General features: G+C 42.5%; 1 protein-coding gene and 1 long non-coding RNA gene across 9 annotated transcripts; both read right to left on the reverse strand.

Annotated features, from left to right (window-relative positions):
- Window positions 1-19,403: 19,403 nt before the first annotated feature.
- On the reverse strand, window positions 19,404-69,641 carry Kyat3 (kynurenine aminotransferase 3). 3 transcript variants are annotated; one of them, XM_027395878.1, is made up of 14 exons: window positions 69,532-69,641; window positions 66,274-66,373; window positions 54,106-54,164; window positions 53,219-53,363; window positions 49,181-49,330; window positions 46,427-46,513; window positions 45,851-45,976; window positions 45,639-45,759; window positions 32,330-32,406; window positions 30,811-30,900; window positions 29,653-29,839; window positions 26,120-26,193; window positions 25,577-25,663; window positions 19,404-19,655 (listed from the first exon to the last, which is right to left on the reverse strand). In XM_027395878.1, exons 2-14 carry the CDS (start codon window positions 66,370-66,372, stop codon window positions 19,593-19,595), a joined length of 1,365 nt encoding a protein of 454 aa, XP_027251679.1. In that variant the 5' UTR covers window position 66,373; window positions 69,532-69,641; the 3' UTR covers window positions 19,404-19,592. The 3 variants fall into 3 exon arrangements, with proteins under 3 accessions (XP_027251679.1, XP_027251680.1, XP_027251681.1); XM_027395879.2 differs by lacking the exon at window positions 69,532-69,641 and adding an exon at window positions 69,348-69,465; XM_027395880.2 differs by lacking the exon at window positions 69,532-69,641 and having other exon boundaries at window positions 66,270-66,373.
- A 9,196-nt stretch (window positions 69,642-78,837) lies between these two features.
- LOC103162281 lies at window positions 78,838-87,144 on the reverse strand. 6 transcript variants are annotated; one of them, XR_004772029.1, is made up of 7 exons: window positions 86,975-87,144; window positions 86,503-86,653; window positions 85,251-85,449; window positions 84,769-84,814; window positions 83,811-83,885; window positions 81,023-81,105; window positions 78,838-80,062 (listed from the first exon to the last, which is right to left on the reverse strand). It is a non-coding gene; the product is annotated as an uncharacterized LOC103162281 (long non-coding RNA). The 6 variants fall into 6 exon arrangements; XR_003481304.2 differs by having other exon boundaries at window positions 86,948-87,144; XR_004772028.1 differs by having other exon boundaries at window positions 85,251-85,574; window positions 86,948-87,144.
- Between the last annotated feature and the right edge of the window lie 26,751 nt (window positions 87,145-113,895).

Here is a 113,895-nt window from a genome sequence, read left to right on the forward strand (position 1 = left end):
TCTTGTGAATGAACCATCCTGACCAAGTCAGAATTAAAGTAACTGCAAAAGAGGTAGGTATCTTCCACTGAGATGAAAACTCAGATACAATTAGTAAACACTGCATTTGTTAATGGAAATCAGTAGTCACTGTTTCCTTGAACAGGATAGAAGCTACTTGCTGGGAATGCAGATCAATTGGTGGCCTGCTGGTCTAGAATGCACGATAGGCCTGGGTTCAATTCCCAGCACTGAAGAAAAAAAAAAAAACCGGCGTGACAGTACAAATATGAAATGTCACCACTTGGAAGGTGGAGACAGGAAGAAGAGGAGTTCAAGGTCATCGTTGGATACATAATGAGTTTTGAAGCTAGCCTGGGTTACAGGAAAGCCTTTCTGTTGTAAGCACTCTGTACCCGGAGTGCTTTGTTCCAGGAAACTGTTTTACACACAGCCTTTGACTCCGTTTTTGAGGGCAGATTATGATTACAGCACCTGATTTCTTTCCACACAGTGAGAATGTATTGAATAACAATACATTAGCAAGGCTCAGTGAGTTCGATGGTGGCAATCTGTCATATGAACCACCTGGTTTGGTAATCTGGCTGAGGCAAGGCAGGTTCTCTGATTCCAACCCTAACTGCTAACGTTAACTCTCCTATGACTTGTGTCATAGGAGCACATGCTACTTGTGTCTGTGTATCTAGATGCATGTATGTGGCCTCCAGAATAACACAAGTTAAAGAGGCTGCAGCAGAGTCCCAAAGGCATTGGAAGTGGCCTGAGAGAGGATGTATTGACGCCACAGAGCAGTGACCTGAAGAAGCCGAAGCTGGAGCTGCTAGAGCCAGAGTTTGGGTGTAAAGCTGGAGAGTTTCAGATGCAAGGTGAAGGCTGAACTGGAGTGGGAGACAGGGAGAGGGAGGCTCTGTGTCCAGAGAGGTGAGAGATTAATGAGCAGGCAGCCCAGCAGAGGCCAGACAGTGAGCTGAGCCGAAAAGGGCTAGTCGGGAAGTCCTCTGCTGATTGGTCGACCAGGTATTAGATGACAGGTTGGTGTGTGGCCATGACATCACTCTCCTAGGTGTCGGTCTCTTTATAGGGTCCAGGTGAGGGAGTTGTACACCCGTTCCTGGGCCTAGTGTGTCTGGTAAGTTCTTGGGCCTTATTTCCATGTATGATTTTAATGCACCCATGTGACCCTACAGTCTCAATTCACCCCCATACTTTATAGAGTAGCTCCTTTTATACTCCCGGGAATAAGTCATTTATCATTCTGTGCTGCATGGGTGGTTTGCAGATCCACTCAAGGGCTGCAGTCATTATCCTCTGTCAAAATGGAGTCTAAAGCTGTCTGTAAAATGGGGTCTCCTACGACAAGGCACAGCCTAGGAAAACACTGTTTTACACAGTGTGGGGTAATTCTGAATAGGCCACAGACACTATCGCAAAAACCTAAATTAATTAATTAATTTAAGAAAGAAGTATGAACCACACCTAAGGGCAGCTCCCCACCCCCATCCCCAACAGTTGATGTTAACAAAAATAAAAACAGCCCAAAGGCAGTTTTAGAAAACATTTTTTTTTTTTTTGTTCTCATATTGCTTGGTTTGGGCTTTCTTTTTTTTTTAAACCTTACTGGTTTTTTGCTTGTACATTATGGTTTCCAGTTTGAGTTTTCCTGTGTGTGGAGGATGAGGTGCAGGTGGGTGTTTCTTTTAATCTTTCTTTAGTTCCTTTCTTTTTTCCTTTTTTTTTTTTGTTAGTTTGTTTTGTTTTAGCCTTGTTTGTCTTTTTTTTATTTGCCTATTTTTTCCTTGTCTTTTTGAGAAAGGGTCTCTCTATAATGTCACTCTGGCTGTCCTGGAAACTTACTACATAGACTAAGCTGGCCTCAAACTCACAGAGATTCACCAGTCTCTGTCTCCCAAATGCTGGGATCACAGGTGTGCACCACCACACCAGGCTGTTTCTTTTCTTAAGCGAGAGAAAAAGAAAGAAGGCTTGGGGTTGGAAGGATGCAAGGATCAGGTAGATGAATGAGAAGAGACTGTGATCAGAATATATTGTATGAATATAACTATTTTTGTTCTGTCATTGTTTAGTTCCAAACTGGAAACTTGAATGTGCTCCTGTGGGATGTTTTTCCCCCTTAAGAATTAGGAGAGTTGTGTAGGGGATTGTAGAGGATGCTGTAGCCACGCCTGCTTAGGGTCTGGCTACAGCATCCCCTACAGAGTTGGCCAGGCAGTCAATCCACATGCCTTTAATCACAGCACTCAGAAGGCAGAGGCTGGCACATCTCTGTGAGTTTGAGGTCAGTTTGGACTACAGGATAAGTTAATTCTAGGACAGCCAGGGCTGTTACACAGGGAAACCCTGTCTTGGGGGGGGGGGCAGACATGACAGTTTAGTGTGACAAGTGCCCTAGGAAAGGGCACCACCAGAAGGGAGACCCACAGAGAGCACCTTAGGTGGGGAATGAGAAGAGGACAACTGGGAGTATTTTGAGGATTACAAGGACCCAGTGGTTTCACAGTAGATAGCTAACGATGTTTATTGAAGGAAGAAACCATTAAGGAAATTGAAACCCTAAAGGGGAAAGGCAGAGCAACTGGCAATGTTTCTCTGCCCTCCTTCTAGATCTTTTATTTGTCATAGCCTTGCCAGAGTTTCTTTGTTAGTGTCGTACTAGCAGGTTTTAGATCTTCTCATCAGCATCCACATGTTCAGATTTTGTTTCTGATCTTGAGATCTTGAGTGTTAAGACCACTCTCTCTCTCTCTCTCTCTCTCTCTCTCTCTCTCTCTCTCTCCCTCTCTCTTGTGTTTTATCACCTAAGAATCAGTGACTTAGACCAGCTTTGACTATAATTTCTGGTGAAAAGTAATATTTTTTTGTGAATTAATATGTAAGAAATCGTTATTAATTTTAAAACATTTTTGATATTTATTTTAATTTATTTTTTGAGACAGGGTTTCTCTGTGTATTTCTGGCTGTTCTGGAACTCACTATGAAGACCAGGCTAGCCTCAAACTCATAGAGTCCTACTGCCTATGTCTCTCAAGTGCTAGGATTAAAGATATGTAACATCGCACCCTGTTTTATTAATTTATTTTTGAGTGAAGGTCTTCTTATGTAACACAAGCTGAACCCAGTAATCACTCTGAAGCCTAGACTATCCTCAGACCTATAGAGATGCTCTTGCCTCTGCCTCTTTAGTGCTGGGGTTATAATCATAAACCCACCCAGCTCTGGCATACTGTTCTGAAAGTTCATGACATGTATCTCATGCCCACACTTTCAAAAACACTGACACAGAAATGTCTGTTTTGCAAGTGCTGGGATGATGGTATGGGCTAATATAGCAACCTCACTTTAATCAGGATTGGCTAACATTTGTTAGGAAATTCTTAGGCATCCTCTTTTGGATGAGGAAGAACAGAGGGCCAGCCACATTCCAAAATGAGGGCCTTCTTCCTCCTTCTGTGTCTCAGTACTTTTTCCTTCTGTCTGGCTTCAAATTAATGGACCTTGGGAAATGCAGGTGATATATTTGCAGAAATGGCTATTGGCTTTTTGATTTCTTAATTATGAAGTGTTATTTTAATTTAGGGAGGCAGAGGAGGAACAAAAACCAGAAATCGGGTTAATAATAGTAGCAACAAACATAATAGAACTTACTATGTGCTAGGAACTATGTAAAGCTGGGGAAACATTACCTCCTTAAACCTTGTCAACAGCTCTATGAGTTGTCCCTTTCACAGATGCAGCATTTGAAGTATAAAATTAACTAGCCTGGAGCTATGCAGCTTGTAATGGCAGAGGTAGGATTAGAATCCCTACAAATTGGCTTCAGAATCCATTCAGTGTGCCTCCTAATACAGATTTTGAAACAAAATTTATATCCATAGAGTTAGAGATCAGTGGAAGGTTTTAAGAAAAGGGTGCTCAGGGGCTGGAGAAATGGCTCGGAGGTTAAGAGCATTGACTGCTCTTCCAGAGGTCCTGAGTTCAATTCCCAGCAACCACATGGTGGCTCATAACCATCTGTAATGAGATCTGGTGCCCTCTTCTGGTGTGCAGGAATATATGCAGGCAGAACACTGTATACATAATAAATAAATCTAAAAAAGAAAGAAAGGAAGGAAGGAAGGAAGGAAGGAAGGAAGGAAGGAAGAAAAGGGTGCTCACTGCAATCTTGTGGTCTCAATTTTACGAGGCAGCTGCAATCCAAAATACACTTACCAGTTGTCCACACAAAGACACTTGAGTTGGTCAGGTCAAGTGCTCCCTTATCTGAAATGTTTCTGGCTCACATCTCACTGCTAAGTGTTCTTGTCTATGTAATATTGAATTTACCAGCTCTGATTGCTTGGAAACCTTATTTGTCGCCTATTCTCCATTTGAGGATAAACCCAGATTTTCATTGGGAAAAACCTACATCTCCAAATCCTATGTGATCATACACAGACTTTAACATTGTGGATTCATAACTAAGCACCGTAACTAAAAGCCCTGTGTCTTCCTTCAGAATCAGAGGGGAAGATGTTAGAAATGAAAGCACTTTACTTCATTGTTCACAGAGTAGTAGTTTTCTTTGGACCCTTTACACAAATGTGATTAAAACAACAAACCCAAAGGCTTCACCTTACTGGTTTTCATAAGGATATTTTACATTAAGGATGTTGTGGAGAGTGGATGAATTCCTGAGTGAATGTTTATTATTGACGTAAGCATGACCATGTCAGACTCGAAGCCTCAGACTCATGGTAATTGCAAACTCTTAGCTTGGCCCAAGTACTAATGTGGACACTGTATGCACAAAGTATCAACTGCTATTTCCTCTCCTCTAAGACTGCAACCTGAGACTGTGACAAAGAAGAGCCCTTACTAAGATTAGGTTCCTCCGGAAGACCTCCTACAGAAATTACATTGTCCCTCATAGATACCCCCTACGGAGATTAGATAGTCGTGGCCCTGCCCCCAGTAAGCCCTCTACTGAGATTTGACAGTCCACCCCGCCTCCACAAAGTAGCTACCTAGCCTCCTGAGTGTCTGAAAAATGGTTGGTGCATGTCCACCAGAGCACTTTGCAGCCACCAGATCCCAGATTTTCTGTATGTGTGTCTTGTTTCTTTATTCCCTGGCACCCTAAGTAGGTGAATTCCTAAACCTTGCAGTACAAGGCAGTGTGTAACTTCAAAAACATTGCTGCCCTTTTTTTTTTTTCCTGTAACTTTTGTATCTTTTGCTTGTTTGTTTTGTTTTGTTTGGAGACAGGGTATCTCTACATAACCTTGGCTATCCTGGTATTCACTGTGTAGACCAGGCTGGCCTGGAATTCAGAGATCTGCCTGCTTCTGCTTCCCAAGTGCTGGGTTTTCAAGGCTTGTGCCACCATTCCCAGCTTTGTTTTCTGTGTCTTGACCTTTGTATTTTTCTCAAATGATAACTCTCCAATTTTATAATAATAAAAACATGAAGAATTTGAAAAATGATATTATAGTCTCCCCCAAATCTTTTTAAGTATACTAATTTAATCTAGATATTTGCTTTTAAAATTTTCTTACTAACCAAGTTCTCTGATGAGCATCTTAGAGAGAGAATATGGAACTCTTTATCCCTGTCCCCCTTAAGACAGACTTCCTTTTTTTTTTTTATCAGAGTCTCACTCATGCAAGATGACTTCTGAGACTTGAAGTTCTTCTGCCTCTGGCTTCTGTGTGCTGGGATTGTAGGCATAAGTCAACACCGCTGGCCTGTTTATTAAAGACTGCATTTAAAAAACAGGTAACAGCCAGGCAGTGGTGGCACACGCCTTTAATACCAGCACTCGAGACGTAGAGGCAGGTGGATCTCTGTGTTCGAGACCAGCCTGGTCTACAGAGCAAGTTCCAGGACAGCCTCCAAAGCCACAGAGAAACCCGGTCTCGAAAAACAAAACAAAACAAAAGTAACAAAAACATTTGTTTTGTTATTTTAGATTATAAGTACCTGATTATGTATATATGGTGAGTTCAAGTACCCTTGGAGGCCAGAAGAAGTTGTTGGAGCCCCTGGACCTGAAGTTTGAGGTGGCTGTGAGCTGCCTAATGTGGGTGCCAAGATCCGAACTCTGGTCCTCTGCAAACACAGCAAGTGATCTTTACCACTGAGCCATCTCTCCACCTGGAGACCAAATTTTAATATTAGAGTTTATCATTGCCATAAAAACCACACACTAAGAGCTTTATTCTATGTGACTCCATAATTTCAAATACACTTGTATTATTAGAAACTTAAAATGCCAAAGGTGTTGAAGTATGACCACGGGGTGTGACTATGAAGCCATTACTTTCATTCCCGCCATACACTGCTCACAGTATTCTAAATTGACCTGGAAAGACTCCAAAAAAAACTTTATCTGCTAAAGCCCCTCAAGCCAGTAATCCTCCTTCTGAGACCTGGAGTGAGGGAATGGGAATAGGAGATACTGTACTCATGAAGAGCAACCCCCCCCCCCCCCCGCTCAATGTTCTCCAGCTTTGCACAAAACTACAAACAAGATAAATGCTCGGAGTAGGAAGCCTGCAACTTTAACCATCATGTTCTAAATCAGGAAGCAGGCTTTACGATTGGATTAGGAAACAGTATGCATCCACGTGCAGTTTAGTGATGAAAGCCAGTCCATGTCCCAGGACATTTTCTAAAGCAACACTTTCCCAGGGCTGATTCTGTTCCTTCCTTCTGATGTTTGAAAGTAAATGCAGTAATCCCCATAATGCTGGCACATCCTTGTACCGTTGTGACTGATCCATCTGCAATAGTGGACACCCAATACATTTGGATTATATGTTACTTACAGAGTGAAAATGCCACTACCTGTAGAGCTTAGGAGATGACTCATTGGTGAAGAGGACCTGAGTTTGGATCCCAAGGCTCATGTGAAAAGGCCAGCTTAGGCACGTGTCTCTACGCTAAGGGCAGGGGAACAGAGACAAGTAGATCCCAGGAGCTGGCTGATGGGCAGTCTAGCCAAATGGTGAGTGCTGTAGTCTCAAAAGATAGGGTGGAGAGTGATCAAAGAAGACAAAGGCATGAGCACACACATACACATGCATCCTTCCCCACGTGTGTACACTACACACGAATTTAAAAAAAAAAAAACACCTATACTCTTCTTTCTAACAATGAAGAAAAACCAATGTGGATTTACTGGCGTGATTCTCCATTGTAGCTAGCTAGCTGTGCCCACTTTTTTTCTTAGTGCTTCCCCTGCATACAGCTTTCTATTATGCCTGTAGGCCTTTGGATTCCTCTGTTCTACTTCAGTCTCTTCACGCCACAATTTACTTTTGAAGTGCTGTGATAAATACTCAAACTGAACATGCCTATTCCTCCCTCAGGTTATATCAAACTCCAGCTACAGTCCTTCACATTCTCAGGACACTTTGCCATAGGCATGTGATACAAGCTACACTTGGGCTTAATAAGAATTGGGAGCATGGCAGGGGAGAGGAGAATGAGAAGGGGAAAAGAGGAGGGGTGGTGAGGACATGAGGGAGCAGGAAGGTTGAGTTGGGGGAAGAATAGAGGAGAGCAAGATAAGAGATACCATAATAGAGGGAGACATTTTAGGTTTACAGAGAAATCAGGCACTAGGGAAATGTCTGGAGATCTACAAAGATGACACCAACTAATAATCTAAGCAACAGTGGAGAGGCTACCTTAAATGCCCTCCCCTGATAATGAGATTGATGACTAACTTATATGCCATCCTATAGCCTTCATCCAGCAGCTGGTGGAAGTAGAAGCAGACACCCACAGCTAAACACTGAACTGAACTGGAATCCAGTTGCAGAGAAGGAGGAGAGATGAGCAAAGGGGTCCAGACCAGGCTGGTGAAACCCACAGAAACAGCTGACCTGAACAAGAGAGACCTCTTGGCCCCCAGACTAATAGCTGGGAAACCAGCATGGGACTGATCCAGACCCCAGGAACGTGGGCGTCAGTGAGGAGACCTCGGAAATTTTTGGGGCCCCTTGTAGTACTTATCCCTAGCATAGGTGTGGACTTTGTAAGCCTATCCCACATAGAGGGATACTCCCTGAGCCTAGACACACTCACACGGGCATGGGCCTAGGCCCCATCCCAAAGGATATGACAGACTCTTAAGACCCCCTATGGAAGGCCTCACTCTCCCTGGGGAGCAGAAAGGGTGTGGGATAGGTAGGGTGTTAGTTGGGGGTGGTGGTGGTAGGAGAGGAGCAGAGAGAGAGGGAACTGGGATTGGCATGTAAAACAATCTTGTTTCTAATTAAAATAAAAAGAAGTTTAGTTGCTTTAAAACAACTAAACTGCACTGTGACAGATCACTCCTTCAAGCACTTTTTATTGGGAACTGAAAAAAAAATAAAACTAGATTTAAAGCTAGATGCAAACCCACAGTCTCAACAATTTCAGAAGCTGCTGTTGGGAAATCCCAAATTCAAGTCTGAGGCCAGCCTAGCCTATACAGTAACACCCGCTCTTAATTTCTTTGAGTTTATTTATTAATATGGAAATACAGATTAAGCTTACCTACTCTGAATAGCTGAGTACTGACATGTTACAAAATCCAAATGATTTTACATTCTATTAGTACAGTGGTTCTCAACCTGTGGGTTGCAAACCCTTTAGGGTCACATACCTGACAGCCTGCAAATTTACATTACAATTCACAACAGTAGCAAAATTAAGAAGTTACAATGAAAATAATTTTAATTTTGGGGGGCACCATAACATGAGTAACTATATGAAAAGGTTGCAGCATTAGGAAGCTTGTGAACTACTATATTAGTATATGGCCATTAGAAATTTCCATACATTAAATTTTGTTATATAAGGAATATAATTACTTAAAACATTATATAAAATCAACTTCAGGTTATGTATATAAGGTATGTATGGAATAAAGAATGTAAAATTTGGATCCCATCCTAAAGATACCTCATATGTATGTAAATATTCCAAAATTTGTTTTAAATCCCAAACATTTGGGATGAGGGGCAGTCAACTATGCTTCTCTACTTAATTGATTATCAGATAAAGGAGAGGTTACATAACTTCTCAAGATAATTCATAAAGCATTGTAGGTAGCTGCTCTCATTTCCTGAAAATTTAAAACCCTAATCACAAGGAAGACTTATTAATATTTATACATGACCTCATGTCTAATTTTCATAATTTAGATTCACGTAAAATGCACCCATATTATACTATAATGCACTTTATTGTGCTGCATTTCATGTGGTCATGTTTTATTCACACACACAGATCACATTCACTTATTCAGTTTTGTTTTTCAAGCAACAGAGTTGAGCCTAATTCTCCTATCAATAATGGACAACAACAACAAAAAAGGTTCCTTCCAGTTCTTAGTTATCAAAAACAATGCCATCAGGAAGATCTTTACAATATTTATGTCAAACATGGATGTCCACACAGTAAATATCCACCAGCATAGCCAGAGCCTTAAAGGCCACTCTAGTACTAAGTTTCATTCACTGTTGTAAAAATGATCCCTAGAAATGGATCCGTTTTCTCTGATAGTATTTCAGAAGGTGTGTTTCCCCAGGTTTGGGCAACAGCAGTTGAGACATCCTGTCAGTATCATTTTAAATCAAAAAGCAAACTGACTAGAAATATCAGCTTACCAGGCCAAAGAGAGAGATGGTTGTATCACTCCTGGCTTTCAGGCACTAGCTTTTCTGTTTCGCACTCTATTTCTACTAGCAGGAATGCAAAAGCAGCCTGCCATTAGTGGTGCATGCCTTTAATCCCTGCACTTGGGAGGCAGAGACAGTCTGATCCCTGTGAGTTCGAGGCTAGCCTTGTCTACAGAGCTAGTTCCGGGACAGCCAGAGCTACACAGAGCAACCCTGTATCAGAAAACAAACAAAGAAACAAAAAAGAATGCAAAACCATTGCTAAAATGCCTTTTAGTACCTGGCCCATCAGTTTCTACCTTTCTTCCCTATTCTGTTTTTCTCCTTAGCACTTATCAACTATTATATCTTTAATCTGCCCGATTGTTGCCCTATTCCCATCTTTGGAGTGTGAGTTGTAAATGGTATTAATTTTGTCCCTTATTTCTTGCTACAGTAATCCCAGCAACTATGGGTCATACATAGCAAGAGTTGTTTTATTGGTTAATTGATCAATATATTGATTGATTTTAAGATGGGATCTCACCATGTTGCCTAGACCATGTTTTTTGTTTTTTGTTTTTAAACCTCAACCACTGAAGTAGCTGAAAATAAGGGCACAGGCCACCACATTCAGTTGGGAGTTCCAGCTTTAGGTAGAAGGTCAGGTTCTCCCAAGGTCAGGTTCTCCCCTGAGGGAAGAAATGATTAAAGAGCTGAGGTGGAGCCCAGGGTAAGACATTCCAGGGAAGGGAATCACCAGTGCACATTGAGAAACCGGAGATTGCCTGTTCTCCAGGGATAGTCAAGGAGCCCAAGGTGGCCAGAACCCATCAAGGGCAGGGAAGAAAGAGGAGATGAGGCTAGAGAAATACAGGGGTCACATGTTATGTCATATTTTGATTGCATTCTGACACTCCCAAGACTGACAATAAAGTTTGTTTTGTATCAGAGGCTGAGCTAGCTACCGGCTGACCAAAATTAACTATAGAGGTTTTGGAGGACCGAGGACAGACTGACACAGACTGACATAGGGTGGGGCTGAGAGAGGGTCTTGGCCCTTTTGGATGGAGAAACAAGAGATAGGAGGTCACTGGTCTCTTTTCTGCTGCTTCTCTGGTCATTCAGGTTCTTACTCTGATACCTGACTCCCAAGTTTTTATTGATAAAAGAATAATTAGATAAACAAATTATCTGGCATTCCACTTGGGATATGAAATCACATGGTAACCACTGGCCCCTGACTTTGAAGCTTCTGAAACCCCCACTGAAGCTGGGTTTTCTTCCCTTGCCCCAAGCCCTCTGAGTGAGTCTGGGATTTTCCTGTTGCAGTCTCTCTACAACAGTCTCCATCTGTAGTTACCCATTCCTGGCCCTAAACTCCACAGGCTGGTGGGCGTACCATAGCTGTGCCTTTAGTCAGCCCTGTGCTCTCACTTCCTACCACACACACTTCTTCTGAACATTCCCGTGTCTACTTTTCAGGCAGCAGGCTCCCTCTCTCCATGGGTTGCTGGCTTCACCTGAACCCTCTCCTTGGGCTGCTGCCACACCAAATCAGCTGCCTCACTTGGGCTTCATGTGTTGTTGTAAAGGGCCAGATGCACAAAGAAAAATTAAAGCCATATGTGCCTAACATAGCAATGAATTTATGGGGACATGATTTGATATAGCAATGGGATACCAGATTAATATTCCTCCAATCTCAGAAATAAGCCATAAATGAATGTTTCTGAGAAAAATATTAAAAGCTATTATCAAGAACAGTCATCAACCATTCAAGCTGTACATGAACAGATCACAATGGCTGCTGATGTTTCAAAGGTGCCAGCCTCCCTAAAATAGTTAACTGAAAAACCTGTCTGGGTGAAATAGTGGCCTTTGACATCAGAAATGTTACAGACATTAGAACAGCTGGTACAGGAGGAACCAAATACTCAACATATTGAAGAATCCACCAGAATTCCAAGAGAAATCCTTGGAATTCTCCTATATTTGTCATTAAAAAGAAATCTTGAAAATGGAGGGTGGTAACTGATCTGAGAGCTGTTAATAAGGTGACAGGCAATGAGCTCTTTACAGCCTGGAATTCCCCTGCCTTCTCTAATACCTAAAGGATGGTCTATTATAGTGACTGACTTAAAAGACTTCTCTTTTTCTGTACCTTTACAAGAATAGGACAGAGAAAAATTTGCCTTGACAGTGCCTACTTACAATAATTGCCATCCCATTAAAAGATATCAATGAAGATTCTTCCACGAAGGATGTTGAACAGCTCTACCTTGTGTCATTATTTTCTGCACACCATTGGAAATAATTCATAATCCGTTTCCTCAATCTATAATTTACCATTATATGAGTGATAACTTAGTAGCTGATTCAGATGCAGATACCTTAGGGAAAATGTTTGAAGAAGTAAAGAAAATTTTACTTTGTTGGGAATTACAAATTTCTCCTAAAAATAGAAAGAGGAGATTCTATTAATTACCCAGGATTTCAGATGACCCCTACACTTTTCCATTACATAGAGACTGGCAACAGATGATACAGCTAGCGCTCCCAGGACTTGACCATTATCTGTTTTTCTCATGGTCCCCTCGAGACACCATTGCCTCCCCAGGCAACAGTAAGCAATCTAGAGAACATAGCATCCATATTCCAAAGCGGTGGGGTGGGTGGTTTTTGGTCATTCAAGGGGTTATGGATAGATGTCATCATTAAGGGGTCTTGGTCACAAGTGTTATCAGTAGTGATCAGCAAAAATAAGCTGAACAAAGATTAGATTTAGGGATCTCATTCTGAAAAGAAAGGTGAGCATAGAAATGATAGATAAAAGGGTAGATTATTGAATCTACTTTTAAACTAAAAAAGCAACTATTCTTAAATATTTTATATTGGTATGGTTTGTATATTGATACAAACTTAAGGTTATTTTTGTTAGACCATACTGAACACATATTTCTACTCTTGTTTAAGGTATTGTACATATGAAGCTCATTTATCAATGTAGTGTAAATTTCTAGTCCTTGAAAGTTATTATGAATGATTAAGATAGTTAAGAAATATAGGCTAATAGTCATCTATAACAATTAAACTTGTAGTCATGTTAGTTATGTTTTCAAAGTCATACTGAGATATATTTGATAGACAGGTAGTCTTAAAACACTTCAGGGATCTACCATTTAAGATGTTTTAGTAATATGAGGCTTTCAGGTTACTAAATCAGACATGTCTCCTCCTGGCAGCACCAACCTACTTCAGAGAAGATGATGGGCATCTGGGGTTTGCTTTTTGTGGCAAAAGTTAGCCACTGGGCAAGAAACTGCCCCTGCCTTGACTGATGGAAGTATGCTGTCCAAATTGGACAAGCAGGACACAAAAGAGAGTAACTGCTAAACTTTGCCAAAACAAGGTGTGACCGTCCTTCAAAATTCCTGCTTCACAGAAAAGTCTGTCAGATATTCTAGGTCTGTGTGCTGAAGATGGATGCCCCAACACTGCAAAGGAACCTTGGATGACTGTCCAGACAGCCAGATGTTTCTGTCATTTCTATAGTTTTAGAAGTTGTTCTATAGTTCCTATCTACTCACACAATATTATATTCTTCTGGGGTCTCTGATGGAGTTGAAGACCAGTTAGTTAGAGTTGGAGTTTTCCTTGTTATCAAATTCAGAAAAGAAACTCACAACAGAGGTATAAAGTGTGTAAGGTTGAGAGATATAAAAGGATAGTTTGGGGTTGGTAATAAGTTAGGATAGAAAGTGAAGTAGGTACAAAACTTTGGACTCACCAAGATAGGATAGATAATGGAGCACTTTCTCTGCATTTGACAAAAGCAAATGGACTGGACATTGTGAATGTTATTGTTCCCTGATAATTATTCTTATCGTAATTAGTTTTTCTGTGTCAAAGTTAAAACCTTCCCCTTTTATTTAGACAAAAAAGGGGTGGTAAATGTGTGATATTTTGACTGCATTCTGATGCTCCCAAGACTGACAATAAAGTTTGCTTTGAATCAGAGTACAGTTATATAGTATGAAATTACCAATACGGAGTCAGGTAGAAATATAAGGGTATTTAATAGGGAAAAGCCTTACTTACAGAGCGAACCAGCCAGCCGGTGGTAGTCTGTACAAGAAGCAAAGAGAAACCGAAACCGAAAACGAAGTCCCCCTACTCACTCTGACCACGCCCTCACAAGCCCTCAGGTACTCCTGTAGCCAGCCCCTAAGAAGGCGTGGCTACAGCTTCCCCTACACAGTTAGCTACTAGCTGATCAAAATTAACCATTGAGGTTTTGGAGGACTGAGGACAGATAGACACAGGAAATAGTAGGGGGTGGCCTGAGAAAGGGTCTTGGCCCTTTTAGATGGAGGGATGAAAGAGATACATCACTGGTCACTTCTTCAGAGCTTCTCTGATCATTCATGTTCTTAGTCCAATATCTGATTTCTGAGTTTTTATTGGTAAAGAATAATTAGATAAATGCATCAGCTATACGGACAAAATTGGCCTCTATAATGAATGAGACAATCATGTAACTTTTTAAAGCTGTGTGGTGTGTGTGTGTGTGTGTGTGTGTCTGTGTCTGTGTGTGTGTGTGTGTGTCTGTGTGTGTGTGTCTGTGTGTGTGTGTGTGTGTGTGTGTGTGTGTGTGTCTGTGTGTGTGTGTGTGTGTATCCACAGAGGCCAGTGGCAGCATTAGATTTCCTGGAGGGAGTTACAGGATTGTGAGCTGCCTGATGTGTGCTCTGGGAACTGAGCATAGGGCCTGTGGAAAAGCAGCAGGTGATCTTAACTGCTGATCTTACCTACAACTCTCCAGCTTCCCAAAGTAAGGCTCTGAGCCCTTCAAAATAATCACATCCAGGGGTGAGGCGTGATGCCAGTGTTTTACCAAGAGAACAACATTTCTGAGGGAAGAAGTTTAGAAAATGGGAGGTTTTGTGAGGCTTTTACCACTTCATGCACCTGCTGTTTAACAGAATGTGCTAAAATTCATAAAAGTAGAATTATAGTGAATTAACCTAGGAATCTATGCAGAAAGGAAGCTATTATTAGAACCTGTAGCTCTGAGGTTTCAGCGAAAGTGGCATATTTATTGAGTTAATAGACAGCTGAGAGTTTACAAAAACAAAGCTACCAACCTTAATTATGTAATATTTCTTTCACAAGTAGCTGAATGTACGTAAGGAAAGTAGCTTCTGTATAGCATGGTGAAGTTAATATTGATTAGAAAATCCAGTTATCACTACAGTTTCCTTTTGATAGATCCCAAGATGGCTGTTTCTCAGCAGGGGGACTGGTGATGAATTGGCAAGATGGAGTAATTAGCTGTGAACTCAGAGAACAGCTTGAAACTCTCAAGTCTCGGAACTATGGTTGAGGTTTCTGTTTTTGTTTTGTCTACCTTGGGGTTTATCCCCTTGGGGACCCCACTGCTTTAGTTGGGGATAATTTTTTATTTAAAATGTTTGGAAATTGTGTGGTTGCATAGTTGCTTTCATTGTTAAGATGTGGAAAATTCCCGAGTTTAACAAGATTCGCTGTAACTTGTCCCCCGTTCCTCCCAAGCCTGCCTCTCTTTCCCTGGGGTCTGATGACACCTACTGAGTGGGGGCTGCTCTCCTTTTGCTTCTGAGCAATGGATCTTCTGGGAGGTTGACCTGCAAGCTCTGTTATTTATATCAGAAAGCAATACATTCATCCACAAAAAAAAAAGAGAGAAAGCACTACAATTGGTTAAACAAATAAAGGTTTATTTAGTTTGTGCATGATAAAGTCTATTGGTGGGTGCAGTGGCCTCCCTTGCCTCCAGGGGTTGGCCCCAACTTCTTTCCATCTTTCTGTACTTTGTACTCCTTAGTGTGCAGACGTACACCCTCCAAGAATGCAAGATGGCAGCTGCATCTCCATGTCTTATCACTAAATTCCATGTGAGAGAAGAGGACAAAAGGTCTTTTTTTTCCCCCTAGCTAGTACCTTTTGAGACACTTAGGACTAATTTCACAAAAAGCTGGTACCCTGGCCTTTTAGCTTAAACAGTAGAAATAATCCAAGGAAAAGTTGGACACTGCTTTCTAACAGCTAGACTGTAGTTTCACTTTATTTCCTCTGGAATAAAAAAAAGTCTTCATGAATTCCTTATTATCGAGGATTGTCTGTATGTTTAGTTAGTGACAGAATGACATCAAAGAATGACTTATCTAATGGGAGATCTGTAGGTGACTTGTTGGCCCTGTAGCAGACCTGTTCATATCAGTCATGGTTCTCCAGAAAAAGGGAACAATTGTGTGTGTAGACATATATAAAAAACACTTATTTGAAAGCTTTGGTTCATGTGATTGGGGGGGCTGGCAGGTACACAGTCTTGCTGCTGTGTTTGTGTATTGCCTTTTGTTTTGTCCAAAGCTTCAATTCATCACATGATACTTGTTCATATTGTAAAGGTGACCTGTTTGATTCAAAACCCACTGTTTTCAAGACTAAAGGTGTTGCTGAATGGTGGAGTGTACACTTTGATCCTTATCACAAAAACACAGGACAAAATCCTCACATACAAGCAACAGTAGCAACAACAATGCAAAAGTTCAAAACTAAAACAAAAGCCATCCATTTTGATGGTAATCTCATCTAAAGTCATTTTGAGAGAAACATCGTAAAGAAAGTTTGTTCACATATGCACAGGTGGCGAGAGGAGCTGTGAACAAATCCAAGCCTGGCTGCAAAGGGCAGGCTCAAGGCCAGTTGAAAAAATGTTCCAAGTTCTCAGCAAGGCTGACAGGCGAAGTTCCATGAGAACTTAGAATGCCATGTAACAGCTGTCTACAGGGGTTCTAAGCCTTACTGTTTTTTGTCTGGGACTCAAGCAAAGGGCCTTGCGTGTGCCAGTGAGTGCTGTACCACTGAGCTCCATTCCCAACTATGAGCTTTCCTTTGGAGAGCTGGACCCAATTTTTAATTAACAACCTTCCCTACTCTATCACTGTCCTCATCTTATGTGTCCAGGACAGGTTTAGGGATGGCCTTTGTTGCTATGTGGATGAAGAGAGGACAGATGCCAGCTCAGGTAGATCGCAAGCAGCTTCTGTTATGAATACAGCACAAGGGGGACCTTGGAATAGTCCCAGGGCGGGTGAGGGCCAAATGCGCCATCAGGCACAACTCTCATGGGAAGAAAGATTTATTGGGGAAGGAAAGGGAGTGGGGGAAGGGAAAGAGAGAAGAAAGACACACAGAGAGGAGAGAGAGAGTGAGACAGACATCTGTCTGCCTCCTCAGAGAAATGGCAGAAAGAGAGTGGGAGTAGGCAGTGCCCATTTTTCTTTTCTTTTTTTTCTGTTTTCTTTTTCTTGGTTTTTCAAGACAGGGTTTCTCTGTGGCTTTGGAGGCTGTCGGGAACTAGCTCTGGAGACCAGGCTGGTCTTGAACTCACAGAGAACCGCCTGCCTCTGCCTCCCAAGTGCTGGGATTAAAGGCATGTGAAGGGACTGCCTGTGCTTGCCTAGAGCCAAGGTAATGCTTGCCTTGTGCACAGGGATGACACACTGAGCCAGATTCCCAATGGGTGGGGCCAGGTTTGCATTCACCTGGATAATAACAGTTTTTGTCTTTTTGTTTTTCCCACAAAAAGGTGACTCTGCTTTGACTCAGTTGTGCTGGTGGTGGACTGTGATGTCGAAGACAAAGTGGATATTTTTGTTCAGAGAATATTAGCAATCACTGACATCGGGACAGGTAGAGAAAACTCACTCGGGGATCACAGAGTGGTATCTGTCAAAGGCTAAGGATGTGAACTTGTACCTGCTAATACATGCCTGCTTGTGTTCAGCAGCCCTGGTGCATGCGGAGAACTTTAGCCCCAGGGTGGAGTTCTTTTTTTTTTTCTAGATGTTTTTTAATTTGAATTAGAAACAAGATTGTTTTACATGTCAATCCCAGTTCCCTCACTCTTCCTTCCCTACCAACCTCCCCTCCAACCCACCTATCACATATCCTTTCTGATCCCCAGGGTGGGTGAGGCCTTCCATAGGGGTCATTAGAGTCTATCATATCCTTTGGGATAGGGCCTAGGCCCAACCCCCGTGTGTCTTTGCTCAGGGAGTAACCCTCTATGTGGAATGGGCTCCTAAAGTTCACATCTGTGCTAGGGATAAGTACTGAACTACTACAGAGGTCCCGTAGATTTCTGAGATTTCCTCACTGAAACCCACGTTCCTGGGGTCTCGATCAGTCCCATGCTGGTATTCCAGCTATCAGTCTGGGGACCAAGAGCTCCCTGTTCTTCAGGTCAGCTGTTTCTGTGGGTTTCACCAGCCTGGTCTGGATCCCTTTGCTCATCACTGGTTCTTCTCTGCAGTTCAGCTCAGTGACTAGTTGTGGGTATCTGCTTCTAATTCCACCAGCTGCTGGATGAAGGCTCTAGGATGACATATAAGTCAGTCATTAATCTCATTATCAGGGGAGGGCATTTAAGGTAGACTCTCCTCTGTTGCTTAGATTGTTAACTGGTGTCATCCTTGTAGATCTCCAGACATTTCTCTAGTGCCTGATTTTTCTGTAAACCTAAAATGTCTCCCTCTATTATGGTATCTCCTTTCTTGTTTTGGGCCAGCTAGGCAAGTTCAAACAATATGGCAATAAGTCAAAGTGTCCTGGCCGGGGTGACAGAACAATGGAAACTAGGGTCGGCGAGGAAACCAGTGTAGTTGTGAGGTCTAATAGGAATTGCACTGAAGGGCCTGTGAAGAACAGCACATTGCAATCTGTGCAAAACTCACGGGTGGGGGGGGGGTCAGGTCCTGAGATTATTTATTATCTCTCAAGGAAAGGTCTTGAGTCTGTCTTAAAAAGGCTCTGAGTGGCCCGGCGGTGGTGGCGCACGCCTTTAATCCCAGAACTCGGGAGGCAGAGGCAGGTGGATCTCTGTGAGTTCAAGGCCAGCCTGGTCTACAAGAGCTAATTCCAGGACAGCCTCCAAAGCCACAGAGAAACCCTGTCTCAAAAAAACAACAACAACAAAGGCTCTAAGCTAATGCTGATGTAAGGGGCTATGGACCATTTTCTGAGACACATCGGGTTTGTAATTGTAATACATTTAAAGAGGGTCAGAGAGGGGAAGATGAGGGGAGAGGGAGAGAGACAACACAGCCATGAAAACATGAGCTGGAGGATGGGTGGGGGCGGGGTTGTTCAGGACACCACGAGCTAGAGGACAGGTGGTTATAGTGAGATGATGAATTTACATCTCACAGGTGAAACAGTTTCAAGGTGTGGCCAAGGGAGTGGGTGGCTCAGCTGGAGTAGAGGTGAACTACAGCAGAGGCAGCAAGGTCAAGGGAGGAGGAACCCAGCAGCCCTTATGGACCTTGATGCCACCCGCAAGGCACCGCAGCACTAGGAACAGAGAAGCAAAGTCAGGAGCAAAGTTCAGTGCCCTTGGGAGGGAGCTATAGGCACCGACACAGTGGCTTGGTTCCCGGCACTATGGAAAAGTGAAACTGGCTGACATCATGAGTCTGTAGCTTACCATGATCTCTACAGACTGAGCCAGGAATCCACAAGCTTCACATGAAGTATGTGCTGCTTCTGTTTGTGTCTTTCATTTTCCTGAGTGTCTCGTGTAGCCCACGACGACCTCCAGCCTCCACCTCCCAAGTGCGGGTCTTGCAGGCACATGCCACCACAGTAAATGTCAATGTGATTTCTGTTTCCATGTATGAGCAAATGCCACACAGAGAGACTGCCCCCCACAAATTTACAGTGTAAGGTGTTTTAATATATTCCAACTGAATAAAACCAGAATGTACTGGATATTGTTAGGAATAGGGTTAATTTTAGAAAGACCGTGGAAATGTTTCAGATGGTCTCCTTTTAGTGCCTGTGAGGGGGCAGCTCTCAGTAGTAAGCCCTTGCAAGAGGCTGGGGAAGGCACACAGGTTCACATCAAGACTTCGGGCTGCTCCATGCCTTGATGATTTCTTCAGCAGCATCCAGTGTGCTGTCTTTCTGGAGATTAATAAAAGAATTGTATCGTTACATACCAATATAGCAATGTTTAATCACAGAAGATATACCCACGTGGTGGTGGTGGTGACCGTGGCCCATGCCTTTAATCCTAGCACTTGGGAGATAGAGGCAGGGTTTGAGTTTGAGGACGGCCTGGGTTACGTAGAGAAACCCTGTTTCAAAAGCCAAAACAAAACAAAATAAAAACCACTGAAGGCATAAAAAACTATCTATTTTTATGTGAAGAAACAATTTCAAAGTAAAAACACAAATGCAAAAACCAAAATGTGAGGGTTGGAAAGATGGCTCAGTGGTTAAGTGTCTCTGTCGATTCTAGAGTTTATATATTTTCCTTCTGTGGTCTTTGATAGAGTTAAAGACAGATAGTTATGGTTATAGTTTTCTTCAGTTATTATAAAAGATAAGTTACCTTTCTTTTTATTTAGACAGAAAAGAGGAGATGATGGGGAAAGTACTTCTGTGTATGTTTAATAAAGCTGTTTGGCCAATGAAACAGCAAGTTTGACAGGACTAGGAGTCAAAGAGGATTCTGGGAAATGTAGTAGAGAAGTGGTGATCCAGGCAGGAAGTGACATAGCAAGGAGACTCATATTTAAGCAAAGGAAACAGGAAGTGTCCCCTTTTCCCTCTGCTCTTCCTCCAGCAGAGCAATGTGATCCACCGGCAAGGAGGGATGCCAATAAGGCATCAAGTCTTATAAAATATATAGATATATGATAGTTAAGACTGAGCTAACAGATGAGAAATCCTAGTCATGGGCCAAACAGCATTGTACCTAATACAAGTTTCTGTGAATTAATTTGGGCCCTAACTCAGGTGGGCGGCTGGCAGAAAGCTCACACGTGGCAGTGGGGCTCGGCGGCTTTTGGTGGAAAGATTTATCGTAACAGTTAAGGTTGTGTACTGTTTTTGCACAGGACTCCTGTGGGGTGGGGTGGCTCACAAAACTGCCTAAAACTCCAGCTCCAGGGGCTAGGATGACCTCTTTTGCCCTATATGAACACACTCTCTCTTTCTTTCTCTCTCTCTCTCTTTCTCTCTCTCTCTCTCTCTCTCACACACACACACACACACACACACACACACACGCACACACACTCACAAATATTGTTAAAAGAAAACAAAAACTAAAAAACTGAAAGCAGCTATGTAATTAATTTTAACTAGAGAAAGAAGCCAATGACTTCAGAGGCGACTATATTGGAAAATAACCGGCGGCGCGACTTCTCCCCACTTTCCCTGTCAATCCCTCCATTCTCCAAGACAACCTCTCTCAGCAGTTGTTAGGTTTAGTTCTAATGGCTGCCATTCAAACCCAGTCATATGCTCAGGCTTCTATTTCCTTATCTGTGAAAACTGTATTATTCACTATAGTTTGCCTTCAGTGAGGAAAATAGTTCATTCTAATCAATACTCTGGGGAAAACTGCTATGATTATTGAAAACTAATCCTCTTAGCCTCTGAATAGGCAATTCATGTTTTGTTTACATTTTATCTTTTTTTTTTGTAAGAGTGCTCTGTCTGCATGTATGCCTGAATGACAGAAGAGGGCATCAAATCCCATTATAGATCATTATAGATGGTGTGAGTCACCCTGTGGTTGCTGGGTATTGAACTTAGGACCTTTAGGAGAGTAGCCAGTGCTTTTAACTGGTGACCCATCTCTCCATCCCAGCAATGCATGTTCATGATATAAAAGTAAATGGAAGAGCTAATAGTGGAAATCTAGTCTTATGTTTTTCTCTCCTCCCTCCCTCTCTCCTTCCATCCCTCCCTCCATCCCTCTACCATTGCTACTAAAATGGTTAGGCAGGAAAGCCAACTTCTGGGGCTGAGAGAAGAGGGTACCACATTTGGAGGCTGGGAGCCCAAGCAGCCTAGAGTAGCATGGTGTAGCCAGGGCAGCCACTGTGCATGCCAAAGGTGCTGACATCAGCAGAGGAAGTTCTGACCCGACACAGGGGTCCAAGTTGCTGAAGCATCTGTGTGGTAGGGCAGCCCATGCAGGGTACTGACATTGAGTGGAGTAGGGGAGGCACCTGCCATGAGGTGTGAGAGCCCGAAAGTGGGATCAGAGAATGCCTAGTGTTGGGGCATAGAGGCTTTGAGGAAGGCACCTCTGAGGGAAAATGGTAGAACAGGGTCTGGGATCAGTGTGTTGGTAGGGTCATCCACTGAGGGGTGTGTGTGTGTGTGTGTGTGTGTGTGTGTGTGTGTGTGTGTGTGTGCACACTCGAGAATGTGATTGTGTGACTGGCCAGAGGTCAATCACATACAGAGGTATTAAGTAATTAGATGATGGGAACCAGGTTTAACTCTTGAAGAAGGGAGTTACAAACACAGAAATGGAAAAATTACAATTAACGCTATGATAGTTTTCAATAAATATAGATATGAGTACATATGCAATCAATTCTGTCTACCTAAGGATTCTGCTTCTCAACCAACTGATGACAGAAATATGTGAGAGAAAAAATTACACCTGCACAAAGCATACACATATTTCTTTTTCTTGTTATGATTCACAAACAATACACTATAACATCTATTTGCATGGAGTTACATCGTATTAGATTGTAAATAACCTAGAGATGATTTAAAGTATACAGAAGGATGTGCATACATTATAGACAAATAGTGTTCCATTTATATAAGTCACGTGAATATCCTGGAGTTTGGTAAGCAGATTTGTGGGAGTATGAAACTAATCACCCTTTGTTACAGAGGTGTGACTGACAGATAAATGTTCATGTGGACAAATGCATTTATATATTCTCTACCTCTGACTACTGGGAGGGCCTAGAAACAGCAACGCACAATAGCAGTGAACACTCTCACTATCTAAATCTTGATTTAAAGGAAAAACTCTGCTGTAGGGCTGGAGAGCTGGCCCAGTAACTAAGAGCAATTGTTCGTTTTTGCAGTGAATATTCTGAAGGCTGCTTTGTTCATGTGTCTTTCCTTTTTATTTCGATGCCCTTTGAAGATGTGTATCTCAATGCCTTTGTGATTATGAAGGGCTTTCTGACTGAATGCCCACGGTAAGCTGGTGGGAGATGTCCTTCTGTGTATATGCCTCTCTTATTAGTTAATGAATAAAACACTGTTGACCAATAGGGAAGCACAATAGGTGGGACTAGGCGTGGAGGAGGATTCTGGGGAGTGTAGGAAAGAGACAGGAGCGGCCATGTGATCCCAGGAAGACAGGATGCATAAGGCCAGCGTCCTCAATAATATAAGTTCTTGTAAAATATATAGATTAGTTATGGTTGATAATTAAGACTGAGCTATCAAGTAAGAAATCCTAGTCATCAGCTAGCATCATTGTAACTAATATTAATCTCTGTGTATTCTTTTGGTGGTCCTAACATGGTGGGGGGAAAGTCCAGCGGCTGGCAGAAAGATTTATCGTTACAAAATGGTGTCAGGACGTGGTATTAAGCTCTCCCTGCCGGTGATCTGAGGAGTGTATGTGCTGCCGTGCGACCTGAAGATGGATTTGTAGATTTTTAAGTTTTTATTTATTTTTACTTCATGTGCACTGGTGTTTTGCCTGCATGTATGCCAGCATGAGGGTGTCATACATCCTCTGGAACTGGAGTTACCGACAGTTGTGAGCTGCCATATTAGGTGCTGGGAATTGAACCCGGGTCCTCTAGAAGAGCAGCCAGTGCTCTTAAGGGCTGAGACATCTCTCCAGCCCCATGGATTTGCAGATGTTTAGCAACAAGGAAGTGGGCAGTGCTAGAAGACAACAGAAATTCTCTCTTGTTCCTCAGTAAGTTTAATACAACTCTAATGCAGAGACGGAGAGGTCAGCCAACTGGGTACTAATTACATGCCCTAACTGAAGACCTTTCCTCCAATTTGCCTCAACCCAACTTTTGGCAACACTTGACAGATAAATGAGGAAATCCGCAGCCCAACCAGAATTTCCTTTCACCTAGCCTCAGTGTTTAAATAACATGACTACAGACTTGTGTCCTGTTTCTCCCACTGTCAGAACGTCTGCAACTCCTACTGTTCTTGGTACCTGCTGTCCACTGGCTCCATCTATTACTTGAGACACAGATCCTTTCTAGGCATTGTGTCCTTCTACCATTACTTTAGCAATACTTGGCCACCCTTCCCTACATGCTGGCTAATTTGTGAAATCATTTTATAACTCTCCTGAGTTATTTCCAAGAAGAGAAAAGGGCAGGGCTGTGTTTACTGGTTTACAATTGAAGTTTGTTTTTGTTTGCTTTGTTTTTAAGGCAGGGCTTCTCTGTGTAGCTCTGACTGTCCTGGAACTCAAACTCACTGTGTAGATCAGGCTAGCCTTGAACTCAAGAGATTTTCCTGCTTCTGCCTCCCAAGTGTTGGGATTAAAGATGTAGACTACCACTCCCAGCTAAAACTGAAGTCCTAAGGTGACTTTTTCCTTCTGTTGATTATGTTTGTATTTTCAAATAATGTATTTATAAAGATGGCCTCTGGTTTGTGGTGGCTCTGTTGGCTATTTTTTCATTTGATGACGACAGACAGTAGCAACCATGCTCTGAATTTTGATATTTTACCGTATATTTTGATGATGTATATAGCAAGGAGCCTCATGATCTGAAAGACAAATGGCTGCTACCCCAGCTATGCTGCATTGCTAATATACATTTTTCAGCCTCATGGTTGTGGTAAATGCATTTTCAACCTAAAGTATTTTTAACAAGGCTTACCTGAATATGTCTTCATTGTAAGTGGAGACACACTAGGACTTATTTTAGGCCAACCATTATGGTGGTATGCTTTATTAACCTTACCTTTTCTTACCTTACATTGTTCTATTGTAAATACTTACATTCTATTCATGGCAAGTCTTTTGTGGATAGGTTATCTCAAAAAGTAAACAAATAGTATTTACCAGGGGATGGTGGCAACACATGTCTTTAATCCCTGCACTCAAGAGGCAGAGGTAGATGGATCTCTGCGAGTTCCAGGACAGCCAAGGCTACACAAAGAAAGCCTACCTCGAATCACAAAAACAGAACAAAACAAAAAAAGTATTTATGTTATGTTAGATAGACTATGGATGAATGAGTTGAGTCAGTAGAGAGACTGCCTCAGTCTCACAGTGTTTTGAGTAGCCATAACATGCATGTGTGATATATATATATATATTATTTGCATGTTGATGGGGCAAGTGTGTGTGCATACCTGCGGAGACCTGAAACACGGGACATTGATGTCGTGTTTATATATTGAAGCAGGGTCTCCCTGAATCCAGAGCTCGTCAACTCTGGGCTAATGTAGCCATCAGCTTAGGGGATTACAGGGCTCTGCCTGTGTCTTGCTTCTATGTGGGTTCTGGGTATCTGAGCGCTGGTCTTCACGCTTACCCAGCAAGAGCTTTCTCCACTGAGCCACTCTGCAGCCCAGTAATAACATCTTAAAAACAGCAGATCTTCTAGGATGGCCTAATGGTGATGAACGCTCTCAGCTAGCCATAGAGACATCTTTTATTTTCATTTTAAAACAATTCATTCTTCTCCTTTTTTTTTAAGCCATGTGTATGTGAATGTGTCTGTGTGAGCACACGCCACAGACGCAAGAAAGCCAATGGCACATATCCTTCCACATAGGCCAGAGGAGGGTGTGGGATTGTATTGGTTCCCCTCTCAAAAGGCTGACACAAGGATGGTGGCTCCTGTCACGAGACAGGGGGCAGCCTGGGCTACAGAGTGAGACCCTGTTTCAAGACACCACAAATAAAGAAACAAAAACCAGCAAACAGAAGCTGAATATGACTTACAGTTAACCTCATGGCACTAAGTCTTGTCGCTTCGCATACATCATTTTTAGAAACAGGAAAGAGGTGCTTTACAGATTGGCATACGAGACACATTTGTGAGAATACAGACACTTACTTTAATGAAGCAGAACCGCACCAACTTCTCAAACTGTGATTTAGACTCTGAGTCACAGAATGCTGAAACAGGGATGCCTGACAGTTTCTGAAAACAAAGGAAGATGATGCAATAGGAAAGCTACACACATTCCAAATGTTACTAAGAGACCACAGATTAATTAAAAATAGATACTGTTGATGGTCATAATTCTCAAAAAGAAAAATATTTTTAAAATCCCTCAAAGAGTCCTAAGTGGACAGTTTGGATGAAAGCTAGAATTAGGGCAGTATGCTCGCTCACATGGTTTACCTGTCACTGGGGAAGCAGAGGTCACTTAGAGGCAGGCAGCTCTCTAAGAGTTTAAGGCTAGCCTCGTCGTCCCCATGGCAAGTTGCCGGCATGCCAACACTACATCATAAGACTCTGTCTCAAAAAAAAAACTAAGCTAAACTAAACTAAAAATTTTAAATAAAGAAAAGAGGAAGAAACAAAGCTAGAATTCAGGATGATTCAAAGCACTTTGAACGATAAAACAGCACAGCAGAGGTCAGTAAACATTACCTTATTTTTCGTCATCCACTTCACAAATTTATAGTCATAAGGCTCATCGCTCTTCATGTCGGAGAGGTCAGCATCTACAACCACAGGGAAGGGTGGGTGGAGGGTGAATTATATTTGAGACAACAAGGCTTTCACTTAGGCTTGTCAAGATCCAAAATTTCTCCTGACTCACACAGGTTTGACCTAGAACTTCTAGAGGTTATGGATACACTGCAATGGAGTCTTACATGACATGATGAGCTTGACTGACATACTGACGCTGCACTCACACACAGTGGACCACGCAAGTCCATGTAGCCACCAGCACAGGGAGAGAAGGGCATGGGAAGCAATGGGGAGTGCCCCTTCTCCCTCAGAAAGACGAACCCATGATGCTAGTCTTTGTCAGCTGTCAGTAAGGATGTGACAGCACCAGTGTCATTCGGCTCTCGTGAGAATGTGATATTTACAGAGTTCAGAATAAAGACCTGCCATTCCATATGTTTTCAATAACTATTAAATGGTCAGTCATCGCTCTTCATTGTAAAGTGTAATGGTAATTATGGTTTACATTTATAATTTTTGAAATAGCATTTCCCATTGTAGTCCAGGCTGGATTGGAACTATGGCCTTGAACACACGGCAAGTGTCCTGCTTCTTGAGTGCTGGGATTATTGATGTGTACACTATGCCTGGTTATTTTCCTTTTAAATTATTTATTTTGATTTTTAATTGTGTGTATGTACATGGGCTTGTGCATGTGTGTGGTATCCAAGAAAGCAAGAAGAAGGTGTGTGATCCCTGGAGTTGGAATTACAGGCTGTTGTGAGCTGCCTTACTTGGGTGCTGGGAACTGAACTCTGTTCCTCTGCAAGAGCAATATGTGCTCTGACCTACAGAGCCATCTCTCCTTTCCAATACCACCCCCCCCCCGGTTTTTTTTTTTTTTTTGTTTGTTTGTTTGTTGTTTGTTTGTTTGTTTTTCTCGAGACAGGGTTTCTCTATGGCTTTGGAGCCTGTCCTGGAACTAGCTCTTGTAGACCAGGCTGGTCTCAAACTCACAGAGATCCGTCTGCCTCTGCCTCCCAAGTGCTGGGATTAAAGGCATGTAGCTCCTGGCTACCTTTAATCTTATGCTATCACCAGATGAAATTTTAGTTTTTTATCTTTAGAAGAAGGGGAGAACTAAATCCTAGTATAGGACACAATTCACACACAGTTAATTAAATTTTGTTCATGTGAGGCAAGGCTGAGATATTAATATTTCCCCCATAGGTATTGTGTCATAAAGAAAGGATAGCCTCCCATTTCCACGGCATCAGAAAGGGTTTTCCATCCAAATCCTTCCGGCTCCTACCTAACCACACTGTATTCAGAACTAAGATACAAGCAGGGTATGAGTGTGAGCGCAGGATGGACTGGCTCTGGCAACATGCAAAGGCTGCTTAGTACACCACTGTGATAAACCCTTCCTCAGAGTCTATTGTCTGGGGAAAACTGGATCCAGTGGAGAACCCCCAGTGTCATTTCCCAGGTGTCCTCCACCTGTTTCCTCAATAAATAAATAAATCTGGGTGGAAAATCTTGTAGATTTGAAACCGAAAGAATAGCTGGTAGGAAGAGATTGGATGCAGGTCAGATGAGAGTCACAGGGGCATCTCAGTCTAAAGAAGTTTCCTGTGGGAGCCAAGGAAGGCTCCTCACCAAGACAAGGAAGGGTATGTTCTGCACAGGCGCACAGTAAAACCTGTGAAGGCCTCACCTCCCCTGCAGCCCAAGGTGGAGCAGGCCTCCCCTGCAGCCCAAGGTGAGGTGGGGGGGGGCATAGCCTGGGATCAGTTCCAGGAAAGGAAAGTCTAGCATCTCGGTTTTCTGAAACCTGGGATAATGTGTGTCACAAAATGATTCCCATGTGAATACAGAGATGAGGGAGCCCCCTCCTCCTTCAGGAGCTTCCTCCACTTTCTCTTAATGAATCCATGTTCATGCTGCCACGCGCACTAAAAGCTAACACACAATCCTTCCCTCTGGTTTCTAAAAGTTAGCATGAATGAGAAACTTCAGTTTTTCAAGTTCAGTGGCATATAATGTTATTACCGTCCAAAATATTGAAAACTATATTAGAGCAATCATAATCAATCAGTAAAGGATACCCAAAGGTTTATTATTACTAATATTTTTAAATATTAAAGAAAGTTTTATGTAGAAAGCTGTCGGGACATGACAAGGACTGACACACAGTGAACAATGCATTGGGAAACTGTGAGATAGGCTCCAGGAAAAAAGGCAGAAGGCCTTTCACCTCCAGTGCATTGTGTTCCCTGGGCTGTTCTTGGGTATGACATCATGCCTCCTGTGATGAACTTTTACATTCAATTTATAAGTCATGTTTATTCTTGATGGATGTCAGAACGTAGCCCTAGAACCCAGTCTAGTGAAAGGATGAGCTGAGTGCTGTTCTCGGTGTACCCGGAATCTGGACGTGGCCTTCTGGCTTGCTTTCATGTCAGACATAATCCATAGCATGTGCCAGGCATTGACCTGTCCCGAGAAGTTCTGGGAAAGGGCTGTTAATATTTAGTATGCTAATATTTAGTTCTGTTAATATTTAGTATTGCCTCTGGTTTTTATTTACATGTTTTTCTGAACTCAAAACCACCTTCTTTGGATCATTACTTTCTTTGTTGCATTCGTATATAAAAGCACACTGAAACTGAAGTAAGATTGTCTATGGCATTAGACTATAGTCCCACCCATTCTCTAAGGTCAACAAGATCCATGTAGAACATTATTAGACTTCCAACTTGAAGATTCATTGGTGGCAATTCAGGATTATATCATCAACTACAGATAATAGAGAGATAAGCATGGGTCAGCAAAATGGCTCAGTCAGTAAAGGCAGTCTGCTGACCTGAACTCAAGTCCCAGAACCCATGTAGTGGAAGAGAAGTGATTTCCAAAGATGTCCTCTGACCCCCCACACATGAGCCCTGTCTTGTGCCCCACACCTCAGTGTAAGATGAATAACTAATCCCATGCTTTCTGGAAACAGTACTAAAAAGATTCCAGATGCATGATGCTGGGGAGTTATTTACAGCTGTCTAAGCCTTCCTGCCTGCAAAGAAGGAGCTAGCAGCATGTCCTAGAAGAGGGTATCTGAGTGCTTCATATGTATGCAGCAGACTCACTGAAGGTCAGTTGTTCCCCTTGTTTACAGCATTCATTTCAGCACCTTTGAAAATCAAGTATTTCCTCATGGCTTCACAACTTCTAGAAACTTCAGTTTTCCAACCAAGTGGCATTTAGAAAACAAACAAAAGAAAACTTTCAAGTGAACTATTGCAAGTGTACTGTTTCATGCTCAGAATTTCCAACTACACACTAGAACACGGTAAATAGTTCTGAAAGAAAAGCGAATTGTTGAAAGTGTTGTAAACACATTCTCTTCTAGAGATAAAATACCATTCTGGTCTTGACACATTTCCCTCATACTACTCTGCTTTCATTTCAAATGTAAGTGTCTGTAGATGTGAAATAGCAAATCCTTTACAAACCTAATGAAGACACGTCAGCGATGATGAAGTAACCCCCATCAGGAATGATGGGTTTCAGGCCAACGCTGTTAAGCAAACGGACCATCCTGTCTCTTTTTACTTCTAATTCCTTCGCCAGAGAATTAAAATAACATTCTGGGCTATCCATGCGCTTGATATCAATCCAAAGAGCCTGGGCCAAGGCTGCCTGCATGTTAAGATAAAAAAAAAAAAAAGTGGAGAGGAAGCATGGTAATGTCAGTTATGGCCCCATTTACTGGAAGAATAAATAAAGGTCATCCAATTAAGATTAGTGGCAAGGAAGTTACAGCCAGATTCCTGTGAACTGTCCAGCTTCATAGGTTAATGAGGAAGGAGTTTTATGTAAATGTTTAAATCCAATGTGACAAACAGAGGAAGACATGACAATCCCAACCGAAAAGGGGTGTTAGATAAAGATGGTGTACTTGGGAACAAAGAGACATGAATCGTTTTCTACTGAGAAGAGCTGAGGTCCAGCTTGTTAAATTTCCATCTAAAGACTGGCCAGAGGGGAGAAGAGGGAGTCAACGTTTCCTGTTACCTAGGAAGGCACAGGAGGAAATTAAAGCCAGCCTGCTGTTCCTTGTTCCTCAGAGGAAATGCTAAAATCATTCTGATCCCAGCAAGGTGGTGTAAGTGACATGGGGGCTAGAAACAAAGGAACCTGTGGGCAACTCCTCCAGCGTACTGACTCAGAAGAGAAGGGAGAAGTGGGAGCAAGAAAAACCAGTATTGTAAAGAGCAAAGCTCTGCTTGTTCTCTGCCTGCTACCCACCTCCCATGCCGTCTTCCTGTATTGCCCAGCCTTACTATGAAGTCTCCGTGTGGCCTGGACTAGCCTGGAACTCATGACTCTCCTGATGGAAGCTTCAAGTGCTAACATGACAGGCATGTACCACTACACCCAGGGACCTTTTCTTTCCTTTTAAATGGCAGTACAAAGAATGACTGAAGTCATCTGTCCCTTAAAATATGTTAGCTTGTGTTACCAGAGCAGCTTTGTAGACATAAATTATGGATCTTGAAATTAGGCTTTATCCAATTTATGTGTCTGCTCCAAAATTCCCAGACTGTGCTAGAAGGGCTTGTTCGTGGAGAATCTGTCTCATTCCCACGTGCACAAAGGCCGACACATACCTGTAAAGGAGTTGCACAAGTGTAAAATGTGTTCTGTTGAACGGTCTGTAAATGTTTTATCAGGTGTTTAGGACCAATGCTCCAGCCAAGCTGGGAAGGGAAAAAATAAAAGCAGATTTCAAAACATAATCTAAGAGTATATATCATATCTAACAGAGTAGTTAGTGTAAGTGACAAACACAGGCAATTCAGAAATATTCCCGGAGGAGAGAGGGGTAAGGCTTGTTTTTTGTGAGGTTCCCAGCTGGGTCTTCACCACTCAGTCTGCTTTCTGAAGGTAAACAAAACCTGTGATGAGTGAGCCAGCCCTTCCCCTCTGCAGTGTGCCACTTCAGGTACTCAGGAGGGACAAAAGTCAGCAGTTGCCCTGGAAGTACAGGCACAAGTAACTGCTCGCAGCTCAGAGGACACCCCCACAATCAGAGCACACCAGTTCCCATTCTCTTGGTCTCCCCGCAGTCCCTGTGCCTTACTTAGCCCTGTCTAGCATGTGTAAGGCTCAAAGACAATTGAATTTCAATTGGGGGATTATTTGTTGTTTTGTGAGACAGTATCTCCTGTAGCCCAGGCTAGCCTTGAACCTCCTGTTGCCCAGGGTAGCCTTGAACTCACTAAAAGAGAATGATGGCTTCCTGATTTTCTTGCTTCCAGTCCCTGTGGCTCAGGATTACAGATCCTGATGAATATACTGTTGTGATCAACAGTACCGTGGCTGGTGCATGGACTCTGAAGGTGGGCTACCTGGCCTGGCTCGAGTTTATTAGCAGTGTAATCTCAGGCAAGACAGTAAAAGTTCCTGTGATTTAGTTTTATAATCTGTAAAACAGGGGTGAAAGCCTTGCCCACTTTACACTGTGCTTATAAGAATGAAAAGAATTAGCATTCTTACAAACACTCAGCGTTCGGGCTACAGTTAAAGCCAGAGTACTAGCCAGTGTTACTTTTCCTCTTTTCATAGGTCAATATTCTTTGTGAAGAAAACGTAATAGTGGTTGATCACTCATAAAAATTTTAAAGTACTTGATTTTTCTTTCTTTTAAGGAAATTACTTGGTCTTAAGAAGAATGAAATGTGGGCCGGTGATATGGTTCAGAGGGTAAGAACTTGCTTGTGGCCAAGCCTGAGGACCCAGGTTCAATCCGTGGGATCCACATGTTGGAGAGAACTGACTGCAATGCATTGCCTGCTCTCCCCACACCCACCACAGCACACGTCCCTGGAACCCAAGTAACTACATGTAATTAAAAAATAAAAGGCGGAAACTTGACATGGCAGCCAAACAAATCAGCAAATATGGAAAAGATCACTAAGTCTAAAACCTCACATATATTATGTGTGCATTTAAAATGCAAAATAGTCTGTAGAAAATAAAGTATGGGTTCAGTTTCTCTTTCCAAGTCAGGGTTTCTGTTTGTAACAGCCTCCTTTTTCTGGAGGGTAATGGGGATTGAACCCAGGCAAAGTACTTGCTCTGCTACTGAGCCACACCCCCAGCCCGGCGGTACCCTCCCCCCCTCACCTTCCAGCCGGTCACACTGAAAGTCTTGCCAGCGCTTCCTATTGTTATTGTTCTCTCCCACATACCAGGAAAAGTGGCTTAAAAAGAAAAGAAAAATAAGCAGATAACTGGCTAACATGCTTCCTTTCCAATTACTTTTCATCTAGTATAATCTAAAAACAATGCAGACAACGTGAACTCAGGGAAAACAGCGATATTAAATGGTATGAGTGTAGTTATTTCAAATGTTTTTCTTAGGTAATATAAATTTAAGCTCATTCAGCTAAAATGTTATAGTGCCTGAAAACATTGCAGTGTTGGACCAAAACAATACGCAGATAGATATGACACGTCTACTACATTTATTTATGTACTTATTTTTCCATCTAGCTGTCTGTCTGTCTTAGGGTTTCTATTGCTGTGAAGAAACACTATGACCATGGCATCTCTACTTAGTGTGTGCTCTAAAACTGAGCCACTGTACAGCGCAGCCATCCTACATGCTGGTTTTGGATGTGACTACTGTGAGCCTTCTCTCCTAGGTCTGTTTCTCCACACCCCCTGGAGCAATGGTTCTCAAATGTGCAGCCTCACTGGGAACATTTAAGGAAGGCAAACCAGGTCTGCTAAAGCCCTGTACTCTGTTTGCTTCGCTTACAATGCCATTGAGGTAAAAATTTCATACTGTATAACCCAGCCCAGTCTACTGCACAGTCATCACTTCCTTTAATTTCAGAACTTTTTTCCCAACCAGAGGCGAGTGAGTCACCAAGCCATTGTTGATGGATACCTTTCAATGTCCTTCATTCACATTTGTCCATCAAATCTTTCTTAGTAACTAAGGCTGGCAAAGGAAACAAACCTCTGCCTCTGAAGAGCTTGAGGTCTAGCAGAGGAAGTAGACCCCAAGTGACAGCAGTGACCCTGTGCTGGGGGCTGGAGTATGTCAGGCAGGAGTGTTAGGCAGTGGCGGAAGGGGAGGGAAGGTCTTCTGGGCCAGGAATGATTTGACTGAAATTTGGAACACCACATCAGCTTAGGCAGGCAGCTGTGCAATTAACATCTTGAACTACAAGTCCTTTGCTGCTGTCACTGTTTGTATACTGAAAGGCATCTCTTCCATGGATCTAGCTGCCATCAAAATTTAGATGATGCAAAAAAACATTCCTTCATAATTGGAGCCTAATCATTCAGCCAGCAATTCCACTTATCTCCAGATGGGGTCTCCTCAGTTTCCTAGAAACACACTTAGCAAAAGCTTCCAACACATACTGTATTTAGGTAAGTCTTTGTACAGCATGGTAACCCAGGCTGCAGCTGAGAAATGGTTACGTGTTTCCTTCTCATTTCAGCTGGAGAGCTCCAGCTCCATAGTTCTACAGCGGTCTAGCCCAGGCTGGCCTTGAAACTCAGACCCTCCTGCTTTAGTCTGAGGAGCGGTGTGGTTTACAGCTGTGTGTCACCATCATTGGCTGGAGTTTCCATTTCTTCAGTCTGAGGAGCGGTGTGGCTTACAGGTGTGTGTCACCATCATTGGCTGGAGTTTCCACTTCTTCAGTCTGAGGAGCGGTGTGGCTTACAGGAGTGTGTCACCATCATTGGCTGGAGTTTCCACTTCTTCAGTCTGAGGAGCGGTGTGGCTTACAGGTGTGTGTCACGATCATTGGCTGGAGTCTCCATTTCTTCAGTCTGAGGAGCCATGTGGCTTACAGGTGTGTGTCACCATCATCGGCTGGAGTTTCCATTTCTTCAGTCTGAGGAGCGGTGTGGCTTACAGGTGTGTGTCACCATCATTGGCTGGAGTTTCCATTTCTTCAGTCTGAGGAGCCATGTGGCTTACAGGTGTGTGTCACCATCATTGGCTGGAGTTTCCATTTCTTCATTCTGAGGAGCGGTGTGGTTTACAGCTGTGTGTCACCATCATTGGCTGGAGTTTCCACTTCTTCAGTCTGAGGAGCCGTGTGGCTTACAGGTGTGTGTCACGATCATTGGCTGGAGTTTCCATTTCTTCAGTCTGAGGAGCCATGTGGCTTACAGGTGTGTGTCACCATCATTGGCTGGAGTTTCCATTTCTTCAGTCTGAGGAGCGGTGTGGCTTACAGGTGTGTGTCACCATCATTGGCTGGAGTTTCCATTTCTTCAGTCTGAGGAGCCATGTGGCTTACAGGTGTGTGTCACCATCATTGGCTGGAGTTTCCATTTCTTCATTCTGAGGAGCGGTGTGGTTTACAGCTGTGTGTCACCATCATTGGCTGGAGTTTCCACTTCTTCAGTCTGAGGAGCGGTGTGGCTTACAGGTGTGTGTCACCATCATTGGCTGGAGTTTCCATTTCTTCAGTCTGAGGAGCGGTGTGGCTTACAGGTGTGTGTCACCATCATTGGCTGGAGTTTCCACTTCTTCAGTCTGAGGAGCGGTGTGGCTTACAGGTGTGTGTCACCATCATTGGCTGGAGTTTCCATTTCTTCAGTCTGAGGAGCTGTGTGGTTTACAGCTGTGTGTCACCATCATTCGCTGGAGTTTCCATTTCTTCCAGTGTGGCTTACAGGTGTGTGTCACCATCATTGGCTGGACTTTCCACTTCTTCAGTCTGAGGAGCAGTGTGGTTTACAGCTGTGTGTCACCATCATTGGCTGGAGTTTCCATTTCTTCAGTCTGAGGAGCCGTGTGGCTTACAGGTGTGTGTCACCATCATTGGCGTTTCCATTTCTTCAGTCTCGTGTGGCTTACGTGTGTCACCATCAGTTTCCAGTCTGAGGAGCGGTGTGGCTTACAGGTGTGTGTCACCATCATTGGCTGGAGTTTCCATTTCTTCGGTCTGAGCAGCGGTGTGGCTTACAGGTGTGTGTCACCATCATCGGCTGGAGTTTCCATTTCTTCGGTCTGAGGAGTGGTGTGGCTTACAAATATGTGTCACCATCATTGGCTGGAGTTTCCATTTCTTCAGTCTGAGGAGCCATGTGGCTTACAGGTGTGTGTCACCATCATTGGCTGGAGTTTCCATTTCTTCAGTCTGAGGATGTGGGTGTGTGTCACCATCATTGGCTGGAGTTTCCATTTCTTCAGTCTGAGGATGGCTTACAGGTGTGTGTCACCATCATTGGCTGGAGTTTCCACTTCTTCAGTCTGAGGAGCCGTGTGGCTTACAGGTGTGTGTCACCATCATTGGCTGGAGTTTCCACTTCTTCAGTCTGAGCAGTGGTGTGGCTTACAGGTGTGTGTCACCATCATCGGCTGGAGTTTCCATTTCTTCAGTCTGAGGAGCTTACAGGTGTGTGAGGAGCGGTGTGGCTTACAGGTGTGTGTCACCATCATTGGCTGGAGTTTCCATTTCTTCAGTCTGAGGAGCGGTGTGGCTTACAGGTGTGTGTCACCATCATTGGCTGGAGTTTCCAGTTCTTCATTCTGAGGAGCGGTGTGGTTTACAGCTGTGTGTCACCATCATTGGCTGGAGTTTCCACTTCTTCAGTCTGAGGAGCCGTGTGGTTTACAGTTGTGTGTCACCATCATTGGCTGGAGTTTCCATTTCTTCAGTCTGAGGAGCGGTGTGGCTTACAGGTGTGTGTCACCATCATTGGCTGGAGTTTCCACTTCTTCAGTCTGAGGAGCGGTGTGGCTTACAGCTGTGTGTCACCATCATTGGCTGGAGTTTCCATTTCTTCAGTCTGAGGAGCTGGGTGGTTTACAGCTGTGTGTCACCATCATTGGCTGGAGTTTCCATTTCTTCAGTCTGAGGAGCGGTGTGGCTTACAGGTGTGTGTCACCATCATTGGCTGAAGTTTCCACTTCTTCAGTCTGAGGAGCAGTGTGGCTTACAGGTGTGTGTCACCATCATTGGCTGGACTTTCCACTTCTTCAGTCTGAGGAGCAGTGTGGTTTACAGCTGTGTGTCACCATCATTGGTTGGCGTTTCCATTTCTTCAGTCTGAGGAGCCGTGTGGCTTACAGGTGTGTGTCACCATCATTGGCTGGAGTTTCCATTTCTTCAGTCTGAGGAGCCGTGTGGCTTACAGGTGTGTGTCACCATCATTGGCTGGAATTTCCACTTCTTCAGTCTGAGGAGCGGTGTGGCTTACAGGTGTGTGTCACCATCATTGGCTGGAATTTCCACTTCTTCAGTCTGAGGAGCGGTGTGGCTTACAGGTGTGTGTCACCATCATTGGCTGGAGTTTCCACTTCTTCAGTCTGAGGAGCCGTGTGGCTTACAGGTGTGTGTCACCATCATTGGCTGGAGTTTCCACTTATTCAGTCTGAGGAGCCGTGTGGCTTATAGGTGTGTGTCACCATCATTGGCTGGAGTTTCCATTTCTTCAGTCTGAGGAGCAGTGTGGCTTAAAGGTGTGTGTCACCATCATCGGCTGGAGTTTCCATTTCTTCAGTCTGAGGAGCGGTGTGGCTTACAGGTGTGTGTCACCATCATTGGTTGGAGTTTCCATTTCTTCACTCTGAGGAGCCGTGTGGCTTACAGGTGTGTGTCACCATCATTGGCTGGAGTTTCCACTTCTTCAGTCTGAGGAGCCATGTGGCTTACAGGTGTGTGTCACCATCATTGGCTGGAGTTTCCACTTCTTCAGTCTGAGGAGCCGTGTGGCTTACAGGTGTGTGTCACCATCATTGGCTGGAGTTTCCACTTCTTCAGTCTGAGGAGCGGTGTGGCTTACAGGTGTGTGTCACCATCATTGGCTGGAGTTTCCATTTCTTCAGTCTGAGGAGCCGTGTGGCTTACAGGTGTGTGTCACCATCATTGGCTGGAGTTTCCATTTCTTCAGTCTGAGCAGTGGTGTGGCTTACAGGTGTGTGTCACCATCATTGGCTGGAGTTTCCACTTCTTCAGTCTGAGCAGTGGTGTGGCTTACAGGTGTGTGTCACCATCATTGGCTGGAGTTTCCATTTCTTCAGTCTGAGGAGCGGTGTGGCTTACAGGTGTGTGTAACCATCATTCCCTGGAGTTTCCATTTCTTCAGTCTGAGGAGCGGTGTGGCTTACAGGTGTGTGTCACCATCATTGGCTGGAGTTTCTATTTCTTCAGTCTGAGGAGCAGTGTGGCTTACAGGTGTGTGTCACCATCATTGGCTGGAGTTTCCACTTCTTCAGTCTGAGGAGGGGTGTGGCTTACAGGTGTGTGTCACCATCATTGGCTGGAGTTTCCATTTCTTCAGTCTGAGGAGCGGTGTGGCTTACAGGTGTGTGTCACCATCATTGGCTGGAGTTTCCAGTTCTTCAGTCTGAGGAGGGGTGTGGCTTACAGGTGTGTGTCACCATCATTGGCTGGAGTTTCCACTTCTTCAGTCTGAGGAGCAGTGTGGCTTACAGCTGTTTGTCACCATCATTGGCTGGAGTTTCCACTTCTTCAGTCTGAGGAGCGGTGTGGCTTACAGGTGTGTGTCACCATCATTGGCTGGAGTTTCCATTTCTTCAGTCTGAGGAGCGGTGTGTGGCTTACAGGTGTGTGTCACCATCATTGGCTGGAGTTTCCATTTCTTCATTCTGAGGAGCGGTGTGGTTTACAGCTGTGTGTCACCATCATTGGCTGGAGTTTCCAATTCTTCAGTCTGAGGAGCGGTGTGGCTTACAGGTGTGTGTCACCATCATTGGCTGGAGTTTCCATTTCTTCAGTCTGAGGAGCGGTGTGGCTTACAGGTGTGTGTCACCATCATTGGCTGGAGTTTCCACTTCTTCAGTCTGAGGAGCGGTGTGGCTTAGGGCTGTGTGTCACCATCATTGGCTGGAGTTTCCATTTCTTCAGTCTGAGGAGCTGTGTGGTTTACAGCTGTGTGTCACCATCATTCGCTGGAGTTTCCATTTCTTCAGTCTGAGGAGCCGTGTGGCTTACAGGTGTGTGTCACCATCATTGGCTGAAGTTTCCACTTCTTCAGTCTGAGGAGCAGTGTGGCTTACAGGTGTGTGTCACCATCATTGGCTGGACTTTCCACTTCTTCAGTCTGAGGAGCAGTGTGGTTTACAGCTGTTTGTCACCATCATTGGCTGGAGTTTCCACTTCTTCAGTCTGAGGAGCCATGTGGCTTACAGGTGTGTGTCACCATCATTGGTTGGTATTTCCATTTCTTCAGTCTGAGGAGCCGTGTGGCTTACAGCTGTGTGTCACCATCATTCGCTGGAGTTTCCATTTCTTCAGTCTGAGGAGCGGTGTGGCTTACAGGTGTGTGTCACCATCATTGGCTGAAGTTTCCACTTCTTCAGTCTGAGGAGCAGTGTGGCTTACAGGTGTGTGTCACCATCATTGGCTGGACTTTCCACTTCTTCAGTCTGAGGAGCAGTGTGGTTTACAGCTGTGTGTCACCATCATTGGCTGGAGTTTCCACTTCTTCAGTCTGAGGAGCCGTGTGGCTTACAGGTGTGTGTCACCATCATTGGTTGGTATTTCCATTTCTTCAGTCTGAGGAGCCGTGTGGCTTACAGGTGTGTGTCACCATCATTGGCTGGAGTTTCCATTTCTTCAGTCTGGAGCCGTGTGGCTTACAGGTGTGTGTCACCATCACTGGCTGTTATTTCCACTTCTTCGGTCTGAGGAGCGGTGTGGCTTACAGGTGTGTGTCACCATCATTGGCTGGAGTTTCCATTTCTTCGGTCTGAGCAGCGGTGTGGCTTACAGGTGTGTGTCACCATCATTGGCTGGAGTTTCCATTTCTTCGGTCTGAGCAGCGGTGTGGCTTACAGGTGTGTGTCACCATCATCGGCTGGAGTTTCCATTTCTTCGGTCTGAGGAGTGGTGTGGCTTACAAATATGTGTCACCATCATTGGCTGGAGTTTCCATTTCTTCAGTCTGAGGAGCCATGTGGCTTACAGGTGTGTGTCACCATCATTGGCTGGAGTTTCCATTTCTTCAGTCTGAGGAGCGGTGTGGCTTACAGGTGTGTGTCACCATCATTGGATGGAGTTTCCACTTCTTCAGTCTGAGGAGCCATGTGGCTTACAGGTGTGTGTCACCATCATTGGCTGGAGTTTCCATTTCTTCAGTCTGAGGAGTGGTGTGGCTTACAGGTGTGTGTCACCATCATTGGCTGGAGTTTCTATTTCTTCAGTCTGAGGAGCCCTGTGGCTTACAGGTGTGTGTCACCATCATTGGCTGGAGTTTCCATTTCTTCAGTCTGAGGAGCGGTGTGGCTTACAGGTGTGTGTCACCATCATTGGATGGAGTTTCCACTTCTTCAGTCTGAGGAGCCGTGTGGCTTACAGGTGTGTGTCACCATCATTGGCTGGAGTTTCCACTTCTTCAGTCTGAGCAGTGGTGTGGCTTACAGGTGTGTGTCACCATCATCGGCTGGAGTTTCCATTTCTTCAGTCTGAGGAGCGGTGTGGCTTACAGTTGTGTGTCACCATCATTGGCTGGAGTTTCCATTTCTTCAGTCTGAGGAGCGGTGTGGCTTACAGGTGTGTGTCACCATCATTGGCTGGAGTTTCCAGTTCTTCATTCTGAGGAGCGGTGTGGTTTACAGCTGTGTGTCACCATCATTGGCTGGAGTTTCCACTTCTTCAGTCTGAGGAGCCGTGTGGTTTACAGTTGTGTGTCACCATCATTGGCTGGAGTTTCCATTTCTTCAGTCTGAGGAGCGGTGTGGCTTACAGGTGTGTGTCACCATCATTGGCTGGAGTTTCCACTTCTTCAGTCTGAGGAGCGGTGTGGCTTACAGCTGTGTGTCACCATCATTGGCTGGAGTTTCCATTTCTTCAGTCTGAGGAGCTGTGTGGTTTACAGCTGTGTGTCACCATCATTGGCTGGAGTTTCCATTTCTTCAGTCTGAGGAGCGGTGTGGCTTACAGGTGTGTGTCACCATCATTGGCTGAAGTTTCCACTTCTTCAGTCTGAGGAGCAGTGTGGCTTACAGGTGTGTGTCACCATCATTGGCTGGACTTTCCACTTCTTCAGTCTGAGGAGCAGTGTGGTTTACAGCTGTGTGTCACCATCATTGGTTGGCGTTTCCATTTCTTCAGTCTGAGGAGCCGTGTGGCTTACAGGTGTGTGTCACCATCATTGGCTGGAGTTTCCATTTCTTCAGTCTGAGGAGCCGTGTGGCTTACAGGTGTGTGTCACCATCATTGGCTGGAATTTCCACTTCTTCAGTCTGAGGAGCGGTGTGGCTTACAGGTGTGTGTCACCATCATTGGCTGGAATTTCCACTTCTTCAGTCTGAGGAGCGGTGTGGCTTACAGGTGTGTGTCACCATCATTGGCTGGAGTTTCCACTTCTTCAGTCTGAGGAGCCGTGTGGCTTACAGGTGTGTGTCACCATCATTGGCTGGAGTTTCCACTTATTCAGTCTGAGGAGCCGTGTGGCTTATAGGTGTGTGTCTGAGGAGCCAGGTGTGTGTCATCATCGGCTGGAGTTTCCATTTCTTCCAGCGGTGTGGCTTCAGGTGTGTGTTCAGTTTCCATTTCTTCACTCTGAGGAGCCGTGTGGCTTACAGGTGTGTGTCACCATCATTGGCTGGAGTTTCCACTTCTTCAGTCTGAGGAGCCATGTGGCTTACAGGTGTGTGTCACCATCATTGGCTGGAGTTTCCACTTCTTCAGTCTGAGGAGCCGTGTGGCTTACAGGTGTGTGTCACCATCATTGGCTGGAGTTTCCATTTCTTCAGTCTGAGCAGTGGTGTGGCTTACAGGTGTGTGTCACCATCATTGGCTGGAGTTTCCACTTCTTCAGTCTGAGCAGTGGTGTGGCTTACAGGTGTGTGTCACCATCATTGGCTGGAGTTTCCATTTCTTCAGTCTGAGGAGCGGTGTGGCTTACAGGTGTGTGTCACCATCATTCCCTGGAGTTTCCATTTCTTCAGTCTGAGGAGCGGTGTGGCTTACAGGTGTGTGTCACCATCATTGGCTGGAGTTTCCAGTTCTTCAGTCTGAGGAGGGGTGTGGCTTACAGGTGTGTGTCACCATCATTGGCTGGAGTTTCCACTTCTTCAGTCTGAGGAGCGGTGTGGCTTACAGGTGTGTGTCACCATCATTGGCTGGAGTTTCCACTTCTTCAGTCTGAGGAGCGGTGTGGCTTACAGCTGTTTGTCACCATCATTGGCTGGAGTTTCCACTTCTTCAGTCTGAGGAGCGGTGTGGCTTACAGGTGTGTGTCACCATCATTGGCTGGAGTTTCCATTTCTTCAGTCTGAGGAGCGGTGTGGCTTACAGGTGTGTGTCACCATCATTGGCTGGAGTTTCTATTTCTTCAGTCTGAGGAGCCGTGTGCCTTACAGGTGTGTGTCACCATCATTGGCTGGAGTTTCCATTTCTTCAGTCTGAGGAGCGGTGTGGCTTACAGGTGTGTGTCACCATCATTGGCTGGAGTTTCCATTTCTTCAGTCTGAGGAGCGGTGTGGCTTACAGGTGTGTGTCACCATCATTCGCTGGAGTTTCCATTTCTTCAGTCTGAGGAGCGGTGTGGCTTACAGGTGTGTGTCACCATCATTCCCTGGAGTTTCCACTTCTTCAGTCTGAGGAGCGGTGTGGCTTACAGGTGTGTGTCACCATCATTGGCTGGAGTTTCCACTTATTCAGTCTGAGGAGCCGTGTGGCTTACAGGTGTGTGTCACCATCATTGGCTGGAGTTTCCATTTCTTCGGTCTGAGCAGCGGTGTGGCTTACAGGTGTGTGTCACCATCATCGGCTGGAGTTTCCATTTCTTCGGTCTGAGGAGTGGTGTGGCTTACAAATATGTGTCACCATCATTGGCTGGAGTTTCCATTTCTTCGGTCTGAGGAGCCGTGTGGTTTACAGGTGTGTGTCACCATCATTGGCTGGAGTTTCTATTTCTTCAGTCTGAGCAGTGGTGTGGCTTACAGGTGTGTGTCACCATCATTGGCTGGAGTTTCCATTTCTTCAGTCTGAGGAGCCGTGTGGCTTACAGGTGTGTGTCACCATCATTGGCTGGAGTTTCCATTTCTTCAGTCTGAGGAGCGGTGTGGCTTACAGGTGTGTGTCACCATCATTGGATGGAGTTTCCACTTCTTCAGTCTGAGGAGCGGTGTGGCTTACAGGTGTGTGTCACTATCATTGGTTGGAGTTTCCATTTCTTCGGTCTGAGGAGCGGTGTGGCTTACACATATGTGTCACCATCATTGGCTGGAGTTTCCATTTCTTCGGTCTTTGGAGCGGTGTGGCTTACAGGTGTGTGTCACTATCATTGGCTGGAGTTTCCATTTCTTCAGTCTGAGGAGCGGTGTGGCTTACAGGTGTGTGTCACCATCATTGGCTGGAGTTTCCATTTCTTCAGTCTGAGGAGCGGTGTGGCTTACAGGTGTGTGTCACCATCATTGGCTGGAGTTTCCATTTCTTCAGTCTGAGGAGCGGTGTGGCTTACAGGTGTGTGTCACCATCATTGGCTGGAGTTTCCACTTCTTCAGTCTGAGGAGCGGTGTGGCTTACAGGTGTGTGTCACCATCATTGGCTGGAGTTTCCATTTCTTCAGTCTGAGGAGCGGTGTGGCTTACAGGTGTGTGTCACCATCATTGGCTGGAGTTTCCATTTCTTCAGTCTGAGGAGCGGTGTGGCTTACAGTGTGTGTGGAGTTTCCATTTCTTCAGTCTGAGGAGCGGTGTGGCTTACAGGTGTGTGTCACCATCATTCGCTGGAGTTTCCATTTCTTCAGCCGTGTGGCTTACAGGTGTGTTGGCTGGAATTTCCACTTCTTCAGTCTGAGGAGCTGGAGTTTCCATTTCTTCAGTCTGAGGAGCTTACAGGTGTGTGTCACCATCATTGGCTGGAGTTTCCATTTCTTCAGTCTGAGGAGCTGTGTGTCACCATCATTGGCTGGAGTTTCCATTTCTTCAGTCTGAGGAGCGGTGTGGCTTACAGGTGTGTGTCACCATCATTGGCTGGAGTTTCCACTTCTTCAGTCTGAGGAGGGGTGTGGCTTACAGGTGTGTGTCACCATCATTGGCTGGAGTTTCCATTTCTTCAGTCTGAGGAGCCGTGTGGCTTACAGCTGTGTGTCACCATCATTGGCTGGAGTTTCCATTTCTTCAGTCTGAGGAGCGGTGTGTGGCTCACAGTTCTTCACAGTCCTCTGCACGACCTAAGCTGTCAAACACATGCTTTGCTTCTGACCTTCACCCAAACCTGGAGCTTATTGATTTACTTAATAATGCAGTCACAGAACCAGTTCTTTTTGCTGTAGTTCTCCAAGTATAATGATGGCCACTTTGGGGAATCAAGTTATTGTACAGAAATTTGAGAAGTCACCTTAGGTTTTCATCCACAAGTTTTCCTTAAGCCCTTGGCAGTTGCTGCCACTTACCTGATCTTGAAAGATACAGATCACTTAGCGAGAGGATTCAGTAAAATGAATGTTAATGACCATGTCAGAAAACTCAAATGCATTTGCTGCAACAGCTTTGTTATACAGCTGTGTAGATCACTAGAATTTGAAAAGTCTTATTTGTATGCATATGGTGTTTTGCCTGCACAATGTCTGTATACCAAAGTGTTCCCTCAGAGGCAAGAGGAGGAAGTAGGTTCCCCTGGAAGTGGAATTACGGATGGTTGTGAAGTACCATGTGCTGGGAATAGAACCTGGGTCCTCCGGAGGAGCAACCAGTGCTCTTGAAGTACTGAATCATCTTTCCAGCCACCTAACTGGATTAGAACAACAACAACAATAATGTATTTTTAATGTTCAGTTTACTGTCAGGTGGAATCACTTCTAGTTTCATTATGCCCCTGTTTGAGGAGGCAGGACACTGAGGTTTCAAGTGTATCTGTTAGCAAGCCTCAGAGCCTTTGTCTCCTGCAAGGGTTTTACCCCTCCTCCAAGGCTTCTAATGTTGTGGAATAATCTTTTTATACACTGTGAAGATGTGTCACTTGGATTGGTTTAATAAAAAGCATAATAGCCAACAGTTAGGCAGGATTTGGGGGGCAGAGAGAAAGCTGCAAAGAAGAATGCTGAGAGCTGGAGAACAGGCAGGACATGCAGGAGAAGAGGTAACAGTGACGAGCCATGTGGCAACACACAGATTAATAGAAACAAGTTAATTTAAATAGTAAGAGCTAGTTAGAGACAAGCCTAAACTTAGGCTGAGTTTTCATAATTTACAATAAGTCTACTTGGGAGCTGGCTTGTGGGACAGAGAAAGACTTGTTACATTCTAACCCCCTGAAACATTTGTTTTCCCTTCCACAGACCGGAACAATTATGGCACATGTGACTTCTGTTTGTACATCATACATACATACATGTACATCTTGGCCTCCTCCTTTCCATGTTTCCTACTCATCTTATTCAGCAAAGACATTTGATTGCCCGATGTTCTCATTTGCTTTCTGTTCTTGTGAAAAGGTTTATTGGGCTTATACATTCCCATTGCAGTACAGCATTGGAGAAGTCAGGGCTGGGACTCATTTCTAGCTCAGGGAGCACAGCAGAAACCATGAAGGCATGCTGCTCACATGGGGACCAGGACTACTAGCCTAAGGATGGCACTGCCCACAGAAGATTGCTTTCTCGTATCATAGATCATCAAGCAAGATAGTCCTTCATGGAAGTGGCCATATGACTACGCAATCCAGGCAATTCTTCAGTTGAGGTTTCCTCTATTGACTCTGGGCTGTGTTAGTTTGAGTCACTCCTACCATGTGTGGGACCCATACATTAAAAATTTAGAAGAGACCAACACAAATAATAATCTTGTACTTCTTGTAATTTACAAGCAAAGTGCATAGATTCTGTTAACAACAGAGGGATAAACAAAATAAAAGTGAAGTGAGTGAGTGCTGGAGGTAAGGGAGAGTGACACGGGAACAAAAGACCTGAGGGAGTCATGGGGACATCAAAGGGATAGTGTCTCTGTCAAAGGAAAGACAGGCGCAAGATCTGAAGGTCACCCCACCCCCCAGCTTACAGTCCTACAGCTGAGAGCTTGGGCCACCCCAGATGATATGGCAGTATTTGGGTGAGGTAGTCTAGTAGCAATTGCAAAATCCAGCTGAGGACAGACTAACAATAGCTTGCCGTTCCATTTCTTGCTGTTATTTTGGCGGCTTGTTCAGCACAATCACGAACCGCTTCATGAGAACTTCTGTCCCAGTGTCTTACACACCAAGGAACGGCAGCATTCTGGTTTAGAAGACAGAGATAGGCAAAAGAACTGCTCTGTTCACTTCCCAGCTTTATACTGTGATCGCAAGTCCCTTCCCCCATTTGAACATCTGTTCATCAAGCTGAACTTTAATCACTCAAGCACGACCATCTAAATACTTCTTATAAGTGCTCACATAGATACCCATCATAAAGGCTATTTTTAAGGCTGGCCTGGGATCCTTTCCAATCAGTTGTCCCACATGTGCCCAAACCCAGGCGGCCTTGAGACTGTCATAATCAGTACCTATTTTTATATGCTTGTGTCCAGTGTAGACAAGCCATTCGTAAACCTCATCACTGATGCACACGGTGTCATACTTGATGCAAAGGTCAGCAATGACTTTCAGCTCCTCTCTGGTATACACCTACACATATTAAAGGAAAGGGCACAGCCAATTATTCCACACATGAGAAAACAGTGACTCCCAGCCTGTGTAAGACAAGAGGCTCACTTACCTTGCCTATGGGGTTATGTGGAGTATTTAATATAATGGCTTTAGTTTTGGAACTAAATTTACTTTCCAGTTCTTGAGGGTTGAATGTCCAGTCAGAACTAGACCACTTCATCCCATCAGTGGGTTTCTAAGCATGAAGAAGAAAGATGTGATTTGAACAAATTAAGATGTGATTTTGGACAAATTAATTCATGTTTACTGTCTTACAAATAACCTAGTAAAGAAAAACGACGATTGAAGACAGACCTGGCAAAGGTAACTGAATAAACGACTAATGAAGAATACAAACACAAATAATTAGGCTCTAATTCAACCTCGAGAACCCAGAGGACTGGAATCTTGTTTGCACACCTGTTAAAGGAAACAATGAAGGCCGTCAGCACAACAGCTTCTGTTCCTTCCCAGAAGCTGGCTATATCTATGGGCAACGTGTGACACGGTGAGACTGACAGAGGAGGCTATGAGTCATAACAATGAATACTGTATTCATTGTTTTCAAAAGACTTCATTACATCTCCAATGGCAAAGAAACTGGCATTTTAAAACATTCAAGCCAGTGGATGGATTGGGGACTTACAGATCTCAGGGGAATAAACACAGGCGTTGCTCCGGCCATTCTCACCATGGGCTCGTAACAGTCGTAAAAAGGCACCATTATGATGACCTGAGAGAAAAGCAAACAAGAACGCAGGGTTCAGTTGGCAACTCAGTGCATGAATGTGGTACCTCTGACTGGGAGGCACTGTGCTAAGGGATAAGACACAGCAATGGAAGAGACAGGCCTGGTCTTCGTGGAGTGACTGTCTGAGTGCAAAAGAGCCTGAATAAAGATGTCCAGGGAGTCAAGGCTGGAGTTCTCAGGGAGATCTATGGATAGACTTAGAGTGGGGACATTCAAAATTGTCAGTTACATAGGCACACACCCAGACTTATCTGGGGCCTAGACTGCTCACCACATCTCAAAGGGATGTTCTAAGCAAAACCAGTAAGTATGGTGTTTGCAGTTCAAGTTAGAAAATACAATATAGGAGTTACTTGATAGGAGCAGGATGTCAGGAAATGACACTGCAATCGTTTCTAGAGTGGAGTGCTATTTTAAGACAGTATCTTGAGAGTAAGCACGTGAGTGAATCATGGGACAGTGGACACATGTGGTAGTCTGTAGCTGGAATCTTTTCTGTTCTTGTGTGATTGTGTGATGTCCACAGCACCTCTCTCCCCTCAGGTTTGTGGTATTTGGAACCTTTTTTTAACCCCAGTTTTTGGATCAGATTTCTCACCTCTAAAACTCTTCTCCAGTCACCCTTGCCACAGTTTCAGATTGAATAGCTGATCTGGTCTGCTGCCATCAGACCCAGCCCTCAGACCCAATCGAGGACCTTTCTGCCATTTTCTTGTATCTCTGGTGGTTTGAGTGAGACTGGCTGGACAGGCTCATGATTGAAAGCTTGGTCCCCAGCTTGTGGAACTGCTTGGAAAGGACTAGAAGGTATGGTATGGCCTCGTTGGAGGAAGTGTGTCAGTGGGGTTTCAAATGCCCACTCCATTCCACTCTGCTCTCTGTCTGCCTCAGGGTTGTTGTTTTAATGAGAAAGCACTCATCTACTGCCCCAGCATTGGGACTCTGTGCCTGGCCTCCTGCCTGTCATGTTCTCCACCATGATGGTCATGGTCTGTTCTCACCCTCTGAAACTGAGCAGGCTCCCAATTAAACTCTTTTGTAAGTTGCCTTCGTCATGGTATTTTGTGACAGAAATAGAAAAGTAACTAAGACAATCTCCTTCCTTTCTTTCTTTCTTCCACTGACGTAAGATCTTATCTAGCTCTGACCAATCTCCAACTCACTATGGAGCTGAGATGGGCCCTGACCTCCTGGCTTCACCTCCCAAGTTCTGGGATTGCAGGTACGCACCACCACATTTGCCTGGCCTTTGCCTTTTATACAGCTTTTGACTGCATTTATTTGTTTATTTGCTGTGCACATGCTCTTGGGTGTACCATGGGACACATGTGGTAGTCTGTAGCTGGAAGCTTTTCTGTGTCCCACCCAGTCCTACAGCCACATAAAACAATCATTCAGAAGCTTAATATTAATTATAATTGTTTGGCTGATGGCTCAGGCTTATTACTAACTAGCTCTTACATTTAAATTAACCCGTATTTCTTATCTATGCTTTGCCACATGGTTTGTGGCTTGTTACCTCATTTTCTACATTTCTTGCTTCCTCAGCAGCTGGTGTCTTCTTCTACTCTGCCTTCTTTCTCCCTGTATCTCTACTTGTATTTTCTGCCTGGCTCTATTTTACCTGGCTATTTCAGCCAAATCAGCTTCTTTATTGATCAATCATAAGAATACAGAAAGACATCCCATATCAGAAGTCAGAGGACAACTTGCCAGTGTTGGTTCTCTTATTCTGTCACATGGGTTCTGAAGATCCAATTCAGGCTTTGCAGAAAATGTTCCTACGAAGGGAGCCCCTCCCCTCACCAGCCCAGGGAGCCACTTCACCAGCCTGTGCTTTTATATCTTTTTAAAACTTACCCCAATTTCATGAAAATGCTATACAATTCTAACTTTTGCTCTTGCGTTAATGTCCACATGAGAGTTTGCTGAATATGAGAATTATTTTCTTACCTTTTGCATGTATAAATAACAGTGTTGTGTTTGTGTGTATGGTCAGTTGAATAAATTCACATGATTGCAACCTCTAGATGAAAGAATATAAACACTTTTACAAACACACACAGCCTCATGTTTTTATTGAATCTGCATGTACGTATGTGTGCATGGGGGGGGGTGCATGCCAGTCACATACAAAGTTAGGTCAGCCTGGGCTAGAGGAGACCCTGTCTCAAAAACAAACAAGACTAACTAACTAACTAACTAACTAACTAACTAACTAACTAACTAACTAGGAATGCTACAACGTGAACAAATCTCACAGACATAATAATGAATGAAAAGAAAAAAAATTCAAGAGCCTATACCATAATTGGAATCATACCAAAATGATTCCAATTTCTATCCAGTAAAAGAGCCATAAGAATGAACTGAGGTGCAGATTACAGAATAATGGTTAACTCTGGGAGACACACACCAGGAAATGACTCAAAGTGTCTGGACACTGGACAGGTGAAATGTCTTTGTGTGCGCTGTATTTATATGGCAATTTATCCCATTCTACAGTCAAGACTTGTCAACTTTACTGTGCCACCATTAGACTTCAAAATGGATTGAGAGTAAAAAAAAAAAAGGAACAAAATGAGGAGAAGACTCCAATACAGGACAGAAGTATTGAAGTAGATGTTATAACAGTGTTCATGTACTTACTTCATCTCCCGGGTCAACCAGTCCTTGAATGGTGTTGAAGAGAGCTCCATATCCGCCCACTGTCACAATAATTTCTTCATTTGGATCGATTTGATTTTGATAAATTTTTTCATATAAACAGGACAGAGCTTTCACAAGTGATGGATGACCCTGTTGTATTAAAGATTAAGACAAAACAAAAACCCACCTTGAAGTTGATTATGAAAGCTACTTCTTTGAGGTAATATAAGTCTAAGATGTAACAGTTTTTAAATTTGGGTAAATGTCTAGCGTTATCTCCACATTTGTATTTTTAAAGATTGATTTTATATGTATAGGTATCTTGCTTACATGTGCGCATGTGCACCACCTGAGTGTAGTGGAGACCAGGAAAAGGTGCCAGCACCTCTGGACTTGGAGTTACAGGCAGATGTGACAGACTGTATATAAGCCACCATGGGAGTGCTGGGAATTGAACCCAGGTCCTCCGCAAGAGCAGTAAGTGCTCTTTACTGACTGAACTCCAGCCTCCAAGTCTATATTTCCAAAGTAGCACTAAACTTCAAAAGCCTTTGCATTTTGAGTGTCTCTCTGAATAGTTATGAAAACTTGGTGCTGATGAAAAGTATGCACAAAAGAGAAGATTTGGAAATACAATATTTCAAACCATTTGTTTTGAATAAAAAGGAATTATCTCCCAGTATATTTATAATAGCATAATTATGAATGTAAAAATCCTGAGTTTGCTATATCCCCGAATCTGCTTTTCTCAATTGCCAGGGAGGTTCTATGTGCCATGGACTAAGAGTTAGTGTTGATGATGACAAACACTACCAGGAAGCACAGTATCTTCCACAGTTGAGAAAAGAATAGTTGCCAAGGACAGCGATTCCCATAAGATGAGAAAGAGGATTACAAATGTACAGATTGTGGGATATGTAGTGATTCTCAAACTAAAACTTCCTCTTTAGGGGCTGCGTTGTAGCTCAGTACTGGAGTGCTTGCCTAGCAGGTACAGGGCCCTGGGTTCAACTCATACCCAGAAATAAATAATTTTTATTTTCGCTAACATGCAATAAATAATTGCACATATTTAAGGGGTAGTGTGATACCTCAACACATGACCACAGTATATAATAAAACCAGTTATTTTCCTCCTGAATATCTTTGGGACCTTCAAGCTCTTCTCTATTATAGTTCTTCAAATATATAACAGGTTATTGTGAATTATAATCCCTGTTTGTGCTATAGAAGACTAGAAAATTTTCCTTCCATCTCACTGGGTCTTGGTATGTTGTTTATTCTCCCTTTCTCTCTTTCCACTTCCTCTTCTTAGCCTCTACAGACTACCTTTCAACTCTCATCTACCTCCAGATCTACATATTTTTTTTGTTGTTGTTGTTGTTTTGAGAGACAGGGCTTCTCTGTGGCTTTGGAGGCTGTCCTGGAACTAGCTCTTGTAGACCAGGCTGGTCTCGAACTCACAGAGATCCGCCTGCCTCTGCCTCCCGAGTGCTGGGATTAAAGGTGTGTATCACCAACGCCCGGCTCAGATCTACATATTTAAGCTTTTCCATACAAGACAAAATATTCAGCATTTGTTTCTCTGTGTCTGCCGCATTATTCCAGTGAACATCTTTGCCAATTCTATCCATTTTGCCGCAGTTGTCTGGTTTTTACTCTACCTGTGGCAGAATAATAGTCTACTGGGAGAGGTAGCATAGTTTTTCTATGCTTCTGCTGATGGTTACCTAGACTGATTCAGTATCTTAGCTACAGTGAGCAGCACTTCAGCACACATGGGTGTAGGTGTCTCTGAGCTGCAGATTTCATTCCTTTGAATATAAATCCAGACATTTTTATGTGTTTTGCTCCTTTTAATTTTTTTTTAACATTTATTCATTGTAACAAGTCTTTCTCTGTCCTGCCAGCTCCCAAATAATGACACAGAGACTTACCAATTATGAAAGCTCGGCCTGTAGCTTAGGCTTGTTTCTAACTAGCTCTTATAACCTAAATTAACACATTTGTATTCATCTACGGGTTCCCACTGGCTCATGGCTGTTACTTTTCCTCCTGCACATCCTGCTTGCTGTGCCTCGGTTATCTGCTTCCACCTCCTCTCTCTGCCCGGAAGTCCCACCTACACTTCCTGCCTGGCTATTAGCCATTCAGCTCTTTATTAAACCAGTCACAAAATACATTTTCACAGTATGCAAATATCCCACAATTTTGTGTGTGTGTGTGTGTTGGGGGAGGGTATCCATGCCACACTGTGCATATGGAGGCCACAGAACTACTGGAAAGTTGGTTCTGTCCCTTCATCATGTGTGTCCCAAGGATCAAACTCAGGTTGTCAGCCTTAACAAGTGCCTTCACCCACTGGGCCAGTTTGTCAACTCTACTTATGCTGCCTTTTGTGACACTAGCACTAATTTACAGTGATTCCAAAGGTGCAGAAGAGATTTTTCTCTCTCTCTCCATTTGTTATGTTTTGCTTTTTAAATAATAACTATTCTTCCTGTACTGAAATGATTTTGCATGGTTTTGTTTGCATTTTCTTGATCAGTGATGCTAAGAACTCCGTCATATACTTTCTATCCACGTCTATTCTTCTTTTAGAAATGTAGATTATAACCCCCTTTTCGTTATATAGGTTTCCCACGTCTTTATGCATTCTAGACATTCATTCTTTGTCTGATGAGCACCTTTCTCCCATTCTATAGGTTGTCTCTACTCTGTTAGGCTTCTTTGACATAAACAAATTGCTTAGTTTTATAAGATCACATTTGTCTATTTTTGCTATTGTTACCTGTGCTTTGGGAGTTTTTATAAAACAAAACAAAACAAAACAAAACAAAACAAAACAACATAGCCTATACCAATACCTTGAACCTATTTCCCTTGTATTTTCTTCTACAACTTACATAGTTTCAGGTCTGTTATGGGGGCTTATAGGCCTGTTGGTTAGTGAGTGGGCTGTCAATTTGACATAAATTTGAGTCATTTGGGAAGAGGGAAACTCAAGTGAGAAAATGCACCTCCTTTCCCAGATTGGCTTATGGGCAAGCCTATGGTACAATTTCTTGATTGAAAATTAATGTGGAAGGGCTCAGCTCACTGAGCAGTGCCATCCCTGGTCTGTTGCTCTTGGATGCTGTAAGAAAGCAGGCTGGGTAAGCCATGAGGAGCAAGCTAGTAAGCATGATTTTCCATCAGTTCCTGCCTCCAGGTTACTGCCTTGAGTTCCTTTCCTGGCTTCCCTGCATGATAGACTACAGTTGTAAGATGAAAAAAAGCCCTTCCCAAGTTGCTTTTGACTATGGTATTTTGCCATAGCAATAAACATCCCGATGAAGACAGTGAGACCATGAGGGCACTGTGACCATCTTGCTCAGGTCTGTCTTGCTGTTTTCTCCTGTGCTCTTATCCCCAAAGCAAGACCCTGTGCAAACTGTTTGGACTTTCATAGATAGACTCACAATGACTAAATGCAAAGACTTCTTTCCATATCCTGTTCCTCCCCATTTTTCACACTCTGAAGGAAGGAAAAGAAGATGCTTGGTCATGTGGTTACATGCTTGGTCACATGGCTCTCAGGCATGGTAGACAAATGTCCATAGTTTATAGTCACTCTAATCTAAAATGCCTGGATACCTGTGCATTTCAGCACAGATGATAGACAAGGGGTTAGAGAGGCTAGGGAGGAAGCAAGCATCTAGTCAGAAACAGGGTTCTTTAAGAAGCCAATGCTAAGACTACATGAGTATTAATGAGATAGCAAAGATAATGAGAGGATAATTTCCCGTCCCTTGATGTCCTGTGATCTCATGTTAGAATAGCAGTCAATGGTGGACCAAAACAGATCTTCGAAAGGGCTGGAAGTTGGGGAAGGTGCATCCCAAGAGGAAGGGCAAGGGGCTCCTGAGTTTCTAGGTTGGGACAGGTGATCCTAGACAGAGGTATACACACACACACACACACACACACACACACACACACACACACACACCAGCTTGAGTTATCATTGGGTGCCCCACGTAGCCCGGATAGACTCACAAAGCCCCTGGTGTACTGATTCAGGTTATCAGTCAATGCAGCCTTTGATAATTCTTCCTTCACATAGGTTGGAGGCGATATATCTGGAAGGCCTTGTCCAAGATTCACAACAGAAGGGTCTGCAGCCAACTTAGTAAATTCAACCCTGATTAAAAAAAGAAAACAACAACTAAAATTAGAAACACTATAATTACTGAGTTAGCTTCAATATCATATGTTCTCAGGCAGTGGTGACCCATGCTTTTAATCCTAGCACTTGGAAGGCAAAGGCAGGTGGGTCTCTGAGTTCAAGGCCTGCCTGGACTACAGAGTGAGTTCCAGGACAGCCAGGGCTACACAGAGAAATACTGTTTTGAAAGACAAAAATCACACGTTCTATTTATATAAAAAAACAAGACTTAGTCTTAGAGATGAAAAACAATGAATTCCCAACCAAATGTTACTACCCACAAGATGAATATATCTGGCAAATGAGGGTTGAACTAATGACCCTATTTTCCTTAGACACCTCAATTGAATAACATTCATATTTGAGTCATATCTGTATGTAGATATAATAATGCCTGTAATCCCAGCACTGGGGAGACTGAAGCAAGAGGATCTAGAGTTTGAGGCCAGCCTGGGCTACATACATAGCAAGGCCCTACTCCAAGAAAAAAAGAAAAAGAAACTGTTGTAAATTTCATGAACACATCAGTCAAACTTCATTTCTATATCCTCTGCCATGTATCCAGTGCTAGCCCAGGGACTAGCTTCTCTCCATTTAATTTTAATTAATGGGAGGAGTTAAATGAATGGCTTCATTATTGGACTGTGGCTGAAGCTAAAATACAATTTATGGGACGACAGGAAACTTCACCACATGACCAATCACATGAGACACTCACCACACATTGCTGTCCAGGCCTTCAATTCGTTTGGCATTTTTGAATTTCAAAGCCATTTTCTGAAAGACAAATATTGAAAGTTCCTTTTAATTATTTAGTCAAAATTCAAAGAGGCCAGTAAACATTGTGCTATTTTTCCCCTTTTTCTTCTGTTATCCTGCAAATGGTACCATGGAAAGAAAAGTCCTAAGGGACTGTCAACTTTTCCCCACTGTCTTACAGAATGCTCTTCCTTATGGCCTTCATATCTTTACAGTCTCACCCAAGGACAAAAATACCACCCCAGTATGAAAAGCTAATGAATTTAAAGGCTTGAAACACACTCAAGAGCTCAACAATAATGTCAACAGAAAAGGTTTCAAGAGAATCTTGAGCCATGCTATGAAGTTTGCGTAACATATTTTGCATCCATAGCTCTATAAGTAAGTTCTTCCTATGGCCTATAGGAAGAACTCAAATGGTTTCAGATTCCTTAATAATGGGTTATAGATAATGCTAACTAACATTATGAAGCAATGCTGTGTACTAGGCACCATTCTGTGTGTTTTACATTACTAAAATTTTAACATTAATATCAGGCCTACGTATCATTATGAGGTACCATAAAGATGGAGATGAAAAAAAAAACTTTTCACATCTGCCAAAGTTCATAAAACAATCTCAAACAGGCTCAGCCCAAGATATGAGCACGTGACCTTTATTTACAGCCCATGCTTATACTATCTTCTACTGCCTTTCACACAAAGACCTTCTAAGAAACATTACTGGAGCTTGCTGCTTAAAATATAGTAGTCATTCCCATTACAGCACCTAACACCAAGCAAGCTAAGACTGTAGTAGGAAAATATTAGGAGTTATAATTATCATACCATACACAATATCTCAGTTCTTTCAATTCAAAAGCTATGTTTTGACTATTTCTCCAAAGTATTGAATTAGCTTTGAGTTCATTGTTAGCAGGCTGGTGGAAATAAGAAAAATGATTGACAGCATTTTTGCAAAGAATTTTGTAATAGAATATTAAGGCAATTTTAATTCAATCTGGGAGAGAGATAATAATAATGGTTATTAAATAGAACATTGTTCTCAGTCTATTTCCAATAACAATATGAAAGAAATAGCTTTCTCAGGCTCCTATTCGTAATCTTTGAAAACTCCAGTGAAGGGAATCACAAGCAAATTCTCTGGAGGCTAACACACTTCTAGAACAGCATTTTGATGAAGTCCCACCTGAACATGGTTCTGCTCTAGAGAATACAATTATAAAACTCACAAGACCCAGTATGACAGAAAAGGATATTTTTAACAAAGGCCTTCCCCTCTTTCTGAAACAGAGTTGAGAACTTAATGATTCATTCAGCACTTGACCAGAAATGCAAAGTAGATTCATATATATAAGAACCAGGACTGGGGAAATGGCTTAGTGGGTAAATCACGTTCTGTGTAAGCATGACCAGCTGAGCTCGTATCCCAAACACCATGTAGAAGCCAAGCTCTCACATGCTTATAAGTACAAGACTGGGGCACAGATATAGGGTGATTCCAGGGGCTCCCAGTTCAGCCAGTACATCTCAAACTGTGAACTCCTGACCAATCAGTGAGAGACCCTGCCTCAAAAATAAGGTGGGGAGCAACTGAGAAAGATACCGGCACTGACCTTGGCCCTCCAAATTCCCATTCGTGGGCACATGCACCCCTCCCACATGAACTGCCCCCCAAACTAAAAAAAAAAAGTCATTATGGAGTGCAACAGACAACGTGGACATGAAGTAAGACTATTTCAAATTTAGTTAGTGGAGATAAAAGGCACATTTTTGCCTTAATTTTATTCCAAGTCTCTGTCTAACTCAGTCACTTTTTAGATTTGAGACAGGGCCTCTTGTTTGCCTGTGTATACCTCACTAGGCTCCTGAGTTTCTGGGGGATTCTCCTATCTCACTTCTCCCATCTACCTATAGGAGGGCTGAGGTGCTCACACCCTGTCTTGTTCAGCTTTTTATGGATTTGGGGGACTGGAATGCAGGTGCTCACACTTTTACAAGTGCTGGAACCTCCCAGCCCTAATATACCAATAGTATAAAATTAAAAAGGCTTTCCTTTTGTCTATACTATGTATACCCTGAAACTCAGATGCTGCTCTGTTTGGTGTGACTCACCCTGAGCCATAGTCACCTCTGCCAAGAACACAACCTACTTCTAACAAAAAGATCTTACAAGTTCCTGTTTGGATGTATATGCATTGCTTCTACTTATACATTTTTTTGGTCAAAGTGAATTCATGGTTGAGCCACGTACGGAGCCAGGTTATACAGCTGACTAGTAGAGGAAGCAGTACGTTCTTGTGGGAGTAACTAAATAAAGCTGGGGAGCCCAGCTCCCGTGGGATTCAGGTCCCAAAGTGGAGGTGTGGAGTCGGTGAGGGGAAGAGGAGACTGACGTGATCTGAGGTTGAATCGAGATGGCTGCCACTTCATTGAAAAAAAACAAAAAACAAAACAAAAGCTACTCCTTTTGTACTCTATAATTGCACAAAAGACTAAGTGGGAGAAAGGGGCACGTGAGCTGGGGTGTGGCTTGTGATGAGGGACTGAGGAAGTTAATAGGCATCAGTCATGTATTAATGGAGCGGCCACAAGTTCCTCTTGCCAAAGATTTTAGCAGCAGGACCGTTCTTCAACGCCCCGCAGGAATGGGAGTTTTTGTCTAACTGCCTGACCGTGGGAAAAGGACTTTATATGGAAAACAGCAGGGTTTTTTGTTTTTTTGTTTGTTTGTTTGTTTGTTTTTCAGGTTTTTTGAGACAGGGTTTCTCTGTATTGCTTTGGAGGTTGTCCTAGAACTCGCTCTGTAGACCAGGCTGACCTCGAACTCACAGAGATCCGTCTGCCTCTGCCCCCGAATGCTGAGATTAAAGACCTGAGCCACCAACGCCAGAATATGGCCAGAATATGGAATATGGCTTTTTTTTTTTGTATGGCTTTTTTTATCCAAATTGCTAAAGCTTAAAGTGGGAAAAGCGAGGTGAGTAGACCTTAGGGATCTATAAATCTTGATTATTAGTTATTGGGAAGCTCCCTCCGTCCAGCTCTGCTCCCCCTTGCTTCAAATCCTGCCCAGTCTCAGAAAGCCTGCCATCCGCAGCTCCTCCCCCTGAGATGCTCCAGACCACACCCACAGGCTATTTGAGGCTTGGTCCCTTGCTCTGTCAAGTAGTTCTCCCTTGTGGTTTCTCCTCTACCTCCCAGGAGTTGCTTTGCTCATTAAACTCGGACTTTAATTCTTAATTCGGCTTGGTTTGATTGGCTGCGTTGGTGGAGAGACTTAACATCGGGGTACAGAAACCTTTTACCAAATACACCTTATTTATCAAGCGTATGTTACTCATCTAAATTTTGTAGCAGCTTGGTGGGACTAGGCAGTTATCACACTATATATATGGTTCCACAGTGGTGGGGATTTTTTCCTAAAGAATTACTTTGTTTAAAGACGTTGCTATTTTATACGATTTCATCTTTTAAAGACAGAACATTTCCCAAAGGAAAAGGCTTAAGGGAACCCTGTGAGAACAGTGAGAATCACGAAAAATGAGAGTAAAGGCGCTGGAGGATTGTGATCTAAAGTTGAAACGCTGGAACTTTGTCAAGCAGCAGTGGTTACCGTTCAGTCCACGCCATCAAGTCAAGATCACTGTTACAGGTTGAATTTGGTCCACCGCAATTACATATGCTGAGGCCCTAACCCTCAGTACTCAGAACGTGGCCATAGAAATTGGGTCACTGGGGTCTCCTTGGCTTGGGAGCTAAGAGCACTGGTTACTCTTCCAGATGATCCAGGGTTGCTTCCCAGCACCCACATGGTGGGTCAAAACTGTCTGTAATGCAGTGCCAGGAGGCCCCACATCATCTTCTCGGCAGTGTTGCTGCACACAGTAATAGACATACATGTGGACAAAACACTCATACACATAATAAATTAAAATGAAAATTTGACTGTGCTTAAAAAAATAGGATGGGTGGTGGAGGAGGTTGAGGAAGAGGAGGAGCACACCTTTATTTAGTCTCAGCACTTGGGAGGCAGAGGCAGGCCGATCTACAGAGTGAGCACCAGGACAGGCTCCAAAACTACACAGAGAAAAGCTGTCTCAAAAAACAAAACAAAGCAAAAATATAAGAAAGAAAAGCAATAGGCCCATTGCATATGCAATAGTTAAAATGAGGTGTTTAGGCTGAGCTCACACACACCACTTTGTCCCGTTGGTTCCTCATAGGGACCTCTGGACACATAGAACTTAGTATGAAGGGCCTGGCAAAGGCTGAGGGATGGTCTACAAGTCAAGGGTGCCAAAATCCCCAGGAGATCAACACTAGTGGAAGGCAAGAAGCCACTGACCCTTTAGAGAGGTCGGTTAGCTGATTGCAATGAGCAGGGAGAGGTTGGAATGTTGCAGGTCCAGAGCCTAATTACAATTTATCTCAGGCTATCTTCAGCTCCCTTAGGAGACTCAGTGTCTGCCTTAGCATCTTTAGGACTAACCGATGAAAACCCTTTGAACTGTATGTAACCTAACAGATCACTGGCTTTGCCAACTAAGTGGCTGAGTGCCATAGATAATACCTGAGGCCCATAGAAGAGAGATTCCGGCCCCCACATACGTACACTTTGCTTTAACATCCATACCTAATGTTTTAACCAATTTTTTTGAAAGTGGCTTCATTTAGGACTATCTTTGTTCATTACCATAAGACATTCATCAATGAGCAGTGTTGCCACATGCCTTTAATTCTAGCACTAAGGAGGCAGAGGCAGATGGATCTCTGTGAGTTTGAGGCCAGCCTGGTCTACAGAGGGAGTTCCAGGACAGCCAGGGCTGTTACACAGAGAAACCCTGTCTTGAAATACACACACACACACACACACACACACACACACACACACACACACACATCACATCACACACACCTATTTCCTGGCAGACCCAGGATCAGAACGATAGAATGAATTTTAAAATATATAAGAGAACATCTATAGGTCTAGTATGATTTTTGAATGCAGCTATTTTCATCAGTTGCATTTCAGGTATGGCATGTATGTGAACTGCTGTAGTACACAGTCACCATTGAAATCACAAGCTACTTAATTGTCTACCAGCTTGAAGGGAAAAGGTGCTACTCCACAGCTTCACCACAAGGTGGCAAGTTTGACCAAGATAAGGAAAAGCTTCAGCAAAGCAAGTTCCTAAAATGAAAGGAATTACAACCTAAGAGACTGCTACCAAAGTTCTAACTGTATACATTTTAAGGACTAACCTATAAGACCTAACGCATGTAGGTGGGATTCGACAAGAAGAGAAAAAGCCTCCCAAGGGAGGGCTGAAGCTGAGGAAATCAAGGCTGTCAAATCCATTCAGTAGGAGTCTGTAATCAAATCTTTACCCAGAGGAGCCAAGGGGATAGCCAAAAACTATTAGAGGGCAAGAAAGGTCAAAAATAGAAATAGCAAAGCTGTGCACACACATGTGTGCACATACATTTTGCTGTGTCTTTATTTTACTTATTTTTTACACTTTGATATTTCAATGCCCACAGTGATAACACTTCCTTCATTCCCTAGTATTAATACTACCTCTTAAATGTCTTTAAACATACACACACACACACACACACACACACACACACACCACACAGGAAATGCTATACTGAAACACTATACTATCCCCCAACCTATGCTGTGGTTTCTTTTGTGAAGTACATAGCTGTCACTCAGGCTTCTGCAAAATTTGGCACTCCCAGGATGGCACTGGGACATTATCAAGGTCATAGGCTTCCCCTGGCACGTCAGTTGCCATCGACAATCCAAAGCTATCAGTCCTTTTTTGCATGAGACACAAACTAAATTCACATCTCCTTTTGTCATGAAAGAGAAGGATAAGAAGGCTCAAGGTACCAGAGAAAGGAAAACGGAGAGTTGTTGCCTCCATCTCAAAGGTAACAGATGGGACCTTGAACCCCACAGGGTTTTGCTTCATCTCTGCTTCCCATCACACAAGAATAAATACAGTCACACTCCCACAAATTCACTATCATAGAAGGACTGTCTCTAAAGCACATTAGGCCTCACAATCATCAGGGAAATGAGAATTAATCATGATATATACATCAAGATGCTTGTAGATACTAAGTGTTGCTGACAAAGATATAGGGCAACTGGGATACTTTTCAACCCTAAAAATTGAACATAATTTAAATGCAATTAAATATGATTAAAAATAAACCATACATCTCACTGTAATGTGTTTACAAGATAATGAAAAACTATGTCTAATAAATCAATCTACAGGGGTACTTTACAAGTTTATGCACAGAAACCCAAACCCAGAAACAATCCAAAGGCCTATCAAAGGGGAAACAGGAAAGCAAACAGGTTCATCTACATACTGAACGAGTGCTCCACAGGGAGGAAGGACAGGACTCACCAATATGCTACATTTAAAAGCATTGTATGTATGAAAAAAGAACAAGAGCAAAGGTCTATATGACGTGCGTTTTGTTTCTTTGTTTTAGTTTTTTGAGACAGAGTTTCTCAGTAGCTGTAGCAACTGTAGTACTATAGCTACTCAGTAGCTCTCAGGAGCCAGTCCTGGAACTTTCTCTGTAGACCAGGCTGGCCTCTGCCTCCTGAGCACTGGGATTAAAGGTGTGCACTGCCGCCAGCCTGTCATATTTTTATTTATATGAAATAATAAAATTGAACTAATCCTTAGTGACAACATGCAAATCAAAGGACCAGGATTATATCTCAGCAGGAAAACATTTGCTTAATGTGTGCAAGGCTCTGGGTTCAATTTCCAGCATCACAGGGTAAAGTATGAGCTACAGAGGGGCATGGAGAACGTTTTAGGGGTAATGGAGATGCTGTGTGGTTGCTTGAGGCAGGGATTTCATGGGACATCCTTCCTCCAGCAAATAAATGATCATTGAGTTGTCATCCTAAAGCTGTAGTTTGTAGTGTCTAGACAGAGCTGATTGAAAAGGTTGTCAGGGTGTTCTAAAATCATGCCTCCTTTCTCTCTGTGTAAAAAAAAATATTCCTCAAGCCAGCACAAACAAACTTATGTTACAGATTTGAGATCTTCCAAGGTATTAGCTACAAATTCAGAAAACCAGATGCATTACTTTATTTTGCCACCAGATGGCAGCACAAACAAATTGCTCTGGCAATGAAGAAAAAACTGAATGTAAAATTGAGGGGACATCTGAATTAAGATTTAAGAATGAGGCATTTTTTTTTTATCTCAGGTGTAAGATATTGAATGCATGGTCCAGGAAGCTGAGCAGTACAAAGCTGAAGATGAGAAGCAGAGAGATAAGGTTTCCTCCAAGAATTCACTGGAGTCCTATGCTTTCAACATGAAAGCAACAGATGAAGATGAGAAACTTCAAGGCAAGATCAACGATGAGGACAAACAGAAGATTCTAGACAAGTGTAATGACATCATCAGTTGGCTGGATAAGAATCAGACTGCAAAGAAGGAAGAATTTGAACACCAGCAGAAAGAACTGGAGAAAGTCTGCAACCCATCATTACCACGCTGTACCAGAGTGCTGGTGGCAAGCCTGGAGGAATGCCTGGGGGCTTCCCTGGTGGTGGGGCTCCTCCATCTGGTGGTGCTTCCTCAGGGCCTACCACCGAAGAGGTGGATTAAGTCAGTCCAAGTAGAGGTGTAGCATTGTTCCACAGGGAAACGTTTGAAGGACCCAAATTTAGCAAAGTTTCATGGCAGTTTTTAAATTTAAACTGCTAACAATAAATTCCTGGGCATTCTCAATACCTGAACATGGAACACGTACACAGAGGAAATAAAACATTGCACTTTATAAGCCCTGTATCCTAAATGGAAAATGCAATGTCTAATATGGTGGAAAATGGAATGTCTAAATAAAACTATTTACATTGGAAAAAAAAAGAATGAGGCAATTATATCCCATGCAAAGGTATGCATATTTAACTGAAACTTTTAAGGAACACATACTTAGTCGCTCTATTTTATACAGAATTATTTCTAAACTATAATCCTACAGTACTGGAGGGTGAATTTGATTTTAGCCTGACCTATCTAAGAAGTTTCAGACCAGCCTGGGCTACACAGTGAGGCCATGCATCTAGCAACAAATAAGTAGACAGGCAGGCATGGTAATGTATATCTCTAACCAAGAACTTGAGAGGTGGAGGCAGGAGGAGCAGTTCAGGGCTAGCCCCAGCTACCTAGCAAGTTCTAGGCCAGCCTAGGGTACATGAAACCCTGTCTGAAAACCAAAGAAAACAAAACCAACCTGTCAACAAATAAAATGTGTTCAATATCTGTTGACTGAACAAGTGACTGATGAGGAAGGAATCTTGGCTTTGTCTGAGAGATTGTACCACAGGAAAATCTGAGGCCTCTACAGCTAGGCGCTGGCCACAACACACCTCACAGGACGATCCTAGGAGTGTAGGGAGTTGGAGCTATTTTAGATACCCCTAAATTGAAGGCAAACAGATAGCAAAGTCTGCTTCTGGAATTTTGGCTGACTTCAACCTGTGAAAAAAACAGGTTGCCTTTACTTAGATCAATTCGTTTACTTCATATAAATTTGTGCTAGGTGGTTTCTTTGAACTCATCATAGCTGAGGCTATAGCTAAGCAGTGGAGAGCTTCCTAGCAAGTATGAGGCCCCAGCTCCAGTTGTGATTGTCTGATTTGGGAACTGAATTCTTAGTTCTCTGCAAGAGTAGCAAGTGCTCTTAAGGCTCCAGACTCTCCCCCAACCTTGCTGTGATTTTTAAAGCGAAGCCTATTGATGAATTGTGGAAATGTTTTGTGACAGGGTCAGTCCTTAAAATGGCAGTTGTTAAAAATTAAGCCTAAGTCAACATGTAGCTCAGTCATTCCACTCCTTGGGGGTGGTGGTGGGGTATGTCAAACAGTCAGCGGGTTGAATAACACACCGGTGGTGAGTCTTATCTTAGATGTAGATGAGATGACTTAGAAATGCTTTTTCTAAGAATATTCCAGACTAAGGATCAGCATATCTTAGTGTGAGTCATATATGTGATCTAACAAATTCCACCAATGATAATCACAAACACACTCTGCTTTCTTTTTGTTTGTTTTTTGAGGCAGGGTCTCTCTAAGTAGCCCCCTAACTGTCCTGGGACACTCTATGTAGACCAGGTTGGCCTTGAACTCACAGATTCACCTGTCTCTGCCTCCCAAAAGCCAGGATCAACGGCGTGTGCCCCTACACCCGGCTCACACCTTTTAGTATCATAGTCTCATATAGTCACGTTGGGTGATCACAAAGGGCACCAAATGTTAGGAATACTAGGGCATGGGTTGGGACAGTCGGTGTGGGTCCCAGTCCCAGAGGATCGAGGTCCCAGGGCGGAGGGGGAATCAGAGACCTGTAGATGTGACTCATATTGAAAGTTTTATTGAGGAGAAGGTAAGAAAATAAGGTAAAGAGACACAGAGATAGAGAGGACAGAAGAGGGAGACAGGAAAAGTCCTGTTTACCCCAGAGGAATAGTGGAGAGCATACGTGGGTAGGGTCTTTATTTTAAAAGGGTGCTTTGCACCTGCATGCAGACTATGAAATCACGGCACCCTGGGCTGACCAGGATACTGTCTGTGTGCATCCTGCCAGGTGACAGGGGCAGGCCAGCAGAATGCCTGAATGCTTATAACAATTGCTTGGATTCAACCATCGTCTGTGTATGGGGGAAGGGAAATTCAAGACGCTCATGAGGAAGAAGTCATAGTATTTAAAAGTCGATTATACACTTTGAACTTTTCAAATCTACATAGTAAGGGGGGAGAGAATGGAATAAGGATGAACACGAAGCTCCTAACATTCTATCATTTTTGACTCATGAAAAGGACAATCAGAGAAAACCCAGCCTAATATCAAATGCTCACATTCAACAATGCCATGGTTCCTCCAACCCTTTTCTTTTCGTTACCCACTGAGTGATTTCAAAGTAAATCCTGGACCTTACCTCATTATACCCCATATTGGTGTATGTGTATCTGTGAAAACAACTGTAATGTCATTAATGTAATTAATAATAATTCGTTGGCATCAACTAATAACTAGTACACATCTTTCTCTTAATTTTTTCTGTTTTTAGTGTCACCAAACAGAAATGTCAGGAGAGCAGTCTTGTTCTGCAGTAAGCTCTGTAACAGATAAGGCTAAACATCAAAATGAATCCCTTACACCACAGACTAAGTTGCTCAGCTGACCTCACATAAGCAACCAGGAATAGAGCTCGACAGACAACTTTTCTAAGCCAACTTGCACCAATAGGCACAGTCACGAGCTTCCTTCAGTCTTTTGTTCGACACAGGGTTTTTCTGTAGCTTTGGAGGCTTGTCCTGGAACTCGCTCAGTAGATCAGACTGGCCTCGAACTCAGAGATCCATCTCTGCCTAACGAGTGCTGGGATTAAAGTGTGTGCCACCACCGCCCAGCTGCTTCCTCTTTTCTTAATCCACTCACTAAGGAAAACCGAAGCAGCCAGATGCTTATTTTATGAATCACTTGTTTTTCTGTCTTTCTGACTTTCTGTCCCCAGATCTCCCTGTCCCTCACCAGGAAACTAACTTTGAAATGATCAATCTACTATTTCAGCCGGGCGTTGGTGGCACACACCTTTAATCCCAGCACTCGGGAGGCAGAGGCAGGTGGATCTCTGTGAGTTCGAGGCCAGCCTGGTCTCCAGAGCGAGTGCCAGATAGACTCCAAAAGCTACAGAGAAACCCTGTCTTGAAAAAAACCAAAATAAAAAACCCTCCTGTTTCAGCTTTTTTTCTGTCCTTTCCCATGTATTAAGTCAGCCCCCTCTCCTAGCCCCCCTGGAATATTTCCTAGAATGACATGTTGCCCAATTCCAGAATAAACAGCAATTAAGATCTTCAAAGTAAGATAACTTTATCCTTCAAAAATTTGGCAGTGGATTGGGTCAGGCTCCTAACTGAGGTCTACATGCTGCTATTCATAGGTCATGGGTTGGAGAGGGCATGGAGTCCACACGCTTATACACAGCACTAGAGAAACCAGAGCTATTACACACTCCAGCGTTTTTTCTTCAACAGAAGGAACTGACACCCACTCACCTGCAAGGCTGAGTGGATAACCTGGTGAACTTTGCTGTTGTATGGAGCCAGCCCTCACCCGAATCCTCCTTTTCCTGAGCTTTGTCTCTTAGTCAATAGAACCCATCCTTGAGGAAGGTCACTGATACGTGCATGCTGCAAGACAGCTGCGATGTGATCATACCTTGAGCTTCGTTGAGATAACTGTCACTTTGCAGAAGTTGAACCAGCCCCGATAACTAAGTCATGCTGAATGGTTTTCTTCTTGCCTGTCTCGGTTGATTTCTCTGAGGGCAGTAGAGTTTGCAGCCCCGCCCCTACCACCACAATGGGTCATCTCAGGGTAACCCCTCTCAAGGCTGCTTCCCATCTACTCCCTCTGCTTCCCAGTCAGTTACATTTGGACCAGTGGTGCTAAAGCTTCCCAATGCTATGACCCTTTAGTATAGTTCCTCATGCTGTGTTAACCCCCCAAACATAAAATTGTTTTCATTGCTACTTCATAACTGTAATTTTGATACTATTATGAATAATAACTATCTGACATGTGACCCCCATGAAAGGGTTTTTCAAGCCACAAAGGGATCATGACCGACTGACTGAGATGAACTGGAGGCCTTCGGCCTGCACTTCTGTACTTGAGGTCAGAGTGATGGCCTTTGCCAAGCAAAAAGAACTCATACTTCAGCAAGGGAGAGCCGGGCACAGTGAGGAATAAACCTGACAGGATTCCACTTTCTCATTTGTAGCATACAAAAACTCACATTCCAGTGAAAGTTTTTTTGTAAACATAAAATAAGAATGGCCAACATAAAGAGCCACAGGCAAGCAAGCTCAAAGAACCAAGGTTCTTGTCACTGATGAGACAGGCTCCTTCAGCCCACATAACAGATTTCCTCATTCCACTAAATTAGTGAACCTACTAAAAGTCCATGGAAATTTGCATCTTTTTTTTAACCAATTTTTTTTAACCATATTGTATGTATGAGAAAATACATACAATAAATTTGTCTGTCTGCAATAAGCAATACCTACGGCAGAAGTGGAGAATCCAAGGGTGTTCAAAGAATAAATTGTCTTTAGAAGCTTCGCTCTGCTGCCAAGGGTGTAGAGTCTCCTCTGGACCAAAAACATGCTAGAGAAGAGAAACATTGAAAAGGGAGTCACACATATTAGTTACATCACTGCTGGAACACAAGTTTATATAAATATGAACATAGTAAAAGTTTGAAAATATCATTTATTTATTGCGAGGTGTGTGTGTGCATGCACAGGAGTGCATGCATGCATGCAAGTGTGGGCCTCACAGGACACCTTGAGAGGATTCAGCTCTTTCCTTTAACCATGTGAGTTCAGGATATCCAACTCAGGCTGTCAAGCTTGGCAGCAAGCATATTTACATGCTGAGTTATCTCACCAGCATGGAACACATTTTTGACAACGAAACTAACTTCCTTCCCTCCCCATTTTGGATTTTCATTCTACTCTATATTATTAACTTCTGGAATCATCCTAACGCTATTCTTAATCTTATAAAAATATACACCGTAAAGGAAATATGCAAGTGATTAGAATCAAGATGGAGTCACTTGTGTCAACCAGAACAAAACCAAGTATATACAGCAGGGAGGTTATAAAGCTATAGTTGTTAACAGCTCTGTGCCTATAACAATTAGCACAAAAGACTACCACAGGCTGGTAGATAGGACACTGCAACTTTATGACAAGCAACTGTGTGTTCACTGGGACCAAGGCAACACCTTATAAATCACAAGTCAAAGGATTTGTAGGTGGAGTTTTGTCAGGACTGGAGACTTATTATTACTTAGGAAAGCTTGGCTGATAGCTTAGGCTTGCTTCTAACTAGCTCTAATAACTTAAATTAACCCATTTCTTTCCATCTATATTCTTTTACGTGGCTTGGTTACCTTTACTTTGTAATGTCCATGATGCTTGCTCTGTGTTCTGCGGTCTTCACCCTTCTCCTTTCCAGAATCCTCTATGCCTGGAAATACTGCCTAGCTATTGGCTGTTTAGCTTTGTATTAACCCTTCACACAGTGTAAGGAATACTCCACAACAAGGATTAGTGCTTCAAAGTAGTTTATGTACCCCCCTGGAGCTGTGTCATTTTAAACTTCCCCTTGTGTGCTGAGCACGGTGGTATATACCTGCAGTTCCAGCAATCCTAGAGTAAGGCAGGAGGATCATAAGTTTGTGGCTAGCCTGTCCTATGAACCAAGACTGTCTCAAAATACTGAGTGAGTGGGATACAGCCCAGTGATAGAGTGCTCGCCTAGCATGGGCAAGGTCCCGTGTTTAATCCCAGCACCTTAAAGCAAAACCAAACCCTAAAGCCACCTCCCCTTGAATTCCCTGTGAATACGCCCAAACTTTTCTATAGGACTGCTTTCCCCTTGTGCTCTGCTGTTTCCAAATAAATGCTAGTATTCTTGAGAAAGTTTCTCAGACCCATTGATGTTTTAGTGAAATTGACAATACTTATCATTTAGAGCTGGAGATCTGAAAAGATATTCCAAATTAAATATAAAGCTTTTAGGCCAGGTATGGTGGCACACACCTTTAATTCCAGCTTTCCTTTTCATTTATTTCTTTTGAGATAAGTTCTCCTGTAGCCCAGGCTGTCCTCAATCTCTAGCTGTGATGACCTTGGACTCCTGATCCTCTGGTCTTCACCTCTCAAGTGGGATTACAGGCCTGTACCACGACCTCTGGATGACTTTTGCTTTTGAAATACTTGTGTTTTTGCTCCAGTGCAATTAACACTGTACAGTGATATTTACCAATAGACTAAATAAACGGATACACTCAGATGTCATGAAGCTGGAAGGAAAAAGGCAGCTGGCTTTGGTTTTTCTCTGAGCACAAGAGTTTGTGGAGAAAACTAGAAAAATGTGAATCAGAGTGACCCAGCCTATCTAATCACTGCACATGGATATAAAACCCGATACATATGACCAACAGAGAAATCAAACGGCCATTTAATCAACTCTCGAGTGGACTGATTCCGAAGGAAGACAGTGAGCAACCTAGAGATTCAAGGCTGGTGAATTACTGAAAGCAAAATGCAGACCTCAAAGGTAGGCAAAGCATTCAAAACTCAGTTTAAAAACGTTTGACGTTTAGTGTTCTGAACTTACACTCTAACTATCAAGTTACAAACCTGAGGAACGTGTACACAAAGAATAGCTAGAGTTTAGTGAATTTGACAAAGTCCAGAACCTTCAGTTTAGCGGCAAGCTCAGGAGAGATTATCCAGGACACCCCTAAAGAGGGCTAGTGCTAATGAACCTGTTTGTTTTCACCGAATGCCATACCTCCAAGTCCGCTTCCAGAATGTTTATAAGGTTCACTAATTACAACGTAAGTACAAAGATGCGTTCAAGGCCATAGGAAGAGAGGAAGCATGAAAAAATTCAAAGTTCATCTGCATGAGTTAAGAGGCACCATTCAGAAAAGGCTTGAATGCTGTGGGAAATTGGGATTCAAGCAATCCTAAATTTCTCACAAGAGAAAGCTGTATGGCTGCTTACTGCTGGAATTGCACAGCACACCGGCAAAACTTTTAACAGATTTACAGACTGACTGGCTGCACTGTGAGCAAGCTTCCGCGGTGTCTTCTGCCCATCAGGTGGTGCTGAGGAGACCCCAGGTGGAATGTGAAAGGGAGGGTGGACCAGACAGTGGCTGGAGGCTCAGGTCTGCAGGAATACTTGGCCCTCAGATACTACTGATAAGATTGCTTTTGTCTTTTGAAACGCTTGCAAAAGACAGACTCACACTTCGGGTTTAACTGCTTTAGTTTCCTTATTTAACCTTGAACTGTACGTTACCCGGACTGGGGAGGTAGCTCAAGCCTGTCCTGGACAAAGTCCTAGGTTCCAAGCCAGGCACCAAATAAAACCAGCAGCGGTGGTGCACACCTGTAATTCTATTACTGGGGAGATGGAGACAGAGGGATAAAAAGGCAGTATCTCCCTCTGCTACATAATTACTTCGAGAACAAGAGACTGTCCCATCAAACAAACAAAAATCTATCACTGATGAGCTGGAGCCAGCGTTATCCTTTCAAGAATGCATTCTAAATACCTCAAATTACACGATGAAGAGTAAAAGAGACAAGAGAGGACTCGGATCCAGTTCTCCGTGGGGGTCCAAAGGAGAGCCTCTTAGCGGAGCTTCTCCAGCCCGCGGATCCCCTCTGGCTCCGGAGTTTGCAAACTCCGCAGGCCCCGGGCCACGTCACCGAGCACCATGTCCCGCGTTCGCTCACCTCGCTCTCCCGGTTCGAATGCACCCCTGGCCTCAGTTTGGAGGTTGCGAGGTGGCGCGGGGGGGCGGGTCCCGGGGAAAATCCACTTTGGGCTTCCTCAGCAGCAGGGAGTGTATCCCGGCCAAAACGGGTGTGTGCAACTGGTTGGGGCGCGACTGATTTGATAGGGTGGGTAAACCTCGCCTGTGGGTGGATTTGCAGGGGATCGGTGAGAGACGGTGGAAGGCGCTAGGCCTGTGCAGGGTACAAAAGGGCTTGTAGGTGTCTGTTTGTCCCATCTGATGCGGCGAGAGGAGGGAGACGAAACCCTTCCTTCGGAACTGTAAAGTGATGCAAGAACTAATGGGCGGAGGCGAGACAGAAGCGGGAAGACACTTGGTAACTAAGGAGGAAACCCGGACTAGAGGGGAAAAGAAGAGAGCAGAGGCACTGTGTGTGTGTGTGTGTGTGTGTATGTGTGTGTGTGTGTGTGTGTGTGTGTGTTGGGGGGCAGGGGGTGTCGAAAAGCGATTTTCTGTTAAGAGCCCAGCTGAGCCTTTAGATTTTCTTCCTCTTGTTTTTAAAGAAGTCGAGGTGGCAGAGGGCATAGGAGTGGCTGAGAGTTGTGATCATGCCTGCAGGACAGAGCAAAAGCAGGCTTTTGTCGGACGCCCTGCCCTCGGCACAGTGAGCCTCTTCCGTGTTTTGGCATGATGGTTAAATGAGCTCACTGTACGCAAGGGCCCTCGGAAGCCCCCGCACTGACGGATCCATTAGTGGGACGGATATTTTTATTATAGATATGAGGGAAATAGCCTTGGGAAAGCCAGAGCAGTCATGGCTACCTCTCAGGGCAGAGAGGAAGGGAGCAGACTGGGAAGGGGTATGTTTCTCGGGAGCAGAGGGAAGAGCAGGAACAGGGAAAACCTAGAGGGGTATAAAGACAAACTGGTAGCTGCAGGGGTGTGTGTGTGTGGGGCACCCTGTGAACTGGAACAACCTGGAAGTTTGGGGTAGAGGGAGAGGGGACTTGAGGGTCCTGTGGCCTTGGTATGCACCATTTATCTCAGTAGGTGAGTTACTCTTCCTGGCAGACAGAAACTTTCACAGGTCCCTGAGGAATTCTGAGATTGAGCTTTGTCTCTCTGCCAGCAATCCTACAGTCCAGCTTGAGCTAAGCCAAGACTTCCTTTTGGATCAAGTCACTGAGTCTACCCATTTCCGGGGGGGGGGGGTGTGTTCTTGGAGTTTTCCCCTTTGAGGCCAAATCTGTAGTTGGTGTTCCGTTGACATTGCTATGGTTGGGTTGGGAAACATCAGGTTTATTCTGAAGGTTTTAAAGGTTAAGCGGCTGTTTCGTTGCTTTTTCTCTTTCTGTTTCTCACATACAACCATTACAGTAAGCTGCCTGCTTGTTATTTGAAAACCCATGGAATGTGTCATGAACACTGTTCCGAGTTTCTGACTGGCCTCGTGATGAAATGCTGCTTTCCTTCTTTCTTTGATTTGGGGGTTCCCTGTCAGTTTGAACATAATTTGGCAGTCCTCTTGGAGACAACATACAATCCACAAGTTGAACTCTTTTATCTTGTTCTGTTTTTGAGACAGGATCTCACCTCAAAACCCTTTTGCTTCAGCCTCCTGAGTGCCAGGGTACACAGGCAGGAAGCACAATGCTCAGCTTGCAAGTTGTAAATCATCACTTCCCATCTAGGCAGTAATGGTGATATCAGCATTAGTTTAAACGCTTCAAAAACCTTAACAGACACCATGTATTTACCCACAGAAAGGTTGCTAGTGGGAACCCTGAATCTGTCTCCATGCATGTATATTTTCTCTGGATTGAATGATGTTTAGCTGCTAGCATTTGACATTTAAACTAATCAATCATCTTTGGACTGCTTCCGCCCCCCCCCTTTAAAATTTAAATTAGAAACAATCTTGCTTTACATATCAATCCCTGTTCCCCTTTCCTCCCCTCCTCCCCTGCCCCCCACAGACCCCTTATCCTATCACCTTTCTGCTCCCCAAGGAGGGTGAGGCCTTCCATGGGGGAATCTTCAAAGTCTGTCTACGCTGAGACAGTATCCCTCTATGTGGCATAGGCTCCCAAAGTCCGTTCGTATACTAGGGATAAATACTGATCCACTACCAGAGGCCCCATAGATTGCCCAGGCTGCCTAACTGGTGCCCTGTTTTTTTCTTTCTTCTTTTAGAATTTTGACTTTACATAGTGTTATGGTAGGAAAAGTGATTGAAAATATGAGACGTATATGTAAGTATAATCATCAAAACTGTCCTTGGGGAAACCTCATTAGACAAGGATTCACTGCACAGCATCAGGCAATGTGAACACAGGCAAGCATCCCCTGGGTGAGAGCCTGGTGGCAACTGGTCTTTGATGAGGTGTCTGGTTACTTTCTCTCTATGAGACTAACTCCTGGCCCATATCCATAAAGGGGCACGTAAACTTTCAAGGGATGCTCTGACAGGCTATAGGTTCTTTATGCCCGCACACTTGGGCCTCCAGGTTGTTAGTTGATTTAAGACAACTCAGCTCTCCGTGTTCTTAAAGACTGGCTGGTGATGACTTTGTGTAAAGTAAAGCAGAGACAAGAATATAAACATACGGTTAGGCGCAGCGAGGCGGATGCTAAGGCAGGGAGTAGGTGGAGGGAGCACAGGAGGGAGCCACTAGCCCCAGCCTTTTCTCAGGCCGCATTGCTTCCAGCTGCCTCCGATCTCCTTGGCTGTCCTGTTCGCAGGATCGCTCTGGCCGAGAGGCGCCGCTTGGGCGCGGGGGTGGGGCGCGGGGCAGCGGCAACTGCGGGCATAAAGAAAAATAAAACATAAAACATACATCAAACTCCTGAACTATTCTTGTGATGTATAATAATCCCGTAGTAAACGCTGGAGGAGAAGCATTAGAAGTGCAGCCAGGGTGATATAACCCTGCTAGATGATGCTGATGCAGCATTTACTATGTTGCAGCAACCCTTTTAGGCTCTGAGGGTGCTATGGTGAACAATAACAGCAACAAAATTAAAAAGACCCAGCCAGCTGGGTCTGGGTAGTAATGAAAGTGACAGCCATTAGATGGCGCACTTTGCTGTTGAATCTCACATGCCTGGTAATGCTGTTGAGTGCAAGATACATCGCTAAAGGTGTGTTTGGACGCATTTGGTAGGTCTTCACACTCCCCATCTCTTGCCTTCAATTTTGGATTCTCTTCTTTTTGTTTCTTTTTCTCTACTGCTGGTCCAGCCAGGGAATATATTTAAGACATACTTCGGAGATGTGACAACATATTGTACAGTCAAGTAAACAGATTATTCTTAAATCTCTTTCTAGGGCATCTTGTTTTCTGTGAATGTTTAATGTCTTTATTCATGGTTAGGCTGTTAGCTACTTTCCAATTCTTTTAAGTTAAATAATTAGGTAATTAATTTTATGTGTAAACGTGTTTTGTTTACATTATGCATGTATATCACATACACACCTGGTGTCCTTGAGGTCTGAAGGAGGCACCAGATCCCCTGGAGCTGCACTTAGGGATGATTGTAAGCCACCACTGTAGGCAGAATTTTCCTGTCCTGACTGCCGGCTCCCAAATAAACACACTGAGTCTTAATATTGTTAGACCCCCGGAAAACTCAGGTATCCGGGGTCCCAGGCCATGACCTCCGTCACCCCAATCACCAGGCGGATTCGAGAGCTTGCTGCAAACTGCATGAGGCTTTATTGTTTTTTTAACAAACTAACCCCATGTTAGCTCGGGTCTTTCACCCACCCGCCAAGGCAGATGGCTAGCAAAGACAGCTCGAACTGCTGTATAGAGATCTTGTAGGGCAGCATAAGGGGAGTATCTAGGGGTACGCAGAGGCTCACAATTGGTGTGCCTCCAGGCTTGGAGGGCTTGCCCTGTGTTGATTGGCCAACTGGTTGTTATGGCCCATAGGCCCTCCCAGGGTGGTTGCTATGCTTTGTACGTCATTGCTGTGCGCTTGTCCGTAAAGCACACCCAGGGTCGTAAAGCATAGCCACCAGCTAACTTCTGATTGGCTCCTTGCCACGAGGCAGGCATCTGACTTTCTAGTGTCTAGGACAAGGTCAGACAAGCACGTGTTCGGCTGTTATGGCTGCCGAAAGGGGAGCTGGTCCCTTCAATATTAATTATAAGTGCTCGCCCAGGCTTGTTACTAGCTAACCCTTACATTTTAAATTAACCCAGCTCCATTAATCTATATGCTGCCCTGAGGCTTGTTCATCTCACCTAAGAACTTCCTGTTGCTTCTTCATGGCTCTTGTCTCCTCTGACTCCATCCCTTTTTCTTCCCAGCCTCCTTTGTGTCTGGTTCTTCCTGTCTAACTACTGGCCAGTCATGTTTTATTATCAAACCAAGCTGAGCAACAAGTCTTCACAGTGTACAAAAGGATTATTCCACACCGTTCACCACATAGATTCTGGTGATCAAACCTAGGTCTCCTGGAAGAGCAGCTAGTGCTCCTAACTACCAAGCCGTCTATCTAGCCTCTACTTCCCTGTTCTCAGCAGCTTGCCTTTTTGGTGTTCAACCAAGAGTTCTCAAAAATAATCCCTCTAGTTTAAGCAATTACAGTTGTCTGTGTGATCTTAACTAACTTCCCAGAGAAACTGTTTCTGACCTAAGCTGGGAAGATCTCTGTAATAAAATATTGGAGAGTAACTGTCATTTCTTTTAGACTCTCCTCTCTTCTGTACTTTCCTGTACTGTAGGAGGGGGGCCTATGATATGTATTTGAATGGCAGGCAAGTGTTTGACACTGTGAATTTGGGGCTCTTTTTTCTTTTCATTTTATTGGGCTGAGTGGCTGACACATGATGCTAGAATTGTTTCAATGTCCATTGGGGCCTAGCCAATGTGGGGCACACAGCTTTGTTACTGCTGTTTTGCCACCACATCTAACAAGGACTAACTATAGAGAGTAGGCCTGAATCACCTTCACAGAGACTGGGTGCTCAGTAAGAATTGTGTTAGGATAAGCCAAGATTCTTGGATCATGAGTTATTCTGCTGAGCTCTGTTCATAGAGTGTTTTTTTTTTTTTCATGGAGACCCCATATTTTGGTAGGTTTGCAGCTAAATATTTCACTTTATCTCTAGTTATTGTTTTGTAAAGTTTGCTTTCTGCTTGTTCCTTGCTTGTATCAAGAAACAGTTAAAGTTTGTTTATTGTTTGTTGACTGGTTATGTGTGTTTGTGTCAGTGTGTGCGTGTGCGTGTGCGTGTGTGTGTGTGTGTGTGTGTGTGTGTGTGTGTGTCTGTGTGTAAATGTGTGATGTATGTGCTAGTGATCATGTGTGTACATCTGGATATAGATATTGATTGCTAGCCACATTATTTTTTGAGACAGAACTTTCCCACCGAATCTGGGTTCATGCATCTGGCTGGATTGCTGGCCATCAAGCCCCAGTTTCTGCTTGTCTCTGTTCCGCCTTCCCCAGTGTTGGGGTTACAGCCATGCTGCCTTGCCCAGCTTGTACATGGGTGTTGAGTACCCACACCAGGGCCCTCATGCTTGCATGGCAAGCACTTTACTAACTTAACCACCTCCCCAGTCCTCTGATTGTCTATATTGTCAACTTAACAGGATGTAGAATCAGGAGAGAGACAACATCTGGATGTGGGATTTTCTAGATTAAGTTAATTGATGTGGTTAGAGTATACGAAAGTGGGGGTGGCAGCATCCATAGGCTGGGGTACCAAACTGCAGAGGGAAAGAAATCTAACTGATCACCAGCATTCATCTCTCTGTGCTTCTCGACTACAGATGCAATGCAATGTAACCAGCCATGCTTCATGCTTTCCTATCAATCCTTATAGACTGAACCCATAACTGAGAGCCACACTACATAATTCCAACGTCTCTTTTTCTCCCAGGTCTCCCTAACTCCCTCCCTCCCCTACTTTTCTAAGACACTTTTACTGGGTAGCCTTGGCTAGCCTGGAACTTGCTATGAAAATCAAGATGGCCTCGATACAGACATCTGGGTGCCTTTGCCTCACAAGTGCTGGGATTAATGGCTCTGCCACCATCCTCAGCTCAGCCTTTCTTTTCTTAAATTGCTTCTGTTAAGTATTTTGTTACAGCAACAAGAATGGTAAACAACACATCAATCTTGAGTCTTTTGGCTTTATAAAACTCACTGATGAGTTCTAAAAATAGTTTCCTAGATTTCCCAGGATTTTCACACAGTCATATGGTCTGCAAAGACAGCTTTATTTTATCCTTTCTGATCCAAATGCCTTTTGGATCTTTTCTTGTGACACTGTTTGTCTCAGTTAGGGTTCTATTGCTGTGAAGATACCAGGACCACAGAAACTCTTAAAAGGAAAGCATTTAATTGGGACTGGATTACAGTTCAGAGGTTTAGTCCATGATTGTCACTTCAGGGAGCATTGCAGGGTACAGGCAGACAAGGTGGGGAAGGAGGAGCCCAGAGTTCTACATCTGGATCAGCAGGCAGCAGGGAGAGAGAGAGAGAGAGAGAGAGAGAGAGAGAGAGAGAGAGAGAGAGAGAGAGAGAGAGAGAGACAGAGAGAGAGAGACAGAGAGAGAGAGAGAGAGAGAGACAGAGACAGAGACAGAGACAGAGAGAGCCACTGGGGCCTGAGGTGAGCTTCTGAAACCTCTAGCCCATCCCTAGTGACACACAAGGCCACACCTACTCCAACAAGGCCACAGGTCCTAATCTTTTCAAATAATGCCACTCCCTGTGAACCTATAGGGGCCATTTTCATTCAAACCACCACACTGTGGTAAGAGATTCAGGGCCACATTGAACATGAGTGGTGAGAATGGAAGACCTTGTGTTTTCCTATGTCAGAAGGGCAAACATTTATTTCTTCATTAAGTGTGATGCTGGTGTGGGATTTTTGTAGTTGATATTTATTGTCTTAAAGAAGCTGACATCTAGCCAGGTGTGGTGGCTCATACCTATCATCACACCTTCTGGGATTTGAGGTATAGTATAGCCTGGGCTATATAACAAGACCCTATTTCAAAGTAAAAAAGAACAGCAACCACCCCAAATCCCAAACTAAATGAAACAAAAGAGAAGGAAACTCAGACTGCTCTGTTTTTTTTTTTTTGTTTTGTTTTGTTTTTTTTTTTCCAGACAGGGTTTCTCTATATCTTTGGAGCCTATCCTGGCACTCGCTCTGGAGACCAGGCTGGCCTCGAACTCACAGAAATCCACCTGCCTCTGCCTCACAAGTGCTGGGATTAAAGTGGTGTGCTACCAACGCCTGGCCCTTTCTTTACAAAATTTTTAAACTTAAAATAATTTTAAAAATTTTACATAGCAACCACAGTTTCCCCACCTTTTCTCTTCCCATTTCGTCTCCCACCTCCCATCTACCCCCATCTACTCTGCCTCCACTCACTCAGAAAGGGGCAGGCCTCCCATGGGAGTCAACAAAGCATGGCATATCAAGTTGATGCAGGGCCATGTTCTTGCCCCTGCATCAAGGCTGTGCAAGGCATCCCAGCATGGGGAATAGGTTCCAAAAGGTGCCAGGGACAGGTACTGATCCCACTGCTAGGAGCCCCACAAACAGACCAAGCTACACAACTGACACCTACATGTGGAGGGCTTAGGACAGTTCCATGCAGGTTCCCTAGCTGTTGGTCTGGAGTCTGTGAACTCCCACTAGCCCAGGTCAGCTGTGCCTGTAGGTTCACTGTCAAGATCTTACCCCTCTTGCTCATAAACCCTTCCTCCCTCTCTTCAACTGGACTCCCAGAGCTTAGCCCAGTTCTTGGCTGTGGATCTCTGCATCTGCTTCCATCAGTTACTGGATGAAGGCTCTCTGATGACAATTAGGGAAGTCACCAATATGATTACAGGAGAAGGGCAGTTCAGGCACCCTCTCCATATTACTAGGAGTGTTAGTTGGGGTCATCCTATGGATTCCTGGGAATTTTCCTGGTACTAGGTTTCTCTCCAACTCCAAAATGGCACCCTCTATCAAGATATCTTTTTCATTACTCTCCCCCTCCATTCTACCCCCAACTCAACCAACCCAGTTCCCCATGTTCCAATCCCCCACCCCTCCCTTCCACCCCAGTTTACCCAGGAGATCTCATCTATTTCCCCTTCCCAGGGAAATTTATGCATCCCTCTTAGGGTCCTCCTTGTTACCTAGCTTCTCTGGGGCTATGGATTATAGCCTGGTTATTCTTTGCTTTACATCTAATATCCACTTATGAGTAAGTAATACCATGTTTGTCTTTCTGTGCCTGGGTTACCTCACTCAGGATGATTTATTGTAGTTCTATCCATTTGCCTGCAAATTTCAGGATGCCATTAGTTTTTTCCCCCACTGAATAATACTCCATTGAGTAAATGTACCACATTTTCTTTATCCACTCTTTAGTTGAGGGGCATCTAAGTGGTCTCCAAGTTCTGGTTATTGCAAATAACACTGCTATGAACATAGTTGATCAAGTGTCCTTGTGGTATGATTGAGCATCCTTTGGGTATATGTCTAAGATGGTACAGCTGGGTCTTGAGGTAGATTGATTCCCAATTTTCTGAAAAACCATTATACTAATTTCCAAAATGGCTGTACAAGTTTGCACTCTCACCAGCAGTGTTCCCTTTACTCTCCATTCTCTCCAACATAGGCTGTCATTAGTGTTTTTGATTTCAGCCATTCTGACAGATGTAAGATGCTATAGGAGGATATTTTCATATAAGTATATCTTGCATGTTAAGATACCCTGTACCCTTTATTCTTCATGCTTCCTGATTCCACTAGTCTTCTTTGTTTCCCTACAGAGTTTCACTTTGACTTTCATGTCATATATACATAGGTAATGTTATGTGTCTGTATGCAGTCTAGGAGGTATGTACTAAAGAAAATATACATCTGTCTTTCTGAGACTGTTTTAACTTGCTTAATGTGATTATTTCCAGTCTCATTCACTTCCAGCAAACAGCACAACTGTTTTCAAATACTTTCCACCTTATTTTTGAGATGGGGTCTCTCAGAGAATTCAGAGACCAGGTTTTGGCTAGACTGGGTGGCTTGTAAGCACGAATGATTATCCTGTTTACCCCTGCCCCAACTTCCATGCTAGGCTTACAGGTATGTACCCCTATGTCTGGTTTGTTACATGGGTTCTGCGATCTGAATTATGTCCTCATGTTTACACTGTAAGCACTTCACTGAGCCACACCCCCTCAAAAAGTCCCCAGTCCCTTTAAAAGATGTTCACCACCTACTTTACATTTTAGGCAGTTGGAATATAGTTTATCTAATCTCCATGAAATGAGAGCTGGTCAAAATACAGAGAAGAATCTTTATTATGCTTGGGGAAAATCAACAGGATTTCAAGTATAGTTGCTAATAATAGGACAAAGAGTAGTGTAAGTTTATAATTAAAGATAAATAATTAAAATTCCTTTGATATCTATAGGTTACCCAGCACCATTTAAAGCCCTTTTAAAGTTATGTATTTTTATATATGAAGTATACATAACACATACTTATGTATAGTTTATACATAAGTACATAAGCTATACATTGTGCTTAGTTGTCATCGTATTACTATGTAGTCCGTGTCAACCCTTAGAGTTTGGAAATGTCCTGTTACAGTTTCCATCCATATGAACTGGAATATTTCCTTCTTCAACAGTGGAGCAGTTCCTTGCCATGCTAATGGCTTCTTCCATCTTCCTGTGGATATTGTATATGGGTACTCTAGATCTCCATGCAGCTGTCTTGATTTATGATGGAGTGTATTGATAGGGTTGCTCATTGCCAGTGTCCACAAATCATGCCATTGCTGAAAGGTTGAGCACTTTTGATATAATCCAGAACTTTATATTGTCTCCAAAACAAATGAGGCTGGCTTTCCCTGTCTTTCAGAGCCATCACATCCCTGGACAACTTGGTTCCTAATTGTGTGCCACCATTTAAGAATGTGCTCAGTATGGGGCTGAAGAAATATCTCAGAGGTTAAAGAGCACTGCTCTTCCAGAGAACCTGGGTTCAAATCCCAGCACCCATATGGCAGCTCATGACTGTCTATAACTCCAAGGTCTGTCACCCCCACATGGACATACATGCAGGCAAAACACTGACACACATAAAACAATAAAAATAAATAAATTATTTTTTAAAACAGACTGTGATCAGTGTCTATTTGTCTCCTGGTGATTATCTGGAAAAGGGACTTTCTTCTGAGTAGCCCTGTTGACGCCTCTCTTGTGGTAGAGATGTCAATGATATTCTTGGAGCACAATCTTATAAGAAGATAAACAGGATTTCAATGATCACACTGCACATCTTTCCAGATTTTTAGTTTTCTGATGGAGGACCCAATCATTATCAATTGATGTGACCCTGTTCAGCTCTGTTTGAGTGGCAGAATGGCGTTATTCTTAGACCCTTAGCTTACAATGCCATCTGTGGTTCAGTTTCCTTTCCGGAGATACTTCTTTTCATCCTCAAGTTTTTTTTTATTTCCTGCTGGAATCCCTCCTCTAGTAGTCCAGCTTGTTCCTAAAAAGTGGCAAGAGGAAACAATGAGTTGTTGTACTGAGTAGATTCCTGTGTCCTTTGAAGTTTCTGTAACAATTGATTTTTATTATTTAATTAAAAAATTTCTCTACTCTTAATTTTTATACATCTTTAACATGTTTTTATTCATGTGTAAAATTTAATATGCAAAGAATTTTTTCTTTTTTGATTTTTTTTTACTTTTTACACATTTTTCTTATATCTCTTTATTCTTTTTTTAATTAGAAACAAGCTTCTTTTACATGTCAATCCCAGTTCCCTCTCCTTCCCCTCCTCCCCTGCCTCCTACCCCCTATCCCAAAACCTTTCTGCTCCCGAGGGAGGGTGAAGCCTTCATGGGGGGATCTTCAGAGTCTGTGATATCATTTGGAGCAGGGCCTAGTCCCTCCCCCATGTGTCTAGGCTGAGAGAGTATCCCTCTGTGTAGAGTGGACTCCTAAAGTCCATTTGTGTACTATTAGTACTATTATCGGCTGAAGCGGAAAAAGAGCTACAATGGGTAGAAAACAGAATATTGGATGCGCATGTAGATCGGATAAACCTTGATCTAGACTGCATTCTGGTCATCTTGCCATCCAGAGAATACCCTTCTGGGATTCTGATGCAGAGGGAAGACACTATATTGGAATGGATATTCCTGCCACATAAGCAGAACAAAAAGTTAAAGACGTATATAGAAAAGATTTCTGATTTGATTTTAAAGGGCAAATTAAGACTTCGTCAGTTGACTGGGAAAGACCCAGCAGAGATTATAGTACCTTTAACTAATGATGAAATTTCCTCCCTATGAAAGGATAATGAATATTGGCAAATAGCTCTCACTGACTTTTTGGGAACAATTAGTAACAACTATCCCAAAACCGACAGAATTAAATTCATAAAAAAGACGGTTTGGATTCTTCCACGCATTGTAAGACAAACTCCCATTTCTGGAGTTCTTACCTTCTACACTGATGCTAACAAAACAGGTAAGGCTGGTTATAAAGCAGGTGAGGTAAGTAAAGTAGTTCAAAGTCCATATACATCTGTACAGAAAGCAGAATTATATGCAATTCTTATGGTGCTCATGGATTTTACAGAACCTCTTAATATAGTTACTGATTCCCAATATGCAGAAAGAGTTGTCTTACACATAGAGACTGCAGAATTTGTCCCTGATAACACTGAACTAACCTCGTTGTTCTTGCAGTTACAGGAAACAATCAGAAACAGAAGTAACCCACTGTACATTACGCATATCAGATCCCATACGGGTCTGCCAGGCCCACTGGCACAAGGCAATGATGAGATCGATCGTTTATTGATTGGCACTGTGCTAGAAGCCTCGGAATTTCATAAAAAGCATCATGTAAATAGCAGGGGTTTAAAGAAGGGCTTCTCCATCACTTGGCAACAAGCCAAGGAGATAGTGAGAAACTGTCCTACTTGTTCCTTTTATAACCAAACTCCACTGCCAGCAGGATGTAATCCTAAAGGCCTTCGGAGGAATGAGATCTGGCAAATGGATGTTTTTCACTTTACAGAATTTGGAAATTTGAAATATGTGCATCATACCATTGACACATTCTCAGGTTTCCAATGGGCTACTGCTCTCAACTCTGAAAAGGCTGATTCCGTTATTACACACCTACTGGAGATGATGGCAGTTATGGGCATACCGGCGCAGATAAAAACTGACAATGCTCCAGCATATGTCTCCACAAAAATGGAACAGTTTTTCAAATATTATAACATTAAGCATGTCACAGGTATACCACACAACCCTACAGGACAAACAGTCGTCTAAAGATCTAACAGGACACTTAAGGAGATGCTCCATAGGCAAGCTGGTAAGTCGAAACCCCCCAAACATAGATTACATAATGCCTTATTAACGCTAAACTTTCTTAATGCCAATGACACTGGGCAGACAGCTGCGGAAAGACACTGGACTACGGAAAAAACAGCTGAACTGAACCAACCAGTGTATTACAAAGATGTGCTGACCTCGGTATGGAAACCTGGACATGTGTTACGTTGGGGTAGGGGTTTTGCATTTATCTCCACAGGAGAAGAAAATCTTTGGATACCATCAAAATTGATCAAGATTCGAGTTGAGGGAGACAACCCCCTCGACAAGGATGACTGACAGGTATTTTCTGAGGAACTGCCCTCTATAAGTCAAAGGACATTACATGTGTGGATACTCAAGGAAAAAACGTAGCTATAACCATCGAACAAAAGGAACGTGCTATACGGTAAAAATTTACAGCTGTCTCTCGAATAACTCTATGTCTATTCATTTCCTAGTCCCTATTCAACTAAATCGAGACTGGATTTAGAGCTGGGTTTGGCTTTCCTACTCTAAAATCCAAGCATGTTATTTAACAACATTTAAAAGTTTCTGTGTTATATCAAGAAGCCAATTGCTATAATACAGAATAAATAAAGAATAAGAGGACTATCTTTGTTTTTCTTGGCTTTTCTTTTACACCCTCTCATAATCGTTGTTAGTCAAGGTTCATCAAGGTACCTTTCCCGGTACACATACATAAACAAGCGAACATTTCTCTGATGACACTTATGTTTGAGTCCCATACAGCCATCAAGACCCAGCCTGACAGCATTCCCTACATGCTCCGGAAAAGGAATTGGACTACACCTTCCCGACTACACTGGATTCAACTCACTCCGTTTCGACTGACACTCCAACCAAAACCTTGAGTAACGACTTCAATCAAGTTGAGGATTTCAACGTAGATCTTCAATCAAACAAATCTCATCTAACATGGACTAGACATAACTCATTAAAGACTTTCCCGATACTGACATTTTTTTCCCACAGGGCCCCCACATGACCATCTTCGTCCCATTTCAGCAGGAAGTAACCTAGAAGATGCTACGCCCCCGTTCCCCATTATTGTGTATTAGGGTAGTGTAAGCCTAGTTAAGAATAACCTTCTTATTGTTTAGAGTTGGGATTGGAAGAAGGTGTTCAAGTCAGACACTTTTTCCACATGACTTTAAGACTTAGCTAGAATAGACATAGGATGTATCATAGCAGATTATTGTATATTCTTGTATTCCACCCTTATGATTGTTAGTTTTGGATATTTTACACTATTAAGTTTTAATCCTCTCTTAGACTAAAAGGGGAATTGTAGGGAGTCACCCTAGCCCCGCCCAATAGTCCTGGGACAGGTACCAGGTGGACCTGGGGACTCGCCCATAAGGGCGGGGTGAAGGAAAGCCGGGATGACGTGAAGGGGGCTTCTTAAAGGACTGCACGTGGGGACCGCGCTCTCTCTTTGTTCTGGCTGCGCTGGCTGGGTTCTTAACCTAGCTCTGGCCTGTGTTTCACCCGGCTGTGCTTGGAAATAAAGAGACCTTAATCCAATAATAATGGAAGAATATTTGAACACCTGTGGCCATCACATCCATGTGCATACATGAGCAAGCACAAATATACAAAGGAACTCACACAGAAAAAGAGAGAAAGAGTGGTGATTGGAGAAGTCTGGTGTGAGCTTCCTCTACTTGGTAGCAGGGTGACAGGTGATAGGAAAGAGAATCAGAGTCCCAGAATGAAGATACGAATTTCCTCATCTATCTCCCTACTGAACACATATTAAGAGCAGAGTACCAGAAAGAGGAGGGACAGACTCTTACATACTTGTGAGAGTTTAATCATTCCTCTCACCCTAAAACCCTCTTAGGAATAAACTCATAGTAGGTAAAGTGGAAAAACTACCTTTGTGGATCCCTGTAGAATTGTGTCAGTCACATTCTCCTTGGACTGCAAAAACTTGAGCAGAGCATCTTCAGCCTTCAAGTCCAGAGAACATGAAGTTAGAAGCAGGAATGACTGAATGATGCAGGACTATTTCATTTCCCCTATTTCCTCTAGTGACACCTCTTGGTGCTAAGAGTCCTGATCACAGAAACAGGAACACAGTCCAGGCTGGACCCCACTCAACAATATCTGTTATTGGAGGCCTGTGTTAGAAAACAAAGGCTGTCCTTTTAGACTAGGGCTCTAACTTTGGAGTTAATGGTGTTAAGGTCATAGATGGGGAGAATTTGATGATGATAATATAAGCCCTCATGGGGAACAAAGAGATCAGAGGAAATGAGAAAGGTAGAAAAAAATGTGTCTGGGGAAGAGTGATGGACAGATGGACATAGGATAATATTATCACACTTAGTTTTCTTTTAAAGTCAATTTGAAGGCCAAATTGATAAATTACAAGTTTTGTTTAAAGAGCTATCATTGGGTCCTTTGCAACAACACAAAGAATCCAGCTGAAACAGCAGGTGACAGTTATGGTTAATATGATTGTTCAGTGTGAACTCAATTGTTAAGGGAGTGCACTGTCTTTATGGCTACCCAGGACATATCCAGCATGATAACGTTCACGTATGTGATGTTGAAGGCACATATGCCTGAATGCAAACCATAAGACACTCTGGCAATGATACTTGTGACCACTCTATCATCTAAAGGAGGTCAGCAGCTTCCCAGAAGACACACTTAACTTTGCTTATCTGAGCTCCCTTCCTGGGTTCCTCATAGTACTTTTTTTTTTCAACTCCAGTTTCTTCTGGATAAAAAGACGGTGTCCTCCTGGTTTAGAATAAATGCCCTGCTTTACTTCTTTTAGGGGACTGAAAATATTCTGAAGTAAAGCTGAGCAGTGATCTGAGGATACCTGTAGATTCTTCTTATAGAATTCTTGCTTTGTTTCCAACATTGTCCTTGATGTAAAAATGAAAGGAAAATGTTAGGAATAAAAGAAGCCTGAGTTTAGAATTTCTTGGCACATTTCTCAAAACAAAGCAAACACAAAACCAAAATGGACAAAGGAAAACTTATAATAACTGACTATAAAAACCTGTGTCTCTCTGATATCAGCTTTTTAATGACGTCAACTTTGCTCCTTGGCAGTGAAGTTCAGAACAGAGTAATCTGCTTTTTCACACTGGAACAACCAACTTCTCTTTACTACATTTCCCAGAATTCTCTTTGAACCCTAGTCCCACCTATCTTGCTTGCCTATTGGCCAGCAGTGCTTTATTTATCAACCAATAAGACAAACATTTACATAGAAGGAGTTCCACCATCAGATGTGGAAGCGTTGGGAGGTAGGACCTGACTGGTTGAGGGTGGGCCTTTGAAGGTTGTAATACTGACCTTGCTCTTGGCCCTCTGCTCTTTGCTTCTGGGTTGTCATGAACAGGCCAAAGTTCCTTCCACTACACACATAGCCATAGATTCCTGTTTCACCTTCATAATGGACTGATATCCCTTGAACTTTGAGCCAATTAAATCCTTCCTCTTATTGTTGCTGTCAATCATTCGATCAGTGATGAAATGAATACAACCTAGAAAACTGAAAGCTTGGATTCAGATGGGAGTCTCTGTAATTATCTTCATGTCAGCATCATTCAGAGTCCTCACCTGTCTTGTCTACAGGTGAGTGGATAAGGTGATGTTAGACATACTTTATCACTGAACCTGAAAATGAAGAAAAATTTGACATGCATTCTCACAGTGACGAATCTTGAAGCTGTCAAGTAAGATGAAAGAACCAGTCACAAAACCCCATAGTTTTCGTGAGTCTACTTATTCACGTGACACTCCTGGGACAGCCATAGATACAGCATGTAGAATAGTGGTATTACATGACTGTTTTATCAATACCATAAAATTTATTAACATATAAATTAAATTTATTTATTACTTCCTTTCTACTTCTAGGAAAGGAACAAGTTGTGCTTTTAGAAAGGAAACTATGGGTTAGATGTGGTGATGCAGTCCTGTAATCAGCACTTGGGAGGCCAAAGCAAGAAGTTCATGAGTTCAGGGTCATCCTGGACTACATGCTGAGCTGAAGGTCTGCATGTGCTATATAGCATGAACTTGTGTAGGGAGACTCTAGTCCCACCCTAGATACCCGGACAGGTGTGCCGGAACATGCCCGTGAGGGCGGGGTAAGGGGAAGTCTTAGGCTGACATAGAAAGGCTTCTTAAGGGGTCTGCAGAGAGATTTTCCTAGGTTATCTTTAGCTGCCCCCATAGCCCTTTATTGCCCACCATTGTGCTTGACTTACTTACCCTCCTTGTGACTTCTAATTCAAAACATTTTTGGAATGTACAAAGAGTCCCATTGGCTCACTACTCCAAAGGTAGACTATAATCAGACAGCATCAGAAAGCTTGTAGTCCCCATTTTGACGTATCTTCCTGCCCCACATTGTCACCAATGCATTTCAAGAGTACCTTGATCTATGACTTTCTTTATTCTGTTGCTACAGAAATTTCAAGAAACTTGACATGTTGGAACACGGTGTGTGTTGTTAGCTGAGCTTGTGGTCCTGGGCCATCAATCAGTCATAGTCAGCTCTAGAATAGACCATATGTCTTATTCACTTTGTGTTTCTCACCTCAACACAGCATTTTCTCTCTTTGTCCTTCACCAAGGTGGTGGCTCTTCACCATGCATCACTTTCTGTGTCCCCTCTCGAAAATCAGCCACAGTCAGCCCTTTCAGTAGTAGCTCTGCTCCATCCTGACCATAGTCATTTAACTGTGTCCCTGTCACCAGAAAAGAGGTCAACACTGAGAAAGACAATCCCAATGCATATCCTGCCCTGTTTCAGCCACATGTCTCCTGGTTCCTAACTCAAATCGAGTTTGTTGGTGGCCCTGAGAGACTGGCTACCCCGATAATACCACCCAGGAGTTCATCTGCTATTGTGACCCTGCCCCTGCCCAGGAGCTGCCTTTTTTAGTCACAGTAGTTCTAAAGAAAATGAATTAACTCTGGAAATTCCATCTCATTCTTGCCCAGGCTGATGGACCCATGTTTCTGGTCAGAATTCCCCAGACCTAGCAAGATCAAGTGCCTCTTCTTACTGCTCTTGCTCTTCAGCACAGGTGGATGGGCTTTGCGTTTATTTTTTAATTTTCATTTCCTCCTGCAATCCTGTGAGGCTTTCTGGATTTCCCCAAGTGAGCAAATGTTGAAAATTCCTGTAACCTTTGATGAGGGTGAAGTACTGAGAAACTGAAACTATCTGGTCACTGCAGGGAATCAACAATCGTGTCAAAGTTCAGTGAGCTGTGTTAGGGGAGGGTTTGCCAGGACTTCCCAACCAGAATCTTCAATATTTGTTTACAGAGATCTTGAGCTTGTATGTTATTTAAAATCTTGCCAGAAGAGGGAGCCCAAGCCTGACATTATGGGCAAGGCTAGGAACCAGCACAGAGACTGGATCACCCAGGGATCTGAGATATAATCAAACATGACTGGGGGAAAAAAAAAAAAAGGGAAACAAACAAAAAACAACCAACCAAAAAACCCCAAAGCATTTCCTTGTGATATGGAACAATTTTTAGTTTTTGGGTTGCTTGGGAAAGTAAAGAAAGGAGGAAGTGTATATATAATCTTTATAGCCTCATTTCTTAAAATTACAGGCAAACAACGGAAATGAATATTTTCTCAGAGGTGTAGTAAGTGATGGGAAAGCGTGTCTTCCAACCTGCTGACACCCAGCACCTGGTTCATAGTGCAGTCAGGTGATGGGGGCTTTTTTCACACAGGAGTCCCAGTTCAATGCTGATGTATTTTCTGTGACCACATGTTTTTTTCTTGTTATTTTATTTTATTTTATTGCAGTTTTTATTTAAATTAGAAACAAGATTGTTTTTACATGACAATCCCAGTTCCCTCTCCCTCTCTTTCTCCCCTACCCACCTCCCCACAAAAACCCTACCTGTCACATACCCTTTCTGCTCCCCCTGTATGGTGAGGCCTTCCATAGGGGGGTCATCAGAGTCTATGGTATCCTTTAGGATAGGGCCTAGGCCCACCCCCGTGTGTCTTGGCTCAGGGAGTATTCCTTTATGTGGAATGGGCTCCCAAAGTCCACACCTATGCTAGGGATAAGGACTGAACTAGGAGGTCCCGTAGATTTCCGAGGTTTCTTCACTGAAATCCATGTTCCTGGGGTCTGGATCAGTCCCATACTGGTATCCCAGCTATCAGTCTGGGGAGCAAGAGTTCCCCGATGTTCAGGTCAACTGTTTCTGTGGGTTTCATCAGCCTGGTCTGGACCCTTTGGCTCTTTGCTCGTCCTTCTCTGCATCTGGATTCCTGTTCAGCTCAGTGATTAGTTGTGGGTGTCTGCTTCTACTTCCACCAGCTGCTGCATGAGGGCTATCAGGTGGTATATAAGTCAGTCATCAATCTCATTATCTGGGGAGGGCATTTTAGGTAGCCTCTCCTCTGTTGCTTAGATTTTTAGCTGGTGTCATCTTTGTAGATCTCCAGACATTTCCCTAGTGCCTGATTTCTCTGTAAACCTGAAATGTCTCCCTCTATTATGGTATCTCCATTCTTGTTATCTTCTATTCTTCCCCTGACTCAACCTTTCTGCTCCCTCATGTCCTCCGCACCCTTCCTCTTCTCCCCTTCTCATTCTCCTAGCTCCCTCCCGGCTCTTCCAATGCTCCCAATTTTCTCAGGAGATCTTGACCCTTTCCCTTCTCCATGGGACCAAGTATGTCTCTCTTAGGGTCCTCCTTGTTTACTAGCTTCTCTGGCAGTGTGGATTGTAGGCTTGTGACCACATATGTTAATGTCATAGCAGACATTGCCTTGTGAGTTCATAGAAATAAAGGCAGAGGAAGACTTTACCAGGCATCAAGTTATAACATCGAAGGAATCTTGATGAAAGCACTGTTGACTCCCAAGCTGTGTCCTGAGCCACCTTACTGTGCTGCCTGTCTGTGTACTGAGTGAATAGCTATGACAACCTCATGGATAGATGGATTTCCTATAGATTCTTCTGTTACTTGCTGAAGTCAGCCCTTTTTTACTACCTTGACATGATGGCATGTGTCATGTTGTAGTGTAACTAACCTATTTTCAGCAGTCAGTGGAATACTCTTGGATTTTTAGCTTCCAGTGCTGGCACCCAAATGAATCTTTTTTTTTCTGTATAAAATATCCATCCTCAAGATATTTTTCATTTTTTTCTAACAACACCAAACTGTAAGGGCAACAAGCATAGTCCTGCCTCAATCACTGAGGCTAGTCCCAATGGTGGTATGAAAATGTTCAAGAATATTTCTCTAGGATGCTCCTCCTTTCTTAATTGCTTCTCAAAGAAGAGTGAACACACTAAAGCCCCTTGACAGTGCCGAGGTCCCTGATGCCCCAACACTCAGCTTAACTTTTCTGTGAACACAGTCCCCTCTGGCCCAGTGAATCATCGCCACACAATGCCTCTCCCCAGTAATGTCTGTCCTTCCTCCATCATCTTCAACTGTTATTCATGGGGTCCTCAGACAGTGTTACTCTAGTGTCCCCAATGGCTTCTGTGAGCCAGTCTCTCAGTGAATGTTTTCTGTGGTATTGCCTCAGCCTATGCAGGCTTATTCTTAAGAATGAATGGGTGGTTATGTTTCTCTCCTCCCCCCACACTCAAACTGGTCCCAACAACCACCCTATCCCACTGACCATCCTGTCACACTCATCATCCTGTCCCATCCACCACCTTGTCCCACAAGTCAGTGAGGATCTTGTTTTCTTTTTGGTTATGTGTCTTCATTTCACACAGTTCAGATGCAGACTATTTCTTAATTATAGTTTCATGCTGAGCCATTATAAACATGCCTGGTATACACGACAAATTTTCCCTTTCTCTCTATATTAATGATCAGAACTGAGAGCTGTCTTCCCTGATGATTTTTATTGGCCCTCCTCATTCTCACTATTCAGTTCTTTCTATGGGTCCCACAGTTTTGAATCCCAAGAAGGGCTCTTCATCACCGACATAACTTGTTTGTATTTATTTCCTTTACATTCAGTCAGATGTAAGATGTGTCAAGCCAGAGTCCCAACTCATCCTCCTTTCTCTTCTACTTTTCCTGACAAATCGGGGGCAAATGAAGCAGATAGCATTGATCTCTTCCTCCTTCTAAGATCTCCATTAATTTGTCAAGTTCATTTTATGAAAACAGCTAAAGCTTTGCGTTGTATGGCATACAGCTTACAACAAAGACCACACAGATACTACTACCAAAACTTGCTTACAAACCCATGTCTTGTGTGTAACTCTCAGCAGTTATAATATATTTAGTCTATCTACTATGAGGGGCATCCTACACTCATGGGATGAACTCTATTCAAAGAAGCATGCCGCTCCACAGCAGATAGAGGAAGAGACTGTACTAGAATTTCCCTCAAGGTCATTCTGACTCTCAGGATGATTTGTTCAGTGATCATCCTGATGAGACAATAGCATGTCTCATCCTTTTGGGGTCTGCTTCATCTTGACTTAAGGTAGAGATGTTCAAACTGTACTTAGTCTTCTAATGTTAAAGTCATAAGACCTAAGGGTCTAAGGCTTGACTATTGTAGGATGCTTGATCTTGGTTGTGGATGTCTTATCTAAATACCAAGAAACTTTCTCTGAGGTGTAGATACTCCTGAGCCTCAGGGCCAGATCATGAGAAATTTAGTCTGAGGTGTGCTTACCAAATGTTTGAAGAATTAAGGAAGAAGTTCTGTTTCTTCCTTGTATCTTGATAAAGAAGTCTTTTGCCATGTTCTCCTTTTTGATTGGGGTATTTAAGAATGTTGAAGAATAAATTTGGAAGGTCCAGTATTCTCTGAATTGCTCCCCAACTCTATCCTGTATCTGTCCCTCTTTCTTAGCTTCTTTATCTGTAGCCATGTGGGCTGATGTTCACTTTCTTGATTGTAATCCTGTGAGGTGTCCTCGGGAAACCACCCTATAAAGGCAGTAACTTCCAAACCCAAACAATCTATATGTGATTTTTGTGTTATATGACAGGCACACTCCATCTTCATAGGAGTTATCTTGAAAGTGTTGGGTGTCTGTCTTTAAGATTTTATTTCCTCATGTGTATGTGACTTTCGATTACCTGTGTGCATGTTTCTGCAGAAGTGAGAAGAGATGTGGGATCCCCTAGAGCTGGAGTTACCAACAGTTGTGAGCTGCTATGCGTGGTTGCTGAGATAAAGACTCTGGACTTTGTAAGAAGAGAAAGCCATGCTCTTAGCCACCAAACTATTCCTCAGGCCCCTAATGTGTTCTATTAAGTTTATCAGACCTTGGTGTCCACACAGCTGCCCCTTCTGGGATTTCAGAACACAGTAAGGTGAGCTTTGTTCAGTTGGATTCTGTATAGGTTCAAATTGGGTTTCTGTATGACTATGTTTTACCAACACCATCAGAAACTTTCTTCCCTTGCATACATGTCCCTTCCCCCTTCTCTGAATTTGAAGTCTACAGAGTCTCCAAACAATGGATAAGGAAAACCTCAGGCTTCTTCCAATTCTTCAGTAAGAAAGGATTTGCTAGTGTATTCAGGACAAACCAGATTCCTTTTTATTTCAGGCAGGAGTGAAAGCAGACAGGCTAGGTTTTTTTTTTTTTTTTTTTTTTTTCTTTTTGAAACCACCTGGATGTGAAGAACCCAGAGACTTTCCTTCTTGAATGGGTTGGTATGCTGTTTGTGCAGTTTGTTGTACATCAGGCTGCTGGAAGTTTTTTCCATGTCCTGAGATTATGAATATCATGTGCAGAATGTTTTTATGTTGAAATGCAGATTATAAAATGAGCTCTGTAGTAAGGTCTACTGTGCAGCAACAGGGTTCACAGCGCTCACACAGAGCAAAGGCAGAACTTTCAGATTGGGAAAACACTGGATAAAGTGCATGTGTTTACTGAGCCTAAGTACTGTGTACACAGCACTGTGGGGGAGGCACTGGGAAGCATGAAGACTCATGAGACCCAGTCACTGTCCTAACAGGGTTACTGAAGTGGGTAAACTGGACTCCTCAGAGCATGGAAGAATAGAGGAAACTAAGGACCCCAGAAACTAGAACAACCCATGATTGCCAAGGAGAGCATTATGAACTTAACAATGAAGAATTTCTTTAATGGTTTATATGTGAATTAGATTCTTATCATTAAAGCATGATTTTGCAGTTTTCTTACTCATAATTATTTCCTGATATGTTTTCTATTATTTTAATAAATGATGGTATCAGTTACATACATTTTAAAAGAGATAATTCTCACTATGACTAGCCTAAACTGATAGATCTCTGCCTTGGCACCTCAAGTGTTGTGACTTTCAGTGTGTGAGACCACACCAGCTCCTATACCTGTATTAGAGATATCAGGGTGTCTTTCAGAGCTCTGCCTTGACCCTGTGATCAATATAGTATTCTGAGTCAATATTAGGATCATTTTGTGAAGTTTCAGAAGAAACTTGTATTTAACATAGTGTGTATATACACATTGATTTGTAAATATCATTTTTCGCTGATTCCTCTCATTCTGAAGCTTGAATTATCTTCCACTTATTTTAACTCATTTTACGTCTCACATTACTATTTGGCACATTTCTTCATTTCCATTCTAAAAGGTTTCTAAAAAGTTGCATTTGCTGGTTGTTTTGTTGCAGCAATCAGGGAAATCACAAATGTGGTAGGTTTCGTGTTGTGTGCTTTCATTGAGAAATTAGTTGATTTAGCTGAACTGCCAATGTTATTCACATGGAGTTGTCGGAATTCTTATTTTAAAATGCTCTTTGTTGATCACAGTTGTTTTTATAATTTTCATTGCATATATTTATTATACATGTTGCTGTGTCACAGAAGGATATTTTCATATAAGCCTGTCTTGTATGTTTAGCATATCCCTGTGCCTTTTCCTCCTCTTCATGCCTTCCCGTTCCACTAGTCCTCTTAGTTTCCCTAAACAGTTACATTCTGATTTTTATGTGATATATACATATATAATTATATATATCTGTATGCAGTCTAGGAGTTATATATTAAAGAAAACATACAGTTGTTTTTTTCTGAGACTGATTTAACTTCCTTAACGTGATTTTCACTGGTAGCATTCACTTCCAGCAAACAGCATGACTGTTCTCAAGTATGTCCCACCTGATGTTTGAGACAGGTCTCTCAGAGATCCCAGAGCCTATCTGTTGGCTAGGCTGGCTAGTAGTAAACCCCAGGGATCCTCTTGTCTACCCCTGCCCTAACCTCAGTGCTAGGCTTATAGGAGTGCACCACCATGTCTGGTTTGTTATGTGGGTGCTGGGATCTGAATGTAGGTCGTTGTGTTTGCACAGAAAGCTCTTTACTCACTGAGTCATGCCCTTCACTCCAAAGTTCTCCATCCCTTTAAAAGATGTTAACCATTTATTGTTGTAGGAATTCTGTCATCTGCCCATTAGCCAGTTGTAAACATCGGCTTGGCCCCAAGGGTGGAACTTTTATTAGAGGGTACATGACTCGAATACCTGAATAAAAGACCAGGGCAGAGCAAAAGGTGCTCTCTTGGGTGTTGGCAAGCTGGAAGCGAACCATGGGAGCAGTCGCTGTAACAGAGAAGGTTAATGGGGGATGGGCTATGGTCCAGCTCTGTCTGTTCCTGAATCAGAAAAAATCCATTGGGAAATGGCACCTGAGCTATTGCAGCTGCAAACTTTCTCCTGTGGGAAGGAGAGGTATAAAAGAGTTAAAAAAGCTTTTGATAACCTTTGTGGGAATGTCTCCAGTGCCTCTGGTACAGACATGGCTTAAGTTTGCTCTCTTCTACACACTTCTAAGGCTTGTAAATTACACATTACATTCCTGTTAGAATCAATTCTGACTTCTAGTTTCTAATAACATTTGCATAACACATATAGCAAGGTCACAGACATTAACAATTTCATCATGAACATACATTAGGGTGAGTTACAATACAATCAAAGGACAGTAAATTGTTCTCATCATCTGTGGGGTGTGAACAATTTCCCAATTCTAAACCTTTTTCTTTTTCCCCTGTCTGGAGCTCAAATGCCTTTTGAAACTTTCTATTTCTTGCTTAAAGCCCAAAGTTCTGTTGTCTGTAAAGTTCTGAAATCAGGTTTGTATTATCATAGTCTTTGAATGTTAACTGAAAAGTCTTTTGTCTATGTGCAGTTTAAGCATTGTGAAGGGGCTTCTGCCACTCATTCTGGTTTATACCAGTGTCCAATTTTTCTAGATGGGTCCTTTTTCCCCAATGGGAAAAACTGGCAAAAAAGTTCTATGTCTCTGGTTGTGGCAAAAAAGCAAGCTGTTTGTTGTCTGGTTCGTAGTCAGTTCTGGGATGATCACTCATGGATTCAGAGAGGTGGATGTAGTCCATCTGTAGGGTATCTGGGGCTCTGCAAAGCATCACAAAATTGGAACTGGGTGTCTGTCTCCTTTCCTCCTCCAGCTGTAGATTGGGTGTCCTCAAGGATCAGGAACACGGGTTTAGTGTTTCACTCCAGCTGGTTCAGATGGTCTCCCAAAGCCTCAGGTCCTACCCCTCTCTGCTCCATGAATCTCACTAATCACTCCAGCAGCCAGCATGCCTCATTCTCCACCTATGAGAAAACACAGACATGCCCTTGACCCCAGATAATTATGGGGTCTCATCCCTGCCATTATCTGGTACATGGTTCTCTCCATTTGACTTGAGCGAAATTTGCTCGAGTTGGGTCATGCCAGAATCTGTCTGTAGCAGATTGCTCACTGGCATCTATATTTAAAGTTTAAAATGCATCATGTGGTGACTGGCGGCACAGCTCCCGCATTTTTAATTCTTAAAAGCAGTGTTTTTAAGATGTATGAGCGTGTTCCATAATTCCTTGTCCTGGAGGATCACAAGAAATCTGTCTTTTGATCATTTTCCCAAAGAGTACAAAGTAACTGAAATGACTTAAAATATCCATATCTATCGTCTGTCTTTATTATTTCTGGGACTCCCATGTTAGCAAAAACATCTTAAACAGTTCCTTATACTATCAAGAAACCTGGATACTTGTCAACTGCCATGTGTATGTATTTTAATTTGTTGTAGATGATTAGGAAGTGGAACTTTATAGAGTTTATTCCTAAATTAGCCACAGGTAAACATTATGGTTATATTTTACTGTTTGGCTATTTTGACTAGCAGTCTCTGTATTTAAGCCAAATTGCTTTCTTAGATTTTTGATATTTTAATGATGAAAGTTATGAGACTGTAGAGCTCTCTCTATTTAAGGCAAATCAACCAATTTTGTTAATTAATCTGTTGACTTGTTTCATTTGGCCAGTAATCAGGGAAAGGCCTTATTTAATAGGTTCCCAGTGTGACCTATGAACCATTGCAATTCTCTTAGGTGAATAACATTTTGTATTTGCCCAAACAATATTTCCACCTGGTTATTATTAGTTCCTATGTACTGAAGTGTCTCCATTACTTAAAGAGCTTTAAAAACATAGTGACTATCAGTATACAAATTAAATGAATTATTTACTAGGAGCTGAAAGACCATTGCAACAGCTCAAAATTCGACTATTTGAGCTGAAGCTGGAGCTGTCTGCTCCACATAATATCAATAACATAAGCAAGCAGCTATCCCATTAGAGGAGCCATCAGTAAAAACTAACATAGCATTTTTAACAGGACTGTTTTTTTTTGTAATTTTGGGGGGATATAAGGTTGTATTAGAGTAAATTGCAACAGTGTATAAGTGGCAAACTGATTATCAATTTTTCCTGAAAACCAAGCAGAGGCAATTGTCCATGAATCATTGTTCTGAAACAATCAGTCAACATGTTGCTTGGAATAAGGGACATGTATCATACTTGGTTCTCAGCCAAAATATCTCTTAGAATCCACATGGCATTTCTATACCATGTAGGTTACTGCTTTAAAATAAGGGTTTAATACTTCGGCTGTCAAGACAGGCAGGTGCAACCACAGTAATGGTCCCTCCTGCCACAGAACAGAACAGAACAGAAGTCAGACTATGCTTTGTGGGTAGCACATAAGCCTCCCATGGTTTTGCTGAATCGCCTCCTCTAGTTGTAGAAGGACTTGTCTACCTTCTTAGTTAGCTGTCTGGGTAAATTGGGATCACTACCTCCTTATAGAATCTTATTTAAAGGTTTTAAATTATCATTAGATACTCCCCAAAAGGGATGTAACCATTGAATATTTTTAACAACTTCTAAAAAAAATCACTCAAAGATTGTAAACTATCCTTTCTAATTGTTATCTACTAAGCGTTAATTTCTTTAGAATACAACATATGTCCCAAACAATTTTTAGATTTTCTTAAAGTTTTTGAGCAGTCCTTTCTAATCTAACCTTTGAAGCTCTCATTTGCATCTTAGCTGACATGGCCTAATTCACATTTATGCTGACACTATTTCAGGTTGTGTATTTAACAGGGCAGCTGTCTCCTGAGGCTTCTTCTCACAAACCCTTTTTAAAATCATGTATCAACTTTTACTTTTTAGATTTTCTTTTTTAACCATAAAAATTTAGGAGGATCTGTATCCTCTCCACTGCCAAATTTTACAGAATCATCCACAGATTCCTCCTGCCCCTAAGTTAATGCTATAGGCTTCTGCTATCCTTTCAATGACTGTCTCTCAGAGCTCAAATCATTAATTTTTCCTGTTAAGACATTGACTGACTGACTGACTGTATGTTCTTTTTGACTATACTTAAAGCAATTTTAGTAGTTTTTAAAAATACATCCAAGGCAATGTAAATATCTCTCTAATCATATCCAAGGCAATTTGGGCAGTGCCTTTTGTCTGCATTCATGAATTCACAATCACATATGCATCCAGGTGTGGCCACACCAAAATTCATAACTTGCATACATCCCACATCTCTCCTTTTGCCTAGGTTATGAGCAGTTTGTTGAAAAAAAATCCTTAATTGAAATTTCTCCTAACACAGTAGCTATAGCCAATCCTTGAAATATGAGCATCCAAAATTCGAATAGATCTAAACTTAAATATGTTGCCCTTTCTTTTCCATAAGGTCTCAAAACAGTTCCTGACAGGCTACATTAATAGTATTTTCCATACATGGTGTCAGCCATGGTGGCATCTCCTAAGGCTGCAAGTTTCCCAAGTTTTGACCTTGGCCTTCCTTGCCTTATGCCACCTGGCCTGCTCTAGATAGTCTGTGGCTGCTTTCCTCTCCTGCATCTTGTGTATAAACCTGATTTCCTATTTTCTCTTTTGTTGGGACTCTGTCTGACCCAGTGTTCTTCCTGACCATGTCCAAAGCAACCTCTAGAAGGCTCTGTGCATTTCTTCCTCCCTATGCCTTGCTTTCTCTGTAGGAATAACACATTTTTAACTGAAGTTCTTGTAAGGCAGCCACCATTGCTAATCCCTGAGTGTAAGCTAGGCCCAATATCTAAAAAAATCTTAATGAGCTCGTCTGTGTCAGCCCTTCCTGTGAGGCCTTAGAGAGGCCTGGCATTCAGTATCAGCATTCTCATAATCTAGCAGTTTCACAATCAAAGGTTAAATATCTGTGTCTCTAATTTTTTTTGGATAATGTCCACACAGGTCTAGAGACCTATTCTGAACTCCCTAGGTCCCTGCCTGCTCTCTATAACAAATACTTTCCTTCTGACTGTCAGGTCTTGGATACCTGCTTTCAATTTCCTAGGGGTGAGGCTTCTACAGTAATATTCCCTATCAGAGTCTGGGGGAAAACCATTGTTGGTCTATAATAAATACATGCCATCCTTAGTTCCTTGAGCTGTTTGAATGGTATTGGTGCATACATCCTACTTATGTTCTCCTGAGCCTCCCTGAGCCTTTCTCTGATCTAAGGAAACATATAAATTTCTCATCTCCCATGAGAACAATTTCACTAAAATTTTTCAAACCTCTTAGCTCCTGTTGAATTTTACCACTGGGTTTTTGCTTCTCTGTATTCCCAGTTTAAAATGAAGGAGGTAAAGACTTTCCATCCTGGTACTTAGTAATTCTCTCTTCATGCTCATCCCAATCATTTGCCCTGCATATTCTTTACCTTCCAGCCGCCCCTTAGTAGGCACGGAGTTTTCTGTTCTCCATTACATTCCTAGATATCTCCCACAGTCCTGCACATATTGGACCTTTGACTCCCCAAATCCCAGAGAACTCTGACAGAGTCATGGTGGTGGCTTTTCCAAGTGGGAAGGATCCTTTCAAAAATCTTAAACTCTAAAATCTTCTGTACTTGCTTTTGTTTTGTTTCAGTTCTCCTGGCTACTAAACTATACCCAAGTAAATATACAATCATCTGACTAACGATTATCTGTCTCATCTCTCTAACTATATACGTTTTTACTTTCTAGGCCAACTTACTTCTCTTTACCATCTGGCTAATATTCCTGTTTCATATCTACAATTAGCTGCATTGTTCACTCCGGAGTTTAACTCATCACATTTTACTTCTTTATCATTTGACTGACATTTCTCTGTCTTACATCTATTTTGTGCACATTCTTACTTTTAGGATTCAATAACCCACTTTCCTTTTTTGTCAGTAGCTGCATGACCTTTCTCTGTCCTATATTTATGCTTGTGCACCTTTTCATTTTTAGGGTTAAATAACCCACTTTACCTTTTTGTCAGCTGCTGGCTGACATTTCTGTCGTATGTTTACTTTTATGCATATTTCCACTTTTAGGGTTAAATAACCCTCAAAGCATCTGTGAACATAATTGTCCTTGTGGTATGCTTGGACTTCCTTTGGGTATATACCCAGGAGTGACATGGCTGGGTCTTGAGGAAGATTGACTCCCTATTTTCTCACCATATTGATTTCCAAAGTTGCTCTGCAACTTTGCACTCCACCAGCAATGGAGGAGTGTTCCCCTTCCTCCACATCCTCTCCAGCTGTCGTTTGTGTGTTTGATCTTCGCCATTCTGACCGGTGTAATATGAAATCTCAGAGTCATTTTGATTTGCAATTCCCTGGTCACTAAGGAGTTGAGCATTTCTTTAACCGTTTCTTTGCCCTTTGAGATTCTTCTGTTGAGAATTCTCTGTTTAGGTCTGTACCGCAGTTTTAAAAGTGGATTATTTGTTTTTTTGATGTCTAGTGTCCTGAGTTATTTACATATTTTGGATATCAGGTTGGTGAAGATATTTTCCCGTTATGTAAGCTGCTGTTTTGTAATGACAGTGTTATTTGCCTTACAGAGCCTTTTCAGTTTCACAAGGTCCCATTTATTATCAGTCTTAATGTCTATGCTTCTGGAGTTCTGTTCAAGAAATTTTCTCCTGTGCCAATGTGTTCAAGGTCATTTCCCGTTTTCTCTTCTATTGGGCTAAGTGTAACTGGATTTAAACACTCATTTCTTATAATTATAAAGAATAAAGACTCCTAGGAATTAAGGCTTCATTGTTTGATGCATGCCTTTGTGACAATTCCTAGAGATTATAAAATATATCCATTAAACCTATCTGAGTATTTATACTCATATTGTGTGTATGAATCTCTATCCACAGAATTAATTGCATTCCCTTGCCCTGCTATTCCAGAAAATGCACTAACATGTACCAACATAAAGTTTTTTCTTTTCTTTCTTTCTTTTTTTTTTTTTTACAAAATTTATGAAATTATGTAACAGTAACTCTTACAAGGACATGGTTTCACAGTAGCAGTATGCTGTAACTAAAACAGCTAAGCAGCAAATGATCCAGAACTGGGAGAGGGCATTGAGTGTACCAATGCAAATCCTGAATATTTCAGAAAGTGTTCATGACTTAAATACCAAGAAATCAGGACTACTAGAGAGGTAGTGGCTCAAAGAATAACTTCCTATCATTTTGCATTTTGGTTTTTTTGTTTAGTTTTCATTTGGTAAAGAAAGGAGAAACACAAAGAGGAGGAAGGGAAACACTGGAAGTCAGTGTTAGGAGCTGGTGAGTAGAACGAAGTGATTGAGCAAGAATGTGATGAGTCGTCAGAGGACAGCTGGAATTCCGGTCCTGGAGCAGCAGTATCAGAGGACGGCTGGAGCTTCAGGCCCTGAGCATCAGAGCAGCATCAGTCAGAGGCCCGAATCCCAGCCTTGAAGCAGTATCAGAGGAAAGCCTGGTGCAGCATCAAGGGAGCCACAAGCCTCAGACCCAGGAGCAGCACCAGAGGGATCTTCGATCTTCAGGCCCCATACAGCATCAAGGAGCCACAAGCCAGAGAACTGGGAGTGGTGTCAGAGGGAAGCCCCATCCTCAGCTCCAGGAGTGAGTAATGATCACTGGGTAAAAAGACAGCAGCAGTTTCCAGAGCAGCTTCCGGAAAGCATCACAAAAAATTTCCTCTGGGAAAGAGCACCTGTGTCTCCAACAGGAAGAGTGTCCACCAGAGCTTTAGTCCCACCTGCACCTCAAGGAGTGACCATCTGGGTGAGCATTGGGCCCCACTTTTACCAGGAGGAGGGTTCACCGGAAACTCTGCTCTACTTCTGCCTGAAGGAGTGGTCAACCGAGACACAGCCCCTAACTATACCATTGGGGAAAGAGAGAACGAATGAAGCACAAGTTCCACCTATACCAATTAGAGGAAGAGGTGCTTAGACAACATGGTAAGAATACAGTCAACAATGTAAAGAGCGATTCAGCACCACTAGAAATTAGTGGTGCCACCACAGCAAGACCTGAACATGCCAACACAGATAAGTAGAAGAAAATGACCTAAAAATAACTTAATGAGGATGATTGAGGTCCTTAAAGAGGAAATTAGATTACAGGCAGTAGGTGTTTCCCCACATCCACTCATATGATGCCAGATACCAGAGAAAGATTGTAGCAGCAAACATTTAAAGGCACAGCAGAAACAGAAGACATTCCGGAGTCTGTAGTGTAGGGAGACACGGTAAACACCACTCCTAAGGGCTGGCTACAGGTGTGTCCAACCATGCCCATCAGGGTGTGGTCAAGGTGATGTCAGGATGACGTGGGATAAAGGGATAGGGAACACACATGGTAGTTCTCTTTTCCCTGCTGTTTTTGCTTGTTCTGCTTGCCTGGTGGTTAGTTACCTAATAAATATATATCCTGACCATAATGGGCTATGTATTAGTTGTTAACTGTATTACTGTAGTCTCATAGCCTTGCTTAAATGAGATTCCCCCATCAGAGAGTTTTGTTCTGGTACACTTGAACTTCAGTTACCAACTTCTGCTCCACCAACATGGCCACTGTCATAGATGCATAGTGTTCATTCTTTGCCTAACTTAAAGGTCCTGCCTCTGTTGATCACTGTTGCTGTGCAGTGAGGTTTGCTATAGTTTGCTTTGTAAGTGGGAGCGAGCATAAAAGCATTCCATGTGCAATATTCATAATCTTGGGACTTGAAAAAACTTCCAGCAGCCTCACATGCGAGCAAACAAATTACAAAAATCTAATTCCAACCCATTCAAGCAGGAAAACATCTGGTTTCTTAACATGTAGGCTATTTACAAGAAGCCTGCCTGTGTGCTTTCACTTCTGCCTGAAACAGAATCTTGTTTTTTTCTGAATACACCAGGAACTCTTTCCTTACAAATGAACTGGAGGAAGCCTGAGGCTTTCCCTACCCATTGTTTGGAGATTGTGTAGACTTCAAATTCAGAGACGGTGAAGGGACAGGCATACAAGAGATGAAAGTTTCTGATGGTGTTGGTAAAACATAGACCCACAGAAACCCAGTTTGGACCTATACAGAACCCAGCTACACTAAGCCCACCTTATTGTTTTCTGAGATCCCAGATGTAGCAGCTGTGCCCGAGGAATGGCTTGGTGATTAAGGACAGGGCTTTCTGTTCTTACAAAGACCAGAGTCTGAATCTCAGCAACCATGCAGAGCATCTCACAACTGTTTGTAACTCCAGCTCAAGTGTATCCCACACCCTCTTCTGCAGGGACCTGTATACAGGTGGTTGGAAGACATATGCACATGAGGAAATAAAAGAAAAACTTAAAAACTAAAACCTTCAAGCTACATTTATTGTTCTCCATAGAGGACCCCATAAATGGCAGGGAGTTGAAGATGATGGAGGAAGGACAGACATTACTGAGGACCCTGGGTAGAGGGGAGGCACTGTGTGGTGATGATTCACTGGGCTAGCGGGGACTGTGTTCACAGAAAAGTTAAGCTGATGGTTGGGTCATCAGAGACTTTGGCACCGACAAGGGGCTTTAGCTTGTTACTGTCTTTTGAGAAACAATCAAGAAAGGAGGAGGAGCATAGAGAAAAACTACCTGGACATTTTCATACCACCATTGGGACTAGCCTCAGGAACTGAGGCAGGACTATGTATATCCTCTTTCAGTTTGCTGTTGTTATGAAAAAAATATCTGAGGCTGTATATTTCATATAGAAAGGAGATTCAGTTGGCTGCCAGCACTGAAAGCTAAAAATCCAAGAGTGGCTGGTCACCGTCTGTTGAAAATTTGTTAGTTGCATTACAATATGGCACATGCCATCATGCCAAGAAAGCCCACAGTGATGGAGAGAGAGGTCACATAAGGAGACATGGGGGGGGGATCAAGCTTTGTTTAGAAATCACACTTATGACGGAGACTTCTTACAAGAGCCACAAACTACAGTCCCAAGGAAAGTTTTTATCTGACTTCTTATCATCCCAATCCCATGGCTCCACCTCTTGAAGCCTGCCCACTGAAGCAGAAATCTAATTAACCTAATCAATAAAAACCAAGAAGAAGATATCAGGGTAAAACCCGAAATATCAGAGGAGCATGAGAGCAGCCACAGTTGCTTCCTTCGTCTTCTGTTCTTCTAGTCCAATAGGGGACAAAATCCTGCCTCCACCTCACCTTATCATTTCCTGTTTCCTCTCTTACAGACCTCCAGACATCTATGATTAGCTATTTCTATCCTCTGACTCCAAGCAAATTTTATTTGTCAAAACACAAGGAAAATATCACACAACATTTCCCTTTTTTGTCTAAATACAAAGCAAAGGTTTTAACTAAAAGTAAAACTATATACATAAGTACTGTAACTACATACAATTATATAAGGCAATAATTACATTCACAATGTCTAGTCCATTAGCATTTGACAAATTTAGAGAAAATATTCCATTATTTCTATTATCTTGATGAGTCCAAAATATTGTATGTAATTTACTTTCTATTCTAACTTGCATTACTAACACAAAACTATCTTTTTATGCCTCTCAACCTTATACACTTTACATTTCTTTTGTGTGTTTTCTGAATTTGTTAAAAAGGAAAACTATAACTTTTCAGTCTTCAACTCCATCAGAGAACTGAGAAAGACTTAATATTACCAGAATAAAGAGGAAGTACAGAGTAAACACCTACCAAAAATAAGAAATGACAGAAATAGCTGGATGCCTGGACAGTTACCCAATGTTCCTCTATAATGTTGGGGCATCCATTTTGCTCTACAGGTCTAGAATATCTGACATAATTTTCTGTGAAGCAGGATTTTTGAAAGACTGCCCCACCTTGTTTGGTCCAAATTTGACAGACACTCTGTTTTGTGTTCTGTTTGTCCAATTTGGATATCCTAATGTATCAGTCAAGGCAAGGGCAGTGTCTATCACAGTGGTGAAATCTTGCCACAAAGAAAGCCTACTCTATATGTAGTTTCTTAGATGCCAACCATCTTCTTTGAAGGAGATTGGTGCTGCCAGGTGCAGACATGCCTCATTGTCATAAAAGAAAAGAACCTTATGTTATTAAATCATCTTAAATGCCATGTTCTTTAGTTCTCTGAATTATTTGAAAATCATCAATCTATCATCTATCTATCTATCATCTATCTATCTATCTATCTATCTATCTATCTATCTATCTATCTATCTATCTATCTCTTTGACCTTGAAAACATACCTAAGTAGACTACAAGTTTGATTGTAATAGGTAACTAAATATTAATCTGCAATTGTTTATTGTCCTAATACTTTGTAATAGTATCTTTCAAAGACTAGAAATTTATGTTGTTAAATCAGCTGTATAGGCAAAATATCATAGATAAGAGGAGAATATATGTACAATATGTTCTAACAAAAATAGCTTTAAATTTGTATCAATACACAAAATATTTTACAAGAGTAGAAACGTGCATACAGTAAACAAAATGACCTCAAATTTGTATCAATATACAAATTCCGTATCAGTGTAAGATATTTAAGACTTTAGTTGCTTTTTTAGTTTAAACATAGATTCAATTATCTAACCCTTTGTCCTATTTGTATATCCCACTTTTTACATTTTAAAATGACATCCCTGAATCTAATCTCTCTTTTTCTGCTTTTTTTCCTGACCATTATCAACAACAAGTTGTAACTATCCTCCCCTTTCCCCTCCTGCCCCAAATCATGACAAATATCCATAGCCCACTGAGCTACCAAACACCTTTTGGGAATGTGCGCATCATCATCTTAACATTACTTCCTGCTGTCTTGGGGTGACAGCATCTTTAGGGCACCCTGAAAAACTTGGGATATCAGTCAAGTCCTGGGAGACCTTGCTGCATCATTTGTTGTCTGGTCTCTGTAATGCAAAAGTGCATGGTTTATCTCAAGTCCTGACTAGAGTAGTCTGTGATGCAGGGCCATCTCAGTGGGTCACCTTGAAATTGCCCTGAGAAATTTGTGGTCCAAAGCCATTTTGAGTGGCATTTGCCAGCTCAGTGGTGTTACCATAGCCCAAGTGGAATTGTCTTTGGGGGCCCCACCCTCCTTTTGGAGACTTCAAAGGTCACTTTTAGATATGGTCTTGGGTCACTACAGAAAACTTAAACATTACAAATGTCATATACAGCAGATCTCAAAGAGGTTAAAGGACCGTAATTTTTAATGTACATCCAGGGTACAAAAACTTATTTCCTGATAGGCACTGACACCCCAAATCATGTACAGGAAGCTAGTTGAAGCTTTTTTTCTAGAATTAATTCTCTCTATGACCATTAATATCATGACAAAAAGTTTAATATATATATATATATATACATATATATATATATATATGTATATATATATATATATATATATATATATATATATATATATTCCCAGGTGGTCTTATCTTATCGGAGAATGGCTGGTGCATCCTTTTTTCCTGGTTCTTACATAGCGACTGTACTGCCTATTTCCCAGTATCTCTCTCTCTCTCTAATATATATATATATATATATATATATATATATATATATATAATATTTACACCTTTCAAAAAGTTTTAAGAGTAAAATAAAACCAAATGGTTATGAGATTAGTGGCAATGGAATAGTCCCTTAATATTGGTTTTTCTTCTGTCCCATATCAGGTGCCTTTTCTGACATGCGACAGAGATATTCGATTTTATTTTAACCAGCATGCTTGGGTTTAGAGAAGGAGAGACACACGCTCCAAGTCCAAAGCCAGGTTTAATGTATAATTGAACAGGGACTACAAAAGATGTTTTGCCCTTTGTTTCTATAGAGAATAGAAGAAACAAACATTTGGGAAGATTTATGAAATTTTATCCTGTTGGAAATGTGATATATCAATTGGCCAATTTATATTTTGTCTTGGGATATTTTCTCTGGATCATTCATTCTTTTTCTTCTTGATGGGGGATGTCCTTCTGTATATATGTTTCTGTTATTGGTCATAGCCAGTAGAGGCAGGAAGATAGGTGGGACTAGGAGAATTCTGGGAAAGATAGGCAGTACAGTCACTATGTTAGAACCAGGAAAAAAGGATGCACCAGCCATTCTCTGATAAGATAAGACCACCTGGGAATACGCAGATTAATAGACATAGGTTAATAATTAAGACAGAACTAGATAATAAGAAGCCCTATCCATTAGCCAACAGTTTAATAATTAATATAGCATTGCTGTGTTCCTATTTGTGGCTGAGAAGGGTGGCGGGACCTGGTGAGACAAGAAAAACCTTCATCAACAACCTGTGGTCTTTAAAGTATTCAGGCTGATGTAATTCAGTATTTTTTCCTATTATCCAATGCCTTTCCACAGCTGTCATTCCTTTTTCATTAGCATTTAGCAAATTTAAAGTTAATATCACATTATGCAATCTAACTCTGGGGTTTTTATTACCCCCTTCTCTTTATGAAGCATATCTTTTAGAGTTATATTAGCTCTTTCTATAATTATTTGCTCTGTGGGATCATGTGACATACCTGTATTATGTTTTATGTTGTAGTATGCAAAAAACTGTTTCATTTTACTAGAGACATAGGCTGGAGAATCCCCAGTCTTAATTTGTTCAGGTGTCCCCATCATGGCTATAAATTCTAACAAATGTGTGATTGCAGAATCAGCCTTTTCAGATCTCAAAGTAGTTGCCAATTGAAATCCTGGATATGTATCTAAGGTGTTGTGTACACATTTAAATTTTCCAAACTCTGCAAAATGAAACATGTCCATTTGCCAAATTTTCTTTCTTTGAGTATCCTTTTGGTTACTTCCTGCAGGTAGTGGAGTTCAGTTATACAGGGTACAAGTAACATTTTTTCTTATGATTTCCTTGGCTTCTTGCCAAGTGGTGATAAAATCTTTTTCAAACCCTTGCACAGTCTTTTTTTTTAAATAAAATTCTGAGGCTTCTAGCATATTTACTAATAGTAGTTGATTAATTTCATCATTACCTTGTTTAGAGGGTCTAGTAGACCTGTATGGAATGTAAGATGTGTTATATATATTGATGATTTCTATTCTGATTGTTTCTTTTAACTGAATAAATAATAAAGTCAATTTTGCATCATCTGGACTAAATTCAACAGTTTCAAATGTAAAACAACTCATTCTGTGAGTCAGTATCTATATTAAGAAGTTCTGGAAAGTCTAATAATACCAGGAGAATAGCATATATAATTCTGACTTTTGAACAAAATCATAAGGGCTTTTGGCCATTTCCTGATTTGTTTGTGTCAGCATGGAATGTAGGGGTTCCAGAAATTGGTGTTCCCCACCTTTATAAACTGAATTTTCTTGCTTTGGGGATATTTGTTGTTAGTCTTTCCCCCCAGCAGGTTCTTTAACAATGCTCATTTTCTGCCTATAAAGAATAAATTTCAAAATTTGTAAAAGGTACTATAATTTCTGATGGATCTACTCCTGCTAATTGATAAAGTTTCAATTTCCCTTTTAGAATCAACTCAGAAACTTTCTTACTTTGTGTGATAAAAATATCCATTCTAAAATATCAGGTTCTGTCTGCATTGAAATTCCTGTAGGGTAGTGTGCAGAGGGTAAAATAACTGGAATGTAATCAAGCTCGGGGTCCAAAGGATCCACATGTGCATTTGGTATAATTTCATTACTACCAAAGCAAATTCTCTCTCAGCTTTATATGATAATTTTCTTGGACTATTTAAGATCTTGTCACCTTGTAAGGTTTGAAACAAATTACTCAGTTATTGAACTTTTAATCCAATTGTGGACCATAGCCAGTTAATGTTTCCCAGCATTTTTGAAAGTCATTAAGATTCCACAATTGATCTCCAATGATTTTTACCTTTTGGGGTTGAATTTTTTGTAAACCCATTAACAGAATCTCTTCTTCCTATTTTTCCAGGAAATTTTCATTCCCCAAGAAGGGAAAATTTTCTTTACTTCTTCAAACATTTTCTCTAGTCTCTACATTTGAATTGGCTAGTAAGATATCATCCATATAGTTATAAATTATATATTGAGGAGACTGTAGCGAAATAATTTCCCATGGCTATTGTACAAAATATTGGCATAGGTTGGAGGTGTTTAACATCCCTTGTGGGAGAACCTTCTACTGATATCTCTTAACAGGCTGAGAATAATTATAAGTCAGCACCATGACGGCAAATTTTTCCTATCTTTTTCTTATAAAGGAATAGTGAAGAAACAGTCTTTTAAACCAATAATAATACTAGGACATCCTTTAGGTAGTAGAGAAGGCAGGAGAATTCCAGACTGTGAAGACCACATTGACTGAATCACCTCATTAATGGCTCTTAGATTATGTTACCATTCTCCATTTTCCAGATTTTGTTTTAATAACAAATAGAGGAAAATAACAAGGATTGGTCAATTCTTCAATATGTTGAGAAATTAGCTGCTCCTGTGTCAGTTCAAAAGCCTGTAATTTTTTTCTGATGTCAAAGGTCATTGTTCCACCCAGACAGGTTTGTCAGTTAACCATTTTAAAGGTAGGGCTGTTGGTCACTTTGAATGATCAAAAGTTGTTATGCCCTGTTTTTGTACAACCTGAATGGTCAATGATTGGTCTTTATAATACCTTTTAATATTTTTGAAGAAACATGCATTTTTTTGTAGATTGTTTCTGAGATTGGAGGAAATATTCTGTTGCTATAACAAATCACATCCCCAGCATAGGAATGGACTTTGGGAGCCCATACCACATGGATGGATACTCCCTGAGCCCAGACACAAGGGGTTTGGCCTAGGTCCTATCACAAAGAATATGACAGACATTGAAGACCCCTCTATGGAAGGCCTCACCCTCCCTGGGGCACAGAAAGGGTATGGGATAGGTAGGGTGTTTGTTGGGGGGGAGGGGATGAGGAGAGGGAGAAGCACCTGGGAATAACATGTAAAATAATTTTCTTTCTAACTAAAATAAAACATAGAAAAAAAAATCACATCCCCACAAATTCATTGCTATGTTAGCCACATCTGGATTTAATTTTTCTCTTTGAACTTCTGGCTCTATATATTTGTGCCATCTTGTGCTCTGTTTTACCTGAGATAAAGTTGTGATTCCTGCCGGGCATTGGTGGCACATGCCTTTAATCCCAGCACTTGGGAGGCAGAGGCAGGTGGATCTCTGTAAGTTCCAGGCCAGCCTGGTCTACAGAGCGAGTGCCAGGATAGGCTCCAAAGCTACACAGAGAAACCCTGTCTCGAAAAACCAAAAAAAAAAAAGTTGTGATTCCTAAAAGGTTTACACTTACCTCTTGAAAAGGACAATTTTGATGCTAAGATTCTGGAGCAATTACTTTTACATTTGCTCCCGTGTCTTCAATGTCAATGTCATTTATTTGTATTTTTAACTTTGGCCTTTGATCCTTTATAGAAGTTTGGCAAAATATTTGCTTTGTTGTTTTTCCCAAAATTTTTGTTTATTCCTCTAAAGCTGTTCTATTATACATAGAAATATTGTCTTTTTACAATAAGGCATTAGGTCCTTTAATTGCTCTGGGGATGTGCTTCCTCCATGATGACAGGGAATGTCTGAACCAACTTTGACCTGGGGGACTGTGAGAGGCCCCCTCCAAGGTTTTCCCAATTGCAAAGGTTTATCTATCTGTTTCTTCTTGATCTTCATGCATTGGTTCAGTGCAAGCCTTTGCCACATCATACTCCAGAAGGAAAGGGTCTTCTGTTTGGATTAGAAGATACATTATTTCTAGGAATTCCCTGTCTACATTGCCTGTCTAGGTGACCTTGTTTGCTATAATTAAAACACCTGACATTTTGATTTTTCTTTAAGCCTCTGGAAATCACCTCTCTTATCCAAGCACCAGTATTGTAATGAGCTTCAATATTTATGTATCTAGGATCCATTTCTCTATGGGTGCTGATCTTGTCTTTAAAGGCTCAATTACCATTTTACATTGGACATTAGCATTTTCAAAATCCAAAGAATCAATTATTATTTGTATAGCTTCTGGATTCTGTATCATTCCATTTACAGCTGAAATCAATCTTTTCAAAAAGTCAGTGAAGATTTCTTTTGGGCCATGTATAATTTCAGTAAATTACTCAGTTCTCTTTTCGATTTCTTCAATTATGATCCAAGCATACAACACTTCTGTACAGCATAGAGCTAGGGTGTAGTCATCATATAGAGACTGTCTTTGTGCATCAGCACAATTACCCTCTTGAAGAAGTTGGTCTTGGAAGACTTCAGTGCCTCTAGCCCTTTGTTGTTCAATGGTCCTACCCTCATCTTTCCATCAAGTCTGCCACTGCAATTGAGGACCTGGCTACTATACTGCTGTAACTAAGATTTTCCAGTTTTGTGCAAAGATTCTGTTACTAGTTGACCACGAATTTAACATCTGCTTCACAAAAGGGGAATGCATACCACATGAGTCTATGGCTTTCTTAAATCTCCTCAAATCTAACTTGCCACAGGAACCCAGTCAGCTCTTACACAGCCTTGGTGATTCCTGTCATTTGGCAGCTATTCTCTTAGGGTGACCGGAAAGATTAAATTTGGTTGTTTGATAACCTTGGGCTCTTTCTCTATGATTTTATAATGTAATCTTGAGGTTGATTCTCCTTTAAATTTCTCAGTCTGTGTCTGAATATCTCTATTATCTGTTTTAATATGCTTTTTCTAAGACTTGATACCTAGCAGTCAAATTGCATTATTTTCATTTGTAATTAGTTGTAGTGATTGAATATTATCAGTAGTAACTGATAGGGGATGCTCTTTTATATATGTTTCTCTTATTGGTTAATGAATAAAACACTGATTGGCTGATTAGACATACAGGAAGTGATGTAGCTGGGCAGAATCAGGATATAAGCAGGGACAAACAGGAAATCACTCTCTTAACCCAGGTGTGTGAAGGAACCAAAGAGTCATCCATCTCCATGGGGGAATGTGTGTAAACAGCACATGTGACTACAGGTTAGTGAAGGCACAGAACTAACAGGTGCTGAGGGGCTAATTACAGTGGTGTTTGTTGCCCAATAGACTGTGGCATTTGGGGATTCTGGCACTTGCTGCAGAAAGGCTGCAACAGGACAATCCCAGACTTGTTCCTAGAGCTCTGGGAATAAAGGGAAATCTCAGAGAGTGATGTGGTGACTCTGCAGGGTGCTGTTATGGTACGTAGTGGCAGCTGCTGGTGGCTACAATGCTATAGGCAAATGGCTATCTGGTGAATTCATGCTCCAGAAGTTAGATGTCAGATGAAGTGTAAATCTAATTAATCTTATCAGTAAAAACCAGAAGTCAGATATTAGGGTAAAACCTGAAAGATCAGAGAGGCAGTGGAGCAGTTACAGTCAAGTCCTTTCTCTTTCATTACTCCAGTCAAATCCTGTCTCCACCCACCCTATCACTTCCTGTTTCCTAGAGCCTCCAGACCCCTTGGTTTAACTAGTGGCTATCTCTGACCTCTGACTTCAGGCAAGCTTTATTAGTTAGAATACAAAATCAGTATCACCACACTGAGGCCAGCTTGGGAGTCACAATTCTACCACATCAAAGACATCACACTCTCTTTAGGGTTGTAGTCAGAAAGGGCTGACTTTGGCATGGAACAGAAGACTCTATTAGAAATCCATCTGTCCATGAGGTTGTTATAGCTATTCATTCAGTGCACAGACAGTCAGCACAGTGAGGTGGTTCAAGACAAAGCTGGGGAGTCCAGTGCTTTCATCAATATTCCTTAGAGGTTATAACTTGATGCCTGGTAAGTCTTCCTCCATCTTTATTTCTGTGAACTCACAGGGCAATATCTGTTACAACATTAACATATATGATCACAGAAAATACATTAGATTGAACTGAGACTCTTGTATGAAAAAAAGCCCCTGCCACCTGACTGCACTGATCCTACAAACCAGGTGCTGGGTGTCAGCAGGTTGGAAGACACACTGTCCCCTCACTTACTGCACCTCTAAAAGAACATGCAATTCCATCATTTGTCTGTAATTTTGAGAAATGAGGCTATAAACATTATGTATATCCCTTGTCCTCACCTATGCTTTTCCAAGCAGCCCACAAACTGAAAATTATTCTGCATCTCAAGGAAATGCTTTGGGTTTTTTTGTTTCTTTGTTTGCTTTTTTCCCCCAGTCATAAATTTCTATCCTGGATCCCTGGGCTGTCCAGCTCCTGCACTGGTTCCTGGCCATGCAGGCAGTGTCAGGTTTGGGCTCCCTCTTATGGCATGGTTTTATATAACAAATGGTTCATGACCTCTTTGAAGTAAACACTGAAGATTCTGGTTGGGAAGTCCTGGAAACACCCCCCCCCCAATAGAGCTCACTGAGCTTTTTACAGCACTGTATTTTACTTCTGTGACCAAATGGTTTCAGTTTCTCTGTACTTCACCCTACTATAAAAGCTACAGTGCTTTTCATCATTTGCCCACTTGGGAAAATTCAGAGAGCAGCACAAGATTGCAGGAGGATATAAAAGAAAAGAGGCAGAAAATTTCTACCCATACTGACCAGCAAGAACAGGTAAGAAGAGACACCCTTCCTAGGTCTGGGGAATTCTCTGGAACATATGACGACCATAAGCCTGAACAGGAATGAGATGGACTTTTTGAGGGTTAATATTACTTTTTAGAACCTCTATGACTAGAAATGGCTGCTCCTGAGCAGGAGTGGGGCACAGCAGCCAATTAAACCTGGGTGGTATTATCAGGGCAGCCAGTTTCTAAATGCCACCACTATACTAATTTTGAGTTAGGAACAAGGATACATGTGACTGAAACAGGGCAGGATATGCCCTGGAATTGTCTTCCTTGGTGTTTTCCTAGTCAGTGTTGACAAGGACACAGGTAAATGACTATGGTCAGTGATGGAGCAGAGCTGCTACTGAAAGGGCTGCCTGTGCCTGATTTTCAAGAGCATAAACAGAATGAGGCAGGGGAAGAGCCACCGCTTTGGTGAAGGACAAAGAGAGGAAATGCTGTATTGCCCTAGGAACACAAGTGAGTAAGAGATGTGGTCTATTCTATAGCTGAATATGAGTGACTGGTGGCCCCAGAACACAAGCTCAGCTTACCACACACAGCATGTTCCAACTTGGCAAGTTTCTTGAGGTTTCTGTAGCAACAGAATAAAGATAGTCATAGATCAAGGTACATGGGTGGCAACATGGAGCAGGCAGATTATGGCAATATGGGGGAGTTTGCTACAGGCCTTCTGATACAAGGAATGGCCATGGAAGCAGCTAATGATAACCCAGGAAATTCTGGCTCTAGACATTACAACATTCCAGATATCCACATTCACACAATTTCTAATTAGTCAGTCAACCTTGTAGGTTCATTGACATAGTTATGGCTTTTTCTGGGGAACCTCAATTCATAGCTGAATCCCAGAGTGAAAGGTGAAGGATGGGCAGTCACCATCACACATCTAATCTTGGATGCCAAGTGAATTTTCTCCTTGACTGATTCATCTCCTCATAAGATTGGCTCATTCCTCATGTCCGTGTACTCCTTAACTCTCACCTGAAGGATCAGACCCTATACTGTAGACAAGGACTTTCTAAAAGATTCCTGGATACTCATAACTGAGGACAAAGTCTGATTACCTTGTCCTCAACTCCAGGCCCTCAGGCAATATTTCCTGTATTTTGGAGACCAGAACTCCAGTCCACAAATCATTGTCACTCATCACATTTTGCTTTGACAGCTTTGTTCTGCCTGGTCAGATCCTAGCCTATAATTCCATGTGTTTCTCTTCCTCCTCTTTGCATTCCTCAGTTTTTTACCAGACAGAAAACCCAAGGAGAATGGCACAAATTCATTATTTGAACCACCAGCTCTCCAGTTCATTGCTATTTACAACACTGTTGCTTTGTGCAATATCCAGTATGTGCAGAGTTGGGTTTAGTCTCATGTGCTGTGATCCCAACCCAGTTTTTATTCATTGCTGATTCACAGTTAATGAAGTTTAATTTTCAAGGCACTGCTCTTGTGTAGCCGTTTGTCTGGGAGAGAACTGTCACATACTTCTAGATGTTTTGCAAAAAACATATTATGTTGGTTCTTTTGCTGAAATGGCAATGTGATTCATCCTGTAGACAGAGACTATTTGCCACATGAGAATAACTACTATGATAGACAGAGTGGATACATTTTATAATCTCTAGAAAATCTGGGTACAACATGAGTGTAACTATTCAGATGCATAGAATGAATATATTTTATAATATCTAGAAATAATTGTAGGGATGCATCAAACAATGAAGCATTAACTCCCTGGTTGTCTATATTTTGCAATGGTAAACTAATGAATAAA

This window comes from Cricetulus griseus (genome assembly GCF_003668045.3).
Source record: "Cricetulus griseus strain 17A/GY chromosome 1 unlocalized genomic scaffold, alternate assembly CriGri-PICRH-1.0 chr1_0, whole genome shotgun sequence".
NCBI lineage: Eukaryota > Metazoa > Chordata > Mammalia > Rodentia > Cricetidae > Cricetulus > Cricetulus griseus.

Bases quoted from the DNA above. Each gene is read 5' to 3' on its own strand.
- Kyat3 (XM_027395878.1), bottom strand. From the start codon at position 66,372: ATGTTTTTGGTCCAGAGGAGACTCTACACCCTTGGCAGCAGAGCGAAG. The intron at 30,901-32,329 runs GTGAGGGGGGGA...TTCCCTTCCCAG, and splicing joins TCAGTGTGACCGGCTGGAAG to CTTGGCTGGAGCATTGGTCC. The intron at 29,840-30,810 runs GTATGTGTCGGC...CTTAACATGCAG, and splicing joins CTTGTGCAACTCCTTTACAG to GCAGCCTTGGCCCAGGCTCT.